At 42.4% G+C, this 111966-nt stretch overlaps 4 protein-coding genes across 11 annotated transcripts; 1 reads left to right on the top strand and 3 right to left on the bottom strand.

Annotated features, from left to right (window-relative positions):
• Nucleotides 1–1518: 1518 nt before the first annotated feature.
• On the bottom strand, nucleotides 1519–5993 carry NHLRC1 (NHL repeat containing E3 ubiquitin protein ligase 1). Of its 2 annotated transcripts, none has more exons than XM_070360914.1 (2): nucleotides 4029–5993; nucleotides 1519–2141 (listed from the first exon to the last, which is right to left on the bottom strand). In XM_070360914.1, exon 1 carries the CDS (start codon nucleotides 5914–5916, stop codon nucleotides 4732–4734), a length of 1185 nt encoding a protein of 394 aa, XP_070217015.1. In that variant the 5' UTR covers nucleotides 5917–5993; the 3' UTR covers nucleotides 1519–2141; nucleotides 4029–4731. The 2 variants fall into 2 exon arrangements, with proteins under 2 accessions (XP_070217015.1, XP_070217016.1); XM_070360915.1 differs by having other exon boundaries at nucleotides 1530–2141; nucleotides 4747–5993.
• A 6712-nt stretch (nucleotides 5994–12705) lies between these two features.
• Nucleotides 12706–35813, bottom strand: TPMT (thiopurine S-methyltransferase). 3 transcript variants are annotated; one of them, XM_005898228.3, is made up of 9 exons: nucleotides 35678–35813; nucleotides 29376–29559; nucleotides 28141–28233; nucleotides 25006–25138; nucleotides 21244–21296; nucleotides 20509–20583; nucleotides 15415–15500; nucleotides 13809–13853; nucleotides 12706–13404 (listed from the first exon to the last, which is right to left on the bottom strand). In XM_005898228.3, the coding sequence occupies exons 2-9, from the start codon at nucleotides 29513–29515 to the stop codon at nucleotides 13292–13294; spliced, it is 738 nt and encodes a 245-aa protein (XP_005898290.2). In that variant the 5' UTR covers nucleotides 29516–29559; nucleotides 35678–35813; the 3' UTR covers nucleotides 12706–13291. The 3 variants fall into 3 exon arrangements, with proteins under 3 accessions (XP_005898290.2, XP_014334429.2, XP_014334428.2); XM_014478943.2 differs by having other exon boundaries at nucleotides 35704–35805; XM_014478942.2 differs by having other exon boundaries at nucleotides 29376–29576; nucleotides 35678–35799.
• A 136-nt stretch (nucleotides 35814–35949) lies between these two features.
• Nucleotides 35950–78084, top strand: KDM1B (lysine demethylase 1B). Of its 3 annotated transcripts, XM_070360727.1 has the most exons (22): nucleotides 35979–36113; nucleotides 36449–36492; nucleotides 40349–40448; nucleotides 41343–41470; nucleotides 42483–42572; nucleotides 43123–43234; nucleotides 44547–44663; nucleotides 50605–50643; nucleotides 53172–53376; nucleotides 56038–56222; nucleotides 59452–59628; nucleotides 59976–60050; nucleotides 62218–62355; nucleotides 63250–63421; nucleotides 66210–66337; nucleotides 67463–67594; nucleotides 68187–68261; nucleotides 70304–70420; nucleotides 71380–71505; nucleotides 72441–72563; nucleotides 74503–74655; nucleotides 77599–78084. In XM_070360727.1, the coding sequence occupies exons 3-22, from the start codon at nucleotides 40362–40364 to the stop codon at nucleotides 77680–77682; spliced, it is 2463 nt and encodes an 820-aa protein (XP_070216828.1). In that variant the 5' UTR covers nucleotides 35979–36113; nucleotides 36449–36492; nucleotides 40349–40361; the 3' UTR covers nucleotides 77683–78084. The 3 variants fall into 3 exon arrangements, with proteins under 3 accessions (XP_070216829.1, XP_070216827.1, XP_070216828.1); XM_070360728.1 differs by lacking the exon at nucleotides 36449–36492 and having other exon boundaries at nucleotides 35950–36048; XM_070360726.1 differs by lacking the exon at nucleotides 36449–36492 and having other exon boundaries at nucleotides 35958–36113.
• A 1796-nt stretch (nucleotides 78085–79880) lies between these two features.
• Nucleotides 79881–111682, bottom strand: DEK (DEK proto-oncogene). Of its 3 annotated transcripts, none has more exons than XM_070361359.1 (11): nucleotides 111449–111637; nucleotides 110916–111069; nucleotides 105889–105990; nucleotides 105555–105664; nucleotides 104013–104107; nucleotides 103005–103125; nucleotides 96079–96267; nucleotides 85097–85232; nucleotides 84614–84762; nucleotides 81859–81927; nucleotides 79881–81398 (listed from the first exon to the last, which is right to left on the bottom strand). In XM_070361359.1, the coding sequence occupies exons 2-11, from the start codon at nucleotides 111058–111060 to the stop codon at nucleotides 81387–81389; spliced, it is 1128 nt and encodes a 375-aa protein (XP_070217460.1). In that variant the 5' UTR covers nucleotides 111061–111069; nucleotides 111449–111637; the 3' UTR covers nucleotides 79881–81386. The 3 variants fall into 3 exon arrangements, with proteins under 3 accessions (XP_070217460.1, XP_070217461.1, XP_070217462.1); XM_070361360.1 differs by lacking the exon at nucleotides 111449–111637 and adding an exon at nucleotides 111181–111293; XM_070361361.1 differs by lacking the exons at nucleotides 79881–81398; nucleotides 81859–81927; nucleotides 84614–84762 and having other exon boundaries at nucleotides 85186–93673; nucleotides 111449–111682.
• Between the last annotated feature and the right edge of the window lie 284 nt (nucleotides 111683–111966).

The raw sequence follows: 111966 nt of genomic DNA on the forward strand, positions 1-111966 counted from the left end.
CCCTATTGGTGGGCACTCCTATCCAATTAGGAAACATGGTGGCTGAGGGCTAGCTCCTCAGCAGGGCCTGTGGGGGAGGGGAGTAGGTTTTCCTTAGAAGGGGCGGTGGGCGCGATAGACAACCATGATGGCTCAGCACAGTCACTGTGGTGAGTCCTGGCAGCCTCCCTCTCATATTTCCTACATATTCTTCAAGAAAACACTTTGTCTCCTTATCAATCATAGTACATCACCAGGGTGGTGATGGTTTAGTCACTAAGTTGTGTCCGACTCTTTGCGACCCCATGGACTGTAGCCTGCCAGGCTCCTCTGTCCATGGAATTCTCTAGGCAAGAATACTGGATTGGGTTGCCATTCCTTTCTCCAGTGGATCTTTCCAACCCAGGGATCGAACCTGGGTCTCCTGCATTGTAGGCTCCTTTACTGACTGAGCTACCAGGGAAGCCCCAGAAGCCCTGGCTGCTGCTGCTGCTAAGTCGCTTCAGTCGTGTCCGACTCTGTGCGACCCCATAGAGGCAGCCCACCAGGCTCCCCCATCCCTGGGATTCTCCAGGCAAGAACACTGAAGTGGGTTGCCATTTCCTTCTCCAATGCATGAAAGGGAAAAGTGAAAGTGAAGTCGCTCAGTCGTGTCCGACTCTTAGCGACCCCATGGACTGCAGCCCTGCATGGAATTTTCCAGGCAAGAGTACTGGAGTGGGGTGCCATTGCCTTCTCCAATGCATGAAAGGGAAAAGTGAAAGTGAAGTCGCTCAGTCGTGTCCGACTCTTAGCGACCCCATGGACTGCAGCCCTGCATGGAATTTTCCAGGCAAGAGTACTGGAGTGGGGTGCCATTGCCTTCTCCGAGAAGCCCTGGAGTGGGTCGCTAGCCACCAGCCTACATCTCGTCTCTCCGTAGTGGTGGAGGATGGTTAAATTGCCATCATCAGTCTTCCCCATTTTTCTGCAGTATATGGAATACTTCCTCAAAAGGCACACAATTCACTTTCAGTGAGGTCTTCACCCGACTCACCAGGGAAGGTCTGGATGAGGCACAAACAAGTTGTGATGCTTTGCGTCCGGGATCCAGAGTGTGTCTAAGTAGAGGGAAGAGGTATGACTCTGAACCACAGTCCTTAGGAAACGCCAAGGAAGAAGACTGTGAAAATCAAGTCCAGAGGACAGAACGAGGCCAAAACCAGGGACAAACCAAGGCCAAACCAAGGCCAAAAACCAGAGACAGTCCAAGCCTCAGGAATTGGGCAAAACAAGAACAAACGGAGGGTGACGTGAGCGTGGCTGACGGGGCCTCTGCTTGCTTTTATGGACACACCAGGTGGCGAGCCATGGTGGCTAGTGCTGGCATAAAGGCACCTGATTGAGGGGGATTTTCAGGAAAAGCCCATTCCTTTTCCTTCTCCAGTTATTTGTGGTTGAGTTCTTTTGTCTCTGACCTCTGGAGAGTCATTCCAACTCTCCTCCATCACCTGGGAACCTCTTATTTTATTGTTTTTTTAAAAAATTTTATTGATTTTTATTGCAGTGTAGTTGCTCTACAAGGCTGTGTTAGTCTCTGCTGTACAGCAAAGGGGATCAGCTACTGTTTCATGTATCCCCCTCTTTGTATTTCCTTCTCATTTAGGTCACCAGGGAGCATTGAGGAGAGTTCTCTGTGCTACATAGCAGGTTCTCATTAGTTATCTACTTTATACACGGTGTCAATAGTATATATAGTCAATCCAATCCCCCAGTTCATCCCACCCTCTCCTTTCCCCCTTGGTAGCCATACATTTGTTCTCTATGCCTGTGTCTCTATTTTTGCTTTGCAGTTAAGATCATCTGTACCATTTCTCTCGATTCCACGTATATGCGTTAATATCCAGTGTTGGTTTTTCTCTTTGTGACTTCTCTCTGTATGACAGACTCTAGGTCCATCCAGGTCGCTGCAAAAGACACAGTTTTGAGGGACCTCTTTCTTTGTGCTGCGATGATTTCCTTTGGCCCACCTCAGACTCTCCAGTTCCTCTAACAATCTGGTGGTGTTCAGCAGGGTGCGGCTTGAGTGCTTTAACCAGCTTGCTTTAAAGAGCACGGCCCAGAAGGTGAACTTAGCATCTCCGTTACAGGTTACTGAACCTATCCCCTCAGCATGTGCATGCCTGTGGATCAGAAACAGCAAAATTGGTGTCTTTGGAAACCCTGCTGTCTATCCGCAGCCTGATCATCTACCAAGTAAAGGTAGCCGTTAACTAGATCACTTGTGATCACCTCTCTGAATCGCTCCCACGTCATCTTGGGAGCTCACACACCATTCTTCCAGCTAGGTAATCCACATGGTAATAAGAGATCTCTCCATACATGCTGCTTATATTCCACACCTGGCCTGAAAAGACACACTCAGCTCTAGAGGCAAACATGATACCACTGATGATTTCAAATAAGAGAAGGTCTCTTGATTGGCTCAATGGACCCCAAGGCCTTAAAATGTCATTGTTCCCAAGGAAAACATTTGACCAAGTAAGAACACAAATGACCAAGTAAGAACCTGTATCTCCATCTAAGACAACTTTTCTTGTTATACAACTCAGAATTCCTATGATGTCACTGACCTGAGGGTGATTTCTAAGGATAGGGTGTCGGTGGGGAAGGTGGGGGCTCTATTTGGGATGATGCATTTACATGATCCCTATTTGGGATGATGCATTTACAAATGGTGGTTGGTCCATGATGCCTGAAATCGTATCAGAGCTACATGATGGGAGCATTGAAGCAAAATGGGCTTCTGTAGACTGGTACGGGAGCCTAGCTCTCTCTTTTAGCTTCAAAGAACAAACTACAATCTTTTTCATAATTTGGGGGCTGTGTCTAGAATGTACATTATATCTATGAAAATGCTTTGTAAATTAGAATCCTATTGTTGATAAAGCATCAGCTATTACCTAAAGCAAACCCTCACCTTTCAAAACCACTATTTCTTCCCCGAGGAAAAAGTTTTGCTACTGCTTCTGAAGTGCTGGCTATTTGGTATTTTTCCAACAGCCCTTAACTCTGAAATGTTATACCAGCTAGACATACAGCTTATAGAGAAGCAGCTACTTCACCCGAAATCTCCACCTATTCACTTAATCAATGCAGCCTTATAGCAGGCATCATCTTGGTCAAGCCATCACGTCAATTCAAGAAGTAGTTAAAGTGTCTGAAAGTGAAAAGCGGAAGTGTTAGTCACCAAGTCATGTCTAACTCTTTGCAACCCCACAGACTGTAGCCCAACAGGCTCCTAGATCCATAGGATTTCCCAGGTAAGGATACTGGAGTGGGTTGCCATTCCCTTCTCCAGGGGATCTTCCTGACCCAGGGATCAAACCCCTATCTCCTGCATTGCAGGCAGATTCTTTATTGTCTGAGCCACGGGGGATTTGCCAGTGGTTAAATGCCAACTCAGGATCAAAGGAATTATTTATTGAGTGCCTGGTGTTTGCAACATATGGGACAGATTTAAATAGACAGAGAAAAACCCCTTCACAAAAGTTCTTCAGATTACCACTGATCATAAAGAGGCAAGCAAAATCATTTCTGCCATGAACTGACTGTGGTGACTTATCTCTATATTACACTAACAGAAATATCATCTGGCCCTCTAACACAAGTACATGTGTAGAGCATTCCACAGGAGTTCAGAACTTACACTAACATAAGTCTTTCTCCTGGACTTCCCTCCCAGTCCAGAGGCTAAGACTCTGTGCTCCAAGTACAGGGAGCACGGGTTCGATCCCTGGCCAAGGAACTAAGATCCCTCATGACACAAGGAGGCAAAAAAAAAAAATTTTTTTCAACAAATAGTGCTGGAATAATTGGACACCCCCATATCAAAAAAAAAAAAAAAATCAACCTCAACCCATACTTCATGTTGTAGACAGGAATCAACTCGAAATGGGACGCCCAAAAATATACAATTTGTAAAAGAAAACATAAGAAAAAAAAAATCTTAGTTATCTTGATTAAGTAAAGATTTCTTAGAACACACACAAAAAAACAAAAACACAAACCTTTCTCAACCAACCAAGTAGTATTTCCTAAGTGCCTTACAGCAGAGGAGTTACAGGTACTAAGAGAAGTGTTGACCTTTTGAATAAGCAAAGTTGATTGCTTTTGTTTTTCAAGTAACTCAAGATCCACAGTAACTTCATCTAAAGAGCCATCAGAGGAATTTTATGTTGAACTCAACTGACATCCACCACAAAATCCTTTTTCTCTTGAACTCTATGAAGTCTCCTTTCTCTGTGCCTCTAAGAAAATAGCTACTTGTAAATAGAGTACATGGAGCAACAATATACACTCATATATATTTTTCCACATCTGTTGTCTTATTTAAGAGCAAGGCGTTTTGGAGTCAGAATTGAGTTCCATTTGTGACTGTCAGAGTAAGTAAATGTGACCTTGGATAAATCTCTTTAGCTCTCTGGGTCTTAGTTTTCTCATCCTTAAAATGAGATACGCAATAGAAATTACCACTGGGCCGTTGAAAGGATTAAAGGGGCTAATATTCACAAATTTCTTAGCACTAGGAGTACATAATCCATCAATGGTAGATTTCATTATTATTCTTTAATAATGGCCCCCACCTTTGTTAAGTCTACCAGACAGTTACAGTCATCTCTATTGAACAGATGATTAAGTCATTGATTCAGGGCTCAACAGGGGCAGCTCCAGGGCTTCTGGAGCAGGTCCCAGGACCCCCACCACACCCCATCACCCCCAGTCAACCTTGTAGACTTTTACAGAATGGGCCGCGCTGTCCAGCACAAGAAGAGAACTCTCCTTGGTGAAGGTCAGCGCCACGGGATGCGAAAGACCGTGGGTGATGATGGGCTTCAGCACTGGAAACTCCTCCGGTTTGCCTAGACAGAGGACAGCCGGACTGGAAGTATCAGCAACCACCACGTTGCCCTGGTGATCGAAGGCCACGGCGGAGGCGGTGATCTTGGAAGGGAAAAAGAGGCTCAGCCCGAAGGAGTCCACCTGGCCGATGAGCTGCATGCTTGCGCTGAACACCTTCACCGTGGTGCTGCTGCAGGCGCCGGGCCCCAGCGGGTGCTCGAGGACCGCGATGGCCCCGGTGAGCCAGGACACCGCCACCCCCCGCGGGCGACGCAGGTGAGCCTGCAACCGTTCAGTCCTCCGGAGGACCCCTTCGGGAAAGTCGACTTCCAGGAGGTGCAGGGACCCCGCCTCCGCGTCCGTGACCAAGACCCCATTCTGCGGGGTGGTCTCCACACCCCACGGCAAGCAGAAGTGGCCTCCCAAGACGAGTTTGATCTGGCCGAAAAAGTCAAATACTTTGAGGGAGCGGTCGCCGGCGTCGGTGACGACCACGTGGCAGTCGTTGGTGACCGTGACGTCAACCGGGTACCGAAGGTCCTGGGCAGCGTCCCCCTTCTCTCCAAACTGATGCGCGCAGCCTCCCCCGGAGTCGAAGACCTTGACTCGCCTCTTGCCGTCGTGCACCACCACGACCCGCCCCGTCTTGGGACACAGAGCCAGCCCGGTGGGGTTGACCAGGGTCCCCCAGCCGCCGAAGGCGTGCTGGCAGGTGAGGACCCCCGGGGCGGAGGGGGCGGCGCGCGGGGCAGCCGGGCCGGGCCGCAGCGCGGAGCCCAGGAGCTCCAGGAAGTGGAGCACTGGCAGGCAGTCGCTGGTGTCGCAGCCCCGGCAGGCCCGCCGGCAGAAGGGGCACTCGAGGGCCAGCGTCCGCGGGTGCGCCAGGGCGGCCACGCAGGCCAGGCAGACCACGTGGCCGCAGGACAGGTTGCGTGGGCGCCGCTGCTGGCGGTGGCCGAACCGCTCGAAGCACACCTTGCACTCAAGCAGGCTGGTCTCGGCCTCGCGCAGCAGCTCCCGCAGCGCCGGCCCGCTCCCAGCGGCCTCGGCCCCCATCGCGCGGCCCCCGCCCCGCACGCTCGGGCCGCGCCGTCTGCCCTCCGAGCTGGACGCCGCGCGGGCGCGGCCTGGGGTCACGGTCACGGGGCGGGGCCGCTGGGCCTGACGTCCACTTTGTCCGGCCGCTCGGCCGAGACGTGCCGCCCCCTTGTGGGCGCGCGCCGCACTGTATCCGGAGAGGCGCAGAGTGGATTTTAACAAGTTCTAATCACAGAGTTGGAGAAGGCAATGGCACCCCACTCCAGTATTGTTGCCCGGAAAATCCCATGGATGGAGGAGCCTGGTAGGCTGCAGTCCATGGGGTCGCTAAGAGTCAGACACGACTGAGCGACTTCACTTTCACTTTCCACTTTCATGCATTGGAGAAGGAAATGGCAACCCACTCCAGTGTTCTTGCCTGAAGAATCCCATGGACGGAGAAGCCTGGTGGCTGCAGTCCATGGGGTCGCACAGAGTCGGACACGACTGAAGCGACTTAGCAGTAGCAGCAATTACAGAGTCGGACACGACTGAAGTGACTTAGCAGAATCCACAGAATAGACTGCGTGCTGCAGTCCATGGGATCGCAAAGAGTTGGACACAACTCAGCGACTGAACTGAACTGATCCACAGAATATTCATTGGAAGGACTGATGCTTAAGCTGAAACTCCAATACTTTGGCCACCTGATGCGAAGAACCGACTCATTGGAAAAGACCCTGATGCTGGGAAAGATGGAAGGTGGGAAGAGAGAGGGATGACAGAGGATGAGATGGTTGGATGGCATCACTAACTCAATGGACATGAGTTTGAGTAGGCTCTGGGAATTGGTGATGGACAGGGAAGCCTGACATGCTGCAGTCCATGGGGTTGCAAAGAGTCGGACATGACTGAGCGACTGAACTGAAATTGATCCACAGCCTAGACAGCGTATTAAAAAGCAGAGACATTCCTTTGCCAACAAAGGTCCATATAGTCAAAGCTATGGCTTTTCCAGTAGTCATGTATGGATAGATGTGAGAGTTGGGCCATAAAGAAGGCTGAGCACCAAAGAATTGATGCTTTTGAACAGTGGTGTTGGAGAAGACTCTTGAGAGTCCCTTGGACTGCAAGGAGATCCAACCAGCCCATCCTAAAGGAGATCAGTCCTGAATATTCATTGAAAGGACTGATGCTGAAGCTGAAACTCCAATACTTGGGCCACCTGACGTGAAGAACCGACTCATTGGAAAAGACCCTGATGCTGGGAAAGATTGAAGGCGGGAAGAGAAGGGGACGACAGAGGATGAGATGGTTGGATGGCATCACAGACTCAATGGACATGAGTTTGAGTAGGCTCTGGGAGTTAATGATGGACAGGGAAACCTGGCCTGCTGCATTCCGTGGGGTCGCAAAGAGTCAGATAAGACTGAGTGACTGAACAACAACAATCCACAGCACGCAGTCAGACCTGCAATCGTCACACCAGTCATGGATGGAGCGCCTTCCCTTTACACTTGAGGACACCTATTGAGGACAAGCAGGCTGCTCCCTGGTACCCAGCAAAGCACCCTCCGATTTCCCGTCAGCAGCACTGGATGCTAGGGGCTGGGGCTGGCCAGGTGTGAAACCTAGTCTCAGAGCTCATGATACTTATGATCTATTGGGAAAACACAGGTGCATGAGGGAAATTAAAACCCAAGTAGATGAGGCAGGTGCACGCGTTTTCTTTCGGACCTTCTATAATTCTCATAGTAAGTTGTTGTTTTTGTTGTTTAGTCACTAAATCATGTCCGACTCTTTTGCGACCCCATGGACTGTAGCCTGCCAGGCTCCTCTGTCCATGGGTTTTCTCAGGCAAGAATACTAGAGTGGGCTGCCATTTCCTTCTCCCAGGGATCTTCTCAATCCAGAAATCGAACCTGTGACTCTTACATTGGCAGGTGGATTCTTTACTACTGAGCCACCAGGGAAGCCCTCTCATAGTAAAGTAGATGCTCAATGAACACTTGAAAAATGAATTTATGTAAGACATCACTTTGCCAACAAAGGTCCCAATAGTCAAAGCTATGGTTTTTCCAGTAGTCATGTATGATGTGAGAATTGGACCATAAAGAAGGCTGAGCACCGAAAAATTGATGCTTTTGAACTGTGGTGCTGGAGAAGACTCTTTAGAGTCCCTTGGACAGTAAGGAGATCAAACCAGTCAATCCTAAAGGAAATCAGTCCTGAATATTCATTGGAAGGACTGATGCTGCAGCTCCAATACTTTGGCCATCTGATGCAAAGAGCAGACTCACTGGAAAAGACCCTGATGCTGGGAAAGATTGAAGACAGGAGGAGAAGGGGGAAACACAGGATGAGATGGTTGGATGGCATCACCAACTTAATGGACATGAATTTGAGCAAACTCAGGGAGATAGTAGTGAAAGACAGGGAAGCCTGGCGTGTGGCAGTCCATGGGGTCGCAAAGAGTTGGACATGACTGAGCGACTGAACAACAATAGCAATGTGAACGAAGGAATGTCATAGGACAATACATGAAATACACAGGTGAATTTGTGTTAGAGGCAAGGACCATGGCTGGAAATGTGTTCCAGAGAAATGAATATGAAATTAGAAAGTTGATAGTTAATAATCAGCTTACTGCATGCTCACCCTCTTTTAAGTGGTTTGCACAGGTTATCTTATTTAAACCACATGACAGTCCTTACAAGATGTGTTATTTTCATCACCCTGTTTCTGCCATAGTGTTTGCAGAGGTTAACTTTCTTGCCCAGGGTCACGGGGCTAGGAAGCGACCAGGCTGGGCTTTGAAGCCAGGCAGTTTTCAGAGCCCATGGTCTTAACTATCCCAGTCATTTTCAATGTTGGTTGCACATGGTAAATACCTGGGTCTCATCCTCCAACGAGTAATTTGTCCAGGGTGTGGTCTGGCAGCTGGGATGTTTTATTTGGTTGCACTGGGTCTTAGTTGTGGCCTGTGGGATCTAGTTCCCCCACCAGGGATCGAGCCCAGTCCCCCTGCACTGGGAGTGTGGAGTCTCAGCCACTGGCCCACCAGGGAAGTCCTTGGGCAGCTAGGATTTTTTTAAAGTTCCCTTCGAGCTTATCATGTACAGCCAAGTTTGAGAACCAGTGATACAAAAGTCCCTCAAATGACATCAAGTTAAATTCTTTCAACTTCAATCAATATGGAAAACATAGAGAATATACAATATGTTTTAAAAAAATCTTCAAACAGGAGGTAACACAGTCTCTCAGGAATCATTGTGGAACTACAAGCAATCACTTTCAGGAATTCTCCCCTCAATGTCTGCATGAACATTGTCTTTGGCAAAATTACTTATCAGATCATTTTTCCTCATTTAGAGATAATTACCACGATCATTCACCCTCTTATTTGCTAGACTTTTGAGAAAACAGGAAATCTTTATCCCATTAAATCCCCTGGAGGAAGATTTAATGTAAGATAAGAAAGAACATTTTCCTACCGAGTGTTACAAGATTCAAAGATGATCTGTGTATTGGGACATAGTAATCAACTTAATATTATAATTTCAGACTATAATACATTGTCATTCCAAATAGAAATTGCTTTCTGCAGTGATCCTTAAGAAAAAACATTCAGGAAACCTAAATTTCCCCCTAAAAGTGGAATGTTTTTAGAATTAATGTTGTCTAATAGAAATATAATAAGAGCCACGTATATAATATTAAATTTTCCAGTAGCCACATTTTAAAAAGGAAAAGAAGCTAGTGAAATGAGCTTAATCAGATATGCATATTTCATTTAATCCAAAATATCCAAAATGCTATCTTTATGACACATAATCACTGTAAAAATTAGTGAGATATTTTACACTCTCTGTTTTATTAGCACTAGTCCAGTGTGTATTTTAAATTTATAGCACATCCTTTTTCAGCTCAGTAACCCCACGCAGCGAGTGATTACGGCCGGGGAACAGTTAGACCTCTAGTTAAGAGATCTAGACCAAGTCTCTGGTGTATTACCTTCTCAAGATGCTTTCCAGACGGGTTTCGTGGATGTTTGATGTGCCTTTAACTTGTCTCTGCTCCCACATTGTTTTAGAACGAATCCAAAGACCACCACCCCAAGCCCTGCCACTCAATGTGACTGTGACGGAGCCTCTATCCTACGAGCAACTGCGCTTGGGGAAGAGCCTGGCTTCTTCTTGATCCTGTGCTGCCCTCGCGTGGCAACAGGCGGCACTGCGCCAAGAGGTTGGAGATATTCAGCAAGGTAAACCAGACGAACCTGCAAGAAATCCGCCTTCTTTAAGAATGGTCACAATAATTGGTCTGTCACTTGTCCTAGTAGACAGCACAGTGGTTCAGGAAAGCCCCGTGGCACATACACACACAATCGACTCTAACCATTTGCTGTCAACACTCTAATCGGTAAATATGGAAATTTAACTTTGTGGCATTTGATCCGGAGCTGAGGCCTTCTCAGTGACACAAAGCTTCAGAACTAAAAACGTGTAGGTTTGCAGCCTTTCACAGCTGGGATACTGCTCCAGCGTTCCTGTCCACCCAACCGCCTCCCACCCCCCAGCCACTTGTCCTTTTTCTCCTTTACCAAGTGTATGGAGTCCAATTTTCCTTTCTATCTAATCTTAAAATTGTTATCTTCAACCCTTCTTTCTTTTTCTGAAGAGAGAAGAAGTTCCAGAAGACCAATGCCTAGTGCTTGCCTGTGTACACAGAGGGAGACCAACACGTTATTTTTTATTCAATTTTATTTTTTTGGCCTCACTGTGTGGCATGTGGAAATTCCCCCACCAGGGATGGAACCTTTGCACCCCGGCAGTGGAAATGCGGAATCTTAACCACAGGACCACCAGGGAAATTCTCAGTTCAGTCGCTCAGTCGCGTCCAACTCTTTGTGACCCCTTGCATTGCAGCATGCTTGGCTTCCCTGTCCATCACCAGCTCCTGGAGCTTGCTCATACTCATGTCCATCCAGTCGGTGATGCCATCCAACCATCTCATCCTCTGTAGTCCCCTTCTCCTCCTGCCCTCGATCTTTCCCAGCATCAGGGTCTTTTCCAATGAGTCAGTTCTTCGCGTCAGGTGGCCAAAGTATTGGAGCTTCAGCTTCAGCATCAGTCCTTCCAATGAATTTTCAGGGTTGATTTCTTTTAGGATTGACTGGTTGGATCTCCTTGCAATCCAAGGGACTCTCAAGAGTCTTCACCACAGTTCAAAAGCATCAATTTTTCAGTGCTCAGACTTCTTTATGGTCCAACTCTCACATTCATTCATGACGACTGGAAAAACCATAGCTTTGACTAGCTTTGTTGGCAAAGTAATGTCTCTGCTTTTTAATATACTGTCTAGGTTGATCATAGCTTTTCTTCCAACACATGTTTTTTAAATGGATGAACTAATGAACACTTAAAAGGATGCAACATACAGGCAGCAAACCCCAATGTTAAAACTTTTCTTTGATGGTTCTCTAGTATTTATAGGAAGCACTGTTAGGAAAATAGCATTTATCTAGGAATCATGCTAAGCACTTGCTTATCTCTAAAGTCCATGTTGAAAGGTTTCTCAAGTACCTTATAGAGTATAATCCTGGTCACATATAAACACATGATGATTAATAAAAGAAATTCCTTGAGCCTAACTCTGAGTTTCCTAAGAAGAATCTTTCCTCCTCTGTGGTGAAGTGTCCATGGATTTCCTCTGTACTTTCCTCCAATACTCCTCCCTTAAAGGACCCAGGAATAGCACAACCATCTCTTCCTGCTTCCCCCTAGAAGGAGCCCCACAGGGGACAGAGTTTGAAGAACGGGTCTTGTGGTCAGTGGCTGACTGCTGTGCAAAGCACCAGGCGGAAGAGGAGGGGAAATGGAGACCCAGCTCAAGCGGTGACAGCAGAGAGGGGGTGCAGGGCGACAGGCCGTGGAGTCTGGGGATGGAGTCAGCGCTCAAGCAGGCGGGCTGCTGGTTTTGCAAGCCTGGGAAGACACGCCACACACATGCAGTTGAGAAGGAATCCCAGAACGAGTCCAAGGACATAGTTATGTCGCAGAGTGTACCTGCGGCAGGAAGGCAGGAAGACAGCCAGTGGCACAGACTAGAAGCATCTCAGTCCAGGAGGAGAGACGCAACTTTTGAACCGAGAAGGAGCAAAGACAGTAGGCACCTTAGCTCGGGCTTGTGAGCTCACAGGAGCAAAAACTCGATACCATTGCCAGCCTGAACCCCTCCTGGGTTGGTGAGTTTTGAGTTTCGGGCCAGCCTTGGGGGACCTCCGTAATAGGCAGGTCTCCATCACCTGCGTGATTCCCTGGACCCAACCTGGGGTCCGGTGACATCTCCAGCTCTGCTTTCCCCCAAGGGTACCTTGCCCTCCAGCACTCACCCGCCTATCTAATTTCATAAACTTGTGCCCCCACTATGTGCTGGGCTCCAGTGGTGAGGGGTAAGTGGTAGAGGCTTGAACGTTTCGAGCACCCACAGAAAAATGAGCTGGAGCTGTATGGCTGGAAATGAGAATCTGGAAATGTCAACGCTTCTCAAATTTTCACACACACACCATTAAATAATTTTAATAATGCACCCCAGCCTACTAAAATGAGCTAAACAAGCTGAATTGTTTAGGTATTAGGTGGTGCAGTAAGAGAGGAATGTCTGATTTAACAAAATGTGACTGTTAGTGAAAACTGAAAAGTTTTGACTCTAAACTTTCATAATGAACAGACATGAACCCACCCCTAAGTACCCCTCACTTCTTAAGACTTTATCATTTAAACAAGATTAGATTAAGAGAAACAAAAAACTGCCAAACACAGGAAAAAACTTCTAAAAATGATTTATTTTTACAGTTTGAGAAAAATATTTTGTTCCATATAGAGTGGTCAATTTCATTAGTTAAAAATTTTTTTCCTCATTCTGTCACATATAAAATTATATAAGAAGAAAAATATGAAAAGGAATGCTAGGATTTAGTACAATTTGAGGGTTTATATTAAAAATTAATGTTTTATTATAATGTCTTAGATGGTTAGCTTTTACCTTGAACCCTGTTAAAAGTGCTGCATCTCCTCAATGCTTCTCAACTTCATAAAGATACCATTTTTCTATTATATTTGTTACATACATTGCATTTCTTTTTTCTTTTTTAATTATATGAGTAATACCTGCTGATTGTAAAAAATTCTTACAATCTGTAAGACATACAAGTATAACATTTTATTCTCAGTCATACACTCCTTTCCAAAATATGTGCTTTTTCTAAAAAGTTATAAGCATTTTTTAGCAAAGATCTGTGATATGATTTGTGAACAATTTTTTCCGCAAAAGTCATCCATTTTCATGCCTTAGCACAATTTTCAATTGTTCAAAAACATTTTGATATTATTTGCTTCTATTTAGGTCTCATTTACTTTTCTGTAAATAGATATAACCTTTCAATAATCTGGTCGATTCCCCAACTTTTATGTCGTTCTTCAAAAACATCAACCTTCTCTAGACATTGAATATTGCATACTGAACCTGAAACAAAAACAAAGTGGCAAGTTAAAATTTTATAACAAATACACTCAATTCTTCAAAAACATATCATGATTTAAAAACTGTGTGTACTGAAGATTTTTCCTTTCTTTTTAATGAAAATGGGAAAATACTAAGAATACATTTTCTCAACTCTGAATGTTATTATCATTTTTAACTCCTAAGAGTTAAAATAAATATACCATCTCTCTAGAAGAATTGAGATGCCTTTAACATAAACGTACCATTTAGCTAAAAAGGTATATTACAGAGATGGGTCCCTTTTTGGGGGATTAAAATAGTCTCCAATAAAATGGACTTTTAAGTACCTCAGATATTAATAGTTTGCTAACAGCTCAAAACAGTTGACTTTACTTATAAAGTTATAGCACACATCTGTAACTTACCGAACAATTTTTTAACTTCCTCATCTGTAACGTAAAATGGTGGACCTAATTAAAAGAGAAACATGGTGAAGAGTAAGCTCTACAGATCTAATTCTAAAGAGAAACAAACCTTCAGGGCCCACTTCTCAGCTTATTCCCAATGACCTAGGGATATTCCTTCCACATACAACTCGATTATCCAAACAGGTGAGGATGGGACACGTTTTCTGCTTCTTATTTTGCACATCTTATACCAAAGACCAGCTAACGGCAGACGCGCACCTCCAGCTTACATGAGACGCTGAGTCAGCTGTGGGACTTGGGAATAGGGACGTGAGAGCGGCATTCATGAACACATTCCCCTGGGACTTGCTGCTTCCAGAGCATAGATTTTCGACCATGCACAGTCCCTCATTCTACACACTCTGCCCATTTTGCTGTGGGCACTTTAAAGGAAACAACTTCTGCCCCGTTCTAGAAGGTATTCTGAGCCTCCACCCCAGACAGAGCCTGCTCTGTCTTCTTCCCACAGGCCCTTCCTTAGGCCTACTGCTCAGGAAGGGAATTTAACACATCATTGACTGGGGCATTTTTGCTGAAACTAACACCTGTGGCTGGCGATTCATTATGTAAGTGAATTTTGAAATGTCTCAGTCAGTAACATTTTGGTGGCAGAGTGGTAAAGAATCTGTCTGCCAGTGCAGGAGACATAAAAGACACAGGTTCCATCCCTGGGTCGGGAAGATCCCCTGGAGAAGGAAATAGAAAACTGCTCCAGTATTCTTGCCTGGTAGATCCCATGGACAGAGGAACCAGCTGGGCTATAGTCCATGGGGTCGCAAAGAGCCAGACACGACTGAGCACATACACACAACACACAAACGAAAGGTGTATTAACATCTCTCTGGTCAGTAAGTTGATAAATCACATTTTCAGGGCTGACATCTGTCTCCCTTAGTTTTTATTTCCATCCAAATCTTCCCAGACTTAATTATAGCTACTAGGTCTCGTCTTTTAATGAGTTTTCAAGAACTGACTTCTTCAAACAGAAAAAAAAATACTAACATTAATATGTATAAAACAAGGAACTTTTTAAAAGCTCCATTAAAAATCAAAAAGGGAATGTTTACAAATTGAAAGTCTGTGCACTTGGTTTTCACTTCTTCCTGAAAAGCCATGACTTAAAAGGTCAAGCATTAATGTTCAAACACATTTAAATGAATCCAGAAGAAAACATCCCTTTTACACATTCAAAAAATATACAGTTATTTTTAACACATGCTATAGCTCATGGGGTCACAGAGAGTCGGACACAACTTAGTGACAGAACAAGAACATTTTTAACATGCAATAAATTATAAAATTCCAGCAATTAAAAAGCAGCAATAGAGATTTTCCTGCCCACCTCTTACCTTCCCACATGCTTCTCACCCCATCTTCCTATGAAGATGTATTTGTATTTGTTGGCATCAGCCCAACGCATCCCATCCCCCCATCACGGCTGACACAGACTTCATGTATATAAGCAGGATGCCTCCCATGAGATAAAGTAGGAGAAAATAATGCTATCCCCGTCATAGAAATCAGGAAACAAGGCAACCGGAAAAAGAAAAAAAGGAAACTTTACCTGCATGTTTGGTTGGATCGTAAGAAAAAACAGACAAGAGGTACCGAAACCCAGGTCTCGTTAGGGACAACATTACATCTGAGTAGCTGAAAAGAATACAAAAAGGCACGTGTTACATTTCTTTACAAGGTCAAGGCCTGTGGAAGACCAGATGCAGGGAGGGAAGCCTAGCTTTCCTTTCCTCTGTTACTGAGTTTAATTCTCCGAAAAAATCACACGAAGTCGAGTCTTATTCTAAACAGCCAGAAATGGGCTCAGCAAATGATGTTACCCACCTAAGCTGGGAGATAGAGAAGACGGGAATCAAAAGGAGCTCTTGGGACTTCCCTGGAGGTCAAGTGGTTAAAACTCTGCACTTCTAAAGCAGGGGTCCTGGGATCAATTCCTGACAGGGGAACTAAGATCCAAATGCCTCGGGAACAGACCGGAAAAAAAAAAAACAAAGCCAGGCTCAGGAAGGAGCCCCTCAGACCAGAAGATGTCAAATAAAGTGGAGGAGAGGCTCCTTCCAGAGTGACTTGGACCCCGGAGGCCGGTCAGCTTTGAACAATGTATTTCCAGAAGCACTGCCAGTTCTGGGGCAGTGGTTCCCAGACCAGGCTGGTATCGAGAGGTGACCTGGGCATCCATGGGAAGAAAAGATGCCTGGGTGTCAGTCATCCCAAGACTGAGTCAGTAGGTTTGCTGTGGGGCTGGGGATGCTGCAGTCTAACAAATATTCTGGGTGATGGGGTGGTTGCCAGGGGCTCAGATAAGAGGCACAAAACAATCCCTCTCCTCTTTTTAGCTGGACAGAAGACTCATAAACGGGCTTCCCAGGTGGCGCTATTGGTAAAAAAGCCATCTCCCAGTGCAGGAGACATAAGAGATGCAGGTTCGATCCCTGGGCCAGGAATATCCTCTGGAGGAGGGCATGGCAACTCACTCCAGTCTTCTTGCTTGGACAATCCCATGGACAGAGGAACTTGGTGGGCTACAGTCCACAGGCTCACAAAGAGTCAGATACAACTGAAGTGACTTAGCACGCCCGTGTGCAAGACTGATAAACAGGTCGAAATTCAAGAACATTAAAGTTCTGCAGGTATGGCATGACCCCTGAGTGCTACTGCAACTGTCCTTTGGAGCAGGTGTCCTGGGTGGCAGGCAATACCACTTCCCAGCCATGTCTGATGGGTTCAGAGTGGGGACCAGATGCTAACAGGGCCCATCAGCAGACCAACCAGGGGACAGAATGATGAATTTGACTGATCAGATGACTCCACTGGGAAACTGAGTTAGATCCAAAGGGAAGTTGGTCATAGATGGACCTAGAGATTGTCATACTGAGTGAAGAAGTCAGACAGAAAAGGATAAATATCCTATGACATCCCTTATATACAGAATCTAAAAAGAAATGATACAAATGAATTTATTTACAAAACAGAAACAGATTTGCAGTCTTAAGAGAATAAATTTACCGTTACCAGGGGCAGAGGGGAAGGATGGAGGAAGGGATAGTTAGGGAGTTTGGGATGGACGCAATGCTGTATTTAAAATGGATAGCCAAGAAGGTCCTACAGTATAGCACAGGGAACTCTGCTCAATATTATGTGGCAGCCTGGACGGGAGGGGAGTTTGGGGAAGAACGGCTATATGTATATGTATGGCTGAGTCCCTCTGCTGTCCACCTGAAAATATCATAACAGTGTTAATGGGTTATACTCCAATATAAAATATTGTCTGTTGTCATTAGTAGATAAGTTGTGTCTGACTCTTTGCGACACCACAGACTGTAGGCCACCAGGCTCCTCTGTCCATGGAATTCTCCAGGCAAGAATACTGGAGTGGGTTGGCCATTCCCTTCTCCAGGGGATCTTCCTGACCCAGGGACTCAACCCATGTCTCCTGCATGGAAAGGTGGATTCTTTACCACTGAGTCACCAGGGAAGCCCCTAATATAAAATTAAAAGTTCAAAAGAAAAAAAAAAAAAAAAGGAGTTAATGGTTCACTGTGGTCTTTGAACTAAACCCTGAAGTTGCTGTTCTGGGCGGTGGCTGGAGCTGAGAAGGCTAAGGGCTGTGAGTCAGATACATGTGAGCAGGAGTGTGTCAGTGGAGAAAGCTGAGTGCTGAGGCAGGAGGACAGAGGAGATGCACACAAGGAGGTGAGTGGCAGTGAGAGAGACAGACAGAGGTCAACAGGCTGCAGAGCTCTGGGTAGGGCGCTTTGGCACTTGGCATATGGGTTTCCACCAGGTCCAGTTGTGAAGCCAGCCCTGTCTGGAGCCCTGGGAGAAATCAGAGAGACTGTCTAGGGTGGAGATTAGGAGGACGGGCTCGCCAAGGTCCCCAAGCTCAAAGTCCAACCTCTCCACCTACTGGCTGTGTAAGCTTGACGAAGTCTTTACCCCTTTGTGCCTCAAGTTTCCCCATCTGTTAAATGGGGATAAGACCAGCAGTGAACGCACAGGCGGTTGTGAGGATTCAGTGAGCTCACACATAGAAAGTGCTTAGAACAGTGTGTATTCAGCACTTGTATGTGCTTGTAAGCACTTGTATTAAGCACAGTATGTGTTAAGAAGTCAGTGACTTCTTCCTTCAGCATCCATGACATCAACGCCCCTAAAACTCGAGCTGTTTGAGCTGGTCGCTCTTCCGCGCATGTCAGAGAACCAGCCCTAAGCAAACTTCTGAGCAGAAACCTTCGAGTCTTAACTTTCTGATTATCATTTTTAACAAGAAAGAACTCGCTGTCCCCAGGAAGTGATGAGTCAGATGGGTTCGGCAGGGTGTCCTGGGGCTCACCAGCATCCTTCTTCTTGGAATGCAGACTTTCTCAACTTGTTTCCAAAAATTCAGAAAAACAAGAGATCTGATTGATGTCAGACAAAAGGCCTAAGTGTCACAGCAGAAAACACAGCAGTTCTCGCCCAGATGTAATCTCAGCAGGAAGACACCCAGTACTGAGGGCAGGACTGGGATAAAGCACTAAGTACCTTAAATGTAAGATAAAGTCATGGATCTGTCCAATGGCTCAAAATAAACAGTTATTCCGGAAACAAAGGCCAGTGTTCTCAGGAGTTCTTGGGGCTGTGACCACAGACACACTCAGATGGCTGAAAGGGGAGAAAAGAGAAGAAGGGCACCAGGAATACAGAGTCCAGAGGAGCCTCATGACTCTTTCTTACCATGAATTAAACAGTTCAGGGGCCATTTGGAAGGCCTTCATTTCTAGGACAGAAGAGGCAATAGTAGCTGCTGGGAAACTGTATTTCCCTGGCTTTCAGTCTAATTTGTTCTCAATTATTGACTCAACACATACTTATTAAGCTTTTACTATGCGTTAGGAGAAGGAAATGGCCACCCACTCCAGTATTCTTGAAGCCTGGAAAATCCCATGGACGAAGGAGCCTGGTAGGCTACAGTCCATGGGGTCGCAAAGAGTCGGACACGACTGAGTGACTTCACTTTCACTTACTATGCGTTAACATTTTATATCTATTTGGGGTTGGCCAAAAAGTTTGTTTGGGTTTTTTCCACAAGCAGCTTTCGGAAAAGAACAGAACTGGAAATACAGAAACGACGAGGGCCAATACCAACGTGCGCTTGTTCAGTTATTTCTCCAGCATCGTGTGTTTTTAGACACAGTAGGAACTTAATGTGTATTTGTTGAACACTGGAACGAAAGTTTCCAGTAACAGGAGAACTGAAGTGATCGTTGAAGGAGGGTGTACAGGGGAGAGGCAGGAACAGTCCTGCTAAGGATGGTCCTTCAGGGAACGATGACTTTCAAGCATGTGAGGTAGGGAAGGGTCCCAGAGAGGGAAGAAGAGAGGCACAGTGTCAGAAAGAAAAGGGAAAAACACATATTAAGAGGATGTGGCACGGTCTAATTAAAAAAAGATGAGGTGTGGCAACAAGCCTAATTGGTCAAACAATTCACTTTTAAAATCTGAAACTTCATTTCACCGATGTGTAGTCCCAACCCTTTTGGCCACGTGCTACGAGTCTGCCTCCATAAAACTAAATAATTCAATATTTATGTGCTACACCCACATGAGTCTGTGAATGACATCTGGGTTGGAAAGTACACAGGAAGGATCACATTTCACTCAGTAGCCTTCTCATAGTTTAATTTTCTAATTAGACCAGGTACAGACGAATGGCCACTCAAAATACCCAGATCAAAAGCCCTAGTACAGTAACGGCTAATATTTAAACTGTCATTTAGGGTTGACACTTTCTGCACGTGTCATTTCTTTCCATTCCCACAACAGCCATATGAGGGGGCCGAGGCATGGGCGTGGCTTTAACTATTTTTATTTGTTTTATTTTATCTTCTGGCTGCACTACGAAGCATGTGGGATCTGGTTCCTACACCAGGGATCTCCTGTAGTGCAAGTGTGGAATCTTAATCCCTGGACCAGCGGGGATGTCCCTGAATCTCAATTTTGTCATGCACTTGCTTGCCACCCTGTGGACATATAACTTTTAACCTCTCTGACCTTACTTCCTCATTTGTAAAATGGGAATAATGATGGCCTAATACCTCACAGGGCGACTTTGTGGAGGAACTTGTTGATCGACATAAAGCATTTCAACAAAGTCTGGCACATGGCAATAATCCAACAAATATTATTAGATGGTAGGGTCAGTGGCAACCCACTCCAGTGTTCTTGCCTGGAGAATCCCAGGGACAGGGGAACCTGGTGGGCTGCCATCTATGGGGTCACACAGAGTCTGGACACGACTGAAGTGACTTAGCAGCAGCAGCAGGGTCAGTGGAAGTGAGGAGGGTGGTATGAGTAGAAACATTACAGTTTTACAGAGGAGTAAACTGAGGCTTAGAGGAACTGAATGTTCTGACTAGAGTAACATGGCTTAGAAGTGACAGAGCCACAAGTCTTGCGCCTGTGTCCCCACGGCCAAATCCTATACTTTTTAGACCAAGATACTGTTGGATACAGGTCTTCTAATTCCAAATACAACAAGCTATTCCAAACTAGTAAAAGTCTAGGAATCTTCTAGAAACCAGAAAAAGTATGAGATACTGAATTAAGGCTAAAAAGGGGAGAGGGGGGGAAACAACATAATTAAAGAAACCAAATCACTAACCGTTTGCGATCACTTGGATTAACAGCGACTAAGGCTCCTCTGTCCCAAATCCTATCAAATTTGCCAATATTTGCTCTACCAGAAAGAAAAAGAGAAAAAAAAATTCTATAAGAAAAACCGAATCTTTAACAAGACAGGGTTCCCCATGGTATGTGCTAGAACCTCACCAGCGGTTAAGGAATTGGGATCTCACAGATGCTTTCCCTCAGAATCTCTAGGGATGTGCTGACACATGTGTACACGTGTGTGTGTGTGTGTGTGTGTGTGTGTGTAGCTGTCCATTTTCGCCTGGTTCTAGGCACTGGTGGCAGCAGCTTGGACTTGGGAGCGCAAAGGAAGCATGAGGGACAGTTTGCAACAACTCTGCTCTCAGCCCCTGGAACAGGAACAGGAACTCTCAGAAGAGATCTCCCCTCTGTCCGTCTAAGACTGAAATGCATTTCCGGTACAGACACAGGTGTGAAGTGGAAGACATTTTCTTCCCCTCCTTTTCCCTACCTTCCTAGGATCAAAATAATTTTTCCAGAGCTTAGAAGTTACCCAAGGACAAAGATATCACGTGTGCAGACATGTAGGCTCCAGTAAAACCAGCTGCAGAACACAGACTCAAATGAATGTTTTTCATGGATGCTACTGCAAATTGGACGGAAGTGATAAAAAGATTCTCAACCTACCTCATCACTGTCTAGCAAACACTCAGATTTTTAAAAGTGGAGAGGAAGACATCAGTCCTACCTGGGAAGATCAAAAAGGTTGCAGCAATACAATGAAATGTTCCCTGAAGAACTCTGCAATGAAAAAGTAAAAAAAAAAAAAAACCATTTTATTAAGAGGTACCTGAATGGTTAGAGGAAAAAAAAAGAAAAAGAGGGGACAAAACAGAGCATAGGTAGTAAAGAATATGTAATTAAAAACATAAAGGACGTAATTTCACGGCAAATCATCTTCACACATCATTTGTTAAATGTTTATTTTTTAAATTGTAAAATAAATATGGACCACATTATAAAGAATTTCAGAGAAGGCAATGGCACCCCACTCCAGTACTCTTGCCTGGAAAATCCCATGGATGGAGGAGCCTGGTAGGCTGCAGTCCATGGGGTCGCTCAGAGTCAAACTTGACTGGGCGACTTCACTTTCACTTTTCACGTTCATGCATTGGAGAAGGAAATGGCAACCCACTCCAGTGTTCCTGCCTGGAGAATCCCAGGGACGGGGGAGCCTGGTGGGCTGCTGTCTATGGGGTTGCATAGAGTTGGACACGACTGAAGTGACTTAGCAGCAGCAGCATAAAGAATTTACATAATAAAAAAAACCTGCCTGCCACCATCTGAACAGTGATTTTCAATCATTTCGGTGAGTTCCTCTCGATTTTTTCCCTCTCACTTCCTGCACCTTGCAACTTTCGCAAATATTTTTTAACTGAAAATAATGGCACTTTAAAAAATTAAAAACCAAAAAAAAAAAAAAAACATTAAAAACCAGTATGGGATTCTTTGGGATCAACTCAAAAAAAAAAAAAAAAAGAAAAGGAAAATCAGAGATTGGTTAACCCTGAAAATCAATTAGCACTTACTCTGGAACTTGTTAAATTTTAGCAAGGTTCCCTTTAGCAGAATCTTGACATTTTAACTCCCTTAAAGACGAGCACACAGATTGCTCAGTTACCAGGCAGACATTTTAAAAGTGCAGTTCTGTTGACTCCCCAGTTTCTCTCTTTCTTTCACTGGCCGATGAGCATTTATTTCCCAAGCGTCTAGTGGACAGGATTAGCCTGGGTTCTAGAGACTGCAGTAAATGTGATACAGGCCCTGACCCCGGTAAGGACAGCCTGGTGGGGGCAGTGAGGCGTGGGAACAGAGAGCCACCATGATACAGGATGGGCTGTGCTGTTCTGGTTGTGTGCCCAGAACTGTGGGAACAGAGCAGACAGAGCGGGGACTTCACTTCACTGCCCTCGCTCGGGGAAAGGAAGAACAAAAGGTGGCCACCGGATGAACCGGCTAGATGCATCTGCTGATATCACGGCGGTGGGCGGTGAGGAGCCCGGGCTTAGGAGAGGGGCAGGGTAGGAGAGGTACTAAAGGGTCTGAAAATATTGGATTTTATTCTGAAATGAGGTGCCAACAGAGGCTACGATAAGAGAAGCGCAGGTCTTTGCAGAAACACAGGGAGGTCTCTGGAAACACAGGGAGGAGGGGTCTAGAGGCCAGGAGAACAGCCCATGAATATCAATTCAGGCTGCAGATGGGACTCACTGGGGAGGTTTACTCAGACCTGGTGCCAGGCCCCACCTCTAGAGGTTATGACTTAATTAGCCTGAGCGCTGGGAATCTTAAAAGATCCACAGACAATTTCAAAGGTGCCACTGGGGCTGAGACAGAGAAGGCAATGGCACCCCACTCCAGTATTCTTGCCTGGAAAATCCCATGGTCGGAGGAGCCTGGTGGGCTGCAGTCCATGGGGTCGCTAAGAGTCAGACATGACTGAGCAACTTCACTTTCACTTTTCACTTTCACGCACTGGAGAAGAAAATGGCAACCCACTCCAGTATTCTTGCCTGGAGAATCCCAGGGACGGGGGAGCCTGGTAGGCTGCCGTCTATGGGGTCGCACAGAGTCAGCCATGTGGCTTCAGCCACGACTGAAGCGACTTAGCAGCAGCAGCAGCAACTGGGGCTGAGAACCATGGCCCCCAGGAGGACTAGCCTCTGTGGACCGAGGCAACCAGGATTCTTAGATGATCTAAAAACGAACTGGGAGGAAGCTGCAAAATAAAGTACTCTCAAGCTTCCTACTGACCTGAGCGTTAATTTCAATCTTTAGAAGAGAGTACTTTGTGAGAGACTGAATACACAAACTCAGTGGCCAGACTGCACGTACCAACAACTCATGTCTGATAAGAGAACTTGGATCCATAGCCTCTGGAGCAAGCAGCCTGAGAAGTCAAACCGCAACCCTGCAGGGTGGTGGTCAGTTGACCGCCATCCTCCCTGATTTATAACACCACCCCTCCTCCCCGTCTCTTCCAACTCAAACACGCTTCCCAAAGCAATCACTGGGGTGCTGCTCCAAGTTAGCCGATAGCACCTGAAGCCTTCACATCTTTCACCAGGAAGCTTTCCCACCCCACTGCCAGGCTTTGAGCCTCTGCCAAATGCAATTGGCTGACTCCCTCTGAACAAACAGTCTCTACTTGTTCTCATTTGGGTAGATTCTGCTTATTTCCCCATTATTATTCCAAGCTAGTGCAGCAGTTTCACTGGATCATTCTGGTCACAGGCAGAAGACAACTCTCAAATCTATCATTTCCAGCCCAGACACTGCCCCACGCTTTGGAGACAGTTGCCAGTACCCCCTTATCATACCACACATCTTTGCAACTAATCATCTCCAGAACAACGCTCATTTTCTCTGCTCTTCAACTTGTTTCTCCTGTTTCGCCATCCAACCAGTCATCTGAGCTGGAAATGTAACCTCATCACCCTCTGGATTCCCATTCAGTTAATCACCAAAGCCTTCCCAGTGTGACACCCTAAACATGGCTTTAAGCCATTTGTTCCTCTAAGCACCCCATCGCTCTCCCAGTGCAGCCCTTCAAGTTCTTTCCCGGACCACTGCTCACAACCTCCTATCTGGTGTCTCTGCCAGGGGGCTACCGCCCTTCAAACTCACTTCCCTTGAGGCTACAAGGGTGAAAGTGAAAGTGAAGTCGCTCAGTTGAGTCCGACTCTTTGCAACCCCAGGGACTGTAGCCTACCAGGCTCCTCTGTCCATGGGGTTTTCCCGGCAGATACTAGAGTGGGTTGCCATTTCCTTCTCCAGGGGATCTTCCCCACCCAGGGATTGAACCCGGGTCTCCAGCATTGCAGGCAGATGCTTTACCATCTGAGCCACCGTGGCTGGTTGCAAAAGAAAGCCTGGCTGTCACGTTCCCACTTAAAACCCTGTGGTGCAGAATGAGGTACCAGCCTCACAGGGCACCTGAGCTGGCTGACCTGATGCCCTGCCTGTCCCAGCCCTAACTGTCACCACACTTCAGGAAGCTCCCCTTAGGCTGGGTTAGGAAACTTCCCTCTCGGTTTGCTTAATACCCCAAGTCGTTTGACTGAGCTCCCTGTATGACAAACAGTCTCCTATGCTTCTCTTTTCTCCTAAGCTAAGCGGTTCTTTAGGGCAGGGACAGTGTTTTCATCTCTTCCGTGTCTTACGCAGGGTGTGGCACTTGACAGATTCTCAGAAACATTTGTTGATAAATTAAAAAGCCAACAAACCCAAACCAAAAATATGACAAATAAGCTTTGATCTTGGCTTTTCATGTCTATTTGTTCACATCTAGCTATGGTCTATCTTTTTATGTTCCTTATGCTATATAAAGTCCTGGTGAATCTGAAGATTAAGAGGGGTCATCTGATGTGTATAGTGTCTTCACTTACTCATGCTGAGAAAAACCTTTTTTGTGGGGTATGGAAATAATATTTGCCAAAACCAAACACACCTTGAATATTTTGGCTCCAGGAATTTCCATAATTGGTTCTTCTGAGTAAGAAAGATTCTGCTCCATAAAAAAGTCCTGTATCCCAAGTTCGCTGATTTCCACGCCTACTACACTGTGTCCTCGGTCTGCAAACCTGCATCAAATCATATAATTACAAAGTTTTCTTTCGAGTACAACACTAAATAAAAGCATATACACCAGTGAGCATATATTTTCCTTAATTTTAAGAGATTTGTATGAATTCAGACTCACAGGGTTTCACAGAACATGCAGATCCACAGTAAGCAGATTTATATATTCTCTATATATTCTATATAACATAATCTATATATTCTCAAACCCTATGCTATGTGGAGTTCTGAGAAAAGGGTTTATAGGACCTTGGGGAAATTTTAAAAGCTTGGAAAATTATACCTTAAAATGTTGATTTACTAAAAATGGACCGGATTGGAAGAGTTTTTGATTTAACAGCATCCTATGAATTTGATATGCTTTTCAATCTCTAGAAATCAGCTCTGTCCATTAAAACTTTCAGTGATGAGAGAAGAATCTCTACCTGTGTTGTTCAATCCAGCAGCCACTAACCACATAGCCTAGGGCCCTTGAGACGTGGCTTGTGTGATTGAGTTTAAATAGCCACATGGGGCTGATAAGATATAGTACTGGAGTACACAGGGCTAGAACATTAGCATCCGTTTCTGTAACAATGTTAAAATTTCCACTTATCTGCACTAAACCCTATCCAGAAATTTGTTTCATGACCATATGCAAATAGCTAGGATTTTCCTGATTAGCTTTATGGTTACAGAATTCAGTCTTGGGATCTTAGACTTCAGGGAGAACAGCACTCGTGACACAAATACCCAGGTACAGTATTGATTTTTATGCCACATTAAATAAACACATAAGTCATTTATGCTATAATGCAATACATGCCTTCTTAAAAACCACTGCACCATGCAAAATCATGCAATAAAATCATGAAGTTTATGGGGATGGGAGTTGGGATACACATTAAAAAAACTTTACTGTTCCAATGGAATATTATTCAGTCATAAATAATTGAACTCTTGCCATTTATGACAACATGGATGGGCTCTGAGGGTATTACGCTAAGTGAAATGAATCAGTGAAAAACAGCATATAATCTCGCTTACATGTGGAATCTAACAAAAACAAAAACAAGCTTATAGATACAGAGGCCAGACTGGTAGGTGCCAGAGCCTGGGGGTGAGCGATGGGTGAAATGGGTGAAGGAAGTCAAAAAGTACAAATTTTTACACGTGGAAAAAATGAAGCATAGCCTACAGTGGACTCACACAGACTGCATTATACTGTAATCCATTGCCCTAAGAAAACCCAAAATCTAAGAAAATGTCCTAAACACTATGTTAACGTCTTTGAGTTTCAGCTAATAGTTTATCTATTCACACTGGATATCTGTATAGACCTTTAATACACAAATTTATTACATAAGTGAAGAATCCTCTAACATAACAACTTTTATACAATAATAGTCATGTCCAACTCTCTGCAGCCCCATGGACTGTAGCCCATCAGGCTCCTCTGTCCATGGAACATTCCAGGTAACCTGGAGCAGGTTGCCATTTCTTACTCCAGGGTTTCTTCCCCATCCAGGGATTGAACCCTCCTCTTTTATGTCTCTTGCATTGGCAGGCAGATTCTTTACCACTGAGCCACCTAGAAAGCCACCTACAATTACAGTAGCTTAGTTCTGGCATTCTTATTATAAATGACTTTAGACCCTAAAGTCTAAAGGAACCTTCAGCAATCACATTTAATCGGCTGTTTCCTTATACCGTTTTCTAATCTTGCGTCAAAGCTTCTGCTAGAACCAGGTTGTTAACACTTATGACAATAAAACAATCTGTTCATAGAGTTAACGTTTTTCTTGCAGGTAGTTTCCAAAGAAATTCTCTTGTCTGATTCAGTGAGTCAGTTAGGATGTAATGTTCTCAATTTTGTGGCCACCTAGACGGAGGAGCCTGGTAGGCTGTGGTCCATGGGGTCGCTAAGAGTCGGACATGACTGAGCGTCTTCACTTTCACTTTCATGCACTGGAGAAGGAAATGGCAACCCACTCCAGTGTTCTTGCCTGGAGAATCCCAGGGACGGGGGAGCCTGGTGGGCTGCCGTCTCTGGGGTTGCGCAGAGTTGGACACGACTGAAGTGACTTAGCAGCAGCAGCAGCAGACTCTTTAAGGCACAGCAGCCACTTGCAAAAGCTCTCAGCTACAAGTTGCGGGAGCGGTGGCAGGCTGCAAAAATGTCACTGTCCCCACTCAAAAATCCACTCCCAATGCATACACATTCTGTGGTTTGGCCACCTATATTTACATAGGGAACAGAGCATTTTTAAGTTACTGTATTTTTCCACTTACTAATCGTTTTCATATATTTTATTTTTCTTTCCTGCTTGATGATCAAAGTTCTCAGTGTTCATGCTTATAAATAAATAGTACATCTTGGCACATAGATAGGATCTGTACATCAATCATTACAACAAATTCTGTATAGGAAACAATTGTCAGGGTAACCCATACTGAGGGTGGCTTGTTAGTTAAAGTGAATTCTTTTCACAGAGAATTACTCACAAGAAACACTTTCTTTATCACTGGTTTTATTAGCAATGATTCATGAAAACAAAAACTCCTACGTGCTGGTTGAGGGAGGGGAGGGTTGAGCTGAACTGTGGACTATATACATTCTTGCCAAAAAGCTGTAATTCATTTTTCTGTCCACCTCTATTTAAAATACATAAAATTAACTTAGCCACATTCCTAAAACACCTACAAAAACTAAACCGTGCACAAAGGTGAAGGAGAATTAAGATGGAAAACTGGTTCCATCTTCCCCTCTCCCATCTCAATGGTTCTAAACTAATTCTTTTTCTTAACTCAACAAGGAAAAAGACAAGTTCACCCCTCTGTTTAGGCAGTGTCCTAACTGTTTGAGAATATTGCCTCTATGAACCCATCAATAATAGTCTACTAAATATAGAATCCCTGTACATTTCCTGAGAAAGGAACTTTTAAAACTTACATCCTATTAAATATTCACCCACAGTATTTATCATCAAGACAAGAGAGTATGTTCATGCTTATTTGCTCATACCATTTCATCTCAACTGCTTTTCCACAAAGGGGAAAAAATACCCGCAGTGCTTTCTCGCCTTTAAGAAAAGTATCCAAATACTTCTTTAATAGCCTGGGAAGAAAAAAAAAATTGTTTTAATTAGCCCAAGGCACAGAGGAAAGGACTACAATCATATAATGCTAAGTACCTTTCATGCATTATCTCACATAATATTTCCCAACAACTTTTACTCAGTAGAGAACCTTGGTTATTAAAATCGCCAGTTTACATACGAAGAAACAGGAAGATTAAGCAGCTTGCTCAGTCATGTAGCTAGTGAGGGGTTAACCTGACCCAAACCTGGGATTTTCCTGGTTAGTAATTAAAATCAAAATTTTATTTTTCGTTAGTTGATATGTTTTAAAAATGTATACCTATGTGATAGAGAAGGAATGGCAACCTACTCCAGGATTCTCACCTGGAGAATCCCATGGACAGAGGAGCCTGGCTACATGGGCTACATAATCCATGGGGTCGGAAGAGTCAGACCACCCACCACCACCTGTGTGTATGTTCTAAGGCCAGCTACACAACAGAGAGAACTCATACAACGGCTCTGGAATGATATCCCAACTAGTACTCAGTGTGCAAATGTAATAATAACAACAATGTTCCCTGGGCAGTCAGGGTGGCTGCCTGGACTAAGGAACATCTGTCATGACCACTTTACTTGGCAATGGGCCATCATTTATTGCTGCTGCTTCAAAGCTGACTTCTACTACCATTACATTGCTCAGCATGTAGCTCACATTAATTTCTCTCAACTTCTCTTCTTCCACCATGTAGACAGTACTTTAACATTTGAACATATGCTATTGGAAAGCAAAGTCATAACACCACTACTCTTCAGTATAAAGAGATAGTAGCATTAACATAGCTTGAGCATCTGGGTATGTATAAACACACGTGACCAATGAATAGGTGTTACAGGGGATTAAAGTAAGACATATTCCAAAAATTGAAGATGCCATCAACTGTAGGTCACACCATGATTTATACTCCACGGGAAGAAATATCACTGCCAATTAAACCATGACATGCCACAGATGCATTCTGACTTCAAAGATGCTCAAATGTGAAAAACTAAACCTGTGTATCTTAAAAATCAGTCAAATAATGTGTACCTATATTATTATTTCTATTTCCAAAGTCAGTTTTTGATGGGGCATTTCTGTTATAGACCAACATTTAATATAAACATAAACACTTCTTACTGATGTCCTTGTTCTTGATGAAATCCAGTTTTGTGGTTCACCCACTTTTCTTGCCATTCTTCCAGAGTCAGCACTCGGTCTTTCTGAGCCTCAGTGTTTGGGTACTCTTCACTGTCAAGTAAGGCTCTTGAATCACCCATGGTTTTGTAGATGGCTCTGGCTCACAAACAAATGTCCCCAGTGCCTAAAAATGAAAAATGTCTGTAATGCTGTCATATAAGGGCATTTCAGTTCTATGATAAATGAAATAAAACCCTAATACTTCCAGCAGTGTAGCTTTTAAAAAGTATTTCAATATTCAAGGAAAAGCCACACAAAAGTTACTTTTCAGTGAGTCTGATGTTAACTGCATACCTCATAATCCATATTAGGAAGGATCTTTAAATAAATTGAATTACATCTTAGAGTAAAAGAGTTTAACTTTTTAAAAGAGAGAAGATAAAAAAAATAAACAGGCAGTATAACTTTTGTTAGCTGAGAATTTTTTCTAACATCTCATTCTTTTGCATTGGCAGGCGGATTCTTTACCACTGAGCCACTAGGGAAGTCCCTTTAACATCTCGTTCTTTAATTTTGAAAACTTCTTTTAATGTTTACTTACTGTTTTTAACCAATGTTATGTTGTACACAATTCAGAGTTCAACAGAGTTATGGAAGCAGGTCCCCATTTCTAACGAGAGGCAACCATCTTTAATTCTTTTAGCTGAATCTTGACATATAACTCAAAATATGACTCAAATACCATGCTTATTTTGTATCTTAATTTTTCACTTCTAGGAAGCATCTAGAAAATATCAGCATTTAGCCCTCTTTCAACTTGTCAACACACACAGACACACACACCACCTTCTCATTTTTCCTACTGCATCCGTGCACTTATAGCATATTTGTGATTAAATATTTCAAGTACACATTACAATGACTAGGTAAATACTATTCTCAGCTAAGCCATGTAGAATTCTATGATTACTTTTCCTTTTCTGTACAACTTTTTAATTCTATAGTTAATAACTGTCTGGCTTTTTCATTTATAAAATTTCTATGTATTTATTACTAATTCAGCACTAAGTTCTCCCAATCTCTTATTAGTACACTCCCAGTCTCTTCAGTTATCAGATATCCTATCAACGTCATCTTAGAGAAGAGCCTTCTAACGTGGATGCTCTCTTCTCGTGGTACACAGCCGGCCTTCTGGGGTCCTTCCCGACCATCATCCTGAAGCTTTCTTTTTTATCTTGTGCTGGATCCCCTGTTTCCTTAATTGGCTATCCCCCTCTTTTTTTTTGTTATCACCCTTATATTGGTAAAGTATACCTTCAGCAGCTTTCTGAGAAAGGGTGTATGGGAGAAAAGGGTTTCTTCTGCAACTTTACATGTATAAAGTGTCTTCATACTATTCCCCACCCACTGGCAACCCACTCCAGTATTCTTGCCTAGAAAATCCCATGGACAGAGGGGCGTGGAGGACTACAATCCATGGGGTTGCCAAGAGTCGGATGTGACTGAGCCACTGAGCATTCCCCATCCTTGATGTATAGTTTTGCTGGGTAAGAATTCTCAGGTGGAAAACATTTTCACTCACAATTCTGAAGAAATCATTCCCTTATCATCTAGCTTGCAGAGTTAATGCTTAAATTCAAAGACATTCGGATTCCGATGGTTTTTCCACGTGGCCAATAGTTTTCTCTCTCTCAAAGCTTTGCTTTGTCCCTTAGTTTGTGCAATTTCATAATTCTATGCTTTACTCTGGGTCCACTTTCATCTGTTTGGTGTAGTTCTTTTAATCTGGAAGCTCATATTCTTCAATTCTGGAAGAAGTCTTGAATTATTCAGATGATTTTGATCCCCTCCCCTCTTTTTTTCTATTTCTCTTTCTCAGACCCCTTTTATGTGGTTGTAGAACTTCCCAAATGGCTTAAGTGGTAAAGAATCTGCCTACAGTACAGCAAACACAGGTTCGATCCCTGAATTGGGAAGATTCCCTGGAGAAGGAAATAATGACAGTACATTCTAGTATTCTTGCCTGGGAAATTCCATGGACAGAGGAGCCTGGCGGGCTACAATCCATGAGTTCCCAAGAGAGTAAGACACCATTGAGCGACTAAACAACAATAACAATAGAATCTCCTGACCCAATACTGTAAATCGCTCATATTTTTTTTATTTTCTAGCTCTTCACTGTTTTGCCCTATTTTTTGAGAAATCACCTTATTTTTATCTTTCTATTTAGTTCTTCTTTCCTGCTTTCAAGTCTTTACTTCTTAAGAGCTCCTTTTTGTTTCTGATGCTCTCTTTTCATTTTATTTTTATGTACAGAATGGCTATAATATTTTCTTTTATTTACCTGCATGGTTTGTTACTGAGTCACTTTTTCTGTTGGTTTTGTCTTCTGTCTTCCAAACTAGTGACTGTCCTTAAATACCTAGCAATTGCTTAGTCACTCAGTCATGTCTGATTTTGTGACCCTATGGACTGTAGCCTACCAGGCTTCTCTGTCCATTTAATTTTCCAGACAAGAATACTGGAGTGGGTTGCCATTTCCTTCTCCAGGGGATCTTCTTGACCCAGGGATTGAGCTTGCATCTCTGGCTTGGCAGGTGGATTCTTTACCACTGAGCCACCAGGGAAGCCCCCTTACCTACTCACATTTAAGAGTAAATACCAAAAAGCTGATTATAAGGTTAAGTTTGTGGATGGAGCTTACTGACTCTAAGCTTTAGTGTAGAATGATGTGAGCAGATACCATTTGCAAACTTAGATGTCATGATCTTTATTTATTTATTTGGATTTAAGACTTTCCAAAAATGGACCTTCTAATTCCTGTTGAAAGCTTGAGTCCTTGGGACCATGATTCTATACTCACATGCGGCTGCTGCTAAGTCACTTCAGTCGTGTTCGACTCTGTGCGACCCCATAGACGGCAGCCCACCAGGCTCCCCCGTCCCTGGGATTCTCTAGGCAGGAACAGGGGAGTGGGTTGCCATTTCCTTCTCCAATGCATGAAAGTGAAAAGTTAAAGTGAAGTCGCTCAGCCGTGTCCGACTCTTCGCAACCCCATGGACTGCAGCCTACCAGGCTCCTCTGCCCATGAGAAAAGGATAAAAGCAGAAGGAGGTGCCAGCATTCATTCACTTGTGTTCAGTTAATTTCTGTATGGATGGGAGTATGGTGCTCCCATCCCCAGCTGTGAACTGTATCTTCCCAGTCCAAAGACTGTACCCTCTCCAGGGAATAAACCTGCAAACGTCTGGTGATGCCGTGAGGAGCAGGAGGTTGAGGAAGGGATCAGGAACTTAGCTTTTCAGGAATCAGAATTTCAAACAATTGCCTTAATTTAGACCAGACCCTTCCATTTCCCAGAGATACCTGGTGCCGCTAACTTGTGAGCATGGGGGAATTCTATACTCCAAGTAGGATTGCTCACTGGCTTCCCCATTGCTGGTTTAGAATTTAGCTTTCTTCAGTCTGCGAAATCCTTCACTACTTGTCCATCTGCTTTCTTGATTTAGAAATTTTATTCTTCTCTTCTGTCCTTCCTTTATGCCTTTAAAAATCCTGTTGTTTTGGTGGGGTTTCAGGAAGGAATAAAAGCAGACGCATGGATTCAGTATCCCACCTCTATTCCACAAGTCTGCATTTTCAAATAATTTTCTCAAACCTTTTTTTTTTTTGAATGGAAAATGCATACGAAAGTGTTGACCTAAAGAAAAACACACAACCTAAGAGTTATGAGTGTCAATTTTATTTGGGGACCTCACTGAGGACAATAGCCTGGGAGAGAACCTTTCAGGGGCACAGCCTTTCAGAGCATAGCTCCGGGAAAATGCTCCAAATATGTATGTTCTGCATACATAAGATTTTTTTTTTTTTAACTAGGAAAAATATGTAGCCTAGTGTGCGTATGCATGCTAAGTCACTTCAGTTGTGCCTGACTCTTTGCGACCCTATGGACAGTAACCCGCCAGGCTCCTCTATCCATGGGGATTCTCCAGAATACTGGAGAGGGTTGCCATGCCCTCCTTCAGGGGATCTTCCCCACCGAGATTGAACCTGCATCTCCTGTGGCTCCTGCATTGCAGGCAGATTCTTTACCGCTGAGTTACTGAGGAAGCCCATAGTCTAGCATACATCTTGGTAAAAGATTACTGCTAATCACAAAGAACAGATACTTTAAGTTGATTTTAGTGATTTCTGTGTACAAAAAGTTGCAGAAATCTGGGACCGCTGTAATTCTCCCTGAAGCATGCTATTTAGGGGCCATTGATCCAAAACACATAATGCCTCACTCTTATTTTCCTTCCTGAAGTTCTGAAACACTTGGGGAATATCACTCTCTGCAGGGGGTTGCAATTTAACCCTTAGTATAACTGGATGATGAGCAATACTCTTTGTTCCTTTTTTTTTTTCCTTTACAAAGAGAACTAAGGAAAAAAGACATGCGACCATAACTGCAAATCTACCTGAAGGTATGTGGAAAATGTCTGTCTTTTCAATATGAAATTTGTTACATAAGGACAATATAACACAATAGTTCTAACATATCCTTTGAATCATTAGTGAAACTAATTTGGTTTGGATTACACTAGCAGGCTAATCTTAGTGGAGTTAATGATTCATCTATGAGAACAGCAAACATCACGGAAAAGAAGTTCTTCAAGAAAAAGTTCCCTTTATGACAAATTGGGCTTCAGTGTGCTTAGGATTTAATGGAGAAGGCACCTCCCTTGGAATTAAGAACACAAATCACTTTCCAGCAAACAGTTGTTAACAAATGGCTTTTGAAAGGCTCTGACATGTCAGGAGGTGATTCTTGAATCTTCTGAGAGGTGGGAGGAGTATCTGACTATATTGTGTACAGAAAAGTGAATTGTAGTTTTCCCATTTCCATTTTCAGCCACAAATTTTGACACCTGAACTTGAGCCTGATTAAAACAGTTCTCTACTTAAAAGGGAAGCATTATTTTATCATGGAACAAGGGCAGCCTATTGGGCTTCCCATCTAGCTCAGTCGGTAAAGAATCGGACTGACATAAGCAATATTCTCTTTGAATGTGCCTGCAATGCAGGAGACCAGGGTTCGATCCCTGGGTTGGGAAGATTCCCCAGAGAAGGAAATGGCAACCCACTTCCCTCTTCTTGCCTGGAGAATCCCATGGACAGAGGAGCCTGGCAGGCTCCAGTCTATGGGGTCGCAGGAGTCACGACTGAACAAAGCACAAGCGCAGCCTGGAATAGTTCAGCTCCGAAACGACTGAGTGGCTAACAGCAACAACCTCTCCTCCCAGCAGGCACCAATGGTAAAGAGCCTGCCTGCCAGTGCAGGAGACATAAGAGACCTGGGTTCAATCCCTGGGTCAGGAGGATCCCCTGGAGAAGGAAATGGTGATCCACTCCAGTATTCTTGCCTGGAGAATCCCATGGACAGAGCAGCCTGATGAGCTACAGTCCATGGGGTTGCAAAGAGTTAGATACGACTGAAGCAACTTAACACAAATACCCCTCTCACACAGACTCGGTATCATGAATATAATTTAGTAATTTCTTAGCTGCTCTCATAGCTTCTCAACATGTACTTAACTTGTCCACGTCCCTTTCTGGAGAAAGAAAAAATTTCCTTCTATAACAAGATAAAACTGCAAAATTATAAGAATCAGGACAGGCTAATTTCACAATCATATCTTACCCATACACAGAAATAGCAGATGTGCACAAATCTCCATGGGTGTTCTCCCAAGTCTGGTTTCCTCCTCACCTTTTCAATAAAACCACGTTTCTGCTTTAAATTTATTTTAAAATTTTAGCAAATTGAAAATTTAGTAAATTGAAGTTAAATTTTCCTAAATTAAAATTAGTAAAATTCAGTAAATTTACTTTAAAATTTTGGTAAATTGTAGAATTTAGAAAACTGAAGTAAATTTAAAATTGAAGATTTTAAACTCAAGTGCACAAATTTTAAGAGTGTGGCTCAGTGATTTCGTTTTACATATGCACACACCTATGCATTTACCATGGAGCAAGACACAGGATATTTACAACACCCCATTTCTCCCACTTCCCCGCCCCCACGCACCATTCATTATTCTGGCAAGTATTTCTCTTTTCTTAAAATCAACCATACCCGACAGTGATTTGGCGGTCACTTTAATCAGGGACTCAGAAAGGTCATTTATAACCCATTCCCACTAGGCTCCCTGAGTCCATTTCAGGGCGCGGATTGCCGGGCGGTGCGCGCACGGTGGGGTGCCCTGTTCCCGATTCCGATCACACACTCACACTCGCAAACGGCCCGTTGGTCACCGTACCTTCCTCCGCGCCCGGCGGCCCCTACCTCGTGCGCTGTCCGCCCGCCGGCCGCTGACTCTGACGCTGCCCAGGGGCCGTAAGGGCTGAAGACCCGCACCCCCGGCTCAGCCCCGCCCCGGGCCCGCCCCTCCCGCGGCGCACAGACCCCGCCCCCCTCCCCAGGCGCCCTGGCTTTGCGCAGCGGCGGAAATGGCCAGGGCGGGGCGAGCCGCGCGGCAGAGGCGAAGGCGGGGACCCGACTCCTCCCCGGTCCTGCCGGCTCCTCCCACCACGGGTCACGTCGTGACAGGGGCGGAAGCGGCGGCGGCGGCGGCGGCGGCCGAGTTGAGGCTGCGGCTCGCGGCGCGGATCCTGCTGTCCTGTGCGCGAGGTGCGCGGCTCCGGAGAGGCGCCCGCAGCCCGGGGCGGCGCGCTCGGTCTCGCCTGCGCTCCGAGGTGGGGGGGCGGGGGGGACGCGCGGCTCCGGGGGCGGGCGTGGGGGCGGCGGCGGATTTCTGGTGACAGCTCTGCACAAAGCAGCCTGGCCGGGGTGCAAGCTCTCCTGCCCCTGAGCCGCGCTCTTCGCCCGGGTGCGAGGTGGACTGGTCCCTTGGGGCTCTACCTCCGTCCCCGGGTTGGAAAGGGGCGAGGGGTGCGGGGGAGGGTCCCAGCCCGAGGAATGGGCGGGAGGGGTGGATTCCTGGCCTGGGGTGTTGGAGCGACCGGCTTCCCGGATTCCTCGCGGTGTTGCTGGTTAATCCACCTCCCCACAATGTTTGCTTTCTGTACAGGGGTGCCGTCTCCCCACGCCTCCTTGCACGCCTCCAGCGCAAAGGTGAGCCTGGGGAGGCTGCGGCTTCTCCGACTTCGGAGGAGTCGAGAGAGCTTTTCGGAAAGCGAGGCGGCTGCCGCTGGCACAGGGAGCCTTTGGGGGCTCCCTCCTGGGGGCTGACAGAGCCCTGTCACCGGGGAAAGGCTGCTGCGAGGAAGGGGGCACCCACCGTCCGGGGGCTGGAACTCTGTCGCTTGCCTCCCAGCTTTGAGAGCGTGGCGGCGAGAAGCCGGTACGGCCTCGCAGGTGCTGTTAGCTGGACTGCAGAGCAGGGACCACGCGTTAAGACGCGATCGGCATTGCCAGGTTGCTGGGGTGATTCCTCCGGGACCCGGGACCCCGAGGGGGCGGCCCGATTTCGGTAGCTGTTAGTCAACAGCCCAGCAGCTGGCAGGTGAAAGAGGAAGGAAGAGACAGGCCCAGCTGTAGCGAAATGGGGGTTCTGTGACCTGGAACCTAGCCAGATGGAGGCCAGGCCTTCCCTCCGGAGAGCGTGCAAGCGTTTGGAGGATCGGTCACTCCACTTGTGCACACACAGCTCAAGGCTTTTACACTTTGATTGGTTGGTGGTTTTTTTTTTTTTTTAAACCGACTTTAGTGGAAGAAAGGTGAGTGGGAGGGAAGGTTTTCTTCAGGACGTATGGGAGAAAATGACCATCAATAATTAATTATCCTCCGTGCAGAGAAAGCCGTCAACAAAGCATTCGGGCAATTGCACTGGATCCATATGTCTGAAAGTTGATTCTTGTGGATGCAGTTTTAAGTGGCCCGAAGGGGAATTTTTGCCCCTGTTGTCTCTGGAGAAGTTTCTAGTAGTTTGTCCAGTTTGGAGAAATTATGTTAATGCCGCTATACATTTTTATTTCAACCTGGAGTTCTTTAATTCATATTTTTATGGATTCTGTGTGGGTTTTTTTTCCTTCAGTTTTTTGAATAAGTTACTTCTGAAAAAATCTTGGAACTTACTAAACGAGAAATCTAGACATTGATATATTCACACATATTTAGGTACCCTCCACAACCATTTTTTCCTTTCTTTTGTCATATTAAGAGAAAACCAAAGCTACGAATTTAAAATTAGGAAGAACTATGCTTATAAGGTCATACTGAACCTGAAACAAATTGATTATATTTAAAGTTAGGTGTGTTTATTAATTTGAAGAACCAGGTGGGAAAGCACTTACAGTATACTAATTTGTTTTACTAACACTTGGTCAGTATTTCTAAGATTATATTTAAAAGCATAAGTAACTGTTGTCCTTCCAATTTAAAATTTTTTCCTCCATTTGAGGCCCCAAGAACCCAGCAACAGTGAAAATAAAGAAATTACAGTGTCAAAAAAGAATGAAGGTACATAACTGTTAATTGTATAATTAAAGGTGAAAATGTACTACTCTGAAAATCTTCAATCATACTTATCCCAGACCACACAGATTTCTTAACGGCTTTCATAGCTAATGTTTTCATTTCCTCTTAACCATTTCTTGGATTACATCATTCTTTTGCAATCAAAAATATGTTTTTCAGTATACAGTTAAGTTAAAATGTTTGATGAAATTTCCAGAAATTATGCTTTCTTTTGAGAGTGCTTGCATTCCCAGGTAACATGGCCAAATGTTGCTTAAACTGCTTTTATTTGCATTTCTAAACTGCACATTAGGCTCAAATATTTTTGCTGCAATACTTAACATATACAGTGTACATGTTTACATATGCTTTATTCGTGGTTCATTTTATGAATAATGTAGGTTATAAGTTTTATGTAAAGAGATTGTAAATTATTTTGAAAATGTGAGCCAAAAGCCCTTCTTAGGGTATAAGAATTAAGGTAGACAGTAGTACTTTTTAAAACCACCTAGTGCTTTATCCCTGAGAAGGCAATGGCACCCACTCCAGTACTCTTGCCTGAAAAATCCAATGGGCGGAGGAGCCTAGTAGGCTGCAGTCCATGGAGTCGCTAAGAGTCGGACACAACTGAGCGACTTCACTTTCACTTTTCACTTTCACGCATTAGAGAAGGAAATGGCAACCCACTCCAGTGTTCTTGCCTGGAGAATCCCAGGGACAGGGGAGCCTGGTGCTCTGCCGTCTATGGGGTCGCACAGAGTCGGACACGACTGAAGCGACTTAGTAGCAGCAGCAGCAGCAGTGCTTTATCCAGCTACATAATGAGTCCTGTAGGACTAATGGCAATTTTTTAAATGGCTAAGAGCTGTAATGCATTTCAGAATATGTATACAGTATATTTGTTCCTATATTAACATGATTTTGAGAAAGTGAAGACTGAGTCAAAGAAAAACCATCTATAACGTTGGTGTCAAGATTTCTCAAAGTTGATGTAGATGGCAGATTGAAAGTTTTTACATGTGATGTTCATAAATCCATAACTTACAAATGTTAATGTAAATAGTGAAAGTGAAGTCACTCAGTCGTGTCCGACTCTTTGCGACCCTGTGGACTGTAGCCTACCAGAATCCATGGGATTCTCCAGGCAAGAGTACTGGAGTGGGTTGCCATTTCCTTCTCCAGGGGATCTTCGAGATCCAGGGATTGAACCCAGGTCTCCCTCATTGCAGGCAGACACTTTAACTTCTCAGCCACCAGGGAAGCCCAGGTGTAAATAGTAAGATCACAGTTTATAGTGAAGCAATAGGATTACAAGCCCTTCAAAGCTTTTCCCTAAGATTAAGATCATATATGTGGGATTTGTATCTTAACAACACTTCTCCACTTTCAAATTCCACTTTCAATTCCTTATCTGTAGTATGTCCTATTTATTTCTCATGCTGTTGTGAGTATGTGTGTGAAGTAAATATGGATCAGGGAAGGAGATGTCTGATAACTGTAGGATCCATATACTAGCGAGTACTTAGTTACGCTAAGCATTTTTCATTTCTTATTTAAGTTAATTGAAAAAAATGGTAGTATGACAAGTCAATCATTCATGGATTTATGCATCATTTTTTTTGCATAGACTTTTGATTCTTAATGTTTTAACTGTGCTGTGATTAAACTAGTTTGAGAACTCAGTTTGTCCAGTGACTGTCTAATCCAGATTCCTATATTCAGTAGTGACCAGATAGTGTGCCTGAGATTTATTTGTTGGGTTTTACTGAGAAGGAATGAATGCTTTTTCTTTTTAAAGTATGGTCGTGGGTGGTGGTATCGTCACTAAGTCGTGTCCAGCTCTTGCCACCCCATGGACTGTAGCCTGTCTATAGGGTCCTCTTTCCATGGGACTTTCCAGGCAAGAATACTGGAGTGGGTTGCCATTTCCTTTTCCAGGGGATCTTCCCAACCCAGGAATCAAACCAAGGTCTCTTGCATTGCAGGCAGATTCTTTACCAACTGAGCTACGAGGGAAGCCTGTATACTTTTTAAAGTAAAATAGATCAAAATTTGGGAACTAAGACATAGTGAGAAAGAGAGGAACATAAACAAAAATATTTTTACTCATTGAATTTTATAAACAGTAGTGTCTTGTTTATAGATCATTCATTTCTATATATGTAAAATGTATATACTACTAATGGGTAACATTTATTGAGTACTTATACTAGGCCTGGTGCTTTCAATTAATTATTTTACTTAATCCTCACACCATTACTAGGGTACACACTGCTCCTGCTGCTGCGTCGCTTCAGTCGTGTTCGACTCTGTGTGAGAACACTGAGGCTTAGTCTTAGCTTAAATAACTTGAAAGCAGTGGTTTTACATTCAGGCCATCTAACTGTAGGGCATGTACTCTTACCACCAAAACTACCTAATAACTTGACTCCAGAGTGTTGAAAGTATTAGCAGATGCTCTTATTTAATGTTTTCTGTTTTGTTTTCTGTTTTGTTTTGTGCTTTTTGACAGATTTTCTGATACAATGGCGAGCTCACGGGGGAGAACGAAGAAAAAAGCATCTTTTGATCATTCTCCAGATAGCCTTCCTTTGAGGAGTTCCGGTAGGCAGGTATCGCTTATTTGTTCATTCATTGACCCTGTTTTGAGCCAACAGACTTATTGTGATTGGTTCTGAAGAATTAGAGATGAAAAGAGTAGAATTCCAGCCCTCAAGGAACTTGTAGTCTAGTGGAAAAATTCATCTTGGGACTTCAGCGTGATTAAGTGGTAGAATGTAGGGGAAAAAGCTTATCTGGCAGAGATAAAGGCATTGCTGTGAAACAGCACAGGGTGGTTCAGCTGTGTGGTTGCCTCCAGGATGTGAGCTGGGGCTAGATCATGCTTGGCTTGATGTCATTCATAGGAATTTGGACCTCAGCTTGTAATAGTTAATTGGGTGCTGTTGATAGCTTACTTGCTGCCATCTTTCTTGTAGGGCCATTTTTTTTTTTTTTAAGGAAAATATTGAATGATGTAATTCTTTCTCTAGAATTTGTCTACAGATTTTTATTGTAGTTTTAAAATCTACAATACTGAGAGGATAGAACTTCTCTAAGCAAAGAGAACAATCTTAATTTGAAAGTGGCTTTCATTTTCTATGATACAGCCTAAAAAAATTTCTTTTTAATTTTTTATTGGTTAGACTATCTGGGTTAGATAATCAATATTGAAGTAGAGTTGAAACAGCTTTTTCCTAAAGGAAGCTAGTATGCATTTTCCGTCTCTACTCAGAGACCTGTTTTCGAAGTGCTGGTTCCAGATTTCTAGCAGATTAGTGAATTGTTTGCACAATGCAGTCTCAAGGAAATTGCTGTTACCGTCAGCCCCTACCCCACTGCCAGAATGCTGTTGATCTTCACACTTAGAACTTCTAACCTGGAAGTGATTTCAGGAGTAAACCTCCCACCACCTCCACCCTGGGCCACGCCAGTGTTGATCTTAACCTCAGCTGGTTCTTTCTCAGGCAAAGAAAAAGGCCACGGAGACGACGGATGAGGATGAAGATGGTGGGTCGGAGAAGAAGTACCGGAAATGTGAAAAAGCAGGCTGTACAGCCACATGTCCTGTGTGCTTTGCAAGTACTTCTGAAAGGTCTGTTTAGACGGCGTGTCTTGGCCTCACCTTCCTGCCAATGAGCACATTCATCCTCAAAGATAGTCTTCCTAAAGATTCATAGAGATACTGCTATCCTGCAGTAGAGACATTGCTGGTACATTTTGTACACATCATACCCCACTGCTCACTCCCCCGTTAGACTAGCCTGTATCAGCTCTGCACAGTGACCAACCCCCTGTGCTCACATTGCATCCCCCATAGTTGTACCTCTGGAGGTTGGGAATGGGGGATAGTTTGAGGATGAGATGGGGTAAGAGGTAAGGGGGGAGTAGCGAGAACCTTGAGCTTCCTACAGAGATCAGTGTTTGCTTATTTCTCTGGGCTGCTTTTCTCCCTCTTACAGCACACCTCCGCCTCCAAAGATACACACAGGGCTCATTCAAACTACATAGCTAACTGCACTCTTGCCATTTTTGTTGGGATGATCCAAGCATGACCTTTTACTTCCACCGGAAAAAATCTTCAGTTAAGATTCAATGAAACGTGGAAAACAAATTCTTTTTTTTTTAAATCACAAAGAAGTGGTGGTGTTAGTGTTCATAGTGGCTTTATAATTCATTCTTTTGCTACATTATTGGCTGGGTGGCAGGTTTTATTTGCCAGATTGCCCACGGGATGGTCCGATCCCAACTGGCCAGATGTTGCTACTAGAGACCACACTTCCCTCCTCCACACACATGTGGCAAGCCTGCTGCCGTCCCTTCTTTCACGTCCTAAAACTGTATCATCACTCCATGGAGTCCTGATAAAACTAAGTCCCAGGGCCTTTTGATGAGCAGGCAGCTGGGTACCGCTGATCCCTGTGTCCTCCCCATGCATTGTTCTCTGTCAGTCACCCGTTTCATTTCTTCTCTTGTAATATCCAGTCATTAGGATTCTAAGTGAAGGTAAGGCAAGATGGGCTCATAGGAGGTGTTTGATAAATGTTAACCAAAAAAGTGAGATGTGTTTATTCGTTACCAAAGCTATCTGTTTTTGCTATTTTCAGATGTGCCAAAAATGGCTACACATCCCGATGGTATCACCTCTCCTGTGGGGAGCATTTCTGTAATGAATGCTTCGACCATTACTACAGAAGGTTTGTTCTGATGACTGTTGGAAGTGTTTGGGGTGGAAGGGATGGTGGCTTGGGCAGTGGGCGGTGGTGGGGGTCAGATAGTTAAGTCTGAGCACCCCCCTCCCCGGGTTACTGAATTATTTCACTGTTTCATCCATACCTGAGCTGACTACAGGTGTGCCAGAACTTTGATGCTGTAGTTTGCATGTGTGTATGCTTGCGTGTGCACACTCAGAGCTCAGAAAGTATCTGCCATGAGACAGTTATTCTCTGTAGTTCACAAATTCTGAAAAATTTAGGAGCTGCTTTGCTCTTCTATGCCAGTGCAAAGGGGCAGGAATGAAAAGATTTTGTGGGGGATGCTGACAGCTAGAGGGTGCTGGACAGACCATCCCTTCTTGATAGTTTTAGATACTAAAAATGCAACCTGTTTTATGCGTGCTATGATAACTTACTCCTCCCCCCTTATAATATGGCTAGTTAAGTCCTTCACATAAGATTTCTATCTGCCTCCTGTTTTGAAAACCTGAATAGCTTATTGTTTGATATATTTATTTTTATTGTTTTTCAGCCATAAGGATGGATATGACAAATATACTACATGGAAAAAAATATGGACAAGCAATGGAAAAACTGAGCCTAGTCCCAAAGCTTTCATGGCAGACCAGCAGCTCCCCTACTGGGTAAAAAAGATAAAACTGTATGATTTTGTGAAGCATTTATAGCGCTTCCCTGGTAGCTCCAGGGTAAAGAATCCACCTGCCAAGCAGGAAATGGGAATTTGATCCGTGGGTCAGGAAGATCCCCTGGAGAAGGAGATGACAACCCACTCCAGTCGTTCTTGTCTGGGTGATCTCATGGACAGAGGAGCCTGGCAGGCTGCAGTCCACGGGGTAGCAAAGAGTTGGACACAACTGAGCAACTAAACAGCAAACGCATTTATAGCTCCAAATGCAAGAGGAATGGATGAAAATTCCAATGGGAAGTTTTCTTTAATTACATTTATTCTTTCTGTAACTATGAAAGCAAATCACTTTTTTTATTTTTGTGGAAAAATCACCTCACTTGACCTGCAGCATAAAGAAGAAACTAAAGACTCATTACCAGCTGGTGATAGCCAGTGCTAAGTCTGGTCCATATCTCACTTCTTTGTTCATGTTTTTCTGTGTTTATTTAAACACAATTTCACACTTAGTATGCAAATCCTAATTAGGTTTAGAATCATACTTTGCATGTAAGTTTTTAGTAGCTTTTAGGTTTTTTTTTTAATTAATTTAACTTTATTTTTTTCTATTTAGCCATTCTTTGAAAACACACTTTAGTGATTGTATATATAATATAAATATACCATCATTCAATAAATTATTTGCTAATTTATTTAATGTTACAGGTAATTTGAGCTTTTCTCTGCATACCTTAAAATTTTTCTTAATTGAAGTGAGATTTACATAACTTTAAATTCACAAAATATTCACAAGGGAAACTCAAGAGGAAAGAACACACACACACACTTATGACTGATTCGCATTGTTGTGCTGCAGAAACCAATACATTGTAAAGCAATTACCCTCCAATTAAAGAATACATTTTAAAAAGTTTTTTTTAATTAACCCTTTTAAAATGTACAACTCAGCATTCAGTACATTCACAGTGTGGTCCAATCACCACCAATATCCAGTTCCAGAACATTTCATCATCCACAAAGGAGACCTGTGCCCACTCAGCCGTTACCTCCCATTCCTCCCTACCTCTACCCCCTGGCAACCGCTGATCTGCTTTCTTCCTTTCTGAATTTACCATTTTGGATGCTTTATATAAAGGAGTCAGGCAGTGTGTGACCTTTTACATTTGGCTTCTTTCACTTAACCTCATGCATTTGATGCTGAATGCTTGTTAATCCAGATCATGTGGAGGAGATGGCAAAGGAAGAGATGGAAGAAATGCCCACTCAAGAGGTGCTGACTCACTGACCTTGACTTCTTACTCTCCATCTAGGTTCAATGTACAAAACCTGAGTGTAGGAAATGGAGGCAGCTTACCAAGGAGATCCAGCTGACTCCCCAGATAGCAAAGACCTACCGATGTGGGATGAAACCAAATACTGCTGTTAAGGTATGCTGTCTTTGGTTTTCTGTTTAAATTAATTGATGGGTTAGTTTTCTGTTTAAATTAATTGATGGGTCAGTCGGTAGTAATGGCGTATATTTTTCCTTTATCGTATAGATCATTGTATCAGGATGGTACTGTCCCATGTATAAAGAGAACCTCCATTACAATAGCTTAACCGATTAAGCCTTTTATTTTTCTCTCATTTATAAACAGTTTAGAAGCAGGCAGTCCAGAGTTGGTATAGTTGCCCAGGGAATTCTTCTAGCTTCCAACTCTCTCACAAGATCATTACTGCACCGTCAGCCATCATTCCAAGGTCAAAGCAGAAAAGATGGGAAAGGCTGGAGTAAGCCAAGTCTCTCCTCCTTTTACTGGGAAACCAGGAGCTTTCCTGGAAGTTCCAACACTAGATTTCTATTTATAGCTCTTTGGCCAGGACGGGATCTCACAGCTACTCTGAACAACAGTGGGGACAAAGGAAGAAGATATTCCATAACTGTTGCATGTTTTATATTTTATAACTGGAGGGAAATCTTTCATAACAGCATGGAAATTAGGATCCTGTTAGGAAAGAGAAAAGGATGAATATGTTTGGGCTCAATAGACAGGAGTTTGAGCAAATGCAGAGATAGTGAAGGACAGAGAAGCCTGGCATGCTGCAGTTGATGGGGTTGCAAAGAGTTGGACGTGACTGAATGACAACAATAATATGTTTGGGCTTTTAGCAGTTTTTCTTAATTGGTATATTGTGCCTCTTTGGAGATTTGACAATTGCTTAGCATTTAAAAATGTGCTAATTGCTTCAAAGTGTTAAAGCATTCATCTATAGAATGTGTCTTGTTTTATCAGTACATTAAAGAATATTTGGAATTGTAATCTCAGATGCAAGATGCTTTTCCTTTCTGAAAATTTTGAATTAATTCACAGAATTCACCCTCTTAAAGTATATAATTCAGTGGTTTGTAGTATTAATATATTCATAGATATGCAGTTATCACCAGCAAAATATTTTCTTAGTTCAAATTCTTCTTTAAAGATGAATGAGAAAACATTTGAAAAGCTTTATAAAGTTTATGATCAAGTTTTTCAAAGTCTGGGATTTAAATTCCAAATATTATTGAAGTAACTCATAATTATTAATATATTTGAATGATTTTGCAAAGTAAACTGGTGAGAAAAATGGTATGAATATTTAGGAGTTCTGTTTTCTATAGTTTTAAATTTTACATAAGCATTACATGAATATAATCTCAAGTTTAAAAAAGTAAATTGAACATATGTGTGCATATGTAAGTACATGCACACGCATAATATGTAAATGAAAAATGAAAGTCCCCTTTAAACCATCTTTTTATTCCCACTCTAATAGATAACAACTCTTATTGACTCATTTATTCTACTAGAACTTTCTTTATGCTCTCATTATGTATTTATGGTAGGCACATTTTTTTTAAAGCGCTGGAAACAAGTATCTAAACTACTTTTTAAAGGTTAAAGAAGTATAGCTTAGAGTGATCATAGCCTCTAAGCATGATATATCTTTTAAATCCCCTCTGCCCAGGAAATCCTCCCTTGAGACCCTCTAGCTCCATTCTGATTGATTACCATCTATTAGCCTCAACTTTTGAAATATTTATTTAAATGGTGTTTATTGACTCAGAGGCCCTTTGGTTTTCAGCTTGGTCTTCTGTCAAGGACAAAGTCTGGAAAGGTTTATTTGTAAAACAACATTAAAAAGAATGGTAGCAAACAACCACACTGTTTGGTGCTCACTGTTTGTTATTTAATATATCTTGAAGATGCTTCTGTCTCAGTGCATAGAGATCTCTTTCCCTGGAAAGACTGTGTAATACATAGTCCACTGAATGGATAGATCATGATGAATTCGGCGTGATCGAAGGGCATTTAGGTGACGTCTAAATGTTTATCGTCAGTGACTGCGCTGTAGTGAATAGCTTGGTGCCTGTGCAAGTTTTATTTATGTATTTTTGTTTTTGGCTGGCCTGGGTCTTCCTTGCTGTGCACAGGCTTTCTGTAGTTGTGGCGAGTGGGGGCTACTCTTCATTGCAGTGCGAGGGCCTCGCGCTGCCGTGGCTTCTCTTGTTGCAGACACAGGCTTAGGCTAACGGGCTCCAGCCTGCGGGCTTAGTGGTTGTGGCTCGTGAGCTCTAGAATTCTGACTCAGTAGCCGTGGCGTCCGGGCTTAGCTGCTCTGAGACGTATGGGATCATCCCAGCTCAGGGATGGAACCTGTGTCCCCTGCATTGGCAGGCAGATTCTTATATTCTGTGCCACCAGGGAAGTCCTATCAAGCTGTTTTAATTTGAAATAATTCTTAGACCCACAAGAGGATTTATAATTTGTGTGTAAGGGATAAAGAATGAAGTTGAACACTCACCGTGTCCCCACCCCCAATTTTAGAAACAGAGCGTGACCAATGCCTCTGTAACTCCCTGGGTGCCCCTCAGTGGTTATCTTCCTCTGCCTCTCCTGCAAGAGCAAGCAGTATTTCCAATTTCGTATTTATTATTCCTCTGCTTTTTGTTTTTGAGTTGATACATATGTATGAAACCCTAAATAACATGTGAAGTTTTGCATATTTTATGTCGGTTGGAAGTTGTACCCTGTTGTTTGCGTTCTTCTGCAGCTTTCTTCTTTTCCTTAACACTGAGGTTTTTTGGTTGCCTCCATGTTGATGCCTACAGCTCTGAGTCATTAATTGTCCCTGCTGTGTAATTTTGCATTGTGTGAATCTACCATAGCATGTCTGTTCTCTTGTTCATAGGCGTGTGAGGGTTGTTTCTAGTGTGGGGCTGTCATGTTCTTTCATGTCTCTCCTAGTGCTGTGCTGGGCTGTGCTCAGTCACTCAGTTGTATCCAACTCTTTGTGACCCCATGGATGGTAGCCCACCAGGCTCCTCTGTCCATGGAATTTTCCATCAAGAATATTGGAGTGGGTTGCCATTTCCTGTTCCAGTTTTCCTAGTGCACACGTGCATAGTTTCTCTGGAATATATTCCAAGGGCTAGATTTCCCAGACCATATGGTATGCCAGTCTTCAGTTTATTTAGGTAACTTTTTAAATTGAAATATACAAACAGAAAGTGCACAAGTCAAAATGCCATAGCTCAGTGAATTTTCAGAGTCCACATTTAGCCAGGTCCCAGTAAAGAAAGCTGAGCGCCAAAGGATTGATACTTTTGAACTGTGGTGTTGAGAAGACTCTTGAGAGTTCCTTGGACAGCAAGGAAATCAAACCAGTCAATCTGAGAAGAATCAACCCTGAATATTCATTGCAAGGACTGATGCTTCCAATACTTTGGCCACCTGATGTGAAGAACTGACTCACTGGAAAAGACCCTGATGCTGGGAAAGATTGAAGGCAGGAGGAGAAGGGGATGACAGAGGATGAGATGGTTGGATGGCATCACCAACTCGATGGACATGAGTTTGAGCAAGCTCCAGGAGTTGGTGATGGACAGGGAAGCCTGGCGTGCTGCAGTCCATGGGGTCACAAAGAGTCAGATACAACTGAGCAACTGAACTGAATTGAACAGTTAAGAAATTGACCAGCCTCGAAGAAGCACCCTTGCACCACCTTTCACTCAGAGAATCCATCCCTTTCCCCTGCCCAGAGTAACTACTTACTTCCTCTTCTCCCCCATCCAAATACTAACCAGGCCGACCCTCCTTAGCTTCTGAGATCAGAGAGGACAGGCGCTTTCAGGGTGGTATGGCTATAGGTCCCTACTTACCCTTCCAACTTACAGCACTGTGGATGTTGCTTCCTTTCGAACTTTATGTAAATGGCATAATACAGTATGCATGCTTTTGGGTGTGGCTTCTTTCAACTCACCGTTACATTTGGAAGGTGCATCATACTGTAATTAATGTGCGTTGCAGTTTCCTCTCGTTGCTATGCCATTGTTTGACTGTAGTACAGTTTGTTTCTGCCTTCTACTCTTGATGGACTTCTGGCTTGTGCTTAGCTTTTCTCTCTTACAAACTATGCTCCTTCAGGAATTTTCTAATCCTTTTCTTGGTGCACGTGGACGAGCGTCTCTCTAGAAAATACAGGCATGCCTTGTTCTATTGCACTTCGCTTTTTTGCCCTTTACAGATATGCATTTTTACAAATTGAAGCTTTGTGACAACTCTGCATTGTCAGATGATGGTTAGCATTTTTAGCAATAAAGTATTTTTATTTTATGTATTTATTTATTTTTGGCGGTGCTGAATCCTCATTTTGGCACAAGGACTCTGGGGCACTTGGACTCTGTAGTTTTAGCACACTGGCTTAGTTGCCCCAAGGCATGTGGGATCTTCCCTGGCCAGTGATCAAACCCCCGTCCCCTGCACTGGCAGGCGGATTCTTAACCACTGGACCATCATGGCAGTCCCTGAGGTATTTTTTAATTAAAGTATGTGCAGGTTTCTTTTTTTAAGCTATTGCACACTTAATAGACTATCAGTTCAGTTCAGTCGCTCAGTCGTGTCCGACTCTTTGCGACCCCATGAATCGCAGCACGCCAGGCCTCCCTCTCCATCACCAACTCCCAGAGTTCACTCAGACTCACATCCATCGAGTCAGTGATGCCATCCAGCCATCTCATCCTCTGTCGTCCCCTTCTCCTCCTGCCCCCAATCCCTCCCAGCATCAGAGTCTTTTCCAATGAGTCAACTCTTTGCATGAGGTGGCCAAAGTACTGGAGTTTCAGCTTCAGCATCATTCCCTCCAAAGAAATCCCAGGGCTGATGTCCTTCAGAATGGACTGGTTGGATCTCCTTGCAGTCCAAGGGACTCTCAAGAGTCTTCTCCAACACCACAATTCAAAAACATCAATTCTTCGGTGCTCAGCCGTCTTCACAGTCCAACTCTCACATCCATACATGACCACAGGAAAAACCATAGCCTTGACTAGACGGACCTTTGTTGGCAAAGTAATGTCTCTGCTTTTGAATATGCTATCTAGGTTGGTCATAACTTTCCTTCCAAGGAGTAAGCGTCTTTTCAGTGTAAACATAACTTTTATATGCACTGGGAAACCAAAAAATTCTTTTGAGTCACTTTTATTGTGACGCTTGCTTTATTGCAATGGTTGGTCTCAAACTGAGCCCACAATGTCTCTGAGATGTCTATATAGCAAGACTAGAACTGTTGGGCATAATGCAGTCATATCTGCAGGGCTTGATTCCAGGACCCTGCAGGTATCAAAATCTGAAGATGCTGAAGTCCTTTGTATAACATGGCATCCTATTGCATATAACCTACACACATCCTCTCATATACTTTAGTTCATCTTTAGGTTACTTTTAATACTTCATATAATGTAAATTCTATATAAATAGTTGCTGGTGCATGGAAAATTCAGATTTTACTTTTTGGAACTTTCTGCAATTTTTTTGAGTATTTTTTAATCCAAGACTGACTGAATTTGTGGATGTGGAACCAATCGCAGTATGTACATCTTCAGTTATACAAGATAATGCCAAATTATCACACATTTAAAGGTTTCATATTTTGTCAGATTCTTCTCCAGAATTATTACACATTGTTGTAGGTTGCCACCGAGGACATCGTTGCAAGAGGAGCTGTCTTCCTCGCACCCTCACTCATGTGGGTGTTTTATCACACTTTCTCTTTTCCAGTCTAATTGATGAAAAGAGATATCTTATTAAAGGTAAACTGACACTTAGGACTGTATTTTAGGGACTTCCCAGGAGGTCCAGTGGTTAAGACTTCACCTTCAATGCAGGGGGTATACATTCGAGCGCTGGTCAGGGATCTAACGTCCCACATGCCTTGGGGCCAAAAAACCCAGAAGCAATAGGATAACACATTCAATAAAGACTTTAAAAATGGTCCACATCAAGGCTCTTTAAAAAAAAAAAAGACTGTATTTTATAATTAAACCTGATTAATATTTTTTGTCTTGTTTTGCAGCCTGAGACCTCAGACCATTGTTCCCTCCCAGAGGATCTAGTGAGTATTTCTGCATGTTTCAGATTAGCCAGCGTTACACTTTCAGCGATAAGTGAAACACAGTAACAGTGTTATGAGTGTCTTTATTTGGTTGCTGATCAAAGGCTTTTTAATCTCCCGTGATAACTATGTGATGAAAATGCTAGCAGGAATGGTGTTGTGAGTGATCCTCACCCAACTTGAAAAAAAAAAAAAAACACTCAAATTTTATCGCTTTATGTTTAAAGGAAATAAAAAGGCAGAAACTGACACCGTGCCTTCCTACAAGGATCAGACTTGTTATACTTGTTTTCCAAGGGGGACTTTATGACCTTCTCGCCACTTGAATCGTTCCAGGAAACGAACAAGAGGCCCATGATTTGATGGTCTTGGCCTAGATTCAGCTGTGAGAGGGTTCTCGTGTTATTCTGACCTCATTGTAACTGCTTTGTCCCGTCTCTGCCCAGATGTGGAAGGGGCAGCAGCTGGCAAAGCCTGGCCACGTGTCGCTTGTCTTAGGAAACTTTGCTCCCTGAGCTGACTGATTTTGCCACATAAGCCAGATCCTATGGCTATTTCAGAAGATGATTTTTTTTTTAATTATGGGTTTCTGAGTTATTCTGCATGACAGTGATTCAGGATTGTTAGTTTGTAGTTTTTCTAGGTGTGAAACTCAGGGAATGTGATTGATGTTAAGGCAGAGGGCGAAATGACACGTGGCAGGTCTGTTCTGTTACATAAAGGGCTGCATGAGACACACATATTAAAAAGAATAAATAAATAGCTTACACACACATATACCCACATTAAAAAAAAAAATAGCTGTACCCTCAAGCATTTCTACAGTAAAGCAGTGGCCCAAATAATTTCTGGATTCAGGGTAAACGAGATGACATTATAGAAAGAAAGGAAAAAATGACTTTAAATACAGTTTAAAAATTACTTTATGAATATCTCCCCTACTATTCAGACCATTGTGCTCTCAAGGAATCTGAACTTTATGACAGGGGCCATATTCTTGGGATATAAGAACCTTAAAAAGTTCCGAAGAGTTCTCCCTGGATGTTCATATGCCAGTTACTTATTTTTGTCTTCAGTTGAGAAAGAGTCTGGGGCAGGTTTATGAAATGGAACTTTCCTTCTTTTTGGTCCAGCCCAGGCTGGTCAAGGGTAGCCAAAACTAAAACAAGCCTTGAGGACAAAGATTGCAAACTGAAAAGCCATCAGGGGGCCAGGCAAGTAAAATGAACATGTGAGGGGCTTTCCTGGTGGTCCAGTGGTTAAGACTTTGCCTTCCAGTGCAGGAGGTGGGGTTTCGATTCCTGGTCGGAGAGCTGAGATCTCACATGCCTCATGGCCGCAAAAAACAAAAGGTGTATAACAGAAGCAATATTGTAGCAGATTTAATAAGTTAAAAAAAAAGGTCTGCATCAAAAAAGAAAAAAAACTGGGTGAAGCAGCTGGGAATAATTTATGAGGGATGTTGGGGCTTGTAGTAAGCTGAGAAAATGCTTGCCTGAGATTTGGACTCTGAAGGGCAAATAATGCATTTTTAATTGACAAACCACAGCTTGATGGCAGGTGGCATTTGCTTGGAGACTGGAGAACTAACATCAGAGGGTTCCTGAGCCCAGGATTCTCCTCTATTAGATTCCTAGAATTCCTGGAGCATACATTCAAGATCATGTTTAGCGAAGTCTGCCTAGTATAGGATTTCGGCAGTGTTGCTTAAGAAGCAGGTAAATTTTATTTTTATCACAGCTGTCATCACCAGGCTGCTTTGATCGAACGACTCCATATGTTAACTCAAAATCTTGAATATGATCACATATTTTAAGACCAAAAATAGTTTCTTCAGTCTACATGGAGCATCTGATTTTGCTGATTGTCATGTACTTTTCCCTCTGAAAAAAATTTATAGTAACCTCTGGCAAAAAGCAGTAATATTTGACTGCTACTTCAGAGAATTTTTTTTTTGCTGAATTTTGCAGTTTCCATTATCTTTGAATCCTAAAAGGGGGAAGGACCAGGTGATAAATGATTCCTGAACAGAAGGAAGTTCCTCGTGTCAGACTTAAACAAACCTAGGCTTCCAGGAGAGTCAGTGGAGGCACCATTAAGACTTATCTGGTGCTGGGACATCCCTGGTGGTCCAATGGCTGAGGCTCTGTACTCCCAACGCAGGGGGCACGCTTTTGATTCCTGGTCAAGGCACTAGGGTCCCTCATGCCACAGGACGCAGCCAAAAAAAAAAAAAAAAAAAAGACTTGTGTTGGCGTTTTTTGCTGGGGGAAAGAGAGACCTTTTGCTGAGATCTGAAGGAACTTGGCCTAAGAAACCTTCTCTCCAGGTCTCCTCAGGGGTCTTGGTTTCTGAATCTGCCCGTGTAGGACTCTGGCCTAGGCCGGAGGAGTGGGCGAAGGCAAAGGAGAAGGGTTGGGGATGAATGAGGATGAGTGACATGGCAAGAACCCTCTGTCCTTGGTGGGCCCTGCAAGTCCATTTCTTGTCTGCCATCGCCCCTCTCTGTCTTGCTCTCCCCCTTGCAGAGAGTGTCGGAAGTGCCCAACCACTGGTGGTACTCCATGCTCATCTTACCTCCTTTGCTGAAAGACAGCGTGGCCGCACCCCTGCTCTCGGCCTACTACCCAGACTGTGTCGGCATGAGTCCGTCCTGCACCAGCACACGCCGCGTGACCAGCGACGCCAGCCCCGGGAAGCTGGAGCACCCCAAGGCGGTCCCCTCTGTGCTGGGTGAGAGCTGGGCCTGGCCCTCCCTGCCTTCCCTCCCCTACCTTGCCCTGGAAATGTGTGGGTGAGCAGAATGGAAAAGATGGTTTCTTTGTTTGGTTGTTTTAAATGTGTTCACTTAGTACAAAGCACCTCATTATTTCATGAATCTGGTTTTACTGTGGATCACTCGTATTATTTATATACATTTGTTCATTTTTCCCTTAATCATTGGGAAGGCCTGTAACACTTGTCTAGGAATCGTACCTACGGAGTTTAATGAGCATTTCTTCGAAAGTTGGATAGCTGCGTAATTTGATGATCGTGCCTACTCTGACACGCCGGAAGAAAGTTTTGACTCAAGCCACTCTTCTTTTTTCTCTTTGAGTCATTCTGCTTCTAATTATGCCATTGATAATTGTAGTCAAATGACCCACTCTTGAAAAAACTTCAGGTCAAGGCAAGCAGACTGATGACTGTTTACTTTCAGGGGATTTACAAAATTCTCCATCAGAATTCTCTGTGTACAAGCGAGAATTCTAGATCGCCTCCTGCACACCGCTGCTGCTGCTGCTAAGTCACTTCAGTCGTGTCCGACTCTGTGTGACCCCATAGACGGCAGCCCGCCAGACTCCCCTGTCCCTGGGATTCTCCAGGCAAGAACACTGGAGTGGGTTGCCATTTCCTTCTCCAATGCATGAAAGGGAAAAGTGAAAGTGAAGTCGCTCAGTCGTGTCCGACCCTCATCGACCCCATGGACCGCAGCCTTCCAGGCTCCTCCGTCCATGGGATTTTCCGGGCAGGAGTACTGGAGGGGGTGCCATTCCACACTAACAGACTTCATCTTTGGTGCAAGTAGATTTTGACATTGTGGGCTTTTACTTTAACTAGTAACACTGGACCCTCTAAAAATGTGGATGTGGTCAAAATCACAACTGAAACGATAAATCCCAGTGTTACCGCAGGTGGAATGAAACAGGCCCTAAGACGCTAATTAGTCGGTATGTACACATATGAAGGGCAGTTTGGCAGTGTGAATCAAAAACCTTATAATAGATCCTCTTTGGATGTAGGAATTTATCCTAAATTATCAAAGATTATCAAAAGTAAGTCCAAAGATGTGTGGCGTTGTTTATAGTAGTAAAATAATTGGATAAAATCAAAATGCCCAGAAATAGGGGAGAAGATAATAAATAAGATAGCATTGTATGCCCATGGAAGTCATATTTAATGACATGGGACAATGTTCTTGAAAAGCAGGTAAGAAAAACAGCCTTTTCAGTGCATTTTTTGGGCTTTTTTTCTTTCTTTCCTAGAAACAGAACGTAGGTTAGACTGAGTTTAACACCACTCAAGGATTATCAGGGGTTAGTCTTCTAATTCGGAGAAGGCAATGGCACCCCATTCCAGCACTCTTGCCTGAAAAATCCCATGGACAGAGGAGCCTGGTGGGCCGCAGTCCATTGGGTCGCAAAGAGTCGGACACGACTGAGCGACTTCCCTTTCACTTTTCACTTTTCACTTTCCTGCACTGGAGAAGGAAATGGCAACCCACTCCAGTGTTCTTGCCTGGAGAATCCCAGGACGGGGGAGGCTGGTGGGCTGCTGTCTATGGTCACAGAGTCGGTGTGATTGAAGCGACTTAGCAGCAGCAGCAGCAGCAGCAGTCTTCTAATTAAAAAAACTCCAATAATAGTTTCTTTTAAGATATATTTCCATGGGGATTTGGCATTCAGTTGGGTTTTGAATTTCAGGTTTGCAAAATGAAGTTGTTGTTCAGTTGCTAAGTCATGTCCAACTCTTTGCAACCCTGTGGCCTGTAGCATACCAGGCTTCCCTTTCGTTCACTATCTCCTAGACCTTGCTAAATCTCATGTCCATTGAGTCAATAATGCCATCCGACCATCTTATCCTCTGTTGCCCCCTTCTCCTCCTGCCTTCAATCTTTCCCAGCATCAGGGTCTTTTCCAGTGAGTCGGCTCTTCGTATCAGGTGGCCAATGTATTGGCGCTTCAGTTTCAGCATCAGTCCTTCCAATGAATATTCAGGGTTGATTTCCTTTAGGATTGATTGGTTGGATCTCCTTGCAGTCCAAGGGAACTCTCAAGAGTCTTCTCTAATATCACAGATTGCAAGATGAAGACATTCTGGAAATCTGTTGAGAAACAATGTGAATATGTAACACTCAAACATGATTAAGATGGCAGATTTTATAGCACATGTTTTTCTTTAACAAAAATTTAAAAAAAATTTCTGTGCCACAGAAATTGAATTTGTGAAGAAAGAATGGGGAAATATTTTTTAATTTCCACCTAGCAGGTCTAATTGGACAGAGGAAGTGGAGGCATTTACGTAGGACAGACCAGGAAGCTTGTCTAGGCCCTTCTTTCTGGTTTGGTTTTGTTTCTGCTCTTCAGCTTACCCTGGGTTTCCCTGGTGGCCCAGACAGTAAAGAATCTGCCTGCAATGAGGAGACCCAGGTTCGATCCCTGGGTCGGGAAGATCCCTTGGAGAACGAAATGGCAACCCACTTCAGTATTCATGCCTGGAGAATCCGATGGACCGAGGAACCTGGCGGGCGATAGTCCATGGGGTCGCTAAGAGTCGTACACCACTGAGTGACTAACGCTTACCCAGATTTGGAATTTACAGCCTGTGAGATTTACTCCTTTGCTTCTCCCTCAGTTCCAGGCATGAACCGGTACTTCCAGCCTTTCTACCAACCCAACGAGTGCGGCAAAGCCTTGTGTGTGAGGCCAGACGTGATGGAGCTGGATGAGCTGTACGAGTTCCCGGAGTATTCGAGGGACCCCACCATGTACCTGGCTCTGAGGAATCTCGTCCTCGCCCTGTGGTTCACTAACTGCAAGGTGAGTGGGGGGCAGGTTGGCCAGCAGCACGTGGACACAGACTTCTCTTAGAGGGGTGGCTTGATCTTTAGATCTGTGTGTCTCCACCACACGTTTGGGTGGGGGCTGTCCTGTGCATTGTAGGGAGTTTAGGCAGCATCCCTGGCCTGTACCCACTAGATGCCATAGCAACCACCATCCCCCCCAACCCGGTGTGATAGCCAAAAATGTCTCCAGATATTGCCAAACGGGGCAAAGTCTCACCACCTGAAAACCACCACGTTAGACCACGTGTCACCAGAATTCTCGACTCTAGTGAGTGAGTGTACAGTGCAAAGTTGGGTCAAGGAGTTCCGATGACAATGCCGGAGAAAAAGAATAAAACATTAAAGATTGAATCATAAATCCCCCGGAGGACAGGAATTCTTCCTCAGTTTGTTATCCTCAAGCATCTGAAACCAGTGATTGGTGCTTTTCTGGGACTGAATGAATGTTAGGGGCTTCAAACAGCACTTACCTTGAAAGGGATGAAGGTAAATTGGGGGATGGACCAGGTGGGGGGACTACAATTTTTTTTAAGCAAAGTCTTCCCTGACCCTCATATTTTTCCAATTTATTAATTTCTTCTGCAATTATTTGAGTGACTGCTGAATGTAGAACATTTTGCCAGACTGCCAGTCTTGGTTAAAGAAAGATACTCTGGGTCTGCCCTGGTATTTCATTGAATTAGACCCCAGCCCTAGATGATTTGATTAAGTTACAGCTGTAAATGCAGTTGATATGAATTACACCCAGGTGAGTGGGCTGCGCATTTCCTCTCCAGCAGCCTTAAAGTAGGTATTAAACTAAGTAGCAAACATTTGCTGAACTAAACAAAACTGTGGTCAGAATTTTCCTGTAAATAAGCTGTGAAGGAAGATGCACTTTTCAGAAACAGCCTTGGGTTCATTTTTCTTGACATTTCTTTTTAGTTGACTTTGAAATTGGACTTACACTGTGAAAGACTCTGATTTAAAAAGTCCTCCACTTACCAGTGTGGATCTATTTTAATTTGTAATAAGATCATAAGATGTATCTATTTAATACTCTAGTGGGAAAACTCAAATATGGTTGCTTTTAAGGAGTCAGAAAAACAGAGTCAGACTAAATATTTATTTTTTAAGTCATGAATACAAACACATTTTTTAATCTTCTGCAGCAATCCAAGCCAATGTTGTACATGTTATTTCTTTCGTATTTTGAGCCTGTAGTCATCTTCCTGTGTTTGATCAGGTTCTCTTGGAGCTGGGGGTTGGGGACAAGTAGAAGAAAGGCCAGAGTGGGCACCTCCCTGCTGCGCCCCATGGCCCAAACCTGTTCTGACTTCACGACCCTGCGAGGAGGCCACCTTATTCTTGAATCTTTGAGATGAACCAACCCTTACCAAAGCTTCTGGAGTAAACAAAGTCAGGGTCTTTTTTTTTTTTTTTTTTCCTGAGAAGTTCCTAAGTCCGTTCCTCCTACATCTTATCAGTGATGCTGCTAAGTCACTTCAGTCGTGTCCGACTCTGTGTGACCGCATAGACAGCAGCCCACCAGGCTCCCCTGTCCCTGGGATTCTCCAGGCAAGAACACTGGAGTGGGTTGCCATTTCCTTCTCCAATGTATGAAAGTGAAAAGTGAAAGTGAAGTCACTCAGTCGGGTCTGACTCTTTGCAACCCCACGGATTGCAGCCCACCAGGCTCCTCTGCCCATGGGATTTTCCAGGCAAGAGTACTGGAGTGGGGTGCCATTGCCTTCTCCTATCAGTGATGAGAACACAGCTTTTTCAGATCCCAGGGCCAGCAGCAGCCTGGGTTTCTGTAATGGCCTTTGTTGTGTGGTTTTTTGAGTCAGGAATATATCTGTGGTGTGCTCTGCACCCACACTCCCCATATCGGTCATTCTCTGCAAGGGGAAACCTAGGTGATAAAACAGAGATTGCCATGTGCCTCTTGTTCCTTTCTTTCTTCCTTCACCAGGCAGACCTCCCTTTGGTCTTACTATGACTTAGTGATAAATGGTTACCCTGGGAGGTTTTTTTTTTTTTTTGGTAGCTCAGATGGTAAAGAATCTGCCTGCAGTTTAGGAGACCAGGGTTCGATCCCTGGGTTGGGAAGATCCCCTGGAGAAGAGAGTGGCAATCCACTCCAGTATTCTTGCCTGGAGAATTCCATGGACAGAGGAGCCTGGTGGGCTACAGTTCATGGGGTCACAAAGAGTCGGACACAACTGAGCACTAACACACCATACAAAACGTGCACGTTGACATTTATCATTTTTACCATTTTAATCATTGTAAAATGTACAATTCAGTGGCATTAAGTACATACACAGTGTTGTATAACCATCAGTTCTGTGCAGTTCCAGAACTTTTTCATTACTCTAAGAGGAAACCCCACACCCATTAAACAGTGACTCCCCACTCCTTTCTTCCCCCAGCTTCTGGCAACCCTAGCCTACTTTCTGGGCCTCCCTGGTAGCTCAGCTGGTAAAGAATCTGCCTGTGATGCAGGAGACCCTGGTTCAATTTCTAAGTCAGGAAGTTCCCCTGGAGAAGGGATAAGCTACCCACTCCAGTGTTCTTGGGCTTCCCTGATAGCTCAGATGGTTGAGTGCGCGTGCAATGTGGGAGACCTGGGTTCGATCCCTGGGTTGGGAAGATCCCCTGGAGGAGGGCATGGAAACCTACTCTAGTACTCTTGCCTGGAGAATCCCATGGACACAGGAGCCTGGCAGGCTACAGTCCATGGGGTCGCACAGAGTTGGACATGACTGAGTGACTAAGCACAGCACTGCCTACTTCCTGTCTCTATAAAATCTGCCTATTCTGGGTGCTTCACATAAATGGAATCCTATAACACGTGGCTTTTGTAACCAGCTTCTTTACTTAGCATGGCATTTTCAAGGTTCTTCCCTGTTGTAGCGTACGTCAGTACTCTGTTTCTTTTTATGACCAAATCCTATTCCGTGTATGGGTAGACCACCTTTCGCTTTATACCGTCACCCACTGATGGGCGCTTGGATCATTCCCGCCTTTTGGCACTTCGAATACTGCTGCCGTGCATTGAGCTCTTTCATACATAGGAATAGAATTCATGCATGGAGCTCTTTCATACATAGGAATAGAATTGTTGTGTCATGTGGTCATCCTGTGTTTTCCCTTTTTGAGGAACCAAGACTTGTTTTCGGTTAGTTAGTTTAACAATCTGGTTTTATTTCCAAACACAGGAAGCTCTTACTCCTCAGAAATGTATTCCTCACATCATCGTCCGGGGTCTCGTGCGCATTCGATGCGTTCAGGAGGTGGAGAGGATACTTTATTTTATGACAAGGAAAGGTCTCATCAACACAGGAGTTCTCAGCGTTGGCCCTGACCAGCATCTTCTGCCTAAAGATTACCACAATGTAGGTGACCTAACTCTAGCAGTGCTGCTACCGACGGTCATGATACGTGATCGTTAACAATACAAGTAAAACTCACATTATCGCTGTAAAAGCTTTAGCGAGACTTTTGTAGATTATGCGTTTCTTCAGGGAAAAGAATATAAACCGCTGTTCCCCTCGACGGTAGAAAAGAGGAAGGGGTGGATGGCTTAGGACAAGTACTGATGTGTTCTTTAGGGAAATAACTTCTTCAAACGGGACAGCAAAGAAATGCAGATGAACTAACGTTGCTTGGCAGCTGGCTCCTTCTAGTACATTTTTTTCATTGCTCTAATTGGATGTTTGTTTCTTTTTTTCTTTTCGTAAAGAAATCAGTCATCATTATTGGGGCTGGTCCAGCCGGATTAGCAGCTGCTAGGCAACTGCATAACTTTGGAATTAAGGTAAGACTTGGGGGACATGGAGGCGAAAACAGATGGTTAACTGCTCCTTTGGTCCAAATTTTCTAAGACTTGGAAACTAGTTCCTGATTTTAGCAAAGAATGCTGCATATATTATATGGTCCACGGGGTCGCAAGAATCAGACATGACTTAGCAACTAAACTACCATATTTGGAGTAGCCTTCTACCCCAAGGAAAGATACTCTTTTTTTAATTTTCATATCAAAATGCATTTTATTAATTTTAGAAATCCTTTATTTTGTGTGTGTGTTGGTTTCTGCCATACAATGATGAGTATCAGCCATAATTATACATATATATTCCCTCCCTCTTGACCTCTGTTCCCCCCCATCCCTAGGTCATCACAACAAACCTAACTGGGCTCCTTGTGTTAAATAGCAGCTTCCCACTAGCTAGCTATATTATTTCTTTTTATCTAGTGTGTTGCCTTATTCTACTTGTTAAAAATTAGCCGAAATAGAGTCGATTACAAAAAAATTGTGCAATTCAGTGTCTAATTTCCATTAGATTCATTCAAGTCTCCCAGATTTCTGGGACTTCCTAGGTCTGACTCATTTCTCCATTTTTTAAAAACTTGTTTTGCAAGGACTTTGGTTTTCCATTAAACCAAACGTGAAAATCAATTTGGTAGAATTGAATTAGTCTTTCGCTGTGCTCTGTGTGGCTAAAAGAATCAACATTTTTCACAGCATCTTCTGTGCTGGCGGAGTTTCAGAAATGAGAAAGTTTTCAGTGGTTATGCCTCAGAGGTTTTCCTTTTGGTGGAATGCAAGATCTACATCTTGGATTCTATATATACTACTGACAAAAACGGGAGAATCTGAGTTGAGTTTATAGGAAGTGTGTTTGCATTTCAAAATATTGTCTAAGAGGTATTAAGCAGTGAGGTATTTTAATTGGCCATATGTATATTTCAGCAATAGATATTAGGACCAAGGTTTCTTGTTTTTTGCTTGGGAAATTCACATTATGTTACAGGGAAAGTTATTCCTGAAAAAAACTGTATGTATACATATATATTTATATATATAACTGAATCACTTTATGGTACACCAGAAGCATTGTAAGTCAACTATATCTCGATTAAAAAAAAAGTTATTTCTAGCCAAAGTCAGGGGAGGATTTTAGCATTCAGCCTTCCTCTTATAAATGAAAAAAGAAACTAGATGGATGGTTCTGGGTTCATCTGAAGTCAGAAAGAAGGTGGAGAGTCACGAGTTGTAGCCTTTCTAGTTGGAGGAAATGAGTTTAGGTCCGAGGAAGAAGAATATTCAAGAGACCTCTATTGTTCTCCCCTTTCTCTGGGGAAACACCCCTCCTGGTTAGGAAATAGATTCCTCTGAGTAACCTCAGAGATGCTTAGCTCGGGGAGCCTCCTGGAGCCATCAGAAGGAGTGCTCCTAGGGCTCCAGAAGCGAAAGGACTGAAGAGGCTTCCCATTTTCAGCTTCTACAACCAAGGGCAGGGTCACTGTCTGAGGCACAGGGCTATCCACCTGAGAGCAGCTCCCCTGCCTCCAGCATCAGAAGTTTGGAAGAGATAAAGTAGTCTGGCTGTGGGACCAGTCTGTGCTGGCCAAGCCCACGGGGTCGTGCTTAGAATCACATGTGATTTTTTTTCGTCTGTTTTGCAAATACATTCATTTGTGTCATAGATTCCACATATAAGTGATGTCATATGGTATTTGTCTTTCTCTTTCTGACTTACTTCACTTAGTATGATCATCTCTAGGTCCATCCATGCTGGTGCGAATGGCATTATTTTGTTCTTTTTTTGCGGCTGAATAGTATTCCAGTGTGTGTGTGTGTGTGTGTGTGTGTGTACATATACACACACCGCATCTTCTTTTTCCATTCATCTGTCGATGGCCACTTGGGCTGTTTCCACATCTTGGCTATTGTGAATGGTGCTGCTGTGGACATGGGGATGCGTGTATCTTTTTGAATTATAATTTTGTCCAGAGAGACGCCCAGGAATGGAATTGCTGGATCCTTGACACACTGCCCTCTTTCTAAAGTCGTTGTTCTAATAATATGGTAATATATTACCTAGATGCAAAACTCGACTTACTGTGTCACTTTACCTTTGTACTGCATTTGGGATGACTGTTCCATCTTCTTCAGCTTCTCCGATCATCTGTCTTTTTAGGTGACTGTCCTGGAGGCCAAAGACAGAATCGGAGGCCGAGTATGGGATGATAAGTCTTTCACAGGCGTCACGGTGGGACGAGGAGCCCAGATTGTCAACGGCTGTGTTAACAACCCAGTAGCACTCATGTGTGAACAAGTGAGTTTCTTTAAGATTTGTACTGTAGATGAACAAAAGATGGTCTCAGTTTGCTTGTGTGCAGTATTAATATGCCTCTAGATAACATGTAATAAACGCAGAATGATTTGTTGCCCCTCATTCCCTCTGAAAAGTAAATAAGAACAAGTACAATCTTCCTTTCTCTGAAGGTGGAACTGGAAAACTTAATCCCCCTTCCCTCCCCGCCCCCCCAGTCTGTAATTATATTTGTGTGTTAATTTGCAGGCCACTTAATTAGCTTATTGCTGTAGGGTTGCCAGATTAAGCAAACAAAAATACAGAATGCCAATTTAAATTTGACTTTCAGATAAACACCAATAATTTTTTTGATATAAGTATGTCCCAGTATCACATGGAATGTTTTGCATGCACTATTTGGGACCTATTTATACTTAAAAAAAAAAAAAGTATTCATTGTTTATCTGAGAATTAACTGGGCTTCCTGTCTCTTGTTGGGCAACCCTACCTGATTTCTTTGAAGACCAAGGCTTTTTGTGAACTATTGACTGACGGTCAGTTCAGCCTCAACTTCTATGAGTGTCTGTGCGTTTGTGTGCTCTTTCCCGTGAGATCCCACAGAGGAGAGAGGGTGTCAGAGCAGGGAGGGGCGGTGCGCAGCACTAGCGTCTGAAGCATGGATAAATCTTGGTGGAGGGCATGGCCCGGAAGCAGTTGTTGGCGCCCCCCCCATTCTCCAGTGCCATGCTGGTTTTTCACTGCCTTCCTTTGTGGTCATGACCTGATCAACCTGTATTTTTGAGAGATCCTGACTGACCCTTTGCTCCCCGAGAGCTCTGTCTGATTGCAGCTTAGAACCTGTACCTATTTTTTCCAGGGAAAACTTTTCACCTTCTTATTCTTATTATTTTGAAGCTTGGCATCAGCATGCATAAGTTTGGAGAAAGATGTGACTTAATTCAGGAAGGTGGAAGAATAACTGACCCCACTATTGACAAGCGCATGGATTTTCATTTTAATGCTCTCTTGGATGTGGTCTCTGAGTGGAGGAAGGATAAGACTCAGCTCCAAGATGTCCCTTTAGGAGGTATGGGGAGAATGGTGTTCTGATTGTTCCATCTGAGTCTCATTCTAACCTAAGCTTGATCAGCGGTAGCATCATTCATCCACAAGCCTGGGTGGACCCAATGAGAATAGTCCTTTGGAGCATCCCTTTTGGACTGGCCATTCCACAAAGGGGAGCTAAACTGCTTCAGGGACCTTTAGATGTGTGTGTGTGAATGCGTGCACACATACAGCTTACTTCACACAATAGCCAATGTTTAAAAAAAAATCACATAAATGTTTAATTTTCAATTTCCCAGAAGAGCTTGCTTTTAAGAAAGCATGTGATAAGCTCTATGTGAATAACTAGCCACCATATAACGACTTTTCTAGATAAGAGTTTCAATGTGCCAGGATTTCTTTTCCTTTTTCAGACAGGTTAAGATTTTTTTTATATATATATTTTGTTTAAGAATGCAAGACTCTGTATTATAATTTAAGAATTTTAATCCAAAACTTTCAGGCTTTGGTACCAAATGGACCATATTCACCACAACCCCCTAGAAAACCTAACAGTAACAGCTCATTTCCCTGAGGGGGCCAGCTGAGATCTTACTATATTGCTGCTTAAATTGATATTTATTTAACCTATGATTTCATGACCTGAATGTATTCATTTGTAATTCTCGGGAGCATACTGGACTCTTACATTGTGAGCATTTTAACTCAACTGTCAGGGTGTTAATTGGCTTCAGCTTTGTGTTTCTGTGTGAGGGTTCTGGCATACGCTCCATCTCTGTTCCGGGTAAATTTCTCAGCAGGGATTGTCTGTCTCTTCTTTTAATCCTCTTGTCCCACCCCACCCGCCATGACCTCAATACTTCACCTCTGAGACCCACCCACTTTCTAACTGCCCTTAGTAAAAGTGTTGACAGACAAACCATAACAGAACATTTTTAGAAACGTCCTGGGGTTGACTGGGATCATTTAGCCAAATGTGGTAGTGTCCAGACCAAGTGGCAAGTTGTTGAATTTTCTGGAAGACAGCGACTAGGCAGACTCGCAGGATGTTCTCAGAATTTGGTTAGTGTTTGTGTGATAGTTGCTGGGCGGCGTTCTCTTTACGATTCTTTCAGGGTCATCATCTACAGAAATTAACAATGTTATTTTGGCTTTACTTAAAACGAGTTATTACGGAAGGGCCAACAATATTTACTCTATAAGTAGTTGTTTTATCATAGTGATATATTTTTTTGAAAAGCTTTAGTAATAATGCCCCCGTCTCTACATGAGGTTACATTAGAGCCTGCCTAGTGGTATCTCAGCTGTCTGAGCTCTCACCTTATTAGACTTAGCTCAAAAGACAAAAGTATAAGTAGTTAGAAGCTAGAGTGAATTTCACAAAGCAGATGGACTAACGCTTTAAAATGTTATTTACGTAGAAATCACATTAAGGCTTCTCTCAGCCTGCTTCTACTTTAATTTTATGTACTATTTTAGCAATCTTGGTGCTTCCCACACCTTTACAAAACCTAAAGGAAAACAAAACTGCATGGCGGGAGACAAGGATGGGATTGGTATGAGACGGTACTGAAACTGGAAAAAACCCAGAGGTCTAGGAACAAGATCGTAGCACAAAGATGCCGTGGACGTCTCCATACAGCAGTCTAGCGTGAGAATGGAACATATTCTGGAGAAGGGAATGGCAACCCACTCCAGTATTCTTGCTGCCACCCCCTGCCAAAAAAAAAAAGTGGTTCAAAGAATGGAACATGTTAATGAGAACTTTCAGTTGTCGAAAAAAAAGTTAACTGGTACGAAGTTCTGTTTCTAGTCAAGCATGTGCAGAATACCTTATAGAAGCTTTGAGTCTGCCGTGTCTCCGCTGGATGGTTGTCATCACTGGGAACATTATAAAGAAGTCATTTTTGCTGAGATATTTGTCAGGCACAAGCCTTTTCCTCCTCCACCTCCCCTCAAAAGGAATCTAAGACAATCATCGGAATGATAACACAAGGATGTGTATATGTAGTTGAAAGTTCTAGTTGAATGGGATAGATAAGTGCTGGGGGTTGATAAGCAAGGGAGTGATTCCTGAGGCTGGCAGTGACCAGGTGATGCTGGTCTATAAAGGATGGATGGGACCGGGGTGCGGGGGGAGGGCATTCCAGAGGAGAAGCATGGTAGTAGCAGATGTTGCAGGGTTGGCATTTACCAGGAAAAGATTGAGTGAGTGGGCAGGTGGGGTTTGCTGTCTTTGGAAAGGCTAAAAATGTGCTCACTCTGTCTGGCTGTGGGTTTTGGAATTTATTACATAGGCAATGGAGAACCAGTAATTAAAGGTGTTGAGCTAGAGAGTTGCCTTTGTGAAAGTCCATGGTGGAATATTTGGAATGTTTGCAAGAGATGATAGCCAGTCATCAGTCTGTGATAGATCTTTTGGTCGAGGTGAGCTGTTATAAGAACTTGACTTTAAGGTGGTGCAGTAGCGGAAAGGGAATGGGAGTTCTCTCTCTGTATTTATATATACGGAGGTTACTTTTCCTTTATCTCAAGCAAAAGAAAAAATTGGTTCTCCACTAAGCAGAAGTGAAACAGGGTTGAAGACACAGGGCCCTCATAGCTTCGTGCCCCATTAAGATATGCTTTTCCTTCCTGAGAGAAACCAACCTTGTCAAGACATTTACCCTTTCCCCCGGGACTACCTGGGAAAGATCTTCCAAAGTTTGGGGCCTTGCGGGTTGAAGGAGGTGGAGTGCAAAGGATAAGGAATTGGACCATAATGTCCAAACTTTTTTTTTTTTTCCTGCTTTGCTCCATTCCCATTGCAGAAAAGATAGAGGAGATCTACAAAGCTTTTATCAAAGAGTCTGGAATCCAGTTCAGTGAGCTGGAGGAGCAGGTGCTTCAGTTCCATCTCAGCAACCTGGAATATGCCTGTGGCAGCAACCTCCATCAGGTGGGCTTGGAACATGCTTGTTTCTCTGTGTGCATGTTTACATATCGAAATGTTGAGCCCGCGATGGTCTGGATAACGGGGATCAATGGGTCTGCCGCTTAAAAGTCCCAGAACCACAGCTTTAGAGTATACAAATCCCATGGTGGTTTTGAAACAAATTCTTTAAAGCAGGAGAACCTTTAAAGAAGCATTGTTTCTGCAAATAATGACTGTGAAGATGCTCATGCTATAAACCTGAACACAGGCAGGCTTTGTGCTGAGGGGCAGGGGTCACAGGCTTGTGTCTGTCCACTGTCCTCTTCAGGGGGCCCTCAAGGCGTGCCTGTGCAACCGGGAGCTGAAAACACTGCTCTTAAGAAGCCAGAATAGAGCATCTTTGCACTTAGGATCTGTTTGTCTTGCTAAAATAAATTTAAAATTGCCTAGGTCAGGAAGATCCCCTAGAGAAGGAAATGGCTACCCACTCCAGTGTTCTTGTGTGGAGAATTACATAGAGCCTGGCATTGCAAAGAGTTGGACACGACTGAACAACTAACTTTCACTTTTCCATTCATGTCACCAACTCTGATCATATGACTTGGATATGCTGCACGTTGAATCACGGTTCTGTAGCTGATCCCCAACTTAATTATCCTCTTTGGTAGGGGTGGGCGAGGGACAACAACTGATGTTTGCATTCAGTGATTCTTTGCAATTGGAATAACACTTTTCCAAAATCATGCTGCATTTCAGCTTCTATGGAATTTCCATGTCGAAGACATCTAGGTGGCATATTTCTATATGGAGTTGACCAGATGTGGGTCTCCTCTCATGGAATTCTCCCTTTCCAGTGTTGTTGATGTATAATACATCTTTTTGTCAGGGAGTGGTACCCATGGCCAAATCATATGTACCTTTTGTTCTAAAATAAGCTTTCCTGTGCATTACTGAGAAATTTCCTTCCCCTGGCAGCAGTATCCACCTGGCTCCGGCTGCTCGTCCATCAGCCCCGCTCCCTTCCTGTTTCACCCTCTGTCCTCCTGCCTGGGATGGCTTTCCCCACCCTGGGTTCCTCTTCTCGTGCCTTAGGTGCAGGCCACAGGTTTTCCACCATCTTGTTTTCCAACCTCTCCTGGTGTTTCCCAGGTGTCTGCTCGCTCCTGGGACCACAATGAATTCTTCGCCCAGTTCGCTGGTGACCACACCCTCCTCACTCCCGGATACTCCGTCATCTTAGAAAAACTGGCTGAGGGACTGGACATCCGGCTCAGGTCTCCCGTGAGTGTCCACAGCGGTGGGTGGCTCAGGTTTGGTGGTGTTTGGCGCATGTGAAGTTTGGGATTTGTAGATTACATGGCAGACAGGCGCCTGCTTTGATGTCCAGCCAGTCTCTGCAGGTACTTTTGATACTGTGATCAGTTGCATTATCCTTGTCGGTTAGGTCACTGCTGTTGTTGGAAACAATAGTGACTGAGATGCACTGTTATTAATAATCAAGCGTTCGGGTTGCTCACCACCTCCCTGATCCAGCATGGTTCTTTTCACACTTAAATTTTCCCTTCAGATATACATTTCTATGAAATCATATTGTACATGGTTATAACTATAGAGGCAATTACATATATATGTCTGTATTTCACCTTACATGATGTTATAAAGATTTTTCCATATTCTGACATAATGTTTATAAATTTTAATGACTGAGTGAGAGTTCCCTGAAGGAAGTGATAACTGTTTAGTTCTTCGAATGCCAGGAAGTGGTTCCCCATAGCCTTGGAAATGTAAACTCCCATCATCAAAGAATTGGAGAGGACCCCAGATCGTGTGGTTCCATCCCTCATTGTTTTCCATGATTGCTTTTCTTGAGCAGGTACAGAGTATTGACTATTCTGGAGATGAAGTGCAAGTTACCACTACCAGTGGAGCAGTGTGTACAGCACAGAAGGTAAGCGCTGTGCGAGCACTGCGTGCTGCCAGGGGCCTGGGAGTGAGGGAGACCAGGCTTTTCCACCCAGCAGTTTGCCTCTAGCCATCTCCCTGGAACCTTATTTGACCTCTGCAGAATTCTGTATCTCCTCTAGTTGTGTGTGGATGTACACATCAGATTTAATTCTTTGACCAGCATATAGATTCATGGCAGATGGAATTCTGGGTACTGCTGCATTAGTTCTGAGAGTTGAACAAGGAAAGAAATTCTTTGGCCAAATAAGTTTGTAAAGTATGATATATGAGTCTATGTTTCGGGTTAAATAAGAGCATTTTAAAGGCTCTGAGAAGTCCTGCATTTTAGCAACCTCTTTAACTTTGTGTAATTCAGTGGTTTCTAAGTGGGTGGTGTCTTTGTTTTTGTACCACAGAACCTTTTTTCAGGTCGAGAACACTCTGTGTTTTTGTCTTGAAACTGGCAGAAGTACTTTTATGTCATTTGAATTTTTTGTAAACAGCTTTAGTAGACGGTCTGTGAAAGGTGCTGTAATGTAATAAATGAAATCACATTGAGATTTCTGTAGTGTTGGAAAACAAAGTATTGGGGGTGGAGGGGGCTTAATAAACCCCATCGATTTATTTAATTATGTCTGAAGTGTTTACCAAAAAGTGTAACTGATGAACTACCACTAGTTCCTAGATTAGCTGTGTTTTATGCTTTTTCAGTTAACTAAAAATATTTCATTTGCATGTCAAATGGGAAAGACATAGTGTATAATTCTAGGGGGGATGGATAATTCTTCATATTGTTCCTGCCATTAACTAGCTAGGTAGTGAGTATTGGTCATATAGACTTTGGACTAGCAGTAGTTCTCAGCCCTGGCTGTACTTCTGAATCACCTGTGGTGCTGGTTTAGTCACTAAGTCATGTCTGACTCTTTGCGACCCCATGGACTGTAACCCACAAGGCTCCTCTGTCCATGGGATTTTCCAGGCAAGAATACTGGAATGGGTTGTCATTTCCTTCTCTGGGTAGAATCTCCTGGGAGGTGCTTAACAGAAAGGTTACAGAGCCCCACCCCACGTAGGTTCTTGCTGAACTCGTCTGGTCATGTTTTTAAAGCTTCCCAGGTGATTCCAACATGTGACCAGAGTTGAAAACCACTTGTCAGTAGCATCCATATTTGTGATTCCCCAGGTGAGAATCAGGCCAATATCTAATATTCCTCCTAATGGTAAAAAAATTTTTTAAATACTACCTTATAAAATTGTAGGCTTCTCTTGTGGCTGAAGCTGAAACTCCAGTACTTTGGCCAGCTCATGCGAAGAGCTGACTCATTGGAAAAGACTGATGCTGGGAGGGATTGGGGGCAGGAGAAGGGGACGACAGAGGATGAGATGGCTGGATGACATCACTGACTCGATGGACATGAGTTTGAGTGAACTCTGGGAGTTGGTGATGGACAGGGAGGCCTGGCGTGCTGCGATTCATGGGGTCGCAAAGAGTCAGACATGACTGAGCGACTGAACTGAACTGAAGTTGTGGCTCAGATGGTAGAGAGTCTGTCTGCAAAGCAGGAGACCTGGGTTTAATCCCTGGATCGGGAAGATCCCCTGGAGAAGGGCATGACAACCTGCCACAGTATTCTTATCTGGAGAATCCCATGGACAGAGAAGCCTGGTGGGCTACAGTTCATGGGGTCGCGTAGACTCAGACCTGACTGAGTGACTGACACTCACAGGCCTTATAAAACTGCAAGTCAGCTCGCGGCTCAGGACAACACGCTAGGTGTACTAACCCCGCTGTGTCACCCTCTGCCTGACCCTGACCCGGCCCATTTACTCTTTTTCTTTGTATTCTGGCTTTTAGAGAAATTAGAGTTTCAGGCTGTGATTCAAAAAGCCTGCTCTGACATGACGAAAGCAGATACTTTTAGTAGTCAGCACGCATCACACAGTTTCAATTGGACGTTACCCAGCGTATAAGTGAAAGATTTCCAGCCCAACAGGGTACATTGATAAACACTTGACAGACTGTAAATGGTTCATTATCTCCCACAGGTGTTAGTCACTGTACCACTGGCTTTACTGCAGAAAGGTGCCATTCAGTTTAACCCACCGTTGTCAGACAAGAAGATGAAGGCCATCAACAGCTTAGGAGCAGGCATCATTGAAAAGGTGACTGAATTACGTAAGCCTGGAAACTGGAGAGATGAGTATCAGATGACAGGGATCCCCAAACTTCTGGTATTGGGAAATAGGTGATTTTTGAATCCACATCACATTCGAAGACTTCCTTTTCCTTTGAGTAATTGTTCCTGAAGAGTACAGAAGGATATCATCAAAACAAAAAGAGCAGAGCGGACGGAGCTCTGCAAGCTTTGATTCAGGAGAAAGACTTTTCATTATTCAGGGTTTGAACTGGGTATATAAATAGGCAATTCTTTTTTTTTTGTCCTGCTTTCCATATCTACCCTTCACTAGTAGTAGTAGTAATAGTAGTTTAGTCGCTAAGTCATGTCTGACTCTTGCCACCCCCATGGACTATAGCCTACCAGACTCCTCTGTCCATGGGATTCTCCAGGCAAGAATACTGGAGTGGGTTGCCATTTCCTTCTCCAGGGGTTCTTCCTGACCCAGAGATGAAATCTGGGTCTCTTGCACTGCAGGCAGATTCTTTACCAACTGAGCTACCAGGGAACCCCTCATACCCTTCACTGATTAGCCCCAATGAGGAGAGTGTTTCTACTTTCTTTGCCTTGAAAAACTGTATTAGCAGAATCTGCCAGTGCTGCAGTAGGTACCAGCAGACTTATGAGTAGTAAGACTTTTATCTCCTGAACATAAGCTTCAAGACTAAGTCTCAGCAGTGCTCTGCATCTTCGGATTAGCCTAGAGGTTGTCAGTGGGTCCCACCATTATCCGTGGGAGGACAGGACTGAATAGCATTAAAAAACATGTTCACAGAGAGAACAAAGGATAGAAGAATGGAAAGGGAGTATGTTTGAGTTTTTTGGAACATCTTTTTTTTTTTTTTTTAACAAGTATTTAAGAGCTATGGGTGGCTTCTTAGCGATTGCCACACTTTTGATTTCAGTGAACTCTTAATAACCACCTTTCTCTTGCTTGCTTTCCAGATTGCCTTGCAATTTCCTTATAGGTTTTGGGACAGTAAAGTTCAAGGGGCCGACTTTTTTGGTCACGTTCCTCCTAGTGCCAGCAAGCGAGGGCTTTTTGCCGTGTTCTATGACATGGATCCCCAGGTAAAGTCATGGGTGTTAGAACGTGGCTTGAATTCCCTTGTTAACAGTTTAGAATTTGATTTGGTAATTACCCCCATGTCAAGCCCAGGAGCTAATGGACATTGTGGACACTCTGGATGTCTGTTTGTATGCTGGGGGGACACTTGCAGGGCATGTTTTCCTATAGGAAAGGAGCCCCTGTATCTCTCATATTTTCTTAAAGGACTAATGTTGGTCCCTGGTAAATGAATTCATTGCCATGGAAGTGGAAGAATTCTTCCGAATTCCTCTTAGGGAGAGTTGGTGATAGCACAGTAATGAATGGTACTTGAAATATACTCCCCAAGGGTCCTCTGGAGGGGAGAGGGGCAGGTATGATTGGCCCACATGAGGGCGGATCTGGGATTCACTGGACGTGATTGGTTGGGGGAGGACCCAGGACCACCTGGGCTTGAACGTGATGGTTGTGCTGATGTCCTGCCAAAGCTTCACAGTTGTTTTTCCTCGGGCCCGTTTGTCCCAAGACACTATCTTCAAAAGTTCCACATGGGAGCCAAGAGCAGAATGTCCTTACTATTCAAGAAGGGGTTTTTTCCCCCCATTATTTTATGTGCAGAGTTCCCTTCTCAGTCACATTCCATTTCTTCTAAAAGTTCTTAGAAGGGAAAAGCCAAGAGAATCCGGGGGTTTGATATGTAGGTGACTTCTGGAGTTTTTCCAGCAGGGAACAATAAAATGCATAAATGAAGGTGGGTGGCCCGGGCCACAGGACAGTAGGAAATGATGATCTGTGACTTGTGAGGATGAGGGCCAAAAGGTCATTTGGGTTTTTGCACGAGACCAGATGGTAACACCCGAATGAACTTTTTGGCCAACCCAGTGCTTAGACCCGAGCATCTGGAGACTTGGGTCCTCAAAGCCCGGCCTGTAAAGTGCTTTTCCCGTCACGTGTCCAGAAGCAGCACAGCGTGCTGATGTCGGTGATTGCGGGAGAGGCGGTGGCGGCCGTCAGGAGCCTGGAGGACAAGCAGGTGCTGCAGCAGTGCATGGCCACCCTGCGTGAGCTCTTCAAGGAGCAGGTCAGACACACGCCCTTTGAAAAGAGAAAAACACGCTTGCCACTGACTTCCCGTGCTCTTCAGAGTGGCACGGACCCAAAGCAAGTCTGTTCCTACCGAGCACGAAGGGGCTCAGGGCCATGGGCCACAGTCTTCCTCTCTCTCTTTTAATATCCAAGTGTTAATTGCTTGGCTGTGTCCAACCCTTTGCGACCCCATGGACTGTAGCCTGCTAGGCTCCTCTGTCCATGGAATGGGTTGCTGTGCCCTCCTCCAGGGGATCTTCCTGACCCCGGGATTGAACCTGAGTCTCCCACATTGCAGGCAGGTTCTTTACCATCTATCTGAGTCACCAGGGAGGCCCCAACTTTCCTCTTAGGCATTAGTTTACTCGGGCCACCATGACAGACTGCCCCAGACTGGGTAGTCCAAGCAGCAAAAATTCATTGTCTCACAATTAAGGAGGCTAGACACCAGATTGAGGGGTTGGGGAGGGGAAGTTGGTTTCTCCTGAGGCCTCCCGCCTTGGCTCACAGAAGGCTGCTTCCCCCGTGTCCTTGCGTGGTCTCGCCTCTGTCCATGTTGTCTGTGTTCAAATCCTCTCTTCTTAGAAGGGCACTTGGCATCCTGGATTAAGGCCCACCTGAATGACCTCATCAAAGTCCTATCTCCAATAGAGTTGCTTTCTGAGGTCCTGCGGGTTAGGGTTTCATCATCTGAATTTGAGTAGGGGGACACAGTGAGGCTCACAATAGTACCCCATTCCTCCTTTTACATTCTCTTCCTTTTTTTCCTCATCTCATGCACACCCCCTTTCTCTCCTCAAGAGGGAAGACTCAGCATTTTCCACAGATCCTCTATTTGGGTATCCTGTTCCCAAACCTCGCAAGCTTTGACAGTTTTCCATTCAAAGGGACCTTGGCCAGAATTTTCTTGCACCCCCCCCACTGCTAGTCTCTTTCCCTTTTCTCCAAGAAGCTCAAGGTACTTTCTACTCTCCAGTTTACTAAATCTCACCGTCTCTGGAGATTTATAAATGGCACGATGTATATCCTTTCCCGATAAAGGAGCAGAAGTAGAAAGAAGAGAAATGACGCAGAACATAACGTACATTAGAAAGAGGGGGGCCCTCGGGGTACTGCTTATTTTACATGGTGCAAGTCTCTCTCAAAATAGTCCCTCGCCTGGGACTTTTGTCTCATTCGTTTTCAAATCAGTTATTTGGAACTTAGCACACAGTTTGCACAGAAATCTGTTTCATGGTGGCGCTTGGCAGGGGTCAGCCTACAGAATTATCTGAAACATGACCGGTGTAGCTGTTCTGTGGAGAAGCCTGTTGAGAATTCCAGTCAGAGGTCCTCAGACCCTGCCCGTCCCTCTCCTCCTCTGGTCCAGCGTGTTCCAGGTGATGAGAAGGGGAATGTGTGTGTGTTAGTCGCTCAGTCATGTCCGACTCTTGGCGACCCCATGGACTGTAGCCCGCCAGGCTCCTCTGTCCATGGATTTCTCCAGGCAAGAATACTGGAGTGGGCTGCCATGCCCTCCTTCAGGGGATCTTCCCAACCCAGGGACCGAACCTGGGTCTCCTGCATTGGTAGGCAGATTCTTTACTGTCTGAGCCTCCAGGGAAGCCCCAGGGAAGAGGAATGCCTGGACTCTGAGCCTTTGGTGATGACCCCTGGTAGGTGGGGAAATTGTCTCTGGCAGAAGGACAAGGTGTTGAAGTAAGGAGACATGTGGGTGTTGGGCAAAGTCAGAAAGACGGGGCAGTGACAAAGGAAGAGACACAGATACGGAGGCTTGGGCAGAGCAACAGGCGGGCAGGAGGGTCATATGGGAACTGCTGTCCCAGAATGCCACAGGGATTAACTCACTTTCCGGATGGAGGGAGGGCTGTAATTTTAGAACGGTTGGGTTGCAACCAGTCCAAGTCCCTTCCGATCCCTTCTGCTTGACACAGGAGGTCCCAGATCCCACCAAGTACTTTGTCACCCGCTGGAGCACGGACCCCTGGATCCAGATGGCCTACAGCTTCGTGAAGACGGGGGGCAGCGGGGAGGCCTACGACATCCTTGCTGAGGAAATACAAGGAACCGTCTTTTTTGCTGGCGAGGTGGGTTTCGTCACTCTGACCCTGACTGCTTTCATTTGGATCACTTGCTTTTAGCTGAACTGGTCTGCGTTCAGAGTTTAAAAGCAACGTCAAATACCTTCAAGTCTTGTGGCAACGACGGCAGGTACCCTGACAATATCCTCCTCAAATTCCCCGAGCAGCCATTTTTAACTCTTTTTGCTGTTTTCTTCTGGAGTTTACTTCATGTCTTAAGATTTTTACATTGTTGTCTTTGGATTTAAGAAGACAAGACATTACCTCCAGACTTCCTGTCAGGTTAAAGACTTAGCCTGTTTCATCTCTTCCCTGTTTACTTCACAATTTAATTTTAAATTAGTGTCAGTGCTTATGTGATGTGGTTGCTTACTGCTGAGCCAGGAAGGCCACCGCCGATTCTTTTCTTACACAGCTGTTTCCTCTTCAGTCATAGTAGCCTCTTCTTCCGTTAGCTTAACTCTTTTTATGCTGCTGCTGAGTCGCTTCAGTTGTGTCTGACTCTCTGCAACCCCAGAGACAGCCGCCCACCAAGCTCCCCCGTCCCTGGGATTCTCCAGGCAAGAACACTGGAGTGGGTTGCCATTTCCTTCTCCAGTGCATGCATGCATGTTAAGTTGCTTCAGTCATGTCTGACTCTGTGCAACCCCATGGACAGCAGCCCATCAGGCTCCTCTTGTCTATGGAATTCTCCAGGCAAGAATACCGGAGTGGGTTGCCATTTCCTTCTTCATAACTCTTTTTATACCACTTCTTAAGCCTCCCCACTTTTTTCTGTTGTTGTTGAGCCATGCCTGGGAATCTTAATTCCCCAACCAGGGAGCCAGCTCATGCCCCCTGCAGTGGAAACACTGAGTTGCAAAATCCTAACCACTGGACCACCAGGGAAGTTGCAAGCCTCCCCACTTTGTGGACAGCCTGTAGGTTCCCTTCCTTGGAACCCCCTTTCCTGACATCTTCTCTTTGCTGTAGTTTATCTTGGGGACTCCTGCAGATCTGTCCTCCCAGGATTCCTCCTTACCACTTTGCAGGGTTGGGGTTCATACTTCCTAGAACCCTCTTTTCAGTATTTTTTAAAATTATGATAAACAACAACAAAAACAGATTTCTGGGGTTGAATTAGTTTGCTTTTGCTGTTCCCCACCCCCCACCTCTCTGTAGTTCATCAAAATAGAGTAAATTCTCAGCACTCTTTTCATCTGTCTTCATACCCTAATACCGTTTAGGATTATACTGGTCTCCTCGATTCATCTAAAATAGTGTTTTTTAATATTTTCAGGGTTTTTGAATTATTACAAAAGAGTATCATTTTAAAACCAGCTGACTTTGATTTCCTCTTTGGGCTATAAAGCACCAACTTTGTAGGAACAGAACATAATGGTTGCATTCCAGGCCACAAGTGTCAACTGCTTCCAAAAGATGGCCCTAATAGGGCCAAAGGGCCATGAACAGGCTTTAGAAGTTTTGGCTTTTCTTTGCTGCTTTGATACAATTGCTACCTCAGTTGAGTTGCTCAGTTGTGTCCAACTCTTTGCAACCCCATGGCCTGCAGCACACCAAGCTTCCTTGTCCATCACCAACTCCCAGAGTTTACTTAAACTCAAGTCCACTAAGTCAGTCCATCCAAGCATCTCATCCTCTGTCGTCCCCTTTCCTGCCTGCAATCTTTCCCAACATCAGGGTCTTTTACAGTGAGTCAGTTCTTCACATCAGGTGGCCAAAGTATTGGAGTTTCATGTTCGGCATCAGTCCTTTCAATGAATATTCAGGACTGATTTCCTTCAGGATGGACTGGTTGGATCTCCTTACAGTCCAAGGGACTCTCAAGAGTCTTCTCTGGTTACTACCTCATCTTCTTATAAAAGGGCTTCCCCAGTGGTTCAGTGGTAAAGAATTTGCCTGCAATGCAGGACACCTGAGTTCAATTCCTTGTCAGAAAGATACCCTGGAGGAGGGCATGGCACCCACTCCATTATTCTTGCCTAGAGAATCCCATGGACAGAGGAGCTTGAACAGTCAGACATGACTGAAGCGACTACTTCTTAACCCATTTCTTTTGAGGTTTCTATTACTCTGCTACTCTTTTCCCAAGTAATGGTGTTCCCCCCGACCTCCTGATCATCCTCCCACTTTAAAAGTCTGTGGCACCGGGATGTTTTTCCATTTCATGCCAGCTACCAGTTTGGGTGACATGTAACCTAAATTCACATGGAACTTCATCTTTCTTATATTCCCTTTTCTATGACCTACTTGACTACATTTTAGCTACTCTTCTCCCATAATCACATCCCAGATTTTGTCTTGGTTGCATGCGGGCTCAGTCACTTCAGTCACGTCCGACTCTTCGTGACCTCATGGACTATATATGACAGGCTTCTCTGTCCATGGACTTTTCCAGGCAAGAATACCTAACAATGACAGAAAATACCTAATGGTTGTAAATCCAAGCCTAACTTTCCTGTCCTGGTTTGCTTATTCTCTTCCCACTATAACCTCCTTGCAGGTGAGGTTTTCTCTGTTGATAGTCACCTTTTGTCTTTCCCTTCTGTTTGTTAAACTTCTTGTTAATACTCATCCAGCAAAACTCCAGACAAGGATGAACTGATTCACTTCTTGTGCTTGTTTGACTTACCACTGATTGTCTGATGGGAGGGGGCTGTGTCTTACTCATTCTTCTTAACTCCAGTACCTGGCATATATAATACCTTCATGAATGTCACACAGTACTACTTCACACGAGTGCTGACTGTGTAGAATGAATTTGGTGAAACACAGTGAAATAAGCCAGAAATGTTCAGGTGCTGTGATGGGTGAGTCGAGTGTTCTGTGAGCACACAGGAGGGGCAACATTTTAGGAGGATGGGAGAAAAGTGTAAATTCATACTATATTTTGATAGTCATCTAAATTTCTTATACATTATCTCAAATTATAATTTCTTTTTTTAACAGGCAACAAACAGGCATTTCCCACAGACTGTTACAGGGGCATATTTGAGTGGTGTTCGAGAAGCAAGCAAGATTGCAGCATTTTAAATAGAATTTGTCTGGACGCAGCTTTCTTCTGTATCCCAAAGGGAAAGGTTTGAAAAACATGGTTAGACCTCACTTTGATAAAATCAAACAATCCTCTCTAGGTAGCAAAACTTGAATGTTCTAAGGTGGTATGATAATATAAACCAGTTTTTACCATTCTGAAAGCATGGGTTACAAGAATCCTTTTATAAGCACTTATATTTAATAGCATTTTCCATTGGTCTGACTAGTGCTAAATGTTCCAATTTCAGAGTAAGGCAGAATATAACCTTCAGTTAAGACCTTGGATATGATTCTTCCATGGTTAAGAGATTCCCTTGAAATCTGACTTTTTTTTTGGCTGACCAATTTTCACACATTGAAAAACCAAGTCAAGCAGGAATCATTAAAAAAAAAAACAAAGCCATGTACGTCTGTGACAATTTATCAGTATCTTTGCCAATGAGCCTTAAGATTTTTATATAGTTCTAATATTGAGCTTTTACTTAAATTTAGATAGAAATCTCCCCTTTTTGGATACAGTACAAACTCTTCCAAGATAAATAAAACTTCTATTTTATATTGTACGTATTTCCTCCCATTAGGTGTTCAAAAGAAATTTAAATTCAGGTATCTTTTATAATAAAACATATTAGATCTGTGCACTCATTGGCAAAATTTTCGATTCAGCAGTACAGGTGTGGTATCATTGAGAATGGAGAAGAGATTGTGTGGTCTTCGTACTTTAGATGCAGAATATGGCTGTTTTTCTTAAGAGCCATGTTTGTGCAGATGGCACATTTTAAATAGCCTTAACTTTGGCAACCACTAGCATAAGGGTCTTGTCAGAATAATTTAATAAAAGTCTCTCCCTACTGCCTCTTTTTAAAATAACTGATTAAGTCTCTAGGAATATTTTTTATAGAATTATGTTTTCAGTATTCCATAGGCAGGTCCACTGGAAAACTGCAGAAAAATGTGAAATATCCTGGGATAAATATTACACATTTTATAAGCCATATCTTAAAAGCCTGAGAACATAGTAAATATTTACTTTTTCCTTCTTTCACTCATGACAAATAAATACACACTGATTTCAGGGTCTACAGGATGCCCATCTTGCCAAGAAAGTTCAGTTTACAGGTTAGAAATATGGGTAACTTAAGTGCTTTTGTTTTAAAAAGTCTTTGAAGAATTCTTTCAGTATGTTGGTCAGCTTAAAAAAGGACTCAAAATGACTTTGAAACCACTTTTCAAAATATTAGGTATTTTTAAAATTTAAAGTCAGGTTGTAAGTAGAAATTGTATTTTATGCAAAGATTATATGGTGAACTTTAGCAAGAGCTTAGACCCACCTCCCTCCCCAGAAGTATGATACAACTGAAAGGAAGAAAAAAGCAGTAAATTGGTTTCAAAGTTAACAGGAAAAGGTTGATATTTAGGGTTATCTAATGAAAGTCATTGGTACTGATTGGGAAGTATTCTGCTTCACGTGTTTCCTGTATTAAAATGTTTAAATAGCATGTGTCAAGTGATAAATGCAAAACACTTTAAGTTGAAATGGTTCACAGTCCATCATTACTTTGGTTTCTGGGCACTTAAACTTGTATAGTGCTATAAGCAAACAAGAGGGGAGACCTACCTAAATAAAGTACGGTAAACCCTCATTTCCTGTCTCAAGTGACATCACCTAACATTTTGTTCTTTAAGGAGCCACGGTACTTTTTTTTTTTTTCTTATTTGAGTATGTTTTTCACTGCTGCCTGAAGATTTAATAGCAGTGAATATATATGTGTTTCAACTGCAGACTGTGAACAGCTGATTGTGTAAAACTGCTTAATAAAACGTGTTTTTCAAATACACTGTGCACTGTAGTGATGAAAACACACTCCTCAGCAGATACATCTTCACCACAGTGTTTCACACACACCAACTCAATCCCTTCAACCTCCAAACCTCTTTAGACTGTGCAGGTCATAGGCATTACTGTGTATCCTTTTCAAGTGAATGATCACAGATAACTCTGATCAACTTAGTTTTGTGAGAGCACAAGCTCCCCCCACCCCTATTTCTTTGTAATGTATTTTTTCAAAGTAAAAGCGATCAATTACCAGCAATGAGCCCTCCAAATTATATGGGCTACAAGGCTAATGAATCCATTAAAAAAAAATCTCTACTCTGAAATACATGTTAAGATATCAAATGCAAAGAGACAGAGGTGTTGATTTATTGTTTTTATTGACAAGGTTTATAGGAACAAATCAAGTATTTAAAACCAAAGGCCAGTTCTCAAGTCTCATTTAGTTGTTTATTTCAACCTTTCTTTAATGTCTTAATAACTTTATCAAGAAACAAGTCAAACCTGTGAAAATACCTGTTAGCAGTCAACATATTTTTATAAATCTCTACTATGATGCAGATATTTTAAACACTCAATGGTTCATCAAGGGCCTAATTCTCACATAAGCAGCAGTTTTAAAATTCAGATTAATAAGTTCATTAAGACAATCAAAAGACAAAATTAGTCTTATTCAGGAGTGGTCTATGTGTTGATCACCTAGAATCCTGATTGGCCAAAATTTAACACCCCTGATTCTGTGAGTATGTTACGTTTCTTTAACATTTTAAGTCCATCACTTTTGAAAAATACTTTGTCAGATACCCACTACTGTCTACACATTATCATCTTGTGGCATTATAATCGATACTTTCAACCATAATTATAAAGGTAGCCAGGTTTCCTGTAAATACCAGCTTTTTATGTGGGCAAAAGCAGTTAAAAAATCAGTATATTTATTTGAAGCCAAATGTGCTTCTACTTGATCCAGATCCCCCCAATTTTTGAAGTTTTGATGTGTTGATTTTGGTCTACCCTTAATATAAAATGTATCTACAGACACTTGCAGAGTTAACACTAAAACTATAAATTGATGACACTTCGAGGCAAAGCAGAGAACTATCTATTGCTTCAGTGTTTTTTTCACTGAATTCTGACTTTCACTGCTCCGTCATACCTTCTGGTTGAACACTGTCATTTCATAGTTTGTAACTGTAAAGATACCTACTTATATGAGTTTAAAAATTGATCTGCACAAAAGAAATAAAAAAACTTTATATACAACAAATTCGTTTTTAAAAATACAAAAATAACATCTGTCACTCCTGTCATGCTGACAATTTGACATATATATACATGCAGGAGAAAAGTTCCAATTTAGTCATCTGGGCAGCTGAAGCTCATACATTTTTAACATGATGAACACACTGCCACTGGTTTTAACACTGACAGACGTGTATTCAAAATATTTTATCTACTAAATACTGCAACAGTCTCTGCATGTATAAATGCCAATTACCATAGTTTCTGTTCTACTTGATTAGAAGTATGACTTAAGCTAATATTGCGCGCATACACTAAAAACTACAACAGTTCAAGAATCTATAGTCTTATATAAAGAAATCCAAAATGTACAAAATACAACTATAAAAGCAAGGGACAATTACTGTAGCCATGCAAAAATTTAAACTAAAAACTGCATAAAAATGCAATTTAAAACAGCAAACGCAATTCACCTAACACTCAAGATAAAAAGGTCAGCAGGAAGTTCTACCAACAACGCTTGCAAAGATTTAGAAAAGGAAATACATTCTCTTTGCTGGTATAATGGTATATAAATCAGATCTTTAGCTCCATGGGCACAGGTCATCTGTCTCTGTCCTCTTTCTCAAGAAATCAGCTGTAACAAAAGAGAAAACACTTCCTCATACCCAAAATGCAGTATGTGGTACACATAAATCAAAACCTCACTTTACTTTTTAACTTCTACCTTACTACTGTGACCCTGGGAAATCAGCTGGGATCAATAAAAGCCTACAGCTACTGTTGATTTTCTCCTGCCTTTGGTGGACAGAAGGACCGTGTGCTCAAGTGGTCACGTGAGCTCCTTGGAGCTGCCTGCCTGCCCATGTACACTGAGCCCGTATCTCCATCTGAGGCCAAGTTTTGTCACTAATGTTCTATTTTTAAGCTCTAAAATGGGGATGAAAATTACTATCTTCTCCTATCTATTTTGAGGAAATTTTGAGCAACAAATATTTAGTGACATAAATATTTTGAAAAATATGTAGTATTTACACGTAATTTCTTTTGTCTTATTAAGTCCAAAATGATCAAAACTGGAAAAGTTGGATAGTTACCTCTTTAACAGTTGTTTTTATGAACTCTTTTCTTTCAGTTAAGTCATAAGCAGGATAATTTTCATATACCTATAGTGAAAAGGGAAAACAAAAGTAGATTTAAAAATCCAATAACATACTCTCTTTGGATAATGAAATCTGTGCTATGGACAAAGAGGTACATGTAGCTTTGAACAGTACATGCTAACCACCACTGGTTCATTCACCATGTAGAATTCTACAGCAAATGAGTAGTTTTAATAATAGTGTATATAAAGCAGAAAATAAACTAGCGTGCAAATATTTTCAGTGTTTTATATAGTAGGAGTACAGCTGAATTAACAATATACATGCATGAGGAAACCATCTAGAAAGATCTTAGCTAAGTGGATTAAATTCTTTATATTGGTAGGTTACCTGTCAGTCATCTTTTAAAGGTATCCTTTTATTTCTTCTGTTACAGCATCTAATGCATTTATGATTCCTCAACTTCAACTCTGATGAATTTCAGCCTCCACATCACTGCTCCATCCCTTCCCCAAAGCTATCACTGAGATCCAGTTATATCTTTGAGTCCACTCCTAAATTTTTAGCCTTTAGATTTCTCAACCTGATACTTGCTGCTTGGTTTCACAGTGACTCCTGGTCCTGACCTGCCCATATACACCTAGCTGGCTTCACTCCTACTGTACAATTCAAGGTCAGCAAACCTTTTCCGCAGAAAATGTTTCCAGCTTTCCAATGACAGTTTTGGTCACAACTACTCAGCCATGCCACTGCAGCGTAAATGCTTCCATAGGCAATACTCAAAGGAGTGGCTATGGCTGTGGTACAATGGCCCACAGGCTGTATTTTGCCAACCTCTGGGAACATGGTCAATCATTTACATTACTCTAATGGTTTGCCCTTTGTTCTTTCTCTGCAAAACTCCAACCCTTAATTTGTCTAACTACCAATTTTTCTACCGTTAAGTTCTGCAGGAAAATGTAACAAATTTGAAAAGAATGGTCTTTTATCAACTCTACTTGAATAAAGTTAAAAAAAGAATGGTCCTGTTTTAAGTTCGTGGTATTCAACGTCACAGCCTCCCTAGAAATCCCAAGGAGTTCTAATTAGGTCCCCCTTGCATTCTTACCAGCGGCAACTTTATCCCCTTATTTGTGTCCCACACACTTGCTCTCAGTTGAGAAGGCATTACTCTGAATTTCCTCAACTTTCTGACTTGCCTCTTCTCCTCCAATTCATGTGTACAGGATCCATCAACAGTTCTGTCTCTACCTTTGCAGGGACCCATCTCTCAAGGCTCGGGACCTTCAGCTTCTCCTTTCTCACAACTGTCCCTTAGCCGAACACAAGCTTCTACTCTCCCTCCCTGACCTTAAAAAATATTTTATCAGCTTGTATCATTCTCCAATTACTAACACACAAACTTTAACTAATTCACTTTCCTATTAATTCTCAGTCAAAGGGATAACCCTGGCATCTACCATCCTGCAGAACTGCTATTAGGCAAACAATTCTCTCTGCATTTGCGGAGTCCAAAAAACCCTCATGATCTTCTCACCCGACCTCTCCATGTTATTAATAATCCCCTTAGAATTACATAAATGTATTCACAAAGTCATTAAAATGAACACTACTTGTCTTCCTTCAACTTTCCTTTCAGTCTCTTCTCTCAGAGGAGACCAGTTATCAGTTTGCTATTATTCTTCCAGATCTTTAGAACTGAGTTTATATACAAACATATAAACGTGTCAATGGCAATACAGTCTTTCTGTATTTACATAACAGGGAAATACCTGTTTTAAAAACTTGCAAATACCTGGAAGGTTTTTCGATGTTCTTTTGAACTGCTACACAGTATTCCAAAAGTATAGATGTACAGTTTAAACATTTCCCTATTGAAGGCCATTTAGGTTGTTTCTGATTTTTCAGTATTACAGACAGGCTGAACATTATTGAAATCATTTTGTGTAGATGTGACTATGTCTTTAAGATAGAGACCTAGAAATGGAATTGCTAGGTTAAAGGGTACTTGCCATTTAAATTTTAACGTATTACCTAACTCCCCAAAGTTGTTACAATTCATAGAAGATGAAAGTACATTTCCTTATACCACTTCTAACACCTATCCCAGTGCCTGATGTGTAGCAGAGGCTCAGCTAATGTTGAATGAATAAGAAAAACAATAATCAATATCTTTAAAAAGTTAAGAATATTCCACTTTTAGTACATTTAAAATTTTAGTTTCATTTTACCATAAGAAACCAGATTCTAAAATCTAATCTCAACCTAGAGTATGGAATCATATTCAAGACTAGATCATTTCCTGAGAAGTATCAGAAGAATTTCACAAAAGTTTGAGCTAAGAATCTAACCTGGAATCTAACCTTCTCATTTATCATAGTAGTACTCAAAGTAAGGTAGCCCAAGAGATTCTGCTTGGTTAAACTAACATAATCTAGGGATGCATCAATAAAAATTGTTTCCAGGTTAGGAAAAAAGATTATTCCTATGCAGTTTGGAATGTATCACTTCAACTTCAGTCACTGTATACATTTTACTGTTTGTTTATAAAATGACTCCAATAGGGCAGAGGTTTTGACTACTTTACTGAAAGTGGTACCCCAGCACCTACAAGAACAGCTGGCATGTAGTAGTTCTATAAATACTTGTTCAATGAATGAAAGCATGTAAGAATCTAGCTTTGACCTGAGGGATGGGTGAAAGATTTTTTTCAAATAAAAGGAAAATAATCTCGGTATCTGTCCATTACCTCTTTGCAAATCTGCTTCATTGTGACTTCCTCCAAGTTAGCACTGGCCAATAATTTCTTTACTGTTTCCTTTAACTCTTCATCTGTAGGAGGTTTCTTCAATTTTTTAATTAAAGGTTCATCATCTGAACTATCCTCAGATTCACTTTCTAAAAGTAAGATATTTTATGACATGAAAATAAGTTTTTTCTTACATAGAAAAGTAAATTAATATTCAAGACAGATCAGGAAAGATTCTACAAGCATTCATCAGATTCTTGAAAAGGTACTAAATTTAAAAAATTATAGATCACCACTCTACAGTACCTATAAAACACACACTGAAATTTTTGTCAATTTTGAAAAATTATAAATACACAAAACTGGTATACTCCCCTCAATGTTCTTCACAGTTTACCTAGTTTTCATATATGTTTAAAAACCATACTATAGCATATAAGTTGTATCTTTAGGGTTGCTGAAAATGTGTCATTTCTAACGTACCTTTTTTGGAACTATTTTGATTCTTCTTGGTGGTACTGCTATCTGCCTTCTTAACATTAGCACTTTTTACAGATTTTTTACTTTTAGGAGTGGCTTTCTGTTTGGGCTTTTCTCTTTTGGATGTCTTTTTTGGTGGCTGTTGGAAATAAAAACAAAGTACATACATTGATGAGTGACTAACTGTCATTCCTCTACTTGTCCACACCCCTCAACAATACTAGAGGAACTTAATTAGTCAATATCACCAGTGAAAAATTATTACTAACTGTCCACTTCTGAGATGAGTAACATTCAAGGAACTTAATTTTATCCCAACACAGGACTAGTCAGGTGAGGTAAAGAATCAAACTTTAAAAATAATAGGTGCTCACATTTCTTACACACTATGGAGAGAAAACTTTATATGCAGAAGACTTTACTCTTGGGGGAAAAAAACTGTAAAATATAAGTACTATTAATATTCTATTATTTATTGTCAGTCTCTCCCAACTAAAAGGTTAAATTCCAAGAGAACAAGGATTTTTTTGAACTTTCTGGGTTCACTGATGTATCCCTAACTCCTAGAATAGTGCAAAGTAGTTTCTCAATAACTTTTTATAAACATATGAGGAAATGAAGGCTCAGAGAGGTTTTGTCCAGTCACATGATAAAATAAAGAGCTTCAAACAGATCTTACTCCAGATCCTGTTTCTTAAACACTAACTCAGAGCTAATCAAATAAAAGCAAAATACACACATATGGAGATTAAAATGACAAAATTACAGTTTTAAAAAAAATCCTTAGTATGTCAGTCACTCAACTATGTCCGACTCTTTGCAACCCCACTGACTGCAGCCCGCTGGGCTTCTCTGTCCATGGGATTCTCCAGGCAAGAACCCTGGAGGGGGCGGCCATTAATCTATGTGACAAACTCATGGTAGGAATTCAGTAAAGTATCTTTTTCATAATGTAAGTGCTGGCACAGGGAAACAGTGAAAGCTGAATAGTAACATAAACTCTGTAGAAACTCATGTGTTTCATCTTGAGCAGAGAGGCAATCAAATAATTCACATCACGTGCTTTAGCCTTACAGGTGCTAAAAACCACTTCAGCTGCCCTGAAAATAAGATACTGGGTACAGGAAAGAGATGTTAGGTACTCTGGAAAACAGGGAATCTCAAAAAGACAGACCTTGACATTGCAACAGTAGACAATTTTTGGAAGTTAAGGCAAACAAGATCATCCAGTACTTTGGAGGTAATGAAAAGAGGCCCTGGGAAAACTGAGAAGGAAAGTAAAAAACCACACCCACTTAAATTCTACACAACCTTTAAGTTTTCATTACTTTCATTCCCTCTCCTCTACTTAGGAAAATTTCCCTCAGGAGTCTAAACCTCTCTCAGCAATCACATTCTCCAAATCTTTTGGCCAATCTGATTAATCGGCAGCCCCCACAGTACTTGACCTACAATTTATTTGCTCTGTCTTTATGGAAGGTTTTGTGAAGCAGTCAATTAGAATACAGGTTTTTAGAGCCAAACTTCCTGATTCAAGTCCTGACTTCACCAGTGAGCAATTTTGAATTCTCAGACAAATCACTTATCGTTCCTGTGTCTGATTCCGCATCTGCAAAGTAGAGGTAATAATACTAGACCTGGCTAAATTTAACATTCAACCCCCAAACTCATCTTAGACACTGGGATACATTTTACAATCTACATTTAAATGATGCCTTCCAGGCACTGCAGATTCGACCAACTATGGCCATATCTGTAGAACTTCTGTGAAGATCAGGTGAGTGAATACATAAAAGGCACCAAAGAAAACATTTAATGTATTTATGTGTTTCAAAGTCTAGGTATTTACATGTCTGTTCTCCCACTACACTGCAAGTTTCTTAGGGGCCTATCTGACAATCTCCATGAGAAGAGACACCTATCTAATTTAGCTCTGTCCTTATAAACTACAAGAGCACCTGCCATAAAGTAGCCACTTCAATATTTCTGGCTATGTTCATCTGTATCATTTGCAGGATCTGGTTTATCTGTACTCTGAACCCAGAATGTGGTTAAAAATTAAAAGGAAAATGAAAAAGGCATTCGTACAGCACTGCTTTCATATACACACGCTCATATGACCTAAAAAAACAAAGCAAAAAAAAAAAAAACCCCACAATGACAAACAGCTGACATTACTATAAATGAGGAAAATACATCTGTGCAGTTAAGTGGAACAATACCTTACAGCCAGTAAGAAGCAAGACCCTGGTTAGGTCCAGCGTGCCTCCTACTGCACTAGCTGCTCATAGAGATGACCAAAGTAGCTACAGGTCAAACTACTGAACTGAACCAGTGCAGCAAGTCAATACCATGATCTAACTCACTGTCACATACAAATGTTACTGATAATAACAAAGAATTAAAAGTGCTGGGAGAAAATACAGCAAGGCAACAAAATGTAACCAAACTCAGTATTAGGACTATCTCTGGCCCTTTCCTCCAAACTCTGTATGGGCTCCAGGATCATTTCTCTAGAATCTTTTTTTGGTGATGCTAAGATGGGCCTTTCATGTAATTCAATTTTGTATCATTTTCTCCAAACCCCTTTCTTTCCTTATGCCAACCTCTCCTGTTTATCCTTTAAGGCTCAGATCAAACTGTTACCTCCCGTGAGGCTTCCCTCTCTGGATCTTTGCTCCCTACCTGCTCATAGAAAGAAAGAAATACTCGAGCTTGAGCAAACCACTTTCTTAACTCTTTATTTTCCCGTACTTTTCCCCTCCTAAGCTTTGACCTCTCCCCTCCTGCCAACTAGATTTAACAGCTTAACACCGAGACTCTATCTTGTTTCTTGATCTCCACTGCCAAGTTTAGAACTACCACTTAGCCGTTGCTATGTAATTATTTGGAAAACTGAGATGGGAAAAGATCCTTGGAGACTATAGATAACTTTTCAAGATCTATTCTAATTCCAAGGTTCTATTTCATTAGAATCACTCTGCTAGCTAAGACGTTTTTTCTATCAATAGCAGTTAGCCAAACTTTTTGATTTTTAGTATCTGTCTTTTGGCACAACTTATCGAAATAGGTTGTAAACTTTAAGAGAAAGAGAACAAAAAATTAAGGGTGGGGGCTGGGGCCTATGTATTTCTTAAAAGCCCCACAGCTTACTCACCTAGCTGTAAACTACGTAAAACGAGAGAAATGTATGGTCTAGGTCTGTCACCAAGCCTTTTCTATGAAGTGCAAATAATAAATATTTTAGCTTTTGCTGGTCCCTTATGGTCATTGTTGTACAATCTTCCTCTTTTGTCTTTTACAAATACTAAAAAAATGGAAAAACCACCCTTGGCTTCTAGGCTGTATGAAACTGGATCTGCATACAGGCCATAGTTTGCCAACTCCTGGTCTAGGTCATGAATTACTGGAGACACACAGAGAACAGGCAGAATCAGAGAGATCAACAGGTTGAACTTTACACCAGCAGACGTGGATATATGCCCGTGTTAAACTTCCCTAAAGCTACTGCTTAAAATCAGATTTGGATATAGAGCTGAAGACAGAAGTATATGAACTAGCAGCTCTGGAAAGCTGGATAATTAATATCCAAAGCAAAAAATAAGAATGTACCACCTTCTCTCATGGAGTCAAGACTACACAAGATTCAAGATGTAAAGTACATGGCACATGGCAGATTCTCAATAGTATCCTCCTTGCTGTCGTCAGTTGCTCGGTCGTGTCTGACTTTTCTACGACCCCATGGACTGTAGCCCACCAGGCTCCCCTATCAGTGAGATTTCTCAGGCAAGAATACTGGAGTGGGTTGCCATTTTCTTCTCCAGGGGATGTTCCTGACCCAGGGGTCAAACCAGGTCTCCAGCATTGCAGGAGGATTCTTTACCGCTGAGCCACTGTGGAAGCCCGTCCTCGTCATGCACCAGTAGAGGCTTACTGAAAGACTGGTAGCTCTCCCCACCTAAACAGTCAGTTCTTGGAAGACAGAAGACATGTCTCTTTTTCTCCACTTAGCTAAATGCTCAGGTAGAATAAGCAATCATTTTGAAGAAACGAGAATGCTAAATCTGTCCCCAGAGGCTGTATTACTCACACAAGGCCCAACCACGTGGGTTCTCTGTAGTCTGGCTTCAGTGTATACTGCTCTAGCTTCATCTCTAGCTGCTTTACTTCTGGACAAACCACCTAACCACAGACAAGTGTAGAGTACCTTTCTACGCCCCATCTTTGGTCACATGGCCAACTTTCCTTTCTATTCCCAAAGTCAATTACAATTGGTTTTCTTCCAACCTCTTCCCAAAGCTTTCCCTCATCAACACAGAGATGCTCTTTCTTTTAAAATCCTGTACCAAGTATCACGCAAGTGATATTTGGGTAGAAAATATCTTCTGTAACCCCAACAGCACATAGCACACTCTCAATTTATTGAACTGAGCAATCGAAAAGTGATTATATTAAAAATTAAGATCTGGCCTCCTATTTTAAGTCTTTTAAAAAGTATTTTGAATATTTTAGTAATTACAATAAACACATTATGTAGCATTATACAGGAAAAATGCTGGAAGTACTCATGACAGTTGCATTTAACAGGAAGTAAGATTTTGAGTCTTTCAGCAAAATGTATGGAAAAAAATTAGGTGAAAAATGAAAGAAAAAAAAAAGAATAAAGAAAAAGCTAGTTTCCAAGTTGGGATTTATTTCTAGATTCTGGCTTGCCTTTTCTGAAGATGCTGTGAGTGGTTCAATCAGAACCATCAGTATTGTAGGTATTTTTGATGCACTAAAGGGAAACAGATAAAAGGGAAACCAACTAACTGCTGCTGGTAATTTCAGACAGTACAATGTACTGTAATCTAAACTTTTTATAATGTACAGTAATAATAGAAATTTTTAAAAATTTGAAGATTTTCCACGTGTCTGATAACCATGAAGGCACAGAAGCAGGGGAATGACACAAGCACTTTTTGAAGGGAGGCAAAAAAAAACCCTTGGGAGAAGGCTTACCTATCTTTTATTGGGAGCAGGGCTATTGAAGGAGGGTCTCCAAAAAAGACGCCTGTCACACAGAGCCAGAATCCTGTCCTCACAGCAGAAAGGTTGTACTGGGTGAACAGATGAACAAAATAAGTATTAGCTTCTAATACACTATCCTTTTAACAACTTGGCTGAGAAAACTTGAGAACGCCAAGAGTAAAGAATGTGCAAGCCTTGCTCTAACCCACAAGAGACCAGGAAAGCAAGTTTAACTCTAAATAGATTTTATTACGGTAATTATTCACTTTTGCCTTCCAACAAAAGGTTCCAATAGTTTATATATTCTGTAATTCCTTTGATCATATGGAGGTGGGGTAGGGAGATTATTTTTTAAGACATAATTAAGGCCTAACAAAGCTTTCACGTTCACCCTCCCACTACTACCAAATAATTCCTCAAATGGTCCACATGTTCCAAAACTGCAAAATTCTCTGACTGGGTAAACACTGCATGATGGCTCACTCAATATCCCACTTTTTATCTGTCTTCCTCCAACAGAAGCAGGAGAGCTAACACCTGGGTCTTTCCAGCTTCCCCTACAGCCAGTGGTGGCCAGGTAATAATGCTCTGGCCCATGCAATGCACATGGATCTCTCTGGTGAAAAGTATCCTTGCCAGGGGAGAAAACACCAAAAGAAAACTTTTTACCCTTCTCTATCTGGCACCGGGACACAATGCCTAAAGGTAAAAGGCATTATTTTAAAGGTAAAATAATCTTCCTGATATCATGAGGTTAAATGGCACACATCAAGATGGGGGCTCAGGAAGAGACAGTCCCTAAATTCTTAATACTTTTCTTGAGCCGCTGTCCTGGCCCAGAATTGCCTGTTTGTGGATTCCTTGTCCTGAAAGAAAAAGTAACTCCCGTTTTGGACATTAGTAGCAGGGGTTTTAAGTACAGAGCTGAAGATATTCCTGATGTATTTGAGAATCTTCAGATAAATTCAATACTCACAAAGTAAATATTCACAATTAGTTTTATACTTTCCTAGACATAAAGAGTGTTTATAAAACACTAGGAAACAAAAACTGAAGAAGCACTAAGCCAGCTCTTAAGGGTCTAAAACATTATTAGAGTTGTCTTCACTAATGTGGAAAGCACTGCTTCTCCTTTCTCTGTACTCTTCAGTGAGTCTTCTGTGCTTAAGGTGACACGTAGTGAAAGGCACGCCTGAGTGTGGTTTAATCTCAGCAATCTCCTAAAAATCTATTCCAATATGGGAATCAATTGATTTTCATAATAAGTAATTAAACCTCTATTCTCTCTTTGTAAAGAAAACCTCACATACCAGTTTCTGCCTGGTTCCAAACTGCTCTCCTTCTACCACCCTGAGTAATAACCAAATGTCCAAGAGCCAAGATGATAGGTAATTTGTAACAGCTCTTTTATAAAGAAATAAAGATAGAGCTGATTTACAACAGCTCTTTTACAAAGAAATTATTACCCAGTCACTCTCAGAAAGAGCATCTTCTTGTTTGAATTAATTCTAAAGTAAAAGAGAATGAAAAATGGTTGTGAACCCCTCACTATGTATCACAGAAACAGAGGTACAGGTACAGAGAACCTCAAACAAAGTATCTCAGCAATTGCTGGCTAACACGCTAAATGTGACATACTTCATATAAAAGACTAAAAGAACAAAAAACCCTGCCAATTCTTTAAGTACAGTTTTCATTGAGTTTAATCCTGTATTTTAAAAATAATAAACTTACTTATAAATTAAGCATCCTGCTCTTTCACACAGCTAAATATGAAAAGGACGGTGAATAATACTCAGCCTCACTTAATTGGCTAGTGAACACTATAACTGGATGTCTGCTTAGGACTTCTGACTTCAGCAATATGATATAAATTATATGATCCAAAGCTCTCAATTTACAGAGGAAAGAAGAAACAAGTTCATTTATTTATATCAAGAATCTAAAATAGAACAAGAAGTTAATCTTAACAGGGAAAAGTTTTATCTATGAAGGAAAAATTCATTTCAGGAAATAAAAATAAAAAACAAAGTAATACTCCACAGAAAAATAATCTGCAAAGAAATTTCTATCTATATGCAATCCTCAAATTTTCCCATCAATCAGCAACTCTTCTGTATGGCCTCTTAGAAATAAGAGGTCTTTTCATAGTACTGAACAAAAATATCTCCATTTATGAAGTCCCTAATGAGGCTGCCACTTAACTGAGTCTTCAAAAAATAGAAGAAAAAGGGAAAACAAAGTTACCATAGAAATACTATCCCTCCTGCCAGCACTTACCTTTCAAAGGCAACTGGAGCCTTTCACAGTAACGGAATCAGCAATAAAGTTTGTGAGAATGGCCCTAAATGTGAAAGTCTTTAAATGAAAAATAACTGTTTGCAAGAGGGTGATTTAACAGGAAAAACAAAGATTTCTCAGTCCAGATTTTACTAGTATATTTTATGAAGTCTGTCAATACCAACCCAAGCAGAAAAACCATACAGCATGATGATACAGCTTTTATATTGTGTGATGTGTATTAGGTTGGTTGAAAAGTAACCGCGGTTTCAGACCATGAATTTTAAATCAATATAACTAGGCTCAAACACATCTTTATTAATCAAAATAGGAACCATTACAATCAACACATTTTCGCCAATGAGAAATAAGTTTCTTTATTCTCGTAGCGTGAAAAAACCCATGCTGTGGGATTCGACAAGTTCCTGGAAAGCATTTTCTGTCTCCTGCTGCTTGTGGAAGAGTCTTCCCTGCAAAAAGTTGTCGAGATGCTTGAAGAAGTTGTAGTCAGTCGGCAAGAGGTCAGGTGAATATGGTGGATGAGGCAAAACTTTGTAGCCCAATTCTTTCAACTTGGGAAGTGTCAGTCACGTGTGACACGCAGTCGCGTGTTGTTGTGGAAGAGAATTGGGCCCTTTCTATTGACCACTGCTGGCTGCAGGTGTTGCAGTTTTTGGTGCATCTCATTGATTTGCTGAGCACACTTCTCGGATACGATTTCGCCAGGATTCAGAAAGCTGTAGTGGCTTAAATGGGACCACCAAACAATGACCATGACCTTTTTTTTGGTGCAAGTGTGGCTTTGGGAAGTGCTATGGACCTTCTTTTCGGTCCAGCCACTGAGCTGGTCTTCACCAGTTGTTGTATAAAATCAACTGTTTGTTGCACATCACAATCCAATTGAGAAACGGTTCATTATTGTTATGTAGAGTAAGACAGGACAACACTTCAAAAGAAAAACGTTCTTATTTTCGGTCAGATCACAAGGCACCCACTTATCAATTTTTCCACCTTTCCAATTTGCTTCAAATGCCTAATGACCACAGCATGGTCAACGAGCTCTGCAGCAACTTCTCGTGTAGTTTTAAGAGCATCAGTTTTGATGATGGCTTTCAACTGGTCACTGTCAACTTCTGATGATTGGCCATGATGCTCCTCATCTTCAAGGCTCTGCTCTCCTTTGCAAAACTTCTTGAACCACCACTGCACTGTACTTTCATAGGCAGTTCCTGGCCCAAACATGTTGCTGATGTTGTGAGTTGTCTCCGCTGCCTTACAACCCATTCTGAACTTGAATAAAAAAATTGCTCAAATTTGCTTTATGTCTAACAATCATTTCTATAGTCTAAAATAAATATAAACAGCAAGTAATAAGTCATTAGCAAAAAAAGGTGAGAAATGCATATTAAAATGAATAATATAACCACATTTAAGAATGTATTCCCCCAAAAAAGTACTCCAATATCAACTGGCAAAGTTCAACAATGTAAAACCGCAATTACTTTTGCACCAACCCAATTATGAATGTCTGAAAAGCTTTTTTTTCCTTCATGGATTTTCATCATTTGACCTGGATTTCTAACAAGATCCTCATTTATGGCACTGTAGAAAGAAAAGCTCTGATTTGTAGTGGGACAGTTCCACGTGTGATCCTTATACAACAACCAAGATAGTCATGAATCAGGAGTTATCTGCATTCACTGACAGCAACTAACTCTACTCAGAACAAAGGGACAATAATCTGGAAAGCAAGGAAAAAACGAGTGTAAAATATCCTCACTTTTAAAGTTACACCTTAGTAATGACAGAAGATTGGATTTAGAAATCTTACATATGATAAAATGTCATCTTAATAATAACAGTAATAGCAGCTAATATTTACTTAATACTGTGCTATGTACTGCTCTAAGTGCTTAATACAACCCTTGGAAGATACTACTACTATTATCCCCATTATACAGAAGGAAATTGAAATACAGTTTTAAGTAATTTGCCCAAAGCCAAACAGTGATGATCAGAACACAGCTGGGATTTGAACTCAGTTTCCAAAGGCCATGCTCCTAACCATAGTACCTCTAAGAAAAAATTAAATGTTTATATTCTAAGACAACTTTTCATGCTTTAAATCTGCCTTTGAAAAGGTTTTGCAAAGTTTAATGAACACACACAGTAGATAACCAAAAATGTGTTGAATGAGGAAATCTATTGCAGAATTGCTACTATTACATATTCACATGTAAACAAACATGTTTTCCTCCCACTTCCTTAAAATCTATTCCATAAAAACCTCAGTGCTCAGATTACTCATCTTCCTTCACACCAAAAATATATATTAAGATACTATTTATGAAACACCTGCTGGATCTGTAGTATTCTTTTTAAAACTAGGAAGTGCTTCATAGTTAGCTTTACAGAAGTCTTTATAGAATCTGACATTAAAACACGCACGGATTTTTAAATACCCAAAGACAAACACAAAGCGCAAACCTTTAAAAACATAGTTTACCACGTCTTTATTCTAATAAAGTAGTCATCAACTGAAGGTGATTTTGTCCCCAGGGGACACTTTGCAATGTCTAAAAACACTTTTGGTTTTAACTAAAGGTTGGGGGCAGGGGTGTGCTTACTAGCCTCTAGTAGGCAAACTCTACAATGCACAAGGCAGCCCCCCCTCCACACGGAAAAATCATCTCCACCCAGGTCAAGCCACGTTAACCAAGTCCCTAAGTAAAACAAGGGAGATTACCCAGGCAAGTTCTGATCATAAAAGGGAGCACCAAAACAGGAAAACAGAGTCAGCAAACCACTACTAACAACAGGAAATCATTCCTTGTACCCACTCGTCCTCATCTACTTGGCTAAAGGTACATATCAAGAAGAGGGTAAGCTAACTCCTTAAATGGTTCAGCAACTCTCCTTCCGAACTCTCTGGAAACTAAATATTCTCAACATTTCATTGTTGTTAAGTTGCTAAGCCGTATAACTATTTTGTAACCCCAAGTACTGTTTTAGCCTGCCAGGCTCCTCTGTCCATGGTATTTCCCAGGCAAGAATCCTGGAGCGGGTTGCTATTTCCTTCTCCAAGGGATTTTCCCGACCCAGGGATTGAACCCGTATCTCCTGCAATGGCAGGAGTATTCTTTACCACTGAGTCACCATGGACGTCCCAACATTTAAAAAATACTCCCAAGTAAAAGAAAATGGCAGGCATTCCGAAGTGATACAAAACTTGCCCACCAACAAAATAAACTTCAAATGCTGCCAGTCTCATTAAGTAATCCCAAAGTGAGATAAAATGGTGGTCCTTAAATCCCTTGCTTTTTTGCATAAAACAGAATAAAATAGCACAAGTCAATCAAAAAATACTGATATACTATGAAAAAATTCTAAGATCTCCTTTATGGTCCTGTCACACATACCCCCGCCCCGCCTTCATTTATGTACTCTAGTCTCCAAGGTCCAGCTCAAATCCAGTCCACACCAACCTCACTCTTCCAACCAACTCTTGCACTCCGGCACAGTAATAAAACTAAAAGCTCCTTAAGAAAAAGAAAGGGCTTACACTTCATCATTTCTGTGTCTTTGGAATTAAAAACCACCAACATGGTATATATGTTTTCTGACCAATCTATTATACAGATGAATATTTAACTCTCCGCATGAAAAGAAATGAGGAAAAAGTGCCAACATTTTACCTCCTCTTCACTCTCTTTATCTTCATCCTCTGAGGACTCTTCTTTGTTTTTCTTTTCCTCTTCATCACTGCTAGATTCATCTGACAGGATTTCAGGACATTTGGTTCGCTTAGCTTTCCTGGCCATCCCAGAACTGTTCCGTTCCTTTTTGTTGCCTTTGCTAGAACTTTTTTTAGATTTTGGCAATGGCTGCGTAAAATAAAGAATACCAATGAGGTCTTATAAAGAATACCAACGAGATACTACAGTTCCAAGTCAATTACCTGTTTCTGATAACTACTTCTCAACTCAACGGCTTCTTAAATCACGCTTCTTTCCTGACACAAGTTTAGCAGCTTTACAGAGTAATACACCTCTAACTTTACGTGTCACGTTAACCTTTTTGCCTGCATTACCAATAGCTTTTCATTCCTCTGAACACCCAGGCAAGAGACTCTTCACATACTGATATAGGACTAGAAGTCTGAGTGCACACTGTGTGACATTTAAGACTTCTATTTACACTTCACCAGGACAATATTTTCAGTCAGACTCATAATTTATTTCATCCCTATCAACATTAAAACTGTCACTGTCTTCCTGCTTTAGGGGACCCTTCAATCAACAGACTGAGAGACATCATCCATAAAGGAAATAAAACCTCACTTTACACGTCCTGATTTTATGAACCATATAGTTTATATTCATATTACCTAGGGGTTCTACTTTCAGGAATGCCAGGATTATATTCTCACTTATGATTTTAAACACGCAGTTAAGTGTTGAGTATGTTAATTATGAAACTAATTAGGAACTACAAAATAAGTGCCACTGCCATTACCTTGATATTCAATTAAACCTTGCATATTTAAAAAGCAGAGATCACATGAGGAAAATGATTTGATTATATTAACCAACAAATTTAATTTTTAAAGGCTTTCTTAGGGGAGTAATTGGTAACTTCAGAAACTGAAAACCATAAAGTAACTTTGCATAAAGATTCTGAAAAGATATACACTGCTGCTGCTAAGTTGCTTCAGTCGTGTCTGACTCTGTGTGACCCCATAGACGGCAGCCCACCAGGCTCCCCCGTCCCTGGGATTCTCCAGGCAAGAACACTGGAGTGGGTTGCCATTTCCTTCTCCAATGCGTGAAAGTGGAAAGTGAAAGTGAAGTCGCTCAGTCGTGTCCAACTCTTTGCGACCCCACAGACTGCAGCCCACCAGGCTCCTCCGTCCATGGGACTCTCCAGGCAAGAGTACTGGAGTGGGGTGCCGTTGCCCTCTCCAGATATACACTGAGGAATTAAAATTATGGGTATCTTTTGTCTTTGTTTTTGCCTATGTTATTTTCTACAATAAGTAGAAACATTAAGAAGAATTCCATAACATTACCTTAAGATACGCAATTGTGTACACGTTCTCGGTAACTTTAAGTGGTATCTCTCACGAATACAGCAGAACCACAGCTCCCTTCCCTTCCGGAACCTCCCAGGCTTCAGAGTCACTGTTACCCACACCAAAATTAAGAAGTGGCTGTTTTGTGTAATGTGGCACTTTCAGGCTATCTACAACCCACGGGACAGCCTCCAGCTTGCCCAACCTACCCTTCTAAAGGCAGACTGGGAAACAGTCAATCTAGGTGCCTCCAGAAACTAAGGTAGTGGACAAAGATATTTCTCAGAGAGGTTCTCCATAAATCTCCTAGAATAAACATATATAGATAATCCCATTATGTGAACTACTGCCATTACCATCTATTACCAGGAACCAATCCATTTTGATGAATTCTTTGATAAGTGTTTGGAGAAAAGCTAACTCTGTCTAAACTCACTATTCATTAAATGAAATCCAAGATATGAATATATTTGAAAAAAGTAATCTCCCTATGTCAGCTCAGGAACCAGATGCAGGTGTTAAGAAAATAATCTGTATGTGAAATCAGTTAAGATGAGGACTGGAATGGGGAGGCGGGGTGCTGGATAAATCTACACGAGAAAATGAAAGGATGTTTCATCATTCAAGAACCCAATCAAGAAAATTCAACTTCTAAAAATAAATGAAGAGATCTTCATTTTTAAAAAGTAATAATATATAAGTGCCTTAGAACTTTCCTATATTGGTTCTAAAAATAGTTGAATATATTCATCGGAAACCAGTGTCAAGAGCATCATCCCCTTTGAGGAACAAAATCTAACAAACAAGGTAGAAGTACAAAAGCAGAGTAAAACAACGTTAAACCAACACTTTTAAGCACCTTTAAGACTATTCTAGAAGATGAATACTAATGACTTTATAGTGTTTTCCTTAAATGATGGAAGCATATGGTAGCATAGAAAATAGCCTGAGATTGATACCATTAGATTAAGGAGTAATCACCACAAAATCAGATATGAAAAATGGATATAATAAGATGTCATTAAAAAAAAGATAAAACAATGGTTCTCAAAGTATGGTTCACAGACCCTGAGAGTTTCCTAAGACCTTCCCAAAAGCCCTAAAGGTCAGAACTATTTTGACAGTAATACCAAGAAGAGTATTTATTTGCTCTTTTCACTGCCCTGACATTTGTAGTGACTGCTCAAGAAACAAAGGTAGGCAAACCTACTGATACCTTATCGAGACTGAGGCAGAAACTTGGGTTTGTAGTCATTTTACTCCTCACCACCTCATAACCAACCATACACTAGTCCTTGATGTTGACTCTCAACCTCTGAGCACATCTGCACAACATCTGTACAGCAAAATGGGAGGCTCACATGCAGTACTCCCACTGCGTAAGGAAGTTCACGGATTTTCTTGACGAAAAGCATTTGTGCAACTGAGCAGTGAAAGTGCCTGGGAAATACCATGGACAGAGGAGCCTGGTGGACTCCTACAGTCCACGGCCTTGCAAAGTTAGCTACTTTTTTCTTTGGAACATCATTTTTAAAAGGATAATTGAAAAACAATGCCTATTCAGACTTAGTATTTGATAGACATATTGTCAAAAATGATTGTGAGTCTGTCACCTCAAAAAACAAAAACACCAAACTGACAGCACTTGTTTCCAATGATGAATTTCAAAGTTTCAAGTGAAAATTAAATTTTGGAAAGTTTACCTCCACTATCATGGGCCTGACAGCCTCCCAAGTACTTGAAGATTTTTTCCCCCCTGATAATAGTTATGTTAATGAATATGGTTTTTTGACAGTGAAATGTGCTAGCATTTGGAAGATATGCGTAATTCAGGGAATCAGTATTTTCCAAATGGAGGGTACCTATTACAAAATCACACACAGGTAAAAGGTCCAAGTTTATTAACATGGTTTTAAATACTACATTCCAACTAACCTTTAAGACTCTGCCCCACTCCCACAACTGTGGAGGTTTAGTACTGTATCAAAGGCGACTATCCAAAATTACCTGAAATGCTTTTTTAAAATATCCCCCCTTTTTCTAACTACATAGCTGTGTGAAGTTGGATTTTTTTTTCTTATACTTCAAGCAAAACAATACATTATTGCAACAGAAGGAAATGCAGAAGCAAATGAGAATAGATCTGTCTTAAGTCAAGACACAAACAGATCTGCAAAACACAGAATGTCATTCTTCTCATTAAAATTTTGGAAAGTATAGCTATTTTTCAGACAAAATATTACTTTTGTTAACATGCAGTGGGTCTGTTGCTATTTTAGAACTTTTCAGTTTTAATTTAGAATGCAGTATATATCAAAATACTGTACTGTAGCGTATTCTAAATTTAAAAAAAACTGAAAAATTTATTTGACAGTACATATCAAAATCACAGAACTGTACAAAAAAGATCTTCATGACCAAGATAATCACAATGGTGTGATCACTGACCTACAGCCAGACATCCTGGAATGTGAAGTCAAGTGGGCCTTAGAAAGCATCACTACGAACAAAGCTAGTAGAGGTGATGGAATTCCAGTTGAGCTATTCTATCTCAAATCCTGTAATATAATGCTGTGAAAGTGCTGCACTCAATATGCCAGCAAATTTGGAAAACTCAGCAGTGGCCACAGGACTGGAAAAGGTCTGTTTTCATTCCAATCCCAAAGAAAGGCAATGCCAAAGAATGCCCAAACTACTGCACAATTGCACTCATCTCACACGCTATTAAGTAATGCTCAAAATTCTCCAAGCCAGGCTTCAGCAATATGTGAACCATGAACTTCCAGATGTTCAAGTTGGTTTTAGAAAAGGCAGAGGAACCAGAGATCAAATTGCCAATATCCGCTGGATCATCGAAAAAGCAAGAGAGTTCCAGAAAAACATCTATTTCTGCTTTATTGACTATGCCAAAGCCTTTGACTGAGTGGATCACAATAAACTGTGGACAATTCTGAAAGAGATGAGCATACCAGACCACCTGACCTGCCTCTTGAGAAACCTATATGCAGGTCAGGAAGCAACAGTTAGAACTGGACATGGAACAACAGACTGGTTCCAAATAGGAAAAGGAGTACGTCAAGGCTGTATATTGTCACCCTGCTTATTTAACTTCTATGCAGAGTACATCATGAGAAACGCTGGGCTGGAAGAAGCACAAGCTGGAATCAAGATTGCCAGGAGAAATATCAATAACCTCAGATATGCAGATGACACCACCCTTATGGCAGAAAGTAAACAGGAACTGAAGAGCCTCTTGATCAAAGTGAAAAAGGAGAGTGAAAAAGTTGGCTTAAAGCTCAACATTCAGAAAACGAAGATCATGGCATCTGGTCCCATCACTTCATGGGAAATAGATGGGGAAACAGTGTCAGACTTTATTTTTGTGGGCTCCAAAATCACTGCAGATGGTGACTGCAGCCATGAAATTAAAAGACACTTACTCCTTGGAAGGAAAGTTATGACCAACCTACATAGCATATTCAAAAGCAGAGACATCACTTTGCCAACAAAAGTCTGTCCAGTCAAGGCTATGGTTTTTCCAGTAGTCATGTATGGATTGAGAGTTGGACTGTGAAGAAAGCTGAGTGCCGAAGAATTGATGCTTTCGAACTGTGGTGTTGGAGAAGACTCTTGAGAGTCCCTTGGACTGCAAGAAGATCCAACCAGTCCATTCTGAAGGAGATCGGTCTTGGGTGTTCTTTGGAAGGAATGATGCTAAAACTGAAACTCCAGTACTTTGGCCAGCTCATGCGAAGAGTTGACTCATTGGAAAAGACTCTGATCTGGGAGGGATTGGGGGCAGGAGGAGAAGGGGACAACAGAGGATGAGATGGCTGGATGGCATCACTGACTCGATGGACGTGAGTTTGAGTGAACTCTGGGAGATGGTGATGGACAGGGAGGCCTGGCGTGCTGCAATTCATGGGGTCGCAAAGAGTCGGACACGACTGAACTGAATTGATATATCAAAATGGGCTTCCCTGGTGGCTCAGTCTGTAAGAATAATCTGTCTCCAATTCAGCAGACCTGAGTTCAGTCCCTTGGGTAGGAAGATCCCCTGGAGAAGGAAATGGCAACCCATTCTAGTATTCTTGCCTGGGAAATCCCATGGACAGAGGAGCCTGGTGGGCTATCATCCATGGGGTCACAAAGAGATATGATTTAGGGACTAAGTCACCACTACCAAATATAAAAATAACTCACATAAACAAAAGCTCTAGAGGTCCTCATTAAGTTTAAGAAAATGATAGGGTCTTGAAGCTAAACACATTTGAAAACCACTAAGGAAAAGTTGAATTAAAAGCATGCCTCATAATTCAGACAACTTAGTAACTGCTTCTGGGGAAACAGTGTTCAAACTCATCTTATAGATAAACCAATGAGAATTCTATCCCCAACATCTCTTCAATTTGTAGCTACATGACAAAAATATCCTTAGGCATCACTGTCCAGCTAATAGTCAACAGGACCAAGAGCAGGCAAAAATAAAAGTCCCAGAGCTATTTCCCAGTTTTCTAATCTTAATGCCCTTCTCTCCTCACTAATGGACTCTGAGCTCCTAGGTCTTCTAGATCTCTCCTCAATTCTTTCCTATTAAGATGAGAAAATAAGAAAATAACTGCTAAAAGACTTAAGCTGAAAAGGCAAGTTCAGATAATTACCACTTCAATTCAGTGATGTCCTTTGCTACTGTTAAACAATTTGGGCAAATCTAATCCGGATTTGAAGCTGAAACTCCAATACTTTGGCCACCTGATGTGAAGAGCTGACTCATTTGAAAAGACCCTGATCTTGGGAAAGATTGAAGGCGGGAGGAGAAGGGGATGACAGAGGATGAGATGGTTGGGTAGCATCACCGACTCAATGGACACGAGTTTGGGTCAACTCTGGGAGTTGGTGATGGACAGGGAGGCCTGGCGGGGAGCGGTTCATGGGGTCACAAAGAGTTGGACACAACTGAGTGACTGAACTGAATCCAGATTTTAGAAGAATGGCAAAAACCACAAGACCATTTCACTCCCCTGTCCAGCTCCTGGGCTCTCTTGATGTTTCTAGAAATCCAACCCAAGAAACTTCAAAAAGCCAGCTTTTTTCCACCCCTTTTTCATAACCTTACTCCAGTATCTAGTAAATCTCTGGCTCTAGCACATCACCTTGTCTTTCTGGATCTGATTACAGGCTGTACACCCTCCTTCACCAGTCCAATACTTCCTCCTCAGCCCTACTTCTGTTCAAGTATCTTCTAGATGCATAACTCTGGATTCTTTGTATTTCTGTCCCATTTGACATTTAGATAACAATTATCTATCTTTCTTAATCTTAAATCCTTTATGCTTGATAAGGAGAACACATCTGTATGCCTTCTCTGTTTTCTCTATCAAAATTGTTGTGGGTATGTTAACCAAAGGCAAATTCTTTGAATGCAGACGATATTACTGAATATTGATAGCAATGCTGCTAACTATTAAAATGTTCATTAAAAAAAAGACAGAGAAAGGGGAGGCTAAAAAGAATTGATTTGTTACTGAAATAGTAAAAATTGATCCTCACTTTGCCAGAAGGCTTTGGATGCATTAAAAAATTCAAGATCCTTTTCACCAGTTCACTATTTACACCCGATCTCTCCAAGTCAAGAACCTCGCAGATGCTCTTTAACATGGCATTTCTAAATCTGAAAAAGAAAATGGAAAAAGCCAATGTGATTACATAGGAAAATTTATAAACATTCTCCACAATGTAAAGATAAGAGCTAACCCAACTGGCTCAGCCACAAACATTAAGAAAGCAGTCAGTGTTTCTCTGAATCTTAGAAGTACTCCCAATAATCTTGACTGGTGCATGCACAAAATATAGCCAGGTACTATTATAAACAGAAAACATCATTTACCATTTAAGTTTTAATGGTGGTATAAGAAAAAACTTCATTCACTAGAAAATAATGTAAAATATTTCATTACTTAAAATTCACAAACTTGTTAATTCTTCTGGCTGGTGATTAAATACTACATTTTCCCCTGAGTATTCCTACTGACAATGTCTCAAAGAAAGTAATAGGTAATCATATTTAATACTCAAGTTTTAAACTACAGGGGACTTAATAAAGAACTTTTAAGAATGTATCATCTCATTAAAAAAATTATTTAAAGAATATATCATCTTGTCTGCATTAGGGTGGAAATTATTTCTATTAACTTGATTATCTTCAAAACAGTTTAAATGGCACTTATAAGTGAGGGAATGGAGTGGCTGACACAGAATAGGAGTCAAGAGTTTTTACTACATTTACATTCCCTTTGGACCTTCTAGATTTGGGGCTGGGTGAATGATTTACCTCTGTGTATCGTTCTTCTAAGGAACAGAAATGTCTTTGAGCTTTCAATAATCTTGATAGCCACTATTTTTCAGAAAGCAAGTCAATAGTTTATGATGACATGGTCTTGGAATTTAAAGCAAAGAATCAGCAGTCTACTGAAAATGTAAGGGCAGTTATACTTAAATGTTAAAAAAAAAAGCTGAAGCACATTAATCTAAACGTGATTATTTATAAAGATAACTTACTTTTTCAACATTTCTTCCTTCTTTTTATATTGGATACTTCCTTTTTCAAATGGAAAGCCACTGAACTGACCCACATTCTTCTTTAATGAGGACACCTGAAAATATTTCTCCTATTATTAATGCTACTTATTACCCAGTAATGTAAACAAGAAAAATTTCAAAGCCAACATTTTTCTTTTCACATCAGTCTCCATATTACAATACTGGTTTATTCCACATTTTAAAATTCACAATGGAAAAGTGCATTTGTTACTAAAATATTAACATTATAAAATGTTTACAAACAAAATGTTATCTGATAGCACCCAGGGATGTGGAAAGTTACTACTTAGAAGACACTCTCATTCCCTGGCAGTTCAGTGGTTCCAGCTCCCCGCTCTCACTGTCAAGGCCCAGGTTCATTCTCTGGTTGGGGAATAAATATTCCACAAGCCAGGCAGTGCAGCCAAAATAAATAAATAACGGGGAAAAAAAAAATTTCCCTAAGTAATACAAGTTACCAGTAATATTAATTTTTCATTCAAGAAAGTCAGGGATTTATTCTTTAAAAAGTAAAGAACAGAGTCCCTCCCAAAGTCAATACCATTTAGCAGTAATGGGACTTGTGTAGATCAGACTATTGTCAGGGTTGAATGAGGTAACACACATGAAAACAAAGCTTACCACACTTCAGACGGTCTAACAATGTCAAGCTTTACTTTGCCCATGCACAGCCCAAAGCAAAGTGTCCTCAGGTGTATGGAATACTGAAGTTGTGTGTACAGTATTATGATCAGTAAATGAAACACTGATTTATTTTAACAAACTGTCAGCAAAAATTATCCCGATTTATCAGATATTTCCTCAAAAAATGAAACAATATTCTGTATTGTTTATTCTGAATGGCTAGAATCATTCAAAAAATAAATTTCTTCTAACACAGTTAAAGATAACTAAATCAAAACTTTGATTTCACAATCTGAAATTTTAGTTTGGCTTAAAAACAACTATGGGGTTCCCTTATAGCTCAGTTGGTAAAGAATCCACCTGCAGTGCTGGAGACCCCAGTTTGATTTCTGGGTTGGGAAGATCTGCTGGAGAAGGGAGGGATAGGCTACCCACTCCAGTATTCCTGGGCTTCCCCTGTTGCTCAGCTGGTAAAGAATCTGCCCACAAGGCAGGAGACCTGGGTTCGATCTCTGGGCTGGGAAGATCCCCTGGAGAAGGGAAAGGCTACCCATTCCAGTTTCTGGCCTGGGGAATTCCATGGACTATATAGTCCATGGGGTCGAAAGGAGTCGGACATGACTGAGCAACTTTCACTTAAAAACAACAATATAAAGAGCTCTGGATGTTACAATACTAATGGCTATATCTAGCTACATGTCCTAGGATATGTCATTAAACTGTCTGTCAGTTGGCTCACTTTTATGGAATGGAGATTGATCTAATTGATTTAGTTCTGCAACTAAAGTCCTTTCCAGAACTAAAATTATGTTCCTGTTGTAAAGTATTTTAACACATAAGTACACTACTAGGTAAAAAGTATAAAAAAGGTCTTACTGTTCCTGGTCTGTTGTAAAGCAGTTTATGGAGATTTCTAAGTTCATCTGTTTTCTTCTTACTCAAGAAGAAATGTATCCTTTCAATTTCACAAAGTTTCTGCCCTTTTCCTAGAGGAAAAAAAATACCATGTTAAACACCCATTATGTGTTAGAACATTTAATGAGAATTATTTTTAGAGCTTAGTTTACATATAACTTCTGCTCTCATAGAACAAATTAAATTACACCTGTAATATATTAGTACTTAGTAAACACTAAAAACTAAACACTGCTAACCATCATTTTGTATACTGAGGCATTTTTACTACAGAATGAAAGGAATATAAACTTACCTTGTGCGATTGTAAATGGCTCTCTTTGTAAGGAAGAGACTTGCATTGTCAACCTCTCTACTTTCTTCTTTTCCCTCTTGCCTTCCACAATGAGGCTCTTTTCTAGAAGTTAATTTAACACTTCTTAAGTAACAAAAAGCTTAAAGGATGTATTATATAAACATGTAGGGGAAAAAAACTGTAGAAACCTAGTATCTTATTCTCCTAAGTATGATTTAGAGAAGCAAATGACACAACAGAGGTGAAAATACTTGGTAAGTTAGTATTATCACTGAAATTTTTAAAATTTTATCTACCCGGCCAACCTCACAGAGGAACTGGTGTTTAAAAAAAAAAAAAAAAATCAGAAGGCAAACAAACTTTTATCCAGCTACAATTATTGCTACAGAAGTCAATTTGTGAAAAATCACCAAGATGCTCATTAATCTACAATTTGATTAGACATATTCTATTTATTGGGATTCTGTTTACTGTACATCAGAAAACAGCAAGTTAAAATTTAGATAAAAGAATTTCAAGAGATAACCAAAGAAAAGAGTAATTTAGTAAGCTGACAGAAGAAAGAAAAAGAAGAACAAGGCAGAGCACCCAGGTTAGTTACTACAGCTAGGGTAAAATTAGGCAAGTTAACATTTAAGGCAATCAACTAGGATGCCATTACTTTGTAGTTCAATAAATGATATTCATAATAATGGTCATAAAACCATGGGAAAAAAAAGTTTTGCAATGTTTCGTCTGGACTGCAGTTTTTTACTTTAACACTTAAAACATTAAGCTGGATTTTCTAAAACCCATTTACTTTCTGACTGAGATAAACTCAGACAAATATGAGGACACTAATTACATATTGGTGGCAGGCCTTCCATTCTTTCACCTGAATGCCTTTTTTGTGCAAAGCTGCACTAGATACTAAGGGCGCATCAACAGATGGTTAAGAAATTGAGGGATTCCCCTGGTGAGTTCTCAATGCTGGGGCCCTGGGTTTGATCCCTGGTTGGGGAACAAGATTCCACATGCTACAACTAAGATCATGTGCAGCCAAATAAATAAAAATAATATTAAAAAAAAAAAAAAAGGAAATTGAATATTTCCTGAAAAGAGACCATGTCTAGTAGAGTCTTCTGCTGCTGCTGCTGCTGCTGCTGCTAAGTCGCTTCAGTCGTGTCCGACTCTGTGCGACCCCATAGACAGCAGCCCACCAGGCTCCGCAGTCCCTGGGATTTTTCAGCCAAGAGTACTGGAGTGGGGTGCCATTGCCTTCTCCGAGTAGAGAATTTCATGCAAAGATGGGCTCGACAAAGGACAGAAATGGTATGGACCTAACAGAAGCAGAAGATATTAAGAAGAGATGGCAAGAATACACAGAAGAACTGTACAAAAAAGATCTTCACGACCCAGATAATCACGATGGTGTGATCACTGACCTAGAGCCAGATATCCTGGAATGTGAAGTCAAGTGGGCCTCAGAAAGCATCACTACGAACAAAGCTAGTGGAGGTGATGGAATTCCAGTTGAGCTATTCCAAATCCCGAAAAATGATGCTGTGAAAGTGCTCCACTCAATATGCCAGCAAATTTGGAAAACTCAGCAGTGGCCACAGGACTGGAAAAGGTCAGTTTTCATTCCAATCCCAAAGAAAGGCAATGCCAAAGAATGCCCAAACTACCGCACTCATCTCACACGCTAGTAAAGTAATGCTTAAAATTCTCCAAGCCAGGCTTCAGCAATACGTGAACGGTGAACTTCCAGATGTTCAAGCTGGTTTTAGAAAAGGCAGAGGAACCAGAGATCAAATTGCCAACATCCGCTGATCATGGAAAAAGCAAGAGAGTTCTAGAAAAACATCTATTTCTGCTTTATTGACTATGCCAAAGCCTTTGACTGAGTGGATCACAATAAACTGTGGACAATTGTGAAAGAGATGGGAATACCAGACCACCTGATCTGCCTCTTGAGAAATTTGTATGCAGGTCAGGAAGCAACAGTTAGAACTGGACATGGAACAACAGACTGGTTCCAAATAGGAAAAGGAGTACGTCAAGGCTGTATATTGTCACCCTGCTTATTTAACTTCTATGCAGAGTACATCATGAGAAACGCTGAACTGGAAGAAACACAAGCTGGAATCAAGATTGCCAGGAGAAATCTCAATAACCTCAGATATGCAGATGACACCACCCTTATGGCAGAAAGTAAACAGGAACTAAAAAGCCTCTTGATGAAGGTGAAAGTGGAGAGTGAAAAAGTTGGCTTAAAGCTCAACATTCAGAAAACGAAGATCATGGCATCTGGTCCCATCACTTCATGGGAAATAGATGGGGAAACAGTGGAAACGGTGTCAGACTTTATTTTTTTGGGCTCCAAAATCACTGCAGATGGTGACTGCAGCCATGGAATTAAAAGATGCTTACTCCTTGGAAGGAAAGTTAAGATCAACCTAGATAGCATATTCAAAAGCAGAGACATTACTTTGCCAACAAAGGTTCGTCTAGTCAAGGCTATGGTTTTTCCAGTGGTCATGTATGGATGTGAGAGTTGGACTGTGAAGAAGGCTGAGCGCCGAAGAATTGATGCTTTCGAACTGTGGTGTTGGAGAAGACTCTTGAGAGTCCCTTGGACTGCAAGGAGATCCAACCACCCCATTTTAGCGGAGATCAGCCCTGGGTTTTCTTTGGAAGGAATGATGCTAAAGCTGAAACTCCAGTACTTTGGCCACCTCATGCGAAGAGTTGACTCATTGGAAAAGACTCTGATCTGGGAGGGATTGGGGGCAAGAGGAGAAGGGGACGCCAGAGGATGAGATGGCTGGATGGCATCACTGACTCGATGGACTTGAGTCTGAGTGAACTCCAGGAGTTGGTGATGGACAGGGAGGCCTGGTGTGCTGCGATTCATGGGGTCGCAAAGAGTTGGACACGACTGAGCGACTGATCTGATCTGAGTAGAGTCTAGGAGACTAAAATATACTCCAAAGAAAATTAATACACTTCAAGAAAGATAAAATTGAAGTTCTGTGAGTTGATGAAAGTAATTCTTTTATGGATAAAGGATCAAAACATTGGAGCTGGCTTTGAAGGACAGGCAAGATCTGCAGATGTAACGCTCAGCCCAGACAGAATAAAAAAAAAAAAAGGGGACTCCAGCAGGTGTGTCCTGGCCATGGCGTGTATTAGCTGAACGAAGAATGAACAGACAGCACTCTAAAGCAACTCTGAAGATCACCGGCTTCCCTTCCCTGAATGATTTATGCCTTTTACTGGCTGTTGATTACCATCTATAAGCTAATGACTTCCCTGGTCTACCTCCAGTCCAGAGCATTCTCTTGAGCTTCACACTGGACAGCTCCACTTCATGTCCTACAGGCGCCAAACTCAATGCACCCAAAACAGGAGTCATAATCATCTCCAAACTCACTCACCTTCGTGAATTCTACTTTTCAGAAAATGGTAGTATAACCTACCCAGCTGCCAATGACAGAAACCTAGAAGTCATCTTTTACGAGGCATCTCCTGCCACCTTTCCCCTCACTCCCCAAACTGCTGCCAAGTCAAGTCAATTCCACACCATATTTGGCACAAATTCAAGTGCCGTGTTTCTAGATGCCTCACTAGAAGAGTTATATTTTCAGGGCTAAGTAGGATAAAAACATCCTCCATTTAAATTGTCACATAAACACCTCAGAGGAGGAAAAGAGAACAGTAACAAATTTAAGACAACTACAAAACTGCCTGGGCGTTTAAAAGAAGTTTTCATGTTAAAAAAAAAAATCACAATTTGAACTATCAATCTCCCAAGCATTACTGTACTGGTCATTTATAGTGCCTTTATTGAACACATGACTTCTGTAATTTTTTCCTGACGTGAAGAAATTCATCATCTCAGTGGTATCCAAAAGCAAAAACTGGAGGAAAAAGTGCTGAGAAAGTCTTGGACTAGCAGTGAGATACTGCAGCCAATTTTCAGTTATTACATTATGAATAATTTAAAATTAATCCGTATTTTTCTCCTAAGCGTTTCCGTACTTAAATGCGGGCATGCTTGCCCTCTTAGAGCACCTACCACTTTAGACAAACAAAAAAGCACACCGAGTAATCTCAACCCAGATTGTATTCATAAAATGCTGATTATGGACTGGTTTAGGCTTGGAAAAAAACAAAACCAGTGAAACCTGGTTTGGCTGAGTTGTAATCAAGTATTAAATAAATCCATATTGGGCTAATATCATCAGAGAATGCTAAGATGTCTGATACGGAGATTTAAGTGGCTGGAATCATTTCATGAAGCTGGCATACCTCAACACGCACTGCCCCCTGGATAAACTGACCGCGGGACCACTCCATTCTTTAAGGTTCTCCCCATTTCAAGCGTCTAGTCACATAGATCACTACTGTTCTCCCTCTACACCAAAACTGAGACAACTCTGAGCTCTTTTAAGTTTCTTTTCACAGTTCACTGCTTTCGTACTCTAAGTAGCAACCGCTTTCACCGGTGTTTCCCCGTGAAAGTTAACTCCCTTAAGCCTCTGAAACGAACGTCTGCTGAAGCTCAGCAAATATACTCGAACGATTAAAATATTTCCAGGTCTAGCATTAACAACTTCTTCAATTCTTACTGTCAGAGCCTTACAATTTCGAAACGTAAAGGATGTGTACTGAAGAGCAAAAATAAAAGATTACCATAGTACCCTAAGGCCAGCAGTTAAAAAAAAAAACAGATCTGAAACTTACAAACTTCCTGTCAAACAGTGAAATGTTATGAACGTCTGTCTGTTGCTGGCGAGAAGCAAACTGCACTCCGAAATAACAACAACGGAACGAGGATTTTGTTCTTTTTAAATTGGAATTCACAAAGTTATTTTCTCCACTGCTGCTCGGAGCGCGCACACACACACAAACCCCAGATAATTCCACATTCTTACTGAAGAAAAAAAAAATCACTCCTACTGAGCGTCTCTAAGTGCACAAAGAGCCAGAAAAAGCGTTTTCAGTACAATCCATCACTAGGAAAGACGACGTCCTCTCCCCACCTTTCTCTTCCTCCTCCTCTTCCTCGTCGTCGTCCTCGTCCTCCTCTTCACTTTCCTCTCTCGGGCCGGGCATGTCGGGCTCTTTTTCGGACGCGGGCTGGGCGGGGGCTGCCTCTCCCTCCGCAGCTGTGCCCGAGGAGGACATGCTGTGGACCTGCGGGCGCGGAGCACACCAAACCCCTCGGCTCGGTCTCCCCTAGCTCCCGGCCGCCCCGACCGGCCGGCCCACCCTGCGCAGCCCCAGGGAGCCGCGAGGAGCCCCGACCTCAAAGTTTGCCTCCCCGCGTATCCGAGACGACGGCGCTCACTCCCCCGGGGGGCAGCTTTTCCCTCTGGCCCCGCGGGCCGTCGCGCCGGCCGAGGCGGGAAAGCGCGGGCGCCGCGCCGCCCCTCCCACCGCCCGGCCTCGCGCCGCCGGCCGCCCCGCATCCCCTCCCCTCCCCCCGCCCCAGGCCGCCGTCCAAATGGCCGCGGAGGTGCGGGCGGGGCCCCGCGCGCCCTCTCGGCCTCCCACAGGCCGACGCGGCCCTCACCGCGGGTCCCGGCGGCCACGGGCCTGGCGTGTGAGGGCACGAAGAGGCTCCCGGAGGCGGCGACAGGCGCCAAGGAGGACACGCACGGGCCGCTCGCTAGCGTGACGCTCGCGCCGCGCTCTCGGCTGCCCAGAATCAACACGATTTTCAAAATGGCGGTTCGGGAAGGAAAGCGGGAATGCGGCGGCCAATCAGGGCCGCGAGCTGGGAGTTGGCGCGCGCGGGGTTGGGGGGGCGGGGCGGGCGCTCGCCTCTGAGGAAAGCCCTCCGAGCCGGGGTGGAGCCTCGAGAGGTCGTCCTGGCGGCGGGCGCAGGGGGCTCGCGCGCTCCCGGGCCGCCCCGGTGGCGTCCCGCCGCCGATACGGCGCTCCGCTGGGAAAGCGGACAGGCGGCGTCGCGGGCGGCGGGCGGGAGCGGGCGCGGGGCCGGCGTGGCGGCGCTGAGCGGAAGAACGCTAGGGGGCCTGCCTGTGTATTGTCTCCGCGGCTCGTTCCCGGAAAGGAGGAGGAGCGGCCGTG

The sequence above is a fragment of the Bos mutus genome, chromosome 23 (genome assembly GCF_027580195.1).
Source record: "Bos mutus isolate GX-2022 chromosome 23, NWIPB_WYAK_1.1, whole genome shotgun sequence".
NCBI classification, from domain to species: domain Eukaryota; kingdom Metazoa; phylum Chordata; class Mammalia; order Artiodactyla; family Bovidae; genus Bos; species Bos mutus.

Coding starts and splice junctions, on each gene's coding strand:
- NHLRC1 (XM_070360914.1), bottom strand. CDS start 5,916: ATGGGGGCCGAGGCCGCTGGGAGCGGGCCGGCGCTGCGGGAGCTGCTG.
- KDM1B (XM_070360728.1), top strand. CDS start 40,362: ATGGCGAGCTCACGGGGGAGAACGAAGAAAAAAGCATCTTTTGATCAT. Junction 44,664..50,604: donor AACCAAATACTGCTGTTAAG/GTATGCTGTCTT, acceptor CTTGTTTTGCAG/CCTGAGACCTCAGACCATTG. Junction 70,421..71,379: donor GAGCAGGCATCATTGAAAAG/GTGACTGAATTA, acceptor CTTGCTTTCCAG/ATTGCCTTGCAATTTCCTTA.
- TPMT (XM_005898228.3), bottom strand. CDS start 29,515: ATGGGTGATTCAAGAGCCTTACTTGACAGTGAAGAGTACCCAAACACT. Junction 25,139..28,140: donor AAAGCAGTTGAGATGAAATG/GTATGAGCAAAT, acceptor GATTTGATGCAG/GTTTGCAGACCGAGGACACA. Junction 15,501..20,508: donor AATCCAAGTGATCGCAAACG/GTTAGTGATTTG, acceptor TATTCTTTTCAG/CTACTCAGATGTAATGTTGT.
- DEK (XM_070361359.1), bottom strand. CDS start 111,060: ATGTCCTCCTCGGGCACAGCTGCGGAGGGAGAGGCAGCCCCCGCCCAG. Junction 105,991..110,915: donor AGAGGAGGAGGAAGAGAAAG/GTGGGGAGAGGA, acceptor ATTAACTTCTAG/AAAAGAGCCTCATTGTGGAA. Junction 96,268..103,004: donor ATCCAAAGCCTTCTGGCAAA/GTGAGGATCAAT, acceptor TATTTTACGCAG/CCATTGCCAAAATCTAAAAA.